Genomic DNA, 144,179 nt, shown 5'->3' with positions numbered 1-144,179 from the left:
AACGCCGGTATATTAACAGTAGTGAGAAACAGACAAATCTCTAAATGGGCATTTGAGATCTGGTGAGGGATTGTTGGAATTTGGGCTTGGCCCGAAGAATTTTCAGCAATTCCAAATAAAATCTCAAAGGTCCATGAGGGTATGGGGAAGTAGAAACCTTTAGTCCTACATTGCTAATGGAAGTTGAGGATAGGGTTTGACTTTTCTATATATATGACCCATTGGCCTCCACCAAATATACCAATTCGAGCTAGGGTTTTACCTTCTCTCGCCGCCGCTGTAGCCTTCTCCATCCCGAGCGTCGGCGTGCACTGGTGAACGGGAGAGCAGATCTCTGGAACCCTTCTCCCTTGTGATCCTACACCGAGAGAGGGCAAATAAGGTTTTTGAGAAGCGCTCCGTGCGACTGCTCAACAAAGATCTTCATCACAGCTCATCCTCCGTCCAAGTTAGGCATTGCAGCGAATCGTTGTCTGCGACACCATCTGCTGCACTCCGTTCGCAGGACAATCTTCGTCCAGTCAGCGCTGTTCGTCTTCCCGAAGGCAAAATCTCATTAAGTGCGCTGTTGTTTTATTCAGTTTTAATCATATTTTCTGATATTATGATTATGTTGTGCCTTATCACTAGTATGATAGAGTTGTTCATGCTAGATCTTATCACTAGTATGATAGAGTATGATAGTCTTGTGCCTTATTTATTTTAGGATTTAATCATGCAATTGCCTAATATTTCATCAGGTAGTAGTCTATTTGGTAGAGCTGCGGCTCCTCCTAAAATGGCTCTACACGTGGTTCCTTTGGTGAACCAGATGTTTTAGTGGAGTTGAAGCGGGTTTCAATAACCATATTAAACAGGCTCGAGGTATGAGCAGCGCCAATGTTGATCGGTGGACATCGCTACTGGAAAATGGAATTTTCCTGTCCGTATAAAACCGTGTCAGAGAAATAATGAATACTGACAAATAAAATTGGTTACAGACAGGCAAATTTTCGACAGATCTAGCTTGACGCAGAAATTAAATTTGCATGTCGGGTAACTGATAGAAATTATTTCCCTATCGGCTTTCACGCATAGAAAAATCATCCTTCCTCAAGTCTGAAAGTATTTCCCTGTAAATGTATCCCGACAGGAAAATAACCTTGAAATCGATAGAAAAATATGTTTCGATGCAGTTGTAACTAACAATACTTTTTTCTTCTTCTAATGTTCTTATTCATTGACTGGGAAATACAATTTCAGAGAAATATGGTTAAATTTAATTTGAATGGTTCACAATCACATTAATTCAATCCCACACATCGACAACTGATGCCCAGTAGTCAACCAAAGCTCATCATTATATATAAAATGTAGTACAAATTTGATGCCAAATTGCTCAGCAGCAATAATTCGATTAGAGTTACAATATAGATATGTCCATGGAAAATGAACACTTTAATACTAAGCTGCTTCACCAATTCCTCGATTATCTGGAAATTCATGAAAGCAACCTTTAATCAAAGATACATTAAAAAGTATACAACAAAATGACTATTAGTATTCCTGAATCTCAAACTGGACTGCACCCACATAAATTTGTAACTAGTTCTACAAGTGGTTGGAAGGCATTAAGTAGAGCTCTACTTGTTTGAGTTCATTTCAAGATGACTATCAAGTCAGAAACTATCGGTAGAAGATAACTGACCAAGACAACTAGAATAAGCATTACACGCATCGTTGAACTTCAAGCCGTCTGCGAAGAAGAATTATATAACGATAATGTTAGATTAATAATATCAAACAAATGTGATAGAAAGTAAGCATCATAATATCCACATAAACAAAGATGCAAAGAAAATAACAGAAGTTATCTAGTTGCAGGCTTGAAAAAAATACAGAGCAGCTACAATCAAGTTGCAGTTTTAAAATACCAGCATATTAGTCAAATTGAAAGTAAAATTATAGATGAGTTGAATATAACCTTGTTTGCTCCATACTAACGCATGCACGTTTGTTCAATAGTTCAGTTCGTTAGAACTTGGTGAAGCCCTCAAGAAGCAAAAGAACAAGAGAGAACCGAATTCTGCTAGCATTCAATACTTTGTGGTAATTGATTTGGATAAGTTCAAATTAAAGCATCCCAAATGAAATCGAAGTATAGAGTACGTTCGATGAATCATATCTGACCAATTATGCAACTCCTAACTCTAGAGTTTAATCAAGATCTGCCCGTGCTCCTAAATCTCAAAAGAAAAATAATAAAAAAAAGGGAGAATAGAGCTAGTAAGATTTAATTGCACCTGCCTCTGGAGTTTCATCAGGATCTGCTGGTACTTCTGTTCTAGCTACCACATTCATACCATCTGAAAAAAGTAAGTAAAATCATTATCAAGAAAAATGGAAACAAATGACCGGGGCTAACAATGCCAAGATCTGTGCAAATTTTTTAGCACACATATATACTATTTATAAGCCTACAATAATACAAGAGTAAGCTGACACATTACTGCATTGTTAGAAATAATACACATGGAAACACACTGACATTCATGATCTAAATACAGATAAGGTGGTTCACTGCAATTGCACCTTTGAAATTGCACAGATCGATGATTCCCCTAAGTCTACCTCTAGATAGATCACACCAGACCAAGAAAACATTAGCAAATAGCAAGTACAAACCAAACTTTCAACTGTAAACACACAGGCAGAGCACAACATATAGCAAAAATATGAGGAAAATACATGGATTTGTTACCTTACTAGCCGGATACGAAGCAAGGAGCACCTGTCGGCGTTGAGCAAGGTCCTCCAGGGGTTGGCGTAACGGGCTGTGATGGGCGGCAATGTCACGACTCTGGGATAACAGGCCGGCACCACCATCACGAACTCCAGCGTCTTGAGTTGGGGTGTGGCAGGGGTGGTGGCATGGGAGGGGCGAGGTGAGGCGGTGGGCGGAGGGCTAGGGGAGGGTGAGGGGCACGAGGTGGGGCGAGGGTGAGGGTTGCGAGGTGGGGGCGGGGAGGATGAGCCGGCGAGGGTAGTGAGGGTCACGAGGTGGGGAGCGAGGGTCACGATATAGGGGTGGAGGCGGGGGTGAGATGACGAAGAGGAGACTGACTACATGAGGGATTTTTGCTAGGGTTAGTATCATTTCGTGCCCACCATGCGAGGTGGGGATGGCCGGACGGGAGGCCACGACCGCAACTCGGGTGCGACATCCGCCGCAATGCCCACCTTGGTAGGCAGGGACCGGCGGATCGAAGGTCGTGGCCCCCATCTCGGGGTCCCTAGGGCCGACATCCACATGGAGGGCCTTTGCCCCCATCTGCCACTGCAGGCCCTTCAGGTCGCCGCGCCTGGAGCACACACCCCTCAGTCGCACACTCACGTCACTGGATCTATGGGACCCCTCGCCGTTGTGGTGGCCGCCGCGCCGAGTCGCCTGGTGTGGATCTGAGGAGGAGAGGAGGGGAGGGTGCGGTCAGGATAGAGGAGGGCTAGGGTTTCCAACGTAGGAGGTGACTTTATACAATGAGGCATCGATCCAAACCGTTGAATCAATGATGGATGGACATGATAATGTGGGTCATACGTGCGTGCTCAGAAACGGCTCGGTCTCAAGTTTCTTAGTCCATTTGATTTTTTTATTTGTAACTAAATAAAGAATCCTTGTGATGTAACACATAAAAATAATTTTCTTATTTATAAAAATACATTTTCCATATATATATTGCAATACATATAAGTTGTCTTGTAGAAGTTTCAATAATTTTTAAACTCATTTTCTATTTTCAATACTCTAGATGAATTTCTGCATGTTTATTGAAAGTAATTACAATTTGAAGTACATGTATCTCAAATAACAATAAAACAATTCAACAAAAATAATTACAATTCAAACTTCTATCTCCAAATTACCACATACTAATTACAATAATATCTAAATTTTGTTAGAGAAATCTCAAACTCACATGGCAACATATTTTGGGTGCATAAGCTTGTAATAAAAGTTTTAAATGGTTTTCTATTTTCTATTTGGTTGGAATAAAATAAGCTATATGAAAAGATTCGAGTTATTTTCTGTATGTTCTTTCAAAACCGACAAGGAAATACGAATTTTCCTGTAAGCTCGAGTGGTTTCCCTATGTGTTCTTTCAAAACCGGTAAGTAAATGCGAATTATCTTATGGGTTCGGATATTTCCCTATGTGTTCTTTCAAAACTGACAACCAGTAAGTTCGGATATTTCTTGTACGTTGTTTCAAAACCGACAAGGAAATTTCGGATTATCAAACAAGTTCGGTTATTTTCCTGTGCATTGTTTCAAAATCGACAAGAAATGCAAATTGCCCTATTCGTACTTAGAAGAACTATCACGAAAATTGGACACGCACAAGGGAAAAAAAATCGATTTCTAGTAGTGCGTACACGATCTAGAAGCATAGGCTAGCTAGCCGCGACTACTAGCGACGATAAATGTGACGTGAACATTTCGTAAAATTTTTGGGGGAGAGATGATATATTTTACACGCGACTTATTAGCTTGTAGCTAGTACGTCCTAGCTAGTTTAGTCATGCAAATAGCCAGTAGATTCCAAAATCCAAATGCGTCCCCGTCTGCATGTGTTGCTCAACAAAACTACAAGCACATATAAATTATGCGCCAAAATCAATCCATCTGGGTTCAATGGTTCAGGCGGCCAGATTCATCCTGTTCGGCAGGCTGGAGCTGGAGGCTGGAGCTGGAATTGTGTGAGAGAAAAACACTGTTGTCTGGCTGGTGGCTGGAGGCTGGAGCTGGAGTTGTGTGAGAAGGAAATACTGTAGGGCTGGAGCAGCCTCCACCAGCCGAACGGGGTGATTAATTGCATAAGTTTATTTGGTAGAGGAGAAGTGGAAAACTGCGCGTGGGCCATCACCTCGCATTGGACTAGCTCGAGAAACGTATGTATGCTACCTATAAGGTGATCGATAACGATAAGGCCGGTAGTGGCCGATATAATTTTATTCTATCCATGCTATGCTTCAAGTAATGACTGCTCCCTCCTCAAATATTAAAATGTTGAAGGGTTCAAAATTTATACTGTAGTACAAGACATTTTAGAACTTTTGGACAAGTATTAAAGGAAATCATTTAATATTTTTTAGCTCTCAGCTACATACTTACCTTTTCTATTCCTTACTCCGCTGCTTAATTTTAAAAACAACTTTAATTATAGTTGGTAAACTAAGAGTTCTCGATGGATACATGCATCTTTCATTTTTCTCCCTTAATCTGTGCTACAATTTGCTATGAAAGATGCATGTATCCCTCCTCAAATATTAAAAATGAAAGATGTTCTCGATGGATACAAAATGCATTTTTTCTCGATGGATACATGAGCGAGGGAATACACACTTGCCCGGTGTGTTAAACTTCCTAAAGAGAGACTTGTTGCAAAGTTTGCTTCTCCGACCGAGCAGCAGGTCCTTTATAGCCATCGCAAGTGTCATATCGGAGAAAGTGGCTGGCAAAAATGCATGCATGCAGTCATTATTCAACTGCTAATCTGGCTTGGTATATGGAATTAACTCGAGGATAATGATATTGCATGCATCAAATTCATCTACTCATCTACGTATATTTCTAACCAATACAAAGGCATAAAAATATTTGGTCTTTTCATATGTACAGGAGGGAGTGTGAGTATACCTCAATTAGTTGTGTTTCTCATGGTGGAATAATAATATAACAAGCAAGAACGAAAAATGAGAACCTGTGCTTTCGTGCATGGCCTATACGGGCCACACGTTTGTACTATGGCGAAATGCATATATAGGGCCCCAAGACTCATGATTGATCACTGGGCCGGGCTCAAAACGAACTAATTTGATCGATGCTCCGGTCTGGGCTCACTAATAAAAACGAATGCATTTTGTCTATGAGGCGATTGCAGTGTGGGCTTCAATTAATTGCGAACTTTCGCCAACCGGTCCTCGGCACACGGAGCCTCCTTTTCCTATTTAAAAAGAGAAAAAATACTTTTTTTGCGGTTAAAGAGAGCTTTATTGATTAGATCAAAGGAGTATAATCGTTCTTGAGAAGATCATGAACACACGCAGGCGCTTGATCTCTCCAGACTGCAGAATGAACGTTCCTTCGAGCTAACTGCGCTAATTCATGTGCTACTGAATTACACTCTCTTTTAACCTTGGCTATGCGCCAACTACCGAGCAACTGTGCGTGCTCCTTCGCCTCAGCAATGATGAAGCTGTGTGACGATACCATCTATATTTGACACCAGAAAAATTCTTTTTCCTTTCTTGGTTCTTAAAATTTCAAACTTCCTTTAACACTAGGTCCAAATCTGATTCCTAATTTGACGATACCATCTATATTGACCACTTACGGTGCCAAGTCGAGGTGAAAAGACTATGTTACCTCTTTGAAGTGTGCATAATGACGCATTAGCTCTGTTCGGTTGGTTATGGCTGGTTGGCTAGTAGCTGGTGCTAATTTGATGTAAACACTGTTGAATGGTTGGCTGACAAACTAGCTGAACAGTATGTATCCCAATATCTCGTGCGCTCTGTCTCCTGTTCATCCTGTCTCTCGTATCCCTTTGTCTCTCCCGCCCGTTTCCACTCTCCCAAACCTAGATCAAGTTGCCAAGGGCCGGTCCGCCGGTGGAACCCCGAGGGCAAGGTTGCAGTTGCAGGATGGCAGTGACCCCGCGCGGGATGGGAGGTGACACAGGCGTAGGGTCCCTGCGCGGGATGGGGCTCTGCTAGTCCGCGCGCGCTAGGAGAGGAACTGGCAAACCATTTCCGACAATCCAAAGGATTCCATTTCTGGTTTTTGCGTCATTCACTTTCCATTTTCGGCCTCCTGCAGGACATGCACTCCATCCCGCCCCTCCCACAACGAAACGCACACAGCGCACGACGGAGTACCGGCGCTCGATTTCAGACAGCAAGTAATTTTCCATTTAAAGAAAGTTTCTCTCTCCATAATTTTCTACATTTAGAAAGTTACTTGCAACACATATATGTATAACTTTTTTCAACACAGTTATTAGATAATAATTTTGCAGCACAACTTTTATGATACTTATAACTTTTACGCATAAATTTTTCCAACCAACTTATAGGAAAATTTTTTAACACGACACTACAAATTTTACGCATAATTTTTTAGCCTCCTTACTAAATGATAATTTTGAACATAACTTCCACGAAACTTCTCGGACTACAACTTTGATGCATAAGTTCATCATACATCTTGTAAAAATATAACTTGTCGATATAAGTTTTCAACACAACTTCTATGAAAAGGTAATCAAGAAGATTTTTTACGTACAAATTCATCATACAACTTGTAAGCACAATGTTCGATATAATTTTTTAGTACAATATTTCTAAAATCTTTGTCAAGAGAATTTACACATAGTAGAAAGTAAAGGAAGAAACCTGAAAAAAATTAGAAAGAATGGTAGCCGCTGCCATTTACGGACACGGTGGGAAAAAAATAGAAAAGAAAAAGAGAACAAAACAGGCATGCTCGGATTCACAGTACCACACGAGTTTCTGATTCAGCACGGCAGCATCGCTTGTGCCAGTTGCTGCAGCTTTTGTTTGGTGGCTTGGTTCACACAGAGAAAAAAGAAATGAAACTAAAGTATGCATCACAAGTGACGTGTGCATGTCCGTGCGGACGGCGCGGTCCGGTCGGGAATCGAGCGCCCGCATGCCAGCTAACGCTCGCGCGTCCGATTGGATTTCCGCGCGGGATGGGCGGCGGCATGACCGAGCTGCGGGTGCATGCCCCGCGCGGGAAGGGCAGCGGCACGTCTGGGCCGGGCTCCCGTGCGAACGCAGGGGCGAAGCTATGTAGAGACTACAGACTAGAGAGGAGTGGGTGCCAGTACACCTAGAAAAAAATTAAAAATAATTGTTACAATTAAATTGTCACCACTTACACATTCTTTAGAGCAATCTAGAATTAACGGTCCACCATTTATGCATTTTTTTATACCAACCTAGAACTAACGGTGCAACCATCCATGATGCGCGGCACGAACGCGACCCCCGTGCGTGATGAGCGGGGACGCACCGACGGGACGGACACGGATCGAGGATCAATAATTCAATTTATCGATCTTGGTGTATGGACCGGTCTATATATATGACACAATGTTGTTGATTTATTTGCATGTGGTCATTAAGTATGGTCAGGGGTAAAAAAAAAGATGCCGACATAACCATATGCTTGACAAATCAATATCCCAAATAATGTATTTATATCTACGAAAATATAAACCAATCTGTATGCTGACTTTTGTTTAAATTATAAGAAGCAAAAACTGTACTAGTTTTTAAAAGGGTCAAAATAATCTTTTCACCCACGACATAATACCGTAAATGATCAAAATAGATAGTAGTCTCAAATTGGAAATCAAATTTGAACCTAGTGTCAAATAAGGAAGATCAAAAGTTTAAGATCAAAAAATAATAATAAGTAACTTTGCCAATATTTAATAAGAATTTTTCTTATTTAAAAATGGGGCCTCTGCTTGGAAGCCCGAACAGTTTCGGCATCGCTCGACCTTGCGGCGCGCTGACGCGGCCGCTCATCTGTGCTGCACCTCCACGCCCCTAATCGATCAGTTCGTGTAAGGGGGTGTTTAGTTGGTGAAAAAGTTTACGTTTAGATACTGTAGCACATTTCGTTATTATTTGACAATTAATGTCCAATTATAAATTAATTAATAAGACGTGACTAACGTACGACCGGCCGTACGGCCTATCTTTTTTTGGCCATCGGGTACTAAGTTTTCCTTTTTTGGTAAAAAAAAGTTGTTATCCCGAATGCAACTCTATTATTGGAGGATAAAGACAAAAAAATAACAGCAGCACATACAAAAGCAATCTCAAATTTAAAAAAATTGTAATTTTACGCCTGAGCATCAAAATTAAAATTTGATTGCACCATTAAGTTGCCCTAAACAAAAACATCAAAACAAGATCTCACTTCAATATGTTTCGATGATATCTTCTCTCATGCATTCTCAAAAAGCATTTTTGTTAAAAGTTGAAAGCATATCGAAATAAACTCTGAAGCAATTTAGAATAATTGTATCTTGCTAACTTACAGCAGGTCATAAAAACATCTTTAGTACAGCCGCACTAGTTTTTTTTTTTGGGGGGGGGACAAAACTGCTTGCTTCCTGTTTTGTCGATTCTAAGCTTCCCCTGCGCGCATCCCCAAAGGAGAAAAACCTTGGCACCCATGCTCTAAATTGCCAAGAAGCATCAACACATCATAAACATCAATCAATTCACTATCTAGCATATTTGATATTTTTCACCCAGGCAATTCAGAATCAACACAACAAGCATTGATGAGGCATCATTCATCAGTAGGTATGTGTTTAGCCAAAAAATAAACAATAACACCAAGCATCTTAGAACACAAACTCCAGACAATAGACAAAAAAAAAGTCAGGTACTTTAGAACACCCACAACAACCTCTAGAAAAAAAAGAACAGATAAATGTCATGTATCATCATGCATCACATAGCGCACTTTTCATACTTGCAAAGTTGTCTATTTATGTGCGTACAGTGTTTCATTGTAGAACTATCTGAAGCAGAACTGCAATAAACTCAAATGTACTCCCCAACTGCTAAATATATTTTCTTCTAATTACCCAAAAGTACCTTCAAATATGTATTCAAGTTCAATACTTTGGTGACCTGTAATGCAATGACCAAAAAAAGATAAAAATTAGAGAAAATTTAACTATGTAAGTAATGGATGTCCAAAAAAATTCTAATTAGTAAGCTGAAGAGTTTGCTTGTCTTAGCATTGCTGGTAGTTTTATGTCAACTATTTAGTGAAGGAAACCAATAAGAAAATGAATTATGAGGTATTCAAAAAAATTGCTGAATGAAAATGTATTGTTATATCTTGATAGAATAATATTATTGCTTATTGGGAACTATTATTATTACCTACATTGATTAGAGTCTAATTGACAGGATTAGAGTCTAGCAAGGACTGCATAATTAGAGTCTAGCAATTTTTTGAAATTTCTTAAGCAAAAATTTTAAAAATTGTGAGCAAATTAGAACATGGACAGAAGTATTTTCAAATTAGAACATGATGAAAAGCTGATAGCACACAAGATGTAGCAGTCATGGAAGAGATTAGGTCAACAGCCCTAGTGCAGTACATTGGCAAATCATTTTGCACTAAGGAAGGGGCGAGGGAGTTCTACACTCGTATATAAAATGGATTCGGTTCTGAATTCATACAGGAACTTCACACCTCACCGGTTTAATAAAAGGAACACAAAAAAAGTTTTATTTGTTTGTAACAAAGAAGGGTATTGAAGGGAAGCAAAAAAGGAATGCAAGTCAGTTACTGAATCTGATGACAACAACTATAAGGTGGTGGATTCTGATCCTGAACATGACTTGGGGTAATGTAAATTAAATGTTCAGTGAAACTACCTAATGAGATGCATAAATTTGCCTCTACTAAAAAGAATTTTTGCTTAACTACGAACCACATAATAGTATGCATGAAAAAAAGGAGGAAAAAACATACTGTATTGGATAATGTCACACTGGCTTGTTATGCTTATGTGCTCTTGCCATAGTAATTGTTGTATGTTTGGAAAAAAACTGCACATTACCAAATGAAGAGGTTATGAGAGTGGGGGGAGTCAATGGCTAAGAAACGTGCATCGAGGAGGGCACCACACGGGAAGAGTTATAGCATTTGTAGAGAGTGAAAGATGAAACACACAAAGTCAGCCCTCGCTGCCAACTCCAGTTCTAGTAACATTATTTTAAAAGCAGAACAAGCATATGCACTTAAGCAATTATGTTTAGGAAATTAAGCAGGTTTTATTCAGGGTTGATGTGCATGCATATGTGGACATGTTCAGAAATAATTAGACATATTTAGAAAAATTATCTGAACATGTTCATGAAAGGAGGAACATGTCTAATGAAAGCAACAGATGGGATCTAGTAGGAATGCTCGAATTCTGTCATAGTTTAGATGATGTTACAAAAATTGAACAATAGTTCTAAAGAACTTGCTTTTAGATCTAGTAGAAATGCTACTATCTCTCTATGACATACTGAATATTAGATGTTCAATAATATTGCCTAAAAACTAAACTATTTTGCCTTTTCAGTGCCATATTATTGCTTAATTGAGAACAACATAACTGCCTAATTTAGCCCATATTGAATATGTACTCTCAAGATGACTGCACACATACCATTTACTCCCATATGGTCAAATCAAGCTAAAAGAACTAAGTTCAGTGTTAAATACAAATGCTAATAGTTGATATTACCTAGTACTTTAGGCAGCCAATGAAACTGAATTATAAATTCTGAACTAAACATTGGCTAATGAAGTAAACGGTTTCGCCTAGTTCAAAGCAATATTTTTCCTAATGAAGTATATTGTTTGGATAATCTAGAACCACATTTGTTTCCTATAAATTCTGATAGCATAACTTTTGCGATGGACACAAAATGGAAGCATTGCTGACAAAATTGATAAATGATGCATAAAATTGAAAATAGACTCTTGTCGTCTGCCCATGAAACAAATACCCCTAGATTTTAAAAGTTGACACAAGGTCTCACTACTTCTTTGTTCCTAGTTGATTATTCAAATTATCAAATGCAAAGCGTGATCTGTAACTTCGCAAGAAACAACTACATCTAAACTTTTCTAGTGATGCCTAATGAGATAATGAGATGCATGAATTTGCTCTGCTAAAAAAATATTTGCCTAACTATGACTTGGGGCTATTGCATGAAAAAATCGGAGAGAGAACATACTGCATTGGCTGATGCCGCACGGGCGTGTCGCTGCTTCTGTGCTCTTGGCATTGTAGTTGGTTTGTGTTTCGGAGAGACAAAACTGCACATTACACAAATGAAAAGAAGTAAATTAATGCTACAGTAATGGCGCTGGCGGTGGTGTTAACAAATGAATAAGTAATGATGCTGGTGGTGGTGCTGTGTGGGAGTCAATGTCCAAAGTAACATCTAGTGTCTAGTCTCTTAAAAAACCTTGATCCATAGTAGGACAAAGTGTTCGCTTAAGCAAAAAAAAATGTTCATAAAAAGTAAACATGCATATAGACATGTTGAGATTTTAATACAGAGAAGCTAATAACTAGATATGTTCAGAAAAGTAAATTCAGAAACATGTTCAGATTATAGAGACATTAGGAGTGGTGCTGTGGTGTTGCGTTGATATAATTAAATCTAAATATTTTCAAAAAATTAAGCATGTATATAGACACACCAATTACAATGTGCAGCAAAAAAACCTTATCTAAACTGAAAAAGCTGATAATTAGACATGTTCAGATTTAGTTATCTGAAAAAAGAATACATAAATTCAACCGTTTGGAAGCATCAGCTGATCAGAAAACATTAGCAGATTCAGATTTGATTATATAACACGTGAGCCAAAAAAAACTAAAAAAACCACAGAGCTACAGCTGTTTTCAAAAGCATCAGCAGGGGCACAGCCTGTATTCTCATTTACTTGTAATGTTTGAATTAGCCAATATTAAATCCATTCATTTGCCTGACCTTTCACGAGCTATTCAGTGCTCTAAGTTTTTCGATCTAACCTTTCTAGCTAGTTCCAGTATGGTTGTTTGTGCTGATTGGCTAGTTCACATTAGGAGCACATGCCACAGTCTGACATCGGTGATAGCAGCAGTGCAAATAGCCCAAAGCGGCATGCTCGACAATTTGATTGGGACGGGATGGGGCATCGAGTTGACTCACTGGGTGAAAATTTCTCCCTGCTCTAGTGTAATCCTTCCCCTTGTCAGCAAGACTTCGACTCCACAACACTGAAAAAAAATCAGGCCCCAAAAACACATCACGGATGAGAGACTCAGATGGAATCTAGTGTGGAGGAGTTTACTTGTCCATTTAGGCAAGTCCAAATATCAAATCAGTCTAAGCATTTCAATAATATTCAATATATAGGCAGTACCATGTACCATCTCAGATTTATTTTGTTGGTAAGTTTAACTAAATCATCATGCAATTTATTCATTTTACTTTATCATTTTTCCATTCTGATTATAGCATTTTCAGGTGTTCCTACTGATAGGTTTTTGAATTTCATGTATGTAACTTATGCTAAACCAACATGCAAATTAATCATACTAGCAATTCAGTAGCATATTTTTTCTGGTTGCACCATTACACATATTGCCTAGTGAACAACATGTCGCTAGGGAATCGCTCACCTAATTCATACCTGAGATTCCGCTGAACCTCCAGGATGATTCACTGACCCCCTGCAGATGTGCTTGCCGATGAGCTCCAACAAAACAAAAACAAACAAAAAAGAATTAGATGCAGGGGAGGGGGCGCATGGATTTGTTTGGGAGGGGTGTGTGAGGCATGAACTCACCTAAACTGAACTGCACATTCCTACCGTCCCCCCTCGATTCCAAATGACATCGACGATAACCTTCACCAAAAAAAAACCACAAAATTAAAATCGCTTCACGCGCAATGGAGGATCTGATGCAGCCAAAAATGGAGCATAAAAAATCAAAAATCCCTTTCGTCTTCCACCCCTCTCTCCCCCATCTCTTATGACCTCTCTCTCTCCACCCTCCTCACCATGCTTTGCCGTTCCTCACCTCCCCTGCCAGCCCTCCCGGCCATCCGCGGCCGCGCTGCCCCTCCCTCACCCCGTCGCGCCACCCCTCCCCGCCGCCCTTCCCATGCAGCGTGCGGGGTCGCGGCGGTGCTGCACGGAGCCGCAGCAGGCGTGCGCCGCGAGGGGCGAGAGGCCTCGTGCAGGTGTGCGACGCGAGGGGGCCACGGCGTCCTTGCTGCGCCGCCCCTCACCCTATCAAGCCTCCCCTCCCACCGCCCTTCCCTGTGGCGCGCACGGCCACGGCGCGCAGTGTGCGGTGCAGAGCCGCAGCCCCTCACCCCATCACGCCTCCGCTCCCAGCCGCCCTTCCCCTATGCGCGTGGTGCTGCAGCGGTACCCGCAGCCCCTCCCTCACCTCGTTGCGCCGTGCCTCCCACGGATGCAGGCCTCCATGAGCAAATGCCTCCAATGGAGGAGAGAGAGGAACCCTAGAAAGAGAGGATGGGGGATGAAATGAAGGAGGCAGAGGAACCGTAGAGAGAGGGATGAGAAAATGAACGGACGCGCAATTCAATGGTTTGAATAAAAATACTAACTACTAGCTGATACATGGGCCCGCAAAGTCAGAAGCGTGTGGGCGCTGTGCCGGCGCCGGCGGATGCAGCCGGCCGTGCGTGCGGACTAGAATACGGCCGGCTGTACTGAAGTCTTTACCTAATTAATATAATTAGATTTATCTAATAGGAATCAGTTAGACTGTGTAATTAGTTATTTTTTCCAACTACATTTAATGCTCTATGCATGTGTTCAAAAACTTGATGTGACGGGTACTGTAGAGAAAAGTTTGGGAACTAAACGCTGCCTAAACAACGGGGAAGAACTATGCGCAGTGTGCGTGGTGAGCAATTCTATGGATGGGACAACAGAGCACAGTGCAGTTGGAACCGGCAAGCCGTTGAGGCTATCCACACTCATCTTATTCTATATCCCTCCTCTAAAAGAAATATTCTATACTAGTCATTAAGATTATTCTCTCCTATATACCATATTTTCTTGCACCCATCCATACTCTAAATTTCTACTCTATACCAACTAACCGAGATGGGATCCACATGTCAGATTCACTTTTTTTTACCTCCCGGCCCATCCCTCATTTGCCCGTTCTCTCTCTCTCTCTCCTCAGTCCCTCCGTCGCACCACATCCGGCCCTCCTCCGGCCACCGCGCCGCCCCTCGTCCGCCTCCTCCTCTCGCCTCCTCCCTCCACCTCACTCTCCCTCCCTCTCCGAGCTCGGGCCTCTGCCGGAGACGCAGGGATGGCCGGGGCCGCCGGGCGGAGGGAGGGCAGGACGCGGCAAGGCCGGTGCAAGTCCGTGGTACGGTGGTCATGGCGCCGCCGCTGGTGGTGGTTACTCGAGGAAGGGGAGGAACGCGAGGAGGAACCGAAGAAATTCGTGTGCCGGAATTATTTGGGGGCAAAGGCGAGGTGAGTATCTGGCGCTGGAGATATGATGGCGGCATCTTCTTCTGTCCCCGACCGCGAGGGTCACCGTCCGGCTGGAGCGGGACGAGCGCGCGCCGCGTCTGGCTAGGCCTGCTCGCCCACGCGGCCGTCACCGAGGCCGCCGTGCCCCTGCTTGAGTACGCCAGCCAGATCCTGCGGCGGGGCGGCCATGGCGGCGGCCCCTCCTTCCCCCTCGCCTGATCCAGCACGACCTCCCCTTCCTCTCCGCCTTCCCTCTTCCCTGCGTGACCTCGAGCTCGGTCCGCCGCCGCCGACCTTGAGCTCGGTTCGCCGCCGCCAAGCAGATCTCTAGCGATGGAGCAGTGACGGAGAAGGCTGGCAGGGCGAACGCGCGACGACGAGGCGGGCACGGGCAAGCAATGGCAATAGCCGCGAGGTGGGCCCACACGTGCATTGCGGTTCCCCTCTATCCCGCTACAGACAGAGGAAACAGGATCCTTCTCTATTTTAGCGAAAGTCTTAGAGTGCCCCGCGGCATACGTTTTTACGCCACCAGCGTACTGGAGGAAGCGGTCCAGTACGCCGGTGCGAACAGCCTGAGGTGGCTGTCTAGCTCAATGCCCGTGACACTGTTTATGGAATGTTTGGTTTGAAAAGTGGCATGGTGATGGTCAGCTTACTCCTAATAATTTTCTTGCTTGGTTTGAAAATTGGCTGATCCATTAAGATCGATTTTTTTTAGGAAGACACCAAAAATGTGTATCATATCTGATTCATATTAAGGAAAACAACTGGTAGTACAATGGAAGAATAATTTGACACGAGACGACATAAATAAAATAAAATTACACCGAAGAGATTTCTGGTCGTCTTCTTCTTCCGATTGTTCGTCGTCCACCGGAGCTTGAAAAATACATTGAAGCGGTAGTAAGGGAAAGGGACACCTGCAAACGCCATCGCCACACAAGGCTTTGAAGACCCCAAAAACCACTCGTTGCTTGCAACGTGATCTAGCAATCGCAGAAAGAACATCGGCCGGGGAAACACCCCAAGCAACACATGCTTGCAATCCTTCATCATCAAAACAGAGGGTTGAAGAAACCGGATCTTGTCGCAGAAAATATCGAAAGAAGAGGTTGAAGTCGCCATAACAAAGGACATCCAACTGCATCTCCTGATTGATACACCAACTGCAAAGACCTGGAGAGAACCTTCAGATCTGGCAGAACTAGCTCTCGCTTGGCCATCGTCGGCGCCGGAACGGACGTCGTCGAGGTAGGGAAAAGCCGGAGAGACCTTATTCCAAAGTGTTATCGTCGCCACTACATTGTCGATGTCGCTGGAGAACCAAACCCTAAAAAAAACTAAACAAATCTACGAAAAGACGAGTCCCCGCTCCTCCACCTACCGGCGGCGGCGAGGCCACCGAAGGATGGAGGAGGGGCACCGAGGGGGCTGCGGTGGGAGGCCTGGCGGCGGCGGCTAGAGAGAGGAGGCTTAGCACGGGTCCTCTGGTTGTATGTAATCGACGTTGTTTCCCTCTCTCCATTAAGATCGATCTTAGGCCACGTAAATATCATAGTGTAAACGCAACATGAGGAAATGAGGTAACTCCGTTGAAATCATGAAGTGATCTCCATGATGTAGTACCACTCAAAGGATAAATTGCCTTATTTTAAAACTAATTAAAAGCATCCTCTTGTTTAGGTGTGCTAAAACATCCCTTTAGAAAACAAGAGTAAAAGGAACGGTGGGTGGCTCAGAATATAGGGCGCAATATTTTAGAACTCGTGGTGAAGATGTCAGCTGAGGTTTACAAGGAATCTTCTTGGCTTAATCTGGGGAACTGCTCGTGATAATCTCGTTTGTGCGGCATTGTTCAATAAGGAAGGATGCCAAGCTGAGCATGGCTAGTCACACTAATCTCCACCAGGGTACAAAATGTCGAGGAAATTTCTTAGAAATTCACAAATTTCGAGGTTTTCATTAGTGAACGGAAAAAAAATACAAATTATGGCAAGAATTTTGCTACCTTCGAATTTTTTTTCCTATCATATAGCTTACATAAACCTAGAATAGCACATATATATAGGACCTTACAATTCAGAAGTTTTTTTAAAGCAACAGGAGGGTTCGCCCCCTACTGATTATATATATAAAAGTTAAAAGAGCCTTTTTTACAACAAAGTCTTGAGAGGAAAAAAAATTAATGAAACAACAAGAATTAACGAAAAAAGCTGATCCATTCTTCTAGCTGAGTTTTATGTTTTGATTTCACTCCACTACTACAATAATCTTTTCTGAGATGGTTGAAAAAGATTTTCAGAGGTGGGCAAACCCAACCGTCTCTGAGCAAATGCCTCTGTAAATGAAGCATTTTCAGAGGCGGTTACCATACCACCTATGTTAATCGAATAGAAAAACAAAAAAATGAAAAACCACGCCAAGCCCATCACGAGCCCGACGAGCCCATCTGCGCCGCCGCCGCCGTTGAGCCGCGCGGGAGGGAGGGGAGAGAGAGAGAGAGAGAGAGAGAGAGAGAGAGAGAGAGAGAGAGAGAGAGAGATTGGGTGGTTAGAATTTGGCTCGGGTATATGGGTTTTTATTGGGCTCGGTCCATTAACCAAGGCAGGCTTTTGTAAGTGGATCGCCTTCGAAAATAGGAGTATTAACAGAGATAGTCATCTTAACTTTGACTGCATCTGTAATCAATTTTGCGAGGTGGATTTTTTAACCGTCTCGGTTAATAAGAAATGACCGCCTCGGTAAATGCTGGACATTAACAGAGACAATTATTTTTTATGCCCACCTTAGAGGTGCTAAAAAAAAGGTCATTGTTAATCAATTTTTGTAGTAGTGCTCGATGCTAAAGTAGAACGAGTTCCTTCTTGAAAGCCTTTCTGCAAAGAGATAAAGAGGGTATGATATCTTGAAAAATGAGGTCATTCCTTGCTGTCCAGATGATCTAACACATAAGGATAATAATGTTCATGAAGATTGGTGAATGTAGTTGCTCCTTGATGTTTTCAAGAACTTCAAAAGTTGTTTCTGGATTCCCTACATGCACTTGAATAAAACTCCAACAAGCCATCGTTAATGGGCATTGGAAGAAAAGATGTTCCAGCGTTTCTTCAACACTGGAACCACATATAGCACAATCATATGATGTCAAGGTCATATTTTTCCACCTAAGAATATTACGTGTGCTTAACCAGTCTTTGATCAAAAGCCAGAAAAATCTTTATGCTTATTTTGACACCTTGATTGCCAAAGCCAATTGTAAGAAGGGTGTAGTTCTGCATGTCCCAACAAATGTTTGTATGCTCTCTGTGAAGAGAAAAATGGATTGCCCCATATGTACCTCCAAATATCATCTTCCGTAGTTAATTGCTGATTGTTAACTCGCAAAAAAAAATTTGCTGATTGTTAACTCTATGTTCCAGATGTAGCATCTGTTCAAAAGGTTCTTATCGGAGGGGCAAGTTGAAAAGGTTGTGGAATGGCTGAATGCTGATTACTTTTTTGTAAGACAACAGCTTATTTTTGACAAAGGTGAAAAGCTCTGGATAACTATGTTAGTTGACTTGTCCTCCCCATAGATCAGTCCAAAAGTAATAGGTGGCGCCATCTTGTAAACTTACTGAAGCCATTCCTTTATAACTGTCCAGGAGCTTAAGATTACCCCGCCACCAAAAGGATCCTTTTTTATGTAACTTGGTAACTTGCCATTCTGATAATGTTTTTCCTAAACCAAATGGACCCAAGGTGTATCCACTTTGTTAAAAAAATTGTGCAGATTCTTGAGTAATAAAGCTTCATTCTGTGTTTTCCATATTAATTACTCCTAGCCCTCCTTCTGTTTTTGGGTAAACAGACCATTGACCAGGCAGCTTTGGGAGACGTTTTGCCATTGATATTGGATCCTTTCCATAGACAGTGTTTTCTATAGCACTTCAGTAGTTCATGCTATTCCTCGCAATATGTCGTGGTATCCAGTCCTTTGTGCTGCGTGGTGGGTTGTGACTTGAGGTCTTCAGAGGAGATCCATGACTAGTTAGGAGTCCTATTTTTCTCCAGTTATCACTTTGGCAATAGTACACTCTGGATCAGACCTATGTTTGCTCAAGAGAAGATTACGTCTGCCTAATTCCCTCTGGTAATAAACAACAAAGGTTTTCTTGAAGTTACAGAAAAACCAGATTAACACCAGGCACTCTACATTTCTAAAGCAAACAGCTCAAGATTAAGACAGTTACTCCCTCCGTCAAACTATCGCTGTTGGTGTGTGCCAAAAGTTTGATTCGATTTGTAGAAAATATGTGCAATATTTGTATATCCAAATATATTTATTAAAAACTAGATTCAAAATATTTTCTAATGATACTAATTATGTACTGTAATTATTAATATTTTTAATATATATTTAGTCAAAGTTATTTCTCAGGAACCGAAAACAACAGATATTTTGAACATAGGGAGTATATGCTAGATTTTCCTAGGTGTTAAGCCTATGCTATTATTAACTTAATTGGATGCATGCAAAAGAAATGGAACTTTGTGAATGTCTCAAGTCAGTCGCGTTTGTTTATTTGATATCTTTGTTATCTAAAGCGATCTCTTTAATTTGCATTGAAACAACTATCCTAAAGAAACGTGATGATTTTTTATGTTGTAATATCAATACGGTATTAAATTTATGACATGTATATCTAAACAGTTAGGTAAGCCTGAAATATTTCACAAAATAAATATAAGTACATAGTTTCTTGTTGCAAATAATGCAGACGTACTGCTGATGAAAGTTTAGAAAAATTCGCAGGCTTAATAAAATCGATGTTTTGAGTTTAACTGAAATAGTAATTAACCCATGGCTGATTGCTGCACCACACAGAGACAGAGCAGCTTTTTTATTTTCATGATCTCTCGCCCTTTTGGAATGCATTTCCGCTCTTTGGTGTCATGTTCTCTCAAAGATTCGCAGTGCTACTTGGCAATTATGTACAGTTCCTTTCTTGTCAGTACAAAGTTTTAGACCTTTACGACTTCTTTTACCGTACCTTTGACCAAGAACGTTGTCCTAATCTATCCAAAAAGTAAAAGAACATCCATACTCTACTACAAAATTTATTTATAGCAACCCCCTAATTTTTTAGGGGTGGGTTAAAAAATAACTTGATCCTACAAATGGAGAGAGGTTACCATAGTTTTTAACCCGCTCCTAAAAATGCATTTTTAGAGGTTGGTGACGCCATCACCCGCCTCTAGAAATAAATATTGTTTTCAGGAGCGGGTGACGCCATCACCCGGTCCTAAAAAGAGCATTTCTAAGTACGGGTGATAGCCTAACCCGCCCCTACAAATATATTTTTAGGGGCGGGTGATGGTATATGATCCGTCCTTACAAATGGTGCCAAGCAAAAAATAAAACTCCATAACTTTTTTATATGATCTAGGATGAAGTCAAACTTTATACCAAAATTGTAGAGCATATGAGATCTAAAATTTTGTAGTTGATAATTTTTCTATTGAAGGTTATTTAATGGTTCAAAAAAAGTATTATAAGTTCTCTAATAACTATAACTATATAGTATTTTATATAACTCAAGTCATATTTTGATATTTCCACAATCTTAACTTTATATAGACTGAAATATACTTAGCATATTTTCTTATTTCTATAGTTCACAAAAATCATAGTGTAGAAGTTTCACTTTTTTAATTTTTTTTGCTATTTGTAAAGGTTTAAATAAATTTTTGGATAAAATAGAAAAATATTTTTTTGGGGCGGGTGGTGGGGTCACCCACCCCTATAAACCGGATATGTAGGGACGGGCAATAGCATCACCCGCTCCTAAAAATTAATTTTAGAGTTAATATAAAAGAAATAACATACCCCATATAGTCACTAGTGACTGTGTAGCATGGTGGTAAGTAAGATACTTATGAGGTTTGAGGTAGGCAGTTTGAATCCCATGTAACGAAAGTGTGCATATTTCTTCAAAAATTTGTAGCTTAACAGTACAGGGCTGGTTGGTTGGAATATTTTTTTATTTTTATTTATTTTGCTCTTTTTGATTTTTGATTTTTTATTTTTTGTACATAGATTTGTAGGAGCAAGTCACGCCATCACCCGTCTCCTAAACATTATTTTCTGAGGTTGACGCATTACTCGTCTCTAAAAATAGCATTTATCCGTCTCTAAAAATAGCATTTTTAGCTTCAAAAACTCGGGAGGGTGCACCCACCCCTAAAAACCGTCTCTGTAGCAGTAATGGCCGTGTTTGGTTAAAATGCATGGTTTTACTGTAGCACCTTTGACCAAAATTTTAGAGTAGCAAACGAAGTCTAATTACAAAACCACCTCCACAATCCCCCGTGTAAATCGCGAGACGAATCTAATGAGGTATTTGACCGCGCGATTAGGGGATGGTTACTGTAGCATCGCTGTAACAAATCATCAATTAATTACCGTCATTAGATTCGTCTCGAAAAGTTACACCCATTCCTGAAAAGGTTTTGCAAATAGACTTCATTTAGTACTCCATGCATACGAGATTCTCTTCTCGAAAAACGTGCCGAAAACTTTTCTACCGTAACCAAACACGGCCAATAATGTTAAATGTTGTACCCGCAAAGAGAGTAGAATACACGCGGCAAATTATTCTGTGAAAACTCGTTTGCCATTCAAACCTCTGTACTACCAGCAGCCTGAAGCTTCTTGACTCTCTTTGTTCCGTATTTAATAGCTTAACTGAATGGACTATGTCCCGTTTGGATCATTAGGACTAAACTTTAGTCCGGACTAAACTTTAGTTGACTGAACATTAGATAATTAAACTTTTCTGTACATATAGAGAAGGAAAAAGTCTATTTTTAGCCATCCAACTATTACCTGAGTTTGATTTTGCCCATGCAACTCGACAACCGGGTATCCTTGACCATCGAACTATCAAAACCGATCATATTTAACCATTCGGCTGTTTTGAAAGGTGATTTCGCTGACGTGGTTGACACATGGCAGTGGGGTCCACCTGCCGGCCCATTTTCCTCTCTTCTCTCTCATCTCTCTTTCTTCTCTCCCTCCCCTCTCTCTTCAAGCCCCGCTCTCGGCTCCCGACGACGGCCCACTCTCCTCTTCCTACCTCTCCTCTCGCGGCCACGCGGCGAGCGGCGGGCCCCGTGCCCTCCCCAGCGGACCTCGACCACGGCTCCCAGCGCGCAGACTCCCCGCGGTGCGGCGGGCAGAGGACCCGAGTGGCGGTCGGGGCAGGCAGGGTGGCGGAGAGACGGGGCTAGCCTGTGGCCAAGGTAGCTCAGCAGGGTTGGCAAGCGCGGCGGCATGGCGCGGCCCTTGCATGGGCGGTCTGCGTCGGTGCTGCAGGGCGGATGCCGCCCGGCAGCGGTGTGGGGAGGGGCGGAGAAAGAGTTTGGGGAGGTCGAGGAGGATGCGGCGAAGCTCACCGTGTGCTCAGTTCGTGCGGAGGAAGGACGAAAGATGGAGGTTGACGCGCGGGGTGGAGGTTCGAGCGGCCAACAATGGTGGACGGTGGTGGGGGAGTCGATTCAGGCCGAGGAAGAGGTCGGCCGAGCTCGTGGATGCTTTGGCAGAGGTGGAGGACAAGGTGGGGTGGCTCTTGGCAGGAGGAATCAAAGCGGGAGTGGCGGGGGTGGCCGGCACGGCACCGGTGGGTCGCTCTGCTCCACCCGAGCTAGAGGAGGAAGAACAGAGGGGGCTTGGGATCGTTATGGGGCGTTGGGGAGAGGATAACGTCCCTGCTCACTGTGGGCGACGCGTGGAGGTCGCCGGAGCTGTGCCGGCGACGATGCTCTGATGGTGGCGCCGACGACGGCAGCGCGGTGCTTCTACGGTCGGGAGTGAGGAGTGAGAGGGGAAGAAAGAGAGAAATAGGATAGAAACAAAAAAAAAGCTGATATGTGGACCCCACCGTCACATGTCATCCACATCACCAAAACCACACAGGAAAACCACGGATGGGCAAATGTGAACAGTTTTGATACTTGGATGGTCAAGGATACCCGGTTTTAGAGTTGCCTGGCCAAAATCAAACTCGGGCAATAGTTAGATGACCATTTTTTTCTATAGAGAAATATAGAAATATTCTTTTTATCCTTGGATTATAATGTTGTTGTGTCTATATGCGCATAGTGAGCCCAGTTCTAGAAGGTGGTAATAACCGCGCTCGTGTAAATGCCAATTGCCAAGTAATAAGCTAGCCCAAGACGTAAGGAACCATCGGTAAGTTACTCGAGTATAGACTAATAATAATAATGTTTAACAATCGAGTTGTGCTCTGGAAGAAGGAACCAATGAGATTAATTTAACCAGGGCATCTAGTTCTCCTAATCTAAATGGACATACAGATATACTTTTGCGGCCCACATAATATAGCACAAGTCGATCGCTTTCTGTGTCTGGCCTTTATGGACGTTGCATGCACGCGTGCCAAACCGCGACTTGACACCACCTCTCAAGATTGGTCTTTGCCAAATGCGTGCTCATTTGAGTTAGTTTTCGATGCTAAGAACAACCTCGTCTTCAAGATAAAAATATATATAGTAGTGTTTACTACTAGCTGCTAGTAACTAGTATAGCAAGTAGCTAGGTGTAACTTTTGGAAATCTCTGCCGCGCTGCAGCCAACCGGAGGTCCTCTCGCCCAACAACTCCAGGAATCCACGGGCAAACTGATGCTTCTTGACTCTCTCTTTCCAGGCAGCCGAGATTCGCAGTCTGAACAAATGGTGAACTAACGAACTGTCCATGCATCTTCTTCTTGTCTTTTGATGCTCTTCTGTTGTTTATGCTGTCAAAATCGAGCACGTACATAACTAAAACAGAAGTCTATGCTACATGCTCGTCCAATTCAACTCCAGTGTACTACTACTCCTACAGTCCTACTATTGTCAAAGCGAAGAAATGCCGCCTTCTCTCTGTCCGTTCATCACCACCGCTCATGCATGGCAGGTAGCGCTGCCCAACTCGACCTTTGCATGCTAACGTGTGTGCTCGCGACACGGTTACGTGCGGCGCTAGACATACACGTGTGCGACTTTGTTGGTGTGATCCAATGGCCTCGCGCACACACCCACAGTCCATCCATGACCAGCACGCTGCACTAGAAACCTCCATCGATTCACTTTCTGATTGCTCCCTGCAAGCTTGCTTGTCATCAGTAACTTCTGGTGATTAAACAAAACGGCCCCTGATTACACGGCGCGCCCAATGAATGGCCAGTCAAAAAGAACCACAGGGATCGCCGCGATTAATCATACAAAGCTGCTGCCTAACCCCCACAAAGCATATCTCCTTCCCTACTACCAAACCCTAATGGCCAGTAATAATGAAGCTTTTAACGAAGTCTTGCCGCACGCGTGCGCGTCGGGGTCGGTCCGGTCTCCTAATAATCCCCTATAAATACACCAGAACACACCTGATCCCTTACAACCAACCAGCCAAAGCTCTTGTTGTAGCTTGCGGGGGAGTAGTGAGCGCTTGCGAACCTCTCAGCCAAATTGTGTTGCAGCAGCTTGGGAGAGATCGAGAGGTATAGTGTGGTAGGGTGTCAATGGGGAGAGGCAAGAAGTCCTTCTTTGCGTCCCTGTTCGGGACCAAGAAACAGGGCTCCGGCGGCAGGCAGGAGGCAGCGGCAGCGGCAGCGGCAGCGGCAGCGGCAGCGGCAGTGGCGGGTAGGCCGCCGCAGAGGCACTACCCGGGGACGAGGGTGCGGCCGAGCGACGACGACGACTACTACGGCCAGTACTGGTACGCCGAACGCGACATAAACCGGAAGGCCTCTGAGTACATCGAGAGGGTGCACCGTGGAATGATGGCCAGCGAACAAGACGGATAGGCAGGCGCCTGTGCGTGCGCGTGCATTTCCCGGCTGGCTGTTGTTAACCATGCATGAATAAGCCTGGTTCAGTGTGTCATTATTGTGCATGTGTCATGTGTGGACTTTGTCTATTATAGTATTATTCGATCGCAGGATTGATTTTTGTTGTTTTGTTGTTTCTCTATCTGTAATCTAGACAAGTGTAGTGTGATAAATTGATAATGCCTTGTCGTGGAACTCGAGCAGTTATCATGTGAGTGTTTGTTCTCCTCAAGGTGGTCAATTGGATTCCTCAGCCTTGAATATCTATTATCTTATTATTTGGCCAATAAACGGAGCCTCCACGTTCGCTCTAAGGACTAGAAATTCCCACGTTAATCGGAGGACAATAAAAAAATAAAAATTACCCATCACTGCCATTATGATAAAAATTAGCCTAAAATAACCCTGTGCCTAACTAAAAATTACCCACCACTGCCATTATGATACAAATTAGCCTAAAGTACCCATGTGCCTAATTAAAAATCACCCACCAATGCCATTATAAAAAATTAAATATATATATACTGTTAATAAAAACTAAAGCTAACAACAATCAATCAAAATAAAAATAATAAAAATAATTATATGTATAATATTATTAAAACTCAATAAATCAAATTGTTATTATAGGTAAATCATATTTGAATTATTTTAACCAACAATAAGATATAATTTAAGATTATGAACATGGTGATGATGTATGGTAAAAAAAATAGTATAGTCTTTGAGTAAGGATAACAATAATCCATCAAAATAAAACAAAAATCAGAATAATTATATGTATAATATTATTAAAGCTTAACAAATCGAATTGTTATTATAGGTAGATCATATTTGAATTGTTTTAATCAACAATAAGATATAATTTACGAAAATGAACAGGGTGATGTATGATAAAAAATAATATAATCTTTAAGTAAGGATACAATGACATGCGAATTTTTGAATTTTCAATACTAGCCGCGCAAATGCGCAGGCCATACGCCTAGTTCTTCAAGATAAAGACATTTTCATTAGTTTTGGTTTTCACAGGTTTCTCGCCCTAGAATTAACTTGCTAGGCTGGAAACATTTTTTTGGATGCCTGGTTTACATCAGCCAACTTTGGAAACATATTTTCAGAGACGGACGGAGAACAAGAGAGGAGGCTAGTTTACGGTGGACCGTAAGGAGGGGTTCCTTACAGTAGATCTTCCGACCGTTCTTTTTTTTTCTTTTTCAGTAAATTTTTTGTTGTTTTCTAATAAAAAAATTTAGAAAAAATTTCAAGAAAAATGTTGGAGAGAGAATAAAATTGACGAGAAAAATTTTGAAAGAGAGTTTTTGAGAAATCAATTGAAAAAATTAGAAGAGAAAAAAATTTGCATCCCAAAATAAAAAAAAATTGGGGTAAAACAATTTTTGTTAAGAATTTTTGTATAATAAAAATAAAAAAGAGAAAAAACCAACCTGCCCGCCCGTCGCCGTGCCGCGACTGGCCCACCGCCACTAGCCTTGCCGTGCCGCCCGCTTCGCCTTTGCTTCTCGCCGCCACTGGCCAGCAACCGGCCCGTCGCGGCTCCCCGCCGTGCCGGTCCACTGAGTGGCGGAGCCCGCCGCCGCGCAGCTCGCCTAGGGGGACGGAGCTCCCCCAGTGCGGCCGCTGTGACGCTCGCCCCATGGGACGAAGCTCCCCTGGCGCCGGCGCCGCGTCGCTCGCCCTGGGCGGAGCTCCCCCTGTCGGATCCAGAGAAGCAGAAAAGAGAAAAAGAGGGGGGGAGGGGAGAATGGACCAAAGAGAGAGCTGCCGCGGGAGGGAAAAAATCACGTGAGCATGCGCCCATCACGTTGGGTCGACCGTGATTTAAGTTGCGTACGAGCGATGGTAAATCCAGCATTGGGTGGAAAACAACCCTAAAAATGCATCGTCTGCGGACGGAGAACAACCTTAAAAATGCATCGTTTCTAGAATTGATTGTGTAGGATCGGTTGCAATTCATCAGTAAAATTTTACTATGTCTCGGCCATCGATTTCTTTCAAAAAAGCATCCCTATTTTTTAAATATATTATGATTATACATTACTACTATATATTAAAAATAAGTATGTCCATATACTCCATGTATGGTCACATACCCACTGTATATACCATTATATATTGTCTAGTATGATCACATACTTCACATACATACTTTTTTTAGGTCAGATACATCATACAAGCAAGTGTAGAACGGATGAGTTTTTTCTATACTCGCGTGTAGCTACTCTCATCATTAGTATACCATCGTATGTATGTTCACATACTCATTTATCACTTTGAGTATGTTTATATACCAATTCTAAAATACTTCAAATAGAATATACGAAAAATCATGTAGTTTATATATATATCATAAATTATGTAGTTTATATTTTTAGTAAATATTACCCATACTCTAACCCATCTTCTATATATGTGTATATATTAACAAACATTGAGAAGCCCGAATAAAATCTTTTTCATATTGATTAATTAAACTACAACTTTTATTAATTTGGAAATAATAGTAAGCCTACAATGAAGAACAATAGTAATTAATCATAAATATAACGGAAGGGCCGTTAGAGTACCAGCTTAAGCTTTGGCCGCCGCACTGCTTGTAGGTGGATGGGACAGGTGGCTACGATAAGCGTCAAAATGCAAGCAGAGGGAACTAGGGGCGAAGTCAGCCGAGCTTGCCACCAGGGTCGTCGGCTCCGTTGAGACAACGGGTCAAATAATACTAGTATGAACAGTGCTATAAACAGCAGTTTGCAGTTTTCATTATGGTCCAACGATCCCGACCAGCAAAGGCACCTTCGCCCGTGACCGTACGTGTGACCGGCGGCAGTTTGCCGTGAGGCTCCAGAGCATCACCGGCGGCGAACTTTCCGGCAGAGGGACGCTCAGGCGCAAAATACTGAAAAAAAGCCAGGATATATATCTGAACTAACTTTGTGTAAAGTGATCTGTGGTGCCCACCGATGAGAGAATATGTTCCCAGGAAACGAAACTTACAGACAGATCTCCTTTGCGCCCATCATAAGTACAAGTCGCTTTCTGGCTGCTTCTTAACGTGCACTGGCAGGCGACTTGGCACCTCCCAGGATTGTGCTTGCTAATTGCCTACATGATGAACTTGTGATGATAAGACTTCAGTCTCTTCGTGATCACAGCAGGATGGACCCTTATTCTAATTGCCAGCTATAGAGCAGTATAGACACACAGAAAAGGTGTTGGAAATTTCTGCCGCGCTGCAGCCAGCAGAACTACAGAAGATCGTACGTCCCACCCTACTACCAGAATCCACGTGCAAACACGGTAGCTTTCTTGACTTCCTCCTGCAATGCAGAGATAGAGAGCAAGCAACAGTTGTGTATGGATCTGCTTTCCACGCCGAGATACAAAGTCTGAACAATTTGTCAATGAATCTTCAGTTCAATGAAGCTGTTCAAACTGCCTAGCTACATTCGTGGCGTAGCCTGCTTCTATACGTACAGTAATATATACTGTTACATTTTTTTGATAAGATACTAAGTTACAATTCAAACTCTATTGTACGCTCAACGACGACCCGGCCGTATTGTCAAACATACAAGAGAATGTATCTGGTGCAAACCACAACCTTCGTGAAAACTTGTGCAAACCACAGCAAAAAAGTTATCTAAATTCACCAAAAAAATCACACATGTAGATGATATGATGATACACAACCTTGTAAAATATCTTGTCCAAACTCGACTTTATCTGTGAGAAATTTGTTATTTTTATATCTCACAAAGGAAGTCGAGTTTGGATAAGATATTATACAAAATTTTGGTTCTCTGTTCGTTCTTCGTCGCAGCTCACGATCGCCGACGACCGGCCAGTCGCGCTGCCCAACTCGATCTTTGCAAACCTGCGGACGTGTGTGCTCACCGCACGGTTACGTGGTCGACCCGCTCTAAACATACACACGTGTGGTTTCATCCAAGCAATCGAAGTCATCGCCGATCCATGCATGGGGATTTTCTCCATACGTCGATGCATGACCAGAACCCTGGACGAATCAGTTCGGTTCAGTCACCTTTATTTAGGTTAATTGCTTGCTTGTCAGTCCATGATTACACACTACTAAGATTGCTTGAGGGTACTTACTGGCGACTAAAAAATAGAGCTTAATTACACGACCAGGCCAACGAATGGCCAGTCAAAAAGTATCGAGGCATCGCAGGGATTAATCATATATACAAAGCTGCTGCCTAACCACACGACCGGCCGGTCGCAGCCATGGCGACTAAACTTGCGGCCCTTCGGAGCCATGGCGCCCCGAGCGTGCGGGTGGGTAGGGTTTCGTGTCCTATAATTTAAATGCACAAGGCCACCACCCGTATCCCCTTGCAGCAACCAACAACCCAAACAGTTCTTGTCGTAGCTTGCGAGAGAGATCCCCCATGGGAAGAGGGAACAAGTCGGTGCTCGCGTCTTTGTTTGGGTTCAAGAAGCGGAGCGCCGGCGGGAAGTTGGCGGAGGAAGAGGCGGCGGGGCGGCCGCCACAGCCGAGGTACTACCAGGGGACGAGGGTGCGGCCGAGCGACGACGACTACGGGCGCAATTGGTGGTACGCCGACCGCGACATCGACCAGAGGGCCTCCGAGTTCATCGAGCGGGTGCATCGCGGGATGCTCGCCGGCGACCGGGATGGATAGGCGGCGTTTCGATCATACGCGCGTGCTTGGATGACTGGTTCCAATTGCTTTGTTGTTTCTATATGTGGTAAACTTGAATGGAGTGTGTGTGTGTGTGTGTGTGTGTGTGTGTGTGTGTGTGTGTGTGTGTGTGTGTGTGTGGGTGTGTGTGTGTGTGTGTGTGTGTGTGATGTATGAGTATGACAATGGCATGCATGTTTGTCGACGTTTAACATTATACTGTACCTACTGTACGGGAACATGTAGCTAGTCTTCGTTCTCATGCACGCATGCACAGCAAAGTTTAATGTTTGAGTCTTGCAGATAATTAAATAAATATTTCCGAGTGCATTCATGTAAGTGTTTCAAAAAAATTGTCACCAATATATTTGCTATCTTACTAATTGGCCGACAAAATAAAACTCTATGTTAAACTTTAATGGCTAGATATATTGCTCTCTCCGTTCCCGTAAAAGTCCATATATAGCACATCAAGCACAAAGACAAATTTAAAGTACTAATTTCAAGAAAAAAAACATTATGAAGTCATAATTCAATAACCATTTGCTTTCTGCTATAGCACTTAATTATGGGTAGGGAGTAAAAATATAGAATAATAAATATATTTTTAACATTATCAAGGAACAAATATTGTGGAATGTTTTCTGCTGAGGCCATGGACAAACACAATGAAATAGAGGAGTACTAGGTTAATTACATAAATAAAGTAAATGTATTTATAAATATGTTTAAAAGTTACTCACAGTTGTATTATAAAAGTTAAACAAAAACACCCTATTATGAATTTTGTACTGCATGTGTCATTATTAGGAAATGAAAAAAAAAAGTTAAGGAAGGGAGAGGGGTGAACTACTTGGCTCCAACAAAAAAAAAATAACAAAAGATAAATGTAAAAGTCCAAATTACTCCCCTAAATTGTAGCCAAAGTTTGGATAACCCCTTAAACTATTGTTTGGTTCATCCCCCCCCCCCCCAACTACGCACTTTGGTTCAAATTACCCCCTAATACAATTTGTCCTTTTCATTTCTCCATGCATAGATGGAGTCTGAAGCTAAAAGTATAACACATCTTAGAAAAATACATCATAATTTTTTATCATTATTTTGATAGATTATAATATTTAACAATAGATTAATCAATGGAATTCAAAAATATATGAAAAATGATAATAAATTTTTTAATATGCATTGTGATGTCCACTAGTAATCTGCAAAATTTGAAATTAAAACTCAACTTATGTATGGAGAAGAAAAAGATAAATTATATTATGGGGTAAAATGGACTAAATCGCATAGTTTTGGAGGTAAATTGAACCAAATTATAGTTTAGGGAGTTATCCATACTTTGGCTATAGTTCAAGGGAGTAATTTAGACTTTTTCCAAAGATAAACATAATACTTTTATTTATTAGATGTGCTCAAAGGTTTACAAGGCATGGCATGAGCTGTCGAACTTCAACGAACCACCAACCATGGCCTCTAGATTGAATAATAATACATATATATTTTAGGGCCATTTTTTACCACTGAATACCAAGTCATGACAATAATGCAAATTAATAATACCACGCTCCATTCAATTATCACAAACATGTCCATATGAAACATCATGGATTATATCCAACACTAGAACTAACAAAAACTTGTTAGAGCCACTCTAATTATTATGCTATCTACAAGGATATTGGCCTGTCAAAATAATAATTTAGTTCCCTAATTTAGCTAGAGAATCTTGACACAACAAGTCAAAGATACAGACTTATAATAAACGAATTCCATCCACATAACTGCAGATCTCGCAACAAATTAAATAAAAAGATAAAAGACATGGGCTGAAGGAAAAACCAAAGCCCAGGAAGAAACCTACAGGAACAAAGATTTGGAGCACACAACGAAAAAAAAAGATAGAACACGAAGGAGAGGAACGTGAGTATTGCAGAGAAAACTCTGGCTGAACCACAGCTAACCAACATCAGCAGCTTATTGTTGGAAGAATAATTGTTTCTAGGCCATTTCAACCTTATTAGCAAGTCTTGATAAGATAGAAAATTAATAGGACAAACCTTCCATTTGATCATTATAATCAGATCAAGCACTAATAGAAAGAGACTAAATGGCTAGACAGTTTCTTACAATGTGATGTCCTAATTGATAATTCAGGCACTCAAAGAAGTGAAAGATATAGTTGTTATATAGACGAACCAGTTCTGTCCAAATAGTAACAACCCAGAAAGAGATAGAACAACCACCAAATAGATATGGCAAAAACGTGGTGCCACAAATAAAACAACAGAATAGGTCCCCAGCGGCCAAGAAAAACAGCTGCGAAGGACAACACAAGAAAGCAAAACCGTGACCGAATTACCGAAACGTAGAATTGATTGGGAGGTAAAAAAAACTTCATTGAAAACAGAACAAAATGGCTGTAAAACCTTTTTGCTTAGGTAGTTTTGCAACGTTTCACATTATCAGGATTTTAATTTGATATACTTTTCTTTTTCCTCACCATGCTACTGGTGGGCCAGATCCACACTACCCCAGCATTCAGAACATTCTGTTCCGGCATGACCCATGTGTCCAGGGCTCCAGGCTGTGCGGTGCTCGTGTTCAGCATACGTCACCACGTTTGAATTGTTCAAATTTATTTTCTCTCTTTCTGCCCTCTTCATTTTATTTAACAGTATCAGTAAATAATATAAGATCATTGAAGCTCAGTGGTAATACAGCTAACGGTTGAATATTTTCAAACTAGTTTTGAAAAGACTATTTCTATTCTAGTGAAATGTGTTGCAGGTTTCTAAACTATTTCCGACAAGTTGACCACTTCGAGAGTTTATGGACCAAGATGAGAATGCAGCTACAGGAATAGTTTATGGAGCTACGGTGCATTTCACTGATCTTTCCCTTAAAACTATCTCTGTATTCATCTCAACATCACACCATCATTTGAAAATGCCCCACCACTTTTGATCAACGTATTTCAGACCATATTCAAAGAAAAAAAATAAAGCTGATAAGGATGGACAAAGTGTAAATGTAAAAATGGACCAAGTTCAAATTTACTGGCAGAGTTTTTACGTGTAGGCAACAGTAAATTAAAGCATAACTTTTGCATATATTTACCTGCGGTAATTAAACTGAAAGTTTTGTATAACGAACATCCATCTGTTCTAGCATGTTAGAACTCGGAACTAAATCAAAGTTGTTCATTCTCGCAAAAGAAGAAATTTATCAAATCTTGTTCGCGCATTCGAGATACCTGATCGAAGATAGATCGACATGACTATACCTCACCGACGTCGTAAGCGCCCTCGTGGATACAGAAACCCTATCCTTAATTTGAAAACTTTCAATGATTTGTGAACCAGTTTAACTCTAGCTACCATGTGACAAGGACCGCACGGCAGACAGAACCAATGATAAGATCAAAAGCACCGCACATGTGAACATTTCCAACCGCACTTTAACATTTTAACGGTTCGAAGTACGATGAACAGACCAAAGGAATCTTCACGCAGCTAGCTGATGCAGGCTGCAGCCCAACTTGCCGGGTAGCTAGTTGCAGCCCTGCAAGTTGCAACCACTGCTACCCCGTCAGAGGATGGGAGGGAGCCCGGGGCAGGCTGCAGGCAGCAGGCTTAACCGGGGGTCCGGGAGCATGGAGCGGAGGCATAATTGGGTCGCCGAGCACAGTCACAATTGAATAGGATGCAGCCGCAACTAGCCTGAGAGGTGAGAGCCAGATTGCCAGAATGAACCCCGGCGGCCGGCCGGATTGGGGATCGGAGGTCCCCCCGGCCGGCCGGCCGGCATCGGCATATGCGCGCATGACGATTGAGCTACTGTGATCGATCTCGGCCTGGGGTAAGGGACTAAGGGGGGCCAGGCAAGGCAATATTATTGCGTCAGCTTGCCCTTTGTGCAGCATGTCCCCGAATCTTTTGATTCCGGTTGAACATGTCACGTGATGAAAGGGGTTCTTGTTGGGAGCGATAAAGAAACCGGATAAACCATGGAAACCGTTGAGAAGTAGTAGTTTATTTGCTGTGGTCGACAGGTTTAGAGTATATTATGTGGGCATCATTGGCAAGTTGGCTCTTGCTCTGAACCCCATATCATCTCTTGGCCAGATTAGTGCCATGCGACAGAATTAAAAAAAAAGTTGTGTTGTAATAGTGCTGTACTTACAAGCTATTTTGTTGTTATTGTCGAATATAACGTGTATTTTACTAATCTCACCGATCAGAAATATATATCATTTACGATATCGACACGGCCTATATTATTGTTGATATATGTATGAAAATATTAAAAATAAAAGGACAGCATATAATGAAAGTACTTTATGAAATAATGATACATCAATAGTCAAAGATGAAAAAGATTGATTAGAATTCTAAATTACTTATATTTACGATCTGATTATTGTACAATGATTATTGTTCTTTTTATATTCTGTAAGTGTGTTTAGATTCAAATCCCTGGTTCATCTGATTGTAATCCAGACCCTAGCTAGATTTGCTGGTTGGGTGCAAATCCAAGCAATGAAGCAACAAACCCTTCTTTTATCACTGGAGTAAGGCAGTAGTGGAGCCAGGTTGCTAATAAGAAAGCGAGACAACATTTGTGGAAAGAGCGGGGTTGGTGGCTTTGGGTCCAGTAGCTTGTAATATTGGTGTAATATCTTGAGTGTATGAAGAATAGCAAATTCGAGCAAGGACGTAATATTCATTCAAAATGTGCATTCATAATACTTCAATTTGATGACATACATGCATATAACAAGCACAAGACATTTGAGGCCTATAAAATTAGTAACGACGCACCAAACTGAATGTATATATAGCCGAGCAAGTGTGTGGATGAACCACACTTTAGCTTGAAAACCTCTGGTTAACATATGAGAATGCATGTAAGTATACACAATCCATCGGAAAAAACAATCCTTCGAGGAAATGACGAGTGGGGATTGGGGACCGGGCCCCACTAAGCTTGGAAGGACAGGAGCATAGAAAATAATAAATAAAAAGTAAAGGTGTCATGGATTCGGCTTGAGCATACCATCGAGAGTTATATCACCGGCATTCATAAGCTCCTTCACCGCTGGTTTAGATCCCTGTTGGATTTAAATCGGTGGTGATGGATCGGGCTATCATCGTCGGGTCTAAAATTATGATGATGCCCATTTTCCAAAAAAAAAACTATCGTGGCCGTGCACCGCGGCCACTCCATAGGGAGAAGGGGGTGGGGTGGGGATGGGGGAGGGGAGGCGGCAGGGGAAGGGAGGGGTGCACGTGGGAGGTGGCGGCGGAGGAGAGAGTAGAACTGAAGGGAATAATGAGAGGCAGGGGTAAATAATAGGATGGTGAGCATCGTCACCGCCGCTGAATCTATCATCGTCGGTTTGTATTATGAACTGGTTGAATTCTATGGTGATGTCCAACGAACCGGTGGTGATTAGGAGTGGTAAAGGGCCCAACATTTTGAACTAGAAAATCTAAGGACCGGACTCTAAAAAGGCCGGGCTCTAATCTTATATAATTTTGAACTAAAAATTTTAAGAGTCTTATTGGATTGTGAAGAGGCCACTAGGGCCATGACCCATTACCACCCTTAGTGGTGATAGGACGTTAGGCTGGGATGGATGGTTCTGTAGCATTACGTGGAGACATGGGCAGCTTGGCACACATGCACGGGACATCGACCAACCACATAGCCCGAAAGGGGTTGGTGTCGAGGCATGGCGGCACGTCCATGAATTATTCTGTTGGGACGAACAAGCTAGCAAGGGCTGCATATGCATGCACACATGGCATACCCCAATCACATGCGCTCCTTCATGATTGGGGGCCAGGCCGGTCTCGGACGGTCGATCCACGACGAATGGATGGAGCGCGCGCGCGGTGTCCGCCACAAAAGTAAGCCCGTCTTCGTACGTCCGTCCTGCACGGGCTCCGCCGCCGTCACCGGCCCGTCGGCCCCCCGGTCGCGCGGGGCGGCGGAGCCGACGAGACTCCATGGTCCACCACCCCGCCCAATCGCGCAGCCATCTCGCTCGCTCGCTTCCGGATCGATCGATGCCCGCCGGGCGAGGCGAGGCGAGGCGGCAGCGACGGCGAGGCAGCACGTGCAGCCACTGCGCGGCGCCCAACATGGCCGCGCACGCCGCTTGTCCCCCGGATCTTGCCTCCCCTACCCTTCCCCCTTCTCCAACCAATCACCTCCTCCCGCCGTCGTGCCGACGTGTGCCGTAGCGCCCCGTCCTCCCTCCGATCCTCTCCCCCTGATGAACTCTACAAATTCCTATGTATAATACTGTTATATACGTACTGGACCCCATCGTCTCGGTGGAGCCGACCCCGATGGCAAACTTGGCTGGCTTCTCCCTGCCACCTCCTCGCCATAATATATACTCGCGTGATGCCCACACAGCGCTATGATTAGGTCCCGCTGCTGCTGCGAACTAGGAGCTCCTTCCGTTAAAGTGTTATCCTCTTTCTGAAGTCTGAACACATTGCCCATCCTTCCTGAAGAGCTAGCAGCGCCTTCGTTCATATAAACCGTGCCCCCTGCATACATATCAGCCTGCTGTTGATTTGGCCTGGCCAGTCAGGGGCGCCGGCCAGACAGAGCCGCTCTTCTTCTCTATCCTACCCCTCTCCGCTCCGCCAGAGGCTGCTTGACCCGCTAGCTTCCGCGCGTGCTTGTATGGGTTCTTGGGTGCGCACCATCACGACGCCGTTCCGGAAAGCCTGCAACGTCTTCGTCCCGCAGAAGGACGGCAGCAAGAAGCTGCAGGAGCCAAACTCATCATCAGGTCAGTACAATATTCGCTCATCCACCCGATTGTTCGAGCACCGTGGCCGTTGATTCTCTCAGCAGGCCATGCAAGCTTGGGTGTGTTTTATTAGCTATGGTGCATCATTATTGGAGCTCGATCGCTGGCTGACCCTGAAGCTGATTTGTTTTTGTGCGCGCAGCAATGGTGGAGCACGTCGACGCCGAGAGGGCCAAGCTCCACGGGGAGGTGATGGCGTGCGCCTACGAGGACGTGCAGGTGATGTGGTCCATGCTCGACCAGGCCAGGATCCGGGACCTCAGTGGCAGCTCGTGACCTCGCGCCACCAATCGTCCTTTCAGGCATTATTCCTAGGGAGCCGCATGGATGGACACGGAGTACATAGCAAAATATCTTCCCCTCACCCAAAAAAAAAACATTCCGGGCCCACATGCTTTCTTGGAGCTTGAAGGTGATCGATCATCCGAGCTACTTATCTGGAGTAGCTATTTGCGGTTTCCGCAGATCTCATCAGTCAAGCCCTGAAACTAAGAGTCCATTTTGTACGTACCTAGATTTAGCCTTGCTTTAATTTGGGAGGTTGCAGATGAACAGGTTGAGTTTGAATCCCCACAGGCACTCTGCTCTTTAAAGGTGCTTGGTTGGAGAGATGTACGTCACCACCCATTGGGATCCTGAACGTTGCATTCCTCTTTCTCTAGTCCGATGTGATATATGTATATTAAGTTCACTATATATATATATATATATATATATGTGATGCGTCTAGTCACACTACAGTAGAGGTCATTACCGCCGAGTCTAGTCACACTACAGCAGAGGTCATTACCGCCGGTTCTAAAACCTCATCACTACCGGTTCTGATGTCTGTTGGATCAGGGTGTCGACGGTGATGGGATAATAAGCTATCACCACCGGTGAGGGCTAGGGGTGGTGGATCCGTCGGCCGAGACAGAGGTGGAGGGAGGGGGAGAGATGGGGCGGATCTGTGTGAAAGAGATGTGGAGGGGCGAGGTGGATATGGTTGAGAGAGGTGGTGGGATGGGGGAGAGAGAAGTGACGAGGCGGCAGCCGCTCCTTAACCAGATTGAAGTTTATTTTCGACTCTGGTGCATACAACATCACCAGATGGTGAATCCGATGGTGATATTTTCAGTGCCAGTTTTAGCCACTAACAGATGGAGCATCACCACTGGTTCATTTGGCACCGGCGGTGATAGCCCGTTGGTGAAAGTATTTTTTGTAGTAGTGAGGTGCTTTCATCATTTCTACAATTTGCCATCTTAATTACCTACCCATGAAATTAACTTACGATCCATAGGAATGAAATTAAAATTTCTTCTTCAGTGAACTCAATGATGCTATAATTCAATACATTAAACTATATTGGCTGTAATCTGGGAAAAAATTTTATGAGGCATTTGGGTATCGCAAAATATACAATGTGGGATAAACTGTCCAATTTTCTTTAGATAGGTATGCGCCCGTGTGCGTTGCTACAGGTAAAACAATTTTTTCACCAAAAAAATCAAAACCTTTGTGGATGTACTAAAAATTTAGCTAGTACATTCAGGTCCAAGTTTGATGACAGTCCAATCACATATTTATTTTCTAAGAATATAGGTAAATGTATGTGCGTTGCAATGGGTAAAAACTATGTTACTCCAGTTTTGTATTGGCCCCATCAAAACATAAGACATTTACATGATAGAATTAGCATGGATAATTTTTTGGTTCAAGAAAACTAATACAAGCTTCAATTATACAAGATTTACCCTCCCCTAGCAATGTCGGCATGATTTTTCTGTATTCACCTGGCCTCTAGCAGCCTAGCAATGGCGGACCCAGGGAATAAATGGAGCCCGGGCAAAAAATCATGGCAGTCATGGCAGCTCTTCGTTCCCTCTTCACTCGAACATGTTATTACAGCTATGAGTTGCTGATATGAATTAGCTTGAAACCAAGATTTTCTTGCACCATTCCATGGGAGCTCGGGCCGGTGCCCAGGGTCGCCGGGCCCTGGGTCCGCCCCTGCAGCCTAGCAATGTAGGCATGATTTTTCTGTATTATTGAAGGTATCAAGTTCACCCATGAAAATCAATCAGTAAAAAATATTATAGTCAAATTTAGATTGCAATTGTGCTTTATTTTATCTTGCATTGTGCTATCATTCGGCCTACAGAAGTGCCACCTTCATAATGTGCTGATAGGCTAAAACTAACGGACACAGATCCAGTGCCTTTGCTCCTTAAAGTCACATTGTAACTTTAGTTCTATATCCAACCATCTATTCCTAATCTAACATACCCTATTCTTTTCAAGGCAAAGCTGTATGGCTTAGTATTTTGTCTTATCATTTAAACACATGGCATTAAATATTATGTATACAAAATAGCGAACAATACAGACTTCACTAGAGAATAATGTGCACATAACATAAAATAAATTTTCCAATTTGAACCATTTGAAGTAAATTCATAGTACAGCACCAAACCACCAATACATGGCACTTTCAATCACTAAAATCTGCACCAAATAACTTTGCCATCATAGCTGCTTACATTTGCATATCTTTCCCTATCCCCAGAGTCACTGTCGCTACCCGTTCCCCTAACCGCCGCGATTTGGTTTTCCTACCGGGCCATGTGATTTGATTTTCTGAGTTCTGATACGTGTTGTATGCGATAACGACAAGCAGGCTGACCGCATCCGATGGAGTTCCGAAACCGAAGCTGAAACGTGGCAACCGACCTCATTATCTACCTGAAGAGCATCTAGGCCCGTAGATGCAATCGGTAAGTTTCGATGATTAATGACGACCGTATGCGACTAACGTGTGTTTTGAAGGAAATATTATTTACAAGTTAAGCCTCATATGAATTGTGAAAGGAGACCCCTCAAAATTCATGATCAAATGATTCACGGACTCAATTTTCAAGGATAAGGACCATTCTAGATTCAAGTGTCACAAGGAGATGAATGATACTTGTTTTAGTTTGAGTTTTATAGGTTTTAGTTTGTGATCATACTATTAAGAGGGGTTCTTGGGTTAGTAGCTTGACTCGAATCGATTTGGCCTTAGAAACAATGCACACCTGCTCAATTCAGTCCAAGGCAGATCAAATGAACTCAAGAAAACACTTGGAAGAACAAAAGCTCGAAGAAAGAAACGATTTCAAATCAACTCAGCTGAAAACAGAGAAACTTAGTTGCACCGGTGCATCCGAAGGCGACCGGTTACACCGGTGCCTTACCTCCGATCTAACCGGACAGTGTTAGTTAATTGGGATCATGTGAAAATTATCAGTATCAACGGTTGCACCGGTGACCCATGATCGAGTACCGGCCTAACCACCATAGAATCCTTCAGAGAGCATGTTTTTGGGGGTGAAAACAATTTCTTCAGCACCGGTTACACCGGTGGCTTGAAATAGAAGCACCGGTGCATTCACCATAGTATTGATCAGAGACACTGTTTTGGGAATTGAAGAAAACTCTTCAGCACTAGTTACACCGGTGCCTCATAGGAGCAAGCACCGGTGAATTTCTATCAGACTGGCACAGTGTCAGATTATCAATGGGTACTATTTGGTTTTAGAGTGACCGGTTACACTAGTGCTACCTCTACGGTCTAACCGGTGCCTATGACTTTTTGAGCAGTTTACTCCCAACGGCTAGGGGGTGCTTCTCCACTCTATATAAGTCGACCCCCTAGCTCATTTATGATGCCTTTGACATATTGAATACCTGAGGCCACCCTAGAGAAGAGAATAGAAGTGTTTGGAGCCATTGAATGAAGATCTAGTGATTGCAAGTGATTCAAACTTGAAGAAATCAACCATTCCTTGAGTAGCAAGTGTGCTAGTGCTTAGGGCCATCTCAGTGGGGGTCAAGTGAAGCCTTGAGAGCTTGTTACTCTTTGTGTTTGACGATACCTAGACGATCTTGGTGATCAGGTGATTCTTGGTGAGCTCTTGGAGATTGTGGGAGCCCCAAGAGAAGGAGATTGTACATGGTGTGAAGCTCACCATTCCGGAGATGGAGAAAGAGCATTCTTAGTGAAGACTTGCTTCTTGGTGATGCAAGGGAGCGATACCCTTAGTGGGTGCTCCAACGTGGATTAGGGGGAGCGTCAACTCCTCGATATCACGGGAAAAAATCCGGTTGTCCCGTGTCCCTCTCACTTATATTTCTAGCATTTCATATATCTTGTGCTTCCTTAGACTCTCGCTTGGTTGCTTTTGTCTAGGAGTTTACCATGCTAGTTTGTTTCTTTTGACTAGATTGCATATTTGTTAGTGTGATATCCTACCTAGAATGATGATGCTAGTGTGCTCTAGTTGATAGGATCAACCTTTATAGATTGGACAACACTAGTCTAGGTTAAGGACTCGATAGAAATTTGAAAAAGTCCCAATGCAACCCCCCTTCTTGGGTCTCGATCCTTTCAATTGGTATCAGAGCATAGGCTCTCTTTTAATAGGTTTAAAAACCTAGAGAATGGCCCCGGGGAGTAGTGGACCACCCAAGCTCGATGGGAGAAACTATAGCTATTGGAAAGCTCGCATGTCGGGTTACCTTGAGGCTCTCAATCTCCTTGCTTGGGAGGTCACCGACAAAGCCGTTGCCAGTGTTGTGGATGAGGACCATACAAAATAAAATGCTAGAGCTAAGAATGCTTTGTTTGATGCTATTAGTGAAAAAATCTTTGCTCGTGTACATAGCAAGAAAACTGCCCATGAAGTTTGGGAAGAGCGACCATCCATGTTGGGTCTAAGAAGCTCCATGAAGAAAAATACCAAGTGCTAAAAGAGAAACTCAATGAGTTTAAAATGCTTCCTAGTGAATTAGTTGAACAAATGTATGCTAGGTTGAATGTACCTGTTGAGGACATTAACGCTCTTAAAATTTCTCCTTTGTCTAATAGTGACATCATCCGGAAGATCCTCCACTCATTGCACAAGCCCAAGTATAACATTATCACATAGTTGCTCTATGAGAAGGATATTTTCACATTGCAAGTGAGTGAAGTTGTTGGGAAAATTTGTTCTCATGAGATGTTCCCCTTGGGCAAAATTGATCCTCCACAAGGCAAGAAAGACCTTGCACTCAAAGCTAAAAGTGAGCACAAGTCAAAGAAGAAGAACAAGAGCAAGGCTCCTTCACCAAGTTCAAGTGATGATGAAGCTAGTGAAGAATCAAGTGATGTGGATGGAGACATTGAGCTAGCACTTATCATGAGGAAGACCACCAAGATGATGTCAAGGCTAAACAAGAAAGAGTAAAACTATGATCCCAAGAAGAACAAATTTCGTACTCAGAGAAATCAAGACAACTCCAACAAGATGTGCTACAATTGTGGAAAGTACGAGCACCTCTCTTATGATTGCCCCGAACCAATCAAACTCAACAAAAAGCAAGAAGATGAGGGCAATCAACACAAACACTCAAGGAAGGGCCATGAGAAGAAAGACTCAAGCAAGAAGAGGTCTTTCAAGAGAAAAGAGAATATCAAGGCCTTCCTTGGAGAATGGGTCACCGATGGCGAAACCTCAAGTGATGACTCAAATGATGATGAATCAAAGAAGACAATTGTGGGAATTGCCATGCATGATGATGATGAACCACCTCTACCTCCACCACCTATGTGCTTCATGGCAAGAGGTAACAACAAGGTGAGCGATGATGAGAACTCCTCTAGTGATGAAAGTGAAAATGGTCTATCTCCTAATGACTTGCAATCTATCCTAGATGAGCACAAACAAGTGATCAAGAAGTATAAATCTAAATGCAAAGTTCTTGAAATCCAATATGCTAAGCTTAAGGCCTCACATGAAGAGTTGCTTATTATAAACAAAGAGGTAGTTGAAACTCATGACACATGCATTATTTCTAGCAACCAACTTAGAGAGGAGCATGACAAATTACTTACTACACACAATGAATTAGTTGTTAAACATGATGAATTAGTTGTTCTTAATAAATCACTTGTCTCAAGCAACAAGAAACTTAAACTTGTTTATGCTAATTTGAACATGAAATATCAAGAACTTGACTTTGCCTTTGATGCCATGGATGAAGAACTAAAATCAATTAAAAATGATGGCATTAAGGAAAACATGTCTACTTCTTGTGATGATCTTGTAGAAGTCTCTCACCCTACTACTTGTGATCATACTTCTCCTATTTATTCAAAGACTAACCATGATAGGGAGAAAGAACTTGAGAAGGAACTTCAAAGTATGACCAAGTGCATGTACAATATGACAAAGGGAGCACACTTGCATAAGGTAATTCTCTTCCACAATGCAAGGCACTTTGGGACAAATAGACTTGGATCCTTCCTCAAGTCTCCGGAGAATTGTGAAAAGTTGTCGGAGCTCAAAGCATGCTTCAACAAGGAAGTGGGCTCGTATTGTCAATATTGTCAAGTTACCGGGCATCATACAAGGGAGTGTCCAATTCCTAATCGCCCTCTTCCAACCTTGCCTCCTAACTACAAGTCACAATTCAATGCACATTATTTCTTGTTAAGCAAACTTAAAAGTGGCAAGGTTAAGGCAAAATTCATTGGTACCCAAGAAAAGAAAAAACTTCCACGCCAAATATGGGTTTCTAAAACTTTAGTAACTCATGTCAAAGGACCCAAAGTTACTTGGGTTCCCAAACCTCAAAAGTGATTCATTTGTGTGTAGGTGAACTACAAAGCCGGTGGAAAGCATTGGGTGCTTGATAGCGGATGTACACAACATATGACCGGCTATGTAAAGATGTTCACCTCACTAGATGAAGATGTGGGCGATCATGAATATGTCACCTTTGGTGATAACTCTAAAGAAAAGGTGGTAGGTTTGGGTAAGGTGGCCATAACAAAGGATTTATCCATTTCTAATGTTTTGCTTGTTGAGTCGGTTAGTTTTAACTTACTTTCTATAGCTCAACTTTGTGACTTAGGACTAATATGCACCTTTAGTAATCTCTATTGTCCTGTAATTGTTGATGATTATTCTAGATATACTTGGACTTTCTTTTTAGAGAACTAAAGCAAGACGGTGTGGATTTTCAAGATTTTTGTCAAGCAAGCTCAAAATGAATTTGAATCAAGTGTTGTGAAGGTCCGGAGTGACAATGGCACGGATTTTAGGAATACTCTAGTTGAACATCTTTGCAATGACTTGGGCATCAAGCTTGAGTTTTCATCAATATACACACCCAACAAAATGGAGTGGTGGAGAGGAAGAACAAGACATTGATCATTGTTGCAAGAGCAATGTTGGATGACTATGGCATCTCACAAAGATTTTGGGTGGAAGCCATCAACACCGCATGCCATGCATCCAACCGGGTTTATCTCCACCGCTTCCTAAAGAAGACGCCATATGAACTTCTCATTGGGAGGAAGCCCAACATCTCCTACTTCCGGGTCTTCGGTTGCAAATGTTATATCTTCAAGAAAAGGAAGCACCTAGGCAAGTTTGAAAGTAGATGTGATGTTGGTTTTCTTGTTGGTTTTTCATCAAACTCCAAAGCATATCGAGTATTCAATAATGCCACACGCATGATTGAAGAAACTTGTGTTGTTGAGTTTGATGAGACTAATGGCTCCCAAGGGGAAGGTTTCTCTTATGATGATGTAGGTGATGAACCACTATGAGAAGTTATGAAGAACATTGCCATTGGATAAATCAAGCCAAAGGAGGAGGATGACGAAAATACAAATCCATCCACTCAAGTTGAAGCCTCTTCCAAGGATGACTCCAAGGTTGAAGAAGTAACTACACCAACAAATCATCATGATAAGTCATCCGATGAAGATGATGATGCTTCTCATCCTCTTCAAGACATTCAAGATGGGCAAGTAGTTCAAGAACAACTTTCATTTGATGACAATAACCAATAAAAGGCACATTGTCATCATTGGTCATGTGATTAGAGCACCCTGAGGGGGGCTCTATTTATAGGCAAGGGGGATCATGAGGTTGTGACAAGTGCCCCCCATTCTAGAGAATTCCTAAGTATTCTAATATTTTCTAAATTTATTTATTCCTAAGTCTAGACCACTCCATGGTAAATATCTTGTTCTTGCATAGTGTGGATCACTCTAGAAGATTGCCTTGCCTTCTCAGAGTGCTCTAATCACATGACCAATGATGACAAGAAGCTGGAGGATATGACCGACTACAAGGGGAAGAGAGTAGTGTTGATGGCAGACACCTCAAGATTATCTATCTCTCATGTTGGGAAGGCGGTCATTCCAAGGTATGGTTCTCAGCAACTCCAACTTGAGAAGGTTTATCATGTTCCTGGTTTGAAGAAGAATCTGCTATCAGTCCCTCAATTAACAACAGAAGGAAAATATGTGCTCTTTGGGCCAGAAGGTGTGGCGATTTTCAAGAAATTAAAGGTGATTGGCACACCCATCATGGAAGGAAGGAGAAGACAATCGGTCTATGTCCTCTCAGCCGAATCCGCTTATGTGAACAAGACTCGAAAAAATGAGACTGGTGATCTATGGCATGCTCGTCTGGGACATGTTAACTATAGTAAATTGAAGGAGATGATGCAGAAACAAGTGGTGAAAGGGCTTCCTCAAATAGACATCCGGACAGGCATAGTTTGTGCCGGTTGTCAGTATGGCAAGGCTCATCAATTGCCATACAAATAGTCAGAGCATCGATCAAAGGCACCTTTGGAGCTCATACACTCAGCTGTCTTCGGCCCAGTCAAGCAAATATCTATTGGACAAATGAGGTACATGGTGACTTTTATTGATGACTTCTCAAGGTACGTCTGGGTTTGCTTTATGAAAGAGAAGTCTGAAGCTTTCACAAAGTTTAAGGAGTTCAAGGAGAAGATAGAAGGTGAACTCAACATGAAAATTCTATGCCTCCGCGCTGATAATGGAAGGGAGTATCTATCAAATGAGTTCACTATCTATCTCAAGGAGCACAAGATAAGAAGGCAATTGACATGCCCCAATACTCCACAGCAGAATGGAGTAGCAGATTGCAAGAATCATCACCTTGCTGAAACTTGCCAAAGTATGCTCCATGCCAAGAATGTGCCTGGAAGATTTTGGGCTGAGTGTATGAGGACGGTAGCCTATATCATTAATAGGCTATGTCAACCAAAGCTGGGATTCAAGTCTCCTCATGAGTTGCTATGGAAGGTGAAGCTAGTTGTAAGCCATCTCAAAGTATTTGGTTGTGTCTGCTATGTGTTTGTGCCTGATGACCTAAGGAGCAAGTTTGAGAAGAAGGCAATTCGGTGCATCTTTGTCGGGTACGATGATGCACGAAAAGGTTGGAGATGCTGCGATCCAACCACAGGAAAGTGCCTGTGGCAACCCCGCCCAAATTAACCCAGCTTAAGTGCGCTGACCATCGCCGAAACAGTAACTAGGGTTAACACGCACTTAAAATGGAGTAATCAGGCAGTGCTGTCGGGTAAAATCCCGATTAAACCACTTGAAACAGGACCGACAAAGCAGTCCAGAGAATGCGACATTCCACCAATTTTACAGTACAGAGTATGAAATTGAATTATTATTACAAACCGAGTTTGAATTTATAAAAGTATAACAGAGTTCAAGAGTAACGGAAAACGAACGATGGTCTAGCGACGAAACAAGACGTCATGATGAAGCCCGTGCCTGACGTCGTCCATCCTCAAATGTACTACCTGAAAAGCAAAGCCACAAGCAAGGCTGAGTATACTAATACTCAGCAAGGCTTACCCGACTAAGGGTATACTTAGCTCATTATCTAGACATGCAAGGCTTTTGGCTCGAGGGGTTTGTTTTGCCGAAACGCAGTAAAGAGTAGATCCTTAATTTCAGGTTTTAGCTTCTAGGTTCTAGTTCAATTAACCATTCTAGGTGAGCATCTATCCAATAGCATACATGGTGGAAAACAATTATCTTTCATCATCCAACCAACCATATTCATCATCATCATCTTTCACTTCTTACTCTATGTAGCAGAAGGGTTAAGCAGTCCCAAACCGTGAGAAGCGGACGATTCGAAACGAATTTGTTAACCTGGCCAGGCAGACCTAACACACACGTATGGGAACCAAGTCACCCACACGACTTTTCCCCTTTCTTTCCGGGTTGTGGATCAGGGTCACCATCCTCGACTACAGAGTACGATGACTCTGCACCCGCATGTGCGCGCATGAGAAACGACGTTCAAAGAAGGTGAGGGAGAAGTCCACTCGCCGGGCCGATCAGGTACTTAAGCTTACCGATTACCATATTTCTCGGCATGTGGTTAGTACTTTCAAAAGCTTAACCACCACTACCACACACTGCGGCCTTATCCATTTTCACTAAACAGACGGGGTATCACAAGTACCACAACCCCGCCCGTGAGCCTTATAGTTGCAGTATGTAGTAGACATTCAACTCCTATAGTTCTCGCGAGTGACAGGAAATCACTCGACTTCTACCGAACCATTAGCCTAGCCAACAAGCGAACTACACATACTAGTGTTCAAGCATAGGTACCTAGGATCATGCATCTAAGGTTCCAATCAACTCCTGTAACTTAAATGCACAAGTATATAGTAACAATAATAAGTTGCATAAATTTAAAATAGTAGGACATGCTCCGGGGCTTGCCTGAGAATAACACTAGGTCAGTGTTAGTTAGAGGCTGCTGGAGTCGGGATCGGATTCTCAACGGCGTCAGCGAAGTTCACTTGAGCTTCTCCGGGACCTTCTTCTGCTTCAGGCACCAGCTCATACGTACCGTCGGCGAGAGTAGTCGTGTCTATATGAAATGCACATGCATGAGTGGATGATGACAACAAGTTAAGATTAAGACATTATAGAGTTGTAATCCAACAACTCAGGTTAAGTGGTACAGCATCATACTCTCTGTTTTATTGGGCAACCATTTATAGAGTAGAATCTAACATTTCTAACTACACAAGGCATCTTGATCAACGGCACAAAAGAAGCTTACTAACTTCATAAACAAATGGTAGTTGTTTCCGAAAGAAATCATGGTTTGTTAATAAATTAACAACTCAGAGAAAAAACAGCAATAAATTTAGCAAAAATTACACTTAACATAATATGAACAGAGTAAGTTATCTTGTAAATTTCATGCCAAAACATGAAGCCATTTATTCAAAACAATTCATTCATTCAGACAACACCTAGAAAAAGATTGAATTATACAGATTAAACCAGAGCAAAACAGAAGCTAAAAATTTAACAGTAGGCTTACATAAGGATGAATTAGCTAATGTGAATTTTTCAAGATTTTATCTATAAAGAATTAATTCTGAGAAAACAAACAAAACAGACATCAGATTAACAAGATTCATTTTTATCTCCTGTTCTAGTTATGAACTGGGGTTCAAACTTTATGTACAAGATAAACTATTCAAAAATATCACTCAGAAATATTTTAATAATTTAAAAACAAAATAACTTATTTCTCATAATTAAAGTCTACTAAACAAGGATTAAATAAAATAAATAGCTACACAAATCAATAATTAATGAAATTTAGACAGTGGTGTTCATTTAGTATTGGAAATACACAGAAAAAGTTTCATACACATATCTACAACAGAACAACCATAAATAAAAAGTAAGCTACTCTACTAGATCTAGACAAAACTAGGGTTTCATCTAGTTACTTGTGTTAACTGATGCTCAAATTTTTACACAAAACTAAGAATGCCATGTATTACCTACCAGCCAAAAATCGCACACAGATACTGAGTAGAACTCCTAGAATAATTATAGTCTATATAATTTAATCTTTTTCCTAGATTAAAATCTAGACAAAAAATAAACATGTTCATGTAATGAAAGTTGTAGATCTCATAACATGGAACTCATATCAATTGAGTTTGCATTTTTCCAATTTTTCTACGAATTTATCTCGATTTTACAAGTTCACTGCTTTGGAAAAGAAAAGGAAAAAGAATCTCTTTTTGCGCAAAGACCCCTGGACTTCTATTTTCTTTTCAACTTGGGTCCCTGGCCGGTTTGGGAAACAGAGGAGGCGGCGGGCGGCGCAATCCGGAGCCTGCGGTCGCCGGCGGCGAGGGGGAGCAGGGGAGGAGCAAGAAGACGTCGAGAGGGACCTGTAGACGGTCTTGGACGGGGTTGGGGAGGCCGGCTTGGCGGTTCCTCGCGGAGCAGGGGCTCCGGCGGCGGCGGTGCGGTGGCGCTGGACGGTGGCAAGCGGGTCGGAGAGCACCGGTGGAGGCCAAGGAAGCTAGCTACGGGGTCGTTTGGGCGTGAGGATGGGTGGAGGAGGGGGCTCCGCGGGAGACCGGCGAGCAGCAGCGCTAATGGCGGGCGGCGCTGGCCGTTCTCGGCAAAGGGGCGCGCGGGGCACGGCTCTCGAGCTCAGGTGCGACGAAGGGAGGTCAAGGACGGCTCCGAGCTTGCGGAAATGGTCTAGGCGAGTCAAGGGCGAGGGTAGGGCGAGGTGCGGTCGGCCGGGTCGTCACGGCGTCGCCGTGGCGGTTCGGCGGCCATCCTTGGCGAGCGCGCGGATTGCGACGCGTGGCGAGGCCGAGAAGCTACAGGAGAAGCCGGGGCGGAGCGGACTGGTGGCGCGGCGAGGGCTCGGCTTGTGGCCGGCAGCCTCAGCTCGGCACGGCGCCAAACAGGGGAGGGAAAGAGAGAACAGAGAGAGTAGAGAGAAAGAGAGAGAAATGTGACTAATTCAAATCTGAATTTCTCTCAAAAATTTAAAATGACAATCAAAAAGTTTCGAATACAAAAGCTGTTCCAAAATTCAAACCCTACCACTTTTGTTTCAGGCTTACTTTTATTTGGAGCTTAATTTAAAAGTTAAATTTGAAAACCCGACGAATGTACGTTATTACCCGATTCGAGTTAAATTCAAATTTTCTTCGACTTTTGTATAAAATTTTAAAAATATTTAAGCATTAAAATTGTTCAACCTTTAAAACTCTACAAATTTTATTTCAGGAAAAAGTTCAATTAAACCACGGTTTGAAAGTTATTTTAAATCTAACACAATAATAGTTTGAAATCCTAATTATTTCAGGTAGACTTGCATTGGGTTAAGGTACAGGATTTGGTGCTAATGACCCTAGTTTAACTAATTAAACACCTAGGGTGTTACAGTGCCACACCTCAAGAAATGTGGTGTTTGATGAAGCTTCTGCTTGGTGGTCACCTGAAAAGGTCGAGTTACCTAATTCTGAAGAATTGGAGGAGGTTCCTGAAGAAATCATAGAAGACGAGGAGGAAGCACAAACTCCAAGTGAAGGTAAAGAGGGTTCATCAGTAAAAGCCTAGAGCCCATGGAAGACCGGTGTACATCATATGACACCGGAGGACCCTCAATTGCCACAAATAGAGCTTGAGGAGCCTATTCAAGAACTACGGAGGACGACAAGGAAGATCAAACCTAATCCAAAGTATGCAAATGCTGCTTTTGTTGATGAGCCTATATTTGTTGAGCCATCTTCATATGAAGAAGCTTCAAAAGGTCCTCAGTGGCATAAGGCGATGGAGGAAGAAATTAAGGCACTAAATGATAATCAAACATGGGATTTAGTGCCAAGGCCAAATGAAATAAAGCCTATATCTTGCAAATGGGTCTACAAAGTAAAGACTCGTCCAGATGGCTCAATTGAAAGGTATAACACTCGACTTGTGGCTCGGGGTTTCTCTCAACAGTATGGGCTGGATTATAAGGAAACATTTAGTCTGGTGGCAAAAATCACAACTGTTTGAGTCTTGCTCGCATTGGATGCTTGCAAGTCTTGGAAGTTGTGGCAGATGGATGTCAAGAATGTTTTTCTACATGGCGAGCTTGATAAGGATATCTATATGGAGCAACCAAGGGGCTTTGAGAGCAAGATTCACCCCGAGTATGTTTGCAAATTGAAGAAGGCACTATATGGATTAAAACAAGCTCCACGAACATGGTACGGGAAGATCGGTGAGTTTTTTGTACAAAGTGGTTTCAAAGTTGCTCCATCAGACTCTAGCTTGTTTGTGAAGGTAGACTAGCAATAGTACTAGTCTACGTTGATGACTTAATCATCACAGGGGACTATTCTGAGGAGATACAAATGACAAGAGAAAATCTCTCAGTCCGGTTTCAAATGAAGGAGCTTGGAGAGTTGAAGCACTTTCTTGGACTTGAGGTGGACGCGCAAAGGAAGGGCTATTTCTAGGCCAACAGAAATATGCCAAGGACCTTCTCCAAAGGTATGAAATGCTTGACTGCAAACTTATTTCAACTCATATAGATCCCAATGTGAGGCTACAAGCAGGATTAAATAAACCGACCGATCCGGTCAAACCGGCGCGGTCCGGTAGCGGTTTACCGAACCGGTTTACCGGAAACCGGTCAAATTCACAATCAAATTCAAAATCGCATGTTCAATCGGTTCCGACCGGCTTACCGGCCAGTTTGACCAGTTTACCGGCCGGTTTGACTGGTAACCGGCCAAATTCAATTTTTTTTCTTTTTTAGTTTAAATTCAAATGCCCGCAAAGTATACTAAATAAATATTTGTATAATATATTTTAGCCTAAATGAACCCTTCAACCCTCTTTTGTACTACTTTTACATTGTATTTGTATAATTTTGTATGCACACTTTTTTTTATTTAACTTCAAATCCCCGCAAACTATACTAAATGAATGAATTTTTGAGAAAATTTGACACCATTAGATTCGTCGCACCTTGAAGTATTTTTAGGAATTTTTCATTTTTTAAATTCAAATTTGAATTTTGAATTTGGGCCAGTTTGGTACCGGCCCAAACCGGAACCGGGCCGGATCGGTTTGACCGGTAACCAGTCAAACCGGACCGGATCCCACCGGTTTGGTGAACCATGGCTACAAGAAGATAAAGGAAAGGATCTGGAGAATGTGACTATGTATCGACAACTGGTCAGAAGTCTCATCTATCTTACATTAACTCAGCCTAATATTTCATATGTGGTTGGAGTGGTTAGTCGATACATGAGCAATCCTAAGAAGCCTCACCTTGATGTAGTCAGACGTATACTCAGGTATGTTAAAGGCACCATCAATTTTGGTATTCTATACAAGAAGACAAATGATTGTCAGGTGATGGGATACTGTGATGCCGACTATGCTGGAGATTGTGACACACGACGATCAACTACGGATACTTCTTCAGTCTTGGATCTAGAGCTATATCATGGTGCAGTATGAGACAACCAACTGTGGCATTATCCAGTACCGAAGCAGAGTATCGATCAGCAGCAATGACAGCACAAGAAAGCACCTGGCTCAAACAGTTGATGGAGGATCTTCACCAGCCAATAGAATACCAAGTAAGGATTTTCTATGACAATCTATCTTCCATTCGTTTGGCAGAAAATCCTGTCTTTCATGCAAGGACCAAACACATAGAAGTTCACTATCACTACATAAGAGAAAAGGTCCTTGAGGGTGAGCAGACTACTAACATATTCACAAAAAGTCTCAACAAAGCAAAGTTTGAGAAGTTTCGAGAGGCACTCGGCATGGTCTGCAGGACAACATTGATAAGAAGTTTGCCTTGAGGGGGAGTGTTGAGAGAAGGCAAAGCAATCTTCTAGAGTGATCCACACTATGCAAGAACAAGATATTTACCATGGAGTGGTCTAGACTTAGAAATAAATAAATTTAGAAAATGTTAGAATACTTAGGAATTCTCTAGAATGGGGGACACTTGTCACAACCTCATGATTCCCCTTGCCTATAAATAGAGCCCCCCTCCCTTGCCATGTCATTAATCCAAGAGCATGGTAGATGAGAGGTGCTAGGTACTAGTGAGAAGGGTGAGTGCTAGGTTAGCCACAAAGAGAGAAAGTGTTGTGTACTCTTGTGTAATACTATTGTGTTATAATAAAGCAAGTGTTCTGTAAGTGTTAGTCTCCTGGTTTCTGAGGACTTAGTGTATAAGTTGTGATCTATCTTAGGTTGGCTCTGCCACCCGGGATCACATAAGGTCTGGGCATCATCGTAGGAAGGCTCTACCACCCGGAAGTCAGCTTCATCTGTTGGTACTTGGTAGGCTCGGCCACCCGGAAGCGAGAAGGCGGCTCTGCCATCGAACAGGCCTTATACACTAAGTATCTAGAAATTGAAAAGGCTAACCGACTCTAGAGTGAGTTGGTGTGTGTATTAGGTGTAGGTCCTCAACTTAGTGGGTACTAGGGCCACCTCGGTTCCCGACAAAGACCTATTTACCAAATCCAATACGAGAAACCCCAAAAATTCTTACAACACACATCACAAAAAAATATGAATCAGGACCTGACGCACTCATGCGACACATTCCCCCGACACTCAAACGCTTCTATTCGATTTCGAACCAAAACACGTCATGTTAGAAATTCCCGATGAACCCAACCCAGTTGATAGAGGGGTGTGGGAGGGCTTGAGGGTTACCTGGATAGTCTTCGTCTACCCGGGCCCCTCCGCTCGAGCAGGGGCTGGACCACTCGGCGGCGCGCGGTCCTCGCTGCCACACGTGCCGCCCCCTAGCGACACCGCCGCGTCGCCACCAGGATGATGATCCCGGTCGCCAGCAGGGCCCCATAAATGAAGAGGCGTGCCGCTGGAATGGGGAAGAATCCCCACTCCAGCGTCCCGTCGGGCTGCAGTTGGAGCCCGCAAGCGGAACATGTCAGGACGAAGGCGAGGCCTAACGTGAAAGTCATGCGGGACCTAGGCTCGCGGCGGCGCAGTGGAGTGCCACGCGGACGCATAGGAATCATCAGATGGAAGGGTATGGCGAGTGATTGTGCCACCTGCGAGGTTACCCTGCATATTATATAGCACGGGACCCGCCCGATCCAGACTGGCAGCCAACGGGAGCGGTGTCGTCGATGTTACCGTTACCGTTACCGTTCGGCCAGCTGAGCCCCTATTTGTTAGCCGTCGGTTGAAGGCCGTGAGCCCGTGACTATCACGTTTCCATGCGCCAATAACGCGGTCACCCACTTGGTTTCTGATATTATTACTGGTGACCCGTGGGGCCGTGGTATATTTTTACATATGAGCTAATGCACATATTCTTTGCACCCTCGCTGCGCCATTCAACCTCCAGGTCTGCTGCTTGCACCACAAGTTGACCAATTTCTATGCAAAAATTGCCGAACATTTTGTGATCTGAGCTGACTTCATAAGCTAGCACTAGACCTAACATAGAATCGTATTCTAGGGCGGCTACGGCGCCAGCAAGGGACCAGGAGAGGTTGTAATTTTTTTTCCTGTAAAGTGAAGCGCTCCGATAGTCTAGCAGTTGGGGAGCACGCAGCGACTGGGACATGATCATCATCTGCGTGCCCTTTTTCCCTTTTTGCGATGCAATAGAGAGCTTTTTATTTTTTTAAAAAAATATATAGATCCGTCACATTCACTACTCCAATCACTTACACACAACATATTCTATCTGAGATTTGTCCCGGCCATTAGCTCTCTGCCCATTACATGCATGTGGGAGCATAATCCTTACCCTAATCACCTGCTTTATTTTGGGGCAGAACGTGCTGGGATTGGATCAAACAAAACCTTTTCTGGAACGCAAGTACTGCATGCTATTGGTGTTTGGTGGCACACACGTCCTAGCTCTCTGTGGAATAGCTGAAACGGCTGTCGTAATGCTTGTTCTCTTCCTCTTTTAAGAACTCTAGCTTTGGCAGCACGATGTAGTACCGCCATTACGTTGCTACAATCTTGTCTTTTTTGCATCGTAAACACAAAGGATTTGTGCTTAAATTTGTTCTTTTTTCAAGGGAGTTTGTCTTTCACCCCACAGCGTTTTGGGCAGTGTCGCTTTGCTGGATTTTATTCCTTCTCCAAATCTGTTGCTTTTCCTCTGAAACATGCTGGATCAGAAATCAGAATACTGTTTTTCGGTCGAGCACTAGCTATTTTATAGTTTCGCAATACAACAGAACCTTGTTGTTAGTACCTGAATGCTGCTATAATACCATGTGATGTGAGAGCATTAGCTGAGTGATCATCATTTCATCATCTATGACGACTGAATCAATCATCAATAGCTGAGTGCCCCATTGAGCTGCGACGGTCATGCACATCAAAAGTTCAGGAATACTCTCCCAAGAATGCGCCGAAGGGAGTGGATCTGTGTAAAAGAGAGGTGGATGGGCGAGGCGGATCTGCATGAGAGAGGTGGTGGGATGGGGGAGAGAGAAGTGCCAGAGGCGGCAGCCACCTTAAACAGATCGAAGTTTATTTTCGGGTCCAGTGCATATAACACCACCGGGTGGTGTTAAAACCCGACGGTGATATTTCACTGCCAGTTTTAACCAACAACGGAAGTAGCATCACCGCTGGTTCATTTGGGACCAGCGGTGATAGCCCGTTGGTGAAAGTATTTTCTATAGTAGTGAGGTGCTCTCATCATTTCTACAACTTGCCATCTTAATTACCTACCCATGAAGTTAACTTCCGATCCATAGGAATATTGAAATTAAAATTTCTTCTTCAGTGAACTCAATGATGCTATAATTCAATATGTTAAACTATATTGGCTGTAATCTAGGAAATTTTTTTATGAGGCATTTGGGTATCTCAAAATATACAGTGTAGGATAAACTGTCCAATTTTCTTTAGATAGGTATGTTCCAGTAAAATAAGTTTTCACCAAAAAACCAAAACCTTTGAGGATGTACTAAAAATTTAGCTAGTACATTCAGGTCCAAGTTTGATGACAATCCAATCACATATTTATTTGCAACGGGTAAAAACTATGTTACTCCAATTTGTATTGCCCCTATTAAAACATAAGATATTTACATGATAGAATTAGCATGGATAATTTTTTGGTTCAAGAAAACTAATACAAGCTTCAATTATACGAACAACTACAATAAAATACAACCTGCCTAAGTCTGTCGTATAATACCATACCAAGATTTACGCTCTCCCAGCAATGTTGGCATGATTTTTCTCTATTTCACCTGGCCTCTAGCAGCCTAGCAATGTAGGCATGATTTTCCTGTATTACTGAAGGTCTGAAGTTCACCCATGAAATTCAATCAACAAAAAATATTATAGTCACATTTAGATTGCGATCGTGCTTTATTTTATCTTGCATTGTGCTATTATTCGGCCTACAGAAGTGCCAACTTCTGAACCAGCACATAATGTGCTGATAGGCTAAAACTACAGACTATGACCATGTTTGGTTTGAGGGACTTTTCTATAAGTTTTTGGGACTTACGGGGCTTTTAAACCAAACAGGGGGACTTTTTAGGGATTTTTTGGGGCTACAGACTTTTGCTAGAGAAGACCCTCTTGATGAGCTTTTTGGGACTTTTAGCCTACACGAGGCCTACAATTCCACTCCTACCCCTGGTCCCCACCTCTTGGATGCATGCATATTAGGGGTAACATGATACTTTGTGCACTCATTTAATGACATCTAGTCTCTTTTAGTCCTTGGAACCAAACAGGTAGGGATTAAAGTTTTTAGTCCAAGGACTAAAATTACTCTAGGGACTTTTAGAAACGAAACACCACCTATACCTCTTCTGGTTTAGACTATAAGAAAATCCGACTCTCAGTTTCTGAGTCTCAGTTTAAAGGCAATTTACATTCTTAAACCAAAAATCTTAACATCTTAAGCTTTTGTACTTTGAAAGGCTTCATAATTCAACCATGCAAATTTCTAGTATGCGAAAAGTATTCTGAAAATCTAAATATCATAGAGATGTTTGCACGATAACACATGGTCAACTAAGCGACTAATATTGGCACCGAATAAGATAAGCATTATATTAAACTATTTGAAAATACCAACTTATAAATATTGTGCAGGTTCTCATATAGTGACATCGGTGCTGCATCAAGTTTGCCGGTCCAATGTCCCGGCCAAAAATATTAAAGCTATACGTATATGTGAATATCAAATTGAATAACATCTAGTTCGTACTGCATACCAAGACATAAAAGGCTAAAGTTGACATACTATAGTAATTGGAGATCTTTGCTGAACGAAAGCTTCCTGCAATAGTTAGATGCATAAGCTGCCAACAGAAAGAGAAAATATGAGCAATCAAAATTGCATTTTAATATTTCAGGCATTCACTTGTCCGTGTGTTTGTACCTTTCTCCTTTGGCCAAACCTCACACATCACGTAGGCAAGCTTAAGGCATTTAATCAAATGTTTTGCGTGCAAACAACAGGATTAATGTGTACGGTACAGCAGCCGAGAAAACAACATAAACCAAACACCACCAGTGATACAATCAATCAAAGTGAAGGCGGGCACTGCACCAGAGAGTCAATTAGCTGATTTGAATTTAAGGTGTCGAGTTAGAGGTGCGAGCAATCCCTGGCAATGTTACTCTACAATGGTAGCTTTAGGCCATCTCCAGCAATAGCCCCCAAATCACAGCCCTCATGTAGTTTTTGGGGCTAGTCCTCATCTCATACTCTCCAAATAATACATCCAACTCCAGCAGAAGCCCTTATATTGGAGCCCTCATCCAAGTCTAGAGGGGCTGATGAGTAAGACTCACGGATGGAGGGCTCCCTAGAGACCCTCCAGACCTAGGGGTGGAGGGGGAGATTTGGAGGGCTTCCTAGTTTAGAGACTCAAGTATATAGTCTACTAGAGTTGTTTTTCTTGATTTCACTCTTCAAATTTGGGATAGGGGGTTTGATAGAGAGTCTGCTGGAGTTAGCTGTTAGAGGTGCAGGAGCTTACCATGCATGGCGTGCGACAGGTTTGAAGCACAACTACCTCCTTTCGCTGCCGCTGCTGACGAAGGTGCAACCAGGACTCAGGCTTCTTCCGGCTGGGGGAGAAGGCAACGCTGCCAACGTACTACGCGCCGGAGGGCAGCCCACGCAGCGGCGGGAGGCCGCCGGGCCCGTCGTCCCGGCGCACCTAGGGAGGCGGGCAGCCGCCGTGCAACCGGGTTGTAGGGCTGCCGGCGCGCTCGCCTCGACCGGAGGCTAGGCGCGTCAGCGCGTGGAGGCTGCGAGCGGAGAGGCAGCAGGCCCCGGGGCTCGTCGCCGCCGCGAGTGGAGCTTACGGGTGGCCGCCGCGATTGGACCTGATGGGGCCGCCGCGCCGCCGGGACTGCCTTCGCGTCGGTGGAGGCTTGCCGTCGGGGCTGCTGCAGCATCAGTTGTCTAACTGAACCATTTGATAGCTTTTGCTTTAATACGTTGTACCAATTGCAGTGAGCGGGGCCAGTGGAGTATTCTGTATGCTCCAAAGATTTGGAATGCATTGTCTTTCAATTAGTCGAAATCAGTGAATGTATGAGTACTATATGAAGGTGCCCTCTTTCATGTTTCAGCTTTTGCAATATCCAGCAGGTTCAATCAAGCTGAACAACTATTTTTGTCAATCTATCTTTTTTTTTCTTTATATTTTTTAGCACTGTCCATGATAATGGCTGAATCCATTCGGTCAGATAGAATTGATAGTTTTGCACATATTATCAAAGAGGCAGATAACTTCAGAGCTAGTGGTTTAAGCATCTTTTCTTGACATTTACAGCATCAGGAATGTTTTGTCAACTTGTGCATCTCGAAATCTCTGAAAATACAATCAATATATCTGATGCGGTGAGCAGATAGCAAAATGACTAAATTCCAACTAGCTAACAAGTGAAAACAACAGGTCACACAAACATAGATTGGATAACAAGACATTGCCATTCTCTAAATCCAAAGCACAGACATTGCCATCATCAAGTTCAAGTTCACGTTACATGGTCCTATCAGCAAATGCTATCCGGCCCTGCTCACTGCAATTGGTACACCAGAGTAAAACAGACGCCATCAGATGGTTCAAGCAGCCAAATGATGCAGCAGCAGCCCTGACGGCAAGCCTCCACCGGCGCGAAGAGGTCCCGGCGGCGAAGCGGCCACCCGTCAAGTCCAATCGCGGCGGCAGGGGCGGAGTCCTTAGTCGCGACGGCCACCTATTAGCTCCACTCACGGCGGCAGCCCTACAGCCTGGTGCCTCTCCGCTCGCAGTGGCTCGGTGTGAGGGGCGGCTGCCTGCCTCCCTCGTCCACTCGCTCAGTGGCAGTCCTCCTCCCCGGTCGCGCGGTAGCCGCTCGCCTCCGCAGGTGCGGCGGGACGACAGGTCCGACGTCCTCCCGAGGTGGTGACCCGCCACCCAGCGGCGTGGCGGCGTGGCTGGTCTGGCCCTCGCGCGAGCTGAGGGGCAGGGGCGAGAGCGGGGCAGCGGAACGGGTCGATGTGGACGCGAGCAGGGTGAAAACGGAGGTGGGGCTAACAGGATTTGGGCCATCAAAATGGGATACTACGGCTGGACGACCACGAGCCGTTGGATCCTTCTTCAACACTCCAAAGGGCCCGAATGTGAAGCCAAACCGTGACACGCATCTTTAATAGACGAAACTTGACCCTGCACTTGGGTGAAAATCGATCCCATGTAGCGCCACGTCTACAACAATTTTGGTCCATTGGATTCTCAAGCAACGGCTGGAGAAAAGCAAGCGTATATAGGTTAGCTTCCTGAACGCACGTATTGGAGACAAGAATCTTCCTGAACGTGCCTAGTACTCCAGCAAGGAAATTCGCGACGCTTCCTCTTCTGAATCGCTAGAAACTTCCCGAGCGGAGGAGGAGCCGTGCCGACGGCAAGCCGGAACTCAAGCTAAATATCTTCCGTTGCTCCGGTATCCTTTTCCACCACAGTTCTTCCACAAATCTCAGATACACTTCGCCTTCCACAAGACCGCACATCTAACGCACAACTTCTTGAATTCACCGAATCTGCGTCGCCTGGTAGTCTCGACCAGAGTTCTGGAAGGAGGGACGGGTCAGCCACCCGCGAGTGGCGGGTTTTTTTATTTTTATATTTTTTATTCCGTTTTTTACAAAAATATATTTTCGATTTGGAAATTTTCAGAAATTTACCCCGGCCGCACCGCAGCCGGGCGGCAGGGGCTTATCCGAAAAAAAAGACAAAAAAAAATTACAGACGGATCCCTGGGGACCGGTCGCACGGCAGCTGGGCGGCCGGCCTTATTTTTTGCAATTTAGCCCTTTTCGCGAAATAATTTCACATATGTGCTATTTTTATAACTTTTTACAGAAATAGACCCTGGGGTCGGCGCTGTAATATGTGGCGCCGAGATAACACGTCTTCGCCGAAGTGCCACGCACGCACAAGCAATCGCCGAGGTTCATCCTGTGAAGCGGCAGCATTGCTGGTATCATCATCTTCGTCGTTTTTGTTACCCTCGCTCATTTCCTCGTAATGGTTTACCTTGCATTCCAGATCAAAGATCTTTATCTGGAGGTACTCGATGAACTCCTGAACTGAATCAATTGGTGCAGAATCGACCCACCTAGTAAAACCACAGTTTTCTGGAGCATCTGAAGACTGTAAAATAAATTTCATGTAAGGTATCTCAATGAAGATAAAAAAATAAAACAACCGAGTATTACCCATGTGTGTGGCCATTTGAAGAAACGCCGACCGACATCCATCCCGTCGGTGCACATCTGCACTAAGCAATCCTCACCATGTCTGCATTTTGGTCACGGTTCTCTACGGTTATCGTATTGTCGTAGAGGAGTTTCATTGGTAAATTCACTCTTGTGCTGTGGCGGAAACTCAAACACTGGTTCCGGAAAAGAATCAGGTCCAAGAGGCCCCTCCCATATTATGGTGTCTCCTTTTCTTCCCCCTTTTCCTTTCCCAAAACCGTAGTAATTCTTCCCGCTAGACCCACCTCCAGACATTGGGTATACAATGAGCTTTGGTGTTTGAGTGCTGCTGGGAGTTCACAAATTTTGAAGTATTTATAGGCGCACAAAGGTCTGATACCCGGAGTGTGGAGTGTAAATGGATCTGAAAAGCCTACATGACAACACAGTGAAGAGGCTAGCTGACCGAACACTGAAAAGGCTAGATTCAATTCTCGAACTGACTACTCGATGCATCTCTGTGCATGCAGAGCATCTAAGTGCATGCAGACTCACATCACTGCATCCCTGCCGCTTGGTCGATCGTGCCTAGATGCCGCCTTCCCCACTACACGCCACAGACTTTCGCTGTAGAATGACAGTTCCGTCGTCCTCGCCCGAGAGACTGCTTTGAAGGTGAGCTAGTGTGGTTGCCGTGTTGTCACATCTTTTTGAAATGGTGAAAGGGCACTGCTATTGGGTTGTCGTCTTTTGTCACGTTTGTCTGGGCAAACAATGCGACATATGCGAAACCCGTGATCGCCGTGCTGAGCAGTGGCAACCTGTGATCTCGTACTCGTAGCTAGATACACTATGGTCCCTATTTTGAGCTATACGAGCGTGTCACGAAGTTTACTCTGTATGTGGTAGTCGTCGTCATCGTCGGCGGGATCTCGGCCGCTAACTCCTCCCGCAACTAACTTGTCCTTCATTAATTCACGGAAAAAATTCGCAACAACTTCCCTTATTTCACGGTCATTATGGAACCCACAAACATAACAAGTTCACATCAATAATATCTATAGAAACAAATGACAAGTAAACTACCATAATCATAAACAACCATAATCCGAACAGTTGAAACAGTCCATAATGCCGCCGGAGAAACAAGTGCAAACAACTAACCACCCCTACCCTTCCGACCACTCTTACGTTGTGCGTGTACGTGATCTGTAGGGTAGCTATGACATTCCGGTGGCCTCACGTCTCTGGCAGGACGGCGTAACTGAGCCAGAGGTGTATGCAAGCTTTGATCATCGTACTGGGCAGGCGTAGTAAACAACCGTGTAAAGTCCCCCAAGGAGGCCGCGGCGTTGTCTTCAGACCACCCTACAGATCACAAAAAAAAATTTAAGCATCATTCAAAAGGTGAATGCAATTCCGTACAAATTATTGTACGTACCCTGTGTTAGAGGTGGTGGTGGTGGTGGATAGGAAGAAACTCCTTCATATCCTCCTGGTGAAGGCATAGGGTGATACGAAGACGGCCCCGCTCCGGTGAACTGTTGTGATCCTGAGTATAAATAATAACGTATGAGCCTTCGACCATAAATCATAAGCAAATAAAATTATGCACCACATATTTACCTAAAGTCCCTACAGCATGTGGCATAGAGGTAAACTGGGTTTCTTGAAATGGAGCCCCTTGCGAGGCACCTGGCCCTCCATAGGGCTGAGAACCGTGGTACCCGTGCCCTGTGTGGAGTCGTATTTAAATACTGCATATAAACATACGGATCGGTAAATATCACACCATACCTTCGTATTGTCGGTGGTATAAGGGAGGCTGCTGCCATGCAGGACCACAAGGAACCGACGTCGACGCTTGCGACGATCCGTAGGAATCCTCGTACTCCGTCCGCGTACCAAAGGCCTGAAGAATACCTCGGGCTCTATCACGTTGAGTGGTCCAGGCCTCGAGTTGTGCCGGCACGCTCATCGTAGACCCACCATGAATCCTCATTACATTCAGTGAGCAATCTAATTCAACCAGCCTACATGACTCGAACTACAATAAAAAAACTTAGTATACAAATATTAAAAGATCAAAAATGTCGTCAACATTTACTCACTGCCCCAGCTAATGCCTCATCCCTGTGTCGTGCATAGCGATCCTGCGAAGTCGCAACATGCGGTTGTGGATGCATGTCAACATACGTCAAACGGCAACGAGTATTCGGTTCGTCCCAGGTCAGGTACGCCCGAAACGAAGGCTCAGTGTGTGGACCGGTATCCTCAGCCAACTGCTCGTCTGCATCATCCCACGCAGCCACCCATGGTTGTAATCTAGTGACCCACATTGTCGAGAAAGGAAGTCCAGCCCTTGATAAACTGCACGTTAAATAGAAATTAGTTTCACATTATTAGTACATGGGTGCTCATAATTTTTTGTTACCTATGATCGTGGTGCTAAACACGATCCAACACTGAAGGCACAGGGAAAGACTGGCGTCGACCGAACTGCCTCATAACTCTATCCGGGCAGTGGGCCTCAACTGCAACGTCGTACACCAAAGCTGCAGTAGTCATCCATAGGCCCTGGTCCTTTGTGCACACCGAAGATATCCCAAGCGGTGCACGTGCGGCTATAGCCGAAGGACTGTATGGCTCCCACACAATGTCTTCTGGGGTCAATCGATCAAATTCGGCAACAAACTCAGGATAAGACCGCCAGGTCTGTACATGTGCCCATGTTTTCTGCAAAAATAAAAATTATGTGTCCATAAGAAAGGTATTGAGGGAACAATGTATGACCATAGTACGCATAGAATATAAATTTTTATCGGGTCCATACCTGTCGAGAGTACCAGAGAGTCCCCATGGTGGGTCTGTCGTCCTCCGCGTCACTGTACATATCCGGCGTGTACGGTGACTGGTCAATCATGGGACGACCGATAGCAATCCTCTCATAAGACCAAAGCTGTAGCAGAATTGGGCACCCCGTTAGGACAGCATTCCTATCATTCTGCTGTGATGCCGTGCAGAGTCCACGATATGTGCATGCAAGAACCGCTGAACCCCAACTATATAAGGGTATGGCATCCTCATCTGCATCGGCGATCTCCTGTGCGTAGGGCAGAAGCACCCTATCCGCACAGTGCCCGTGTGAGTTGTTGAACATGATGTACCCAAATAACCACAGCAGGTATGCCTCGAGTGATCTAGTCACGCTGTAGTCATCAGCATCGGCTGCCAACAGATCCGACTGCAATGAAGTACGAACATTGAGAATAAGAAACACATGAGTTATTTCAAAGCCATAAAATATATCAACACATCGTTTTGTATGAAATTGTACCTGAAACTGTAGGAGCCATGACTTGGAAGGGCCTTTCGACTGTGGGTGCTCATTGAAATCTTCAGAATCAATCGTGGTGGCAACACCTGTAAAACGTTCCTCAAGATCCTCCAGCCACGTAGAAGGTATCACGCGGGGCCCGACAGCATCTCCGGTGATAGAAAGACCAAGCAGCATCGCAACGTCCTGCAGGGTCGGTGCCATCTCCCCACAAGGGAGGTGGAACGTGTGGGTCTCAGGTCTCCATCTGTCAATGAGAGCTGAAAGTAGAGACCTGTCTAGCTTCACCAAAGCACTCTCAGCAAGACGAGCCACAGTGAGAAGACTTGCCTCGCTCAGCCTGCATCATACAGTGCTCAAATGTTAATACATTATATAACGAAATGTATAACGTATAAAAATAGAAAATAGACGACATATCACCTGGGCACCCATCGTGGATCTACAGCAACCAACTCTGCAGGTGTACGTGGACGCAGTACGTTTAGTTCTCGGTGCTGAACTTTCGCAAGGAAGGACCGGTGACCCGAGTCTATTGTTGGGTCCAGTAACGCAGGAGTAACCCCGGCCATACCTACCACGTAAGATCATAACAATACAATACAATCACACACATCTAAATATTTCTAATACTTCCTTATATTTCCTAAATAATTTCTAAGATTTTCTAACCATTAATAATAATTTCTAATATTTTCTAACATTTTATAATTTTTCTAATATTATCTTGCAATTTTTTAGATTAATTAATTAGATTGCTAATGTATTATATCAATGCTAATCACTACAAGTAACTACACTTAAATGTACCACTAATCAGTCCTATAATTTTCTACAATTTTCTAATATTTTCTACAATTTTCTAACATTCTCTACAATTTTCTAACATTTTCTACAATTTTCTAATATTATCTTGTATTTTTTTATTTTCTAATATTATCTTGCAATTTTTAAGATTAATTAATTAGATTGCTAATGTACTATATCAACGCTAATCACTACAAGTAACTACACCTAAATGTACCACTAATCAGTCCTATAATTTTCTACAATTTTGTAACATTTTCTACAATTTTCTAACATTCTCTACAATTTTCTATAATTTTCTACAATTTTCTAACATTTTTTACAATTTTCTAATATTATCTTGCATTTTTTTATTTTCTAATACTTCTCTAATAATTTTCTAGTATTTTCTAATACTAAATCTAACACTAAATGTACTATATCAACGTTAATCACTACAAGTAACTGCATCTAAATGTACCACTAATCACTCCTAACAATAATTGAACTGATTGCTAATCTATTGTTTCAAAAAAAAATAATTACAACATAATCTATTTATAAAATGTAGAAAATTTTAGTTACCTAAAGTCGCCGGCTTGAAAATCTGACAGGGCTTCGCCGCTTTACCTCTCCCTCACCCCTCGTCTCCCTCCCTCTCTTTTCTTTTTTTCTGGATTTTTAGTAAGGCAAATGAGGGGGTGAGGGGCAGCCAACAACTTATATAGGAGTGGGGGGCCGGCCGCCCAGCAGCCGGGCGACCGGTCCCTAGGGACCTGTCTGCTATTTTTTTTGTTTTTTTTGCGGATAAGCCCCTGCCGCCCGGCTGCCGGGCGGCCCGGTCCCGGCCGCCCGGCAGCGGGGCGGCCGGGGTATATTTCTGTAAATTTCCAAGTCAAAAATATATTTTTGTAAAAAACAAAAATATAAAATATAAAAATACAAAAACCGCCCCGCGAGAGCATACTAATCTGGGCTGGGGAGTTTTTGGCCCGTGGTTGCGAAGGCCCGGTTCGTGTCATCTTGGGTTGAATTCAAAGATGTTTTGTGGTGGTTCAAGCCCTGTTTGGTCATGGTGTGCATATACATATATCTCTAAAACACGATTCCGGTGTCATTCCCTGTCCTGTCGTCGCGCCACGTCATCCAAAAAACAAACGGCCGTCTGATCGGCGATCGAACGGCCACGGGAATCCCTCGCCTCCTCCCGCGCCCCCCTCCACCGGCGCAGCGCACCGGCCTCCGGGATCGGGGCCTCTGCCTCAGAGGCGCGCCGCCGCCCTGGAACCGCCGCCGCCGAGCGAGGCCGCCGCGGGAAGACGCCGAAGAGGGGGGATCCGAGGGAGCAGGGGAGGGCCGCGCCGCCCATGGCCACCAGGACGAGGAGGCGCGTGCGGGACCCCACTCCACCGCGAGACCCGCTCTGCCGCCGCCGCGGGACCCGATCCGAGAGAGTGGAGATCCGAGGGAGCAGGGGAGAGCTAGGAGGAGAAGGCGCGTGCGGGCCCCCGTTCCGCCACTAGACCCGCTCCTCCTCCGGAAGCGGTCCGCGGATGAGAACGGCGAGCGCGCTGGCCTCGAGAAGGCCGGATTCGGCCCCGGTCTACCTGCGCCCCTCTGCCGACCTCCAGACGCCGGATCCCGTGCAGGGCACCGGGCCGGACGCCGCCTCCCTCCTGCTGTGTATACCACCGGCTCGTCGTCGTCGCCGGGCCGCCATGCTCCGCCACGCCGAGCTGCCAGTTGAGCGCGCTGCGCCGAGCTCCCGAGCCCCCGCGACGCTGCCAGCGCCACGCCACCCACTCCCGCGCGGCGCCGAGCCCCTACGCCGGGCGGAGCAGTCTGGAGACAGGGATCAGAGATTGAGAGACAGAGTGGAGCAGGGTTTCAAAAACCGGTGCTACTGTTCAAAACCGGAACAGTAGCACAAAAAATGACTTTTGTATTTTTGGATTTAGAAACATAAAATATAAAAAACCGAACCCGGTTTACCGTCCCGGACCGGACCGGAAACGGGAAAAAAATCCGGAAACCGGCGGTTCCCGTCTGGTTTTTGAAACCCTGGAGTGGAGAAAGCGAGGGAGACGAGGGGCGGAGAGAGTTCGAGAGATATCAGGGAGTAGATATTTAAGGCTATTTTGCAATATAGTCCTTGGATAATTTATAAAATAGTCTCTATCATAATTATGAGGGATGTTTTATAGAATAACCTTTGTTATTTTTTACTATGGTTTTAAACACTGCAGCAGCGCCCGTTCTAAATATTGTGGATACAATTTTGACCATTAGTTTAAAAAATTAGTGTAAATAAATAAACCAATAAGTCATGCTTAAAGTGTATTTTATGATAAAACAAGTAAATAACAAAATAAATGATACTTACATATTTTTTTAAAAAATGAATGGTCAAAGTTGTATCTAAAATGTCAACAGTAAACTATATTTTGTAACGGAGGGAGTTTGACACATATTTTACCTAGGTAGTAACTTTTAATGGATTTAAGGGTGCATATTTGGTAAGGAACAGACTACGCATATTTCTCCCAATTTTTCTATTGTTTAGAAAACCTATTTTCCTATTTTTGGAAAGTCATAAAATTATTTCCGGTGCACTTCAAGTGGTTGGCCTATTCTTCGAGCACTATTCAATTCTGTTCGACCACCACGTCAACATAAATTTTCATCGCAAAAATATTCAATATTTTATTATATAATTTCAAATTCAATATTAATTGTTCTTCTAATTAAATGCAATTTTTACAACACGTGACAACAAGAATATGAAGACGCTCTTTTACAAAAGAAGCCCTCCCTTTCTCTTTTTCTGTAAACTAATCCTCCCACCATACAGAAGTAATTTCAAAATATACCCCTGCCCTTTCTAGAGTGACCCAACTATTTCCAAAAATTACAACTAAGTCCCTTCCTATATAATAGAATTTACAGAAAGGCCCTCAAGGATTTTGTGTCGGCATCGCTCTGATGGTCCTAGAGAGATAGGACGTGCTGGGCCCGCGGTAATGGATTTAAGGGTGCATATTTGGTAAGGAACAGACTACACATATTTCTCCCAGTTTTTCTATTGTTTAGAAAACCTATTTTGCTATTTTTCCGGTGCACTTCAAGTGCTTGGCCTATTCTTCGAGCACTATTCAATTCTGTTCGACCACCACATCAACTTAAATTTTCACCGCAAAAATATTCAATATTTTATTATACAATTTCAAATTCAAAATTAATTGTCCTTCTAATTAAATGCAATTTTTACAAAACGTGACAACAAGAATATTAAGACGCTCTTTTACAAAAGAAGCCCTCCCTTTCTCTTTTTCTGTAAATTAATCCTCCCACCATACAGAAGTAATTTCAAAATATACCCCTGCCCTTTCTAGAGTGACCCAACTATTTCCAAAAATTACAACTAAGTCCCTTCCTATATAATAGAATTTACAAAAAGGCCCTCAAGGATTTTGCGTCGGCATCGCTCTATGGTCCTAGAGAGATAGGACGTGCTGGGCCCGCGGTAATGGATTTAAGGGTGCATATTTGGTAAGGAACAGACTACACATATTTCTCCCAGTTTTTCTATTGTTTAGAAAACCTATTTTGCTATTTTTCCGGTGCACTTCAAGTGCTTGGCCTATTCTTCGAGCACTATTCAATTCTGTTCGACCACCACATCAACTTAAATTTTCACCGCAAAAATATTCAATATTTTATTATACAATTTCAAATTCAAAATTAATTGTTCTTCTAATTAAATGCAATTTTTACAAAACGTGACAACAAGAATATTAAGACGCTCTTTTACAAAAGAAGCCCTCCATTTCTCTTTTTCTAGAAACTAATCCTCCCACCATACAGAAGTAATTTCAAAATATACCCCTGCCCTTTCTAGAGTGACCCAACTATTTCCAAAATTACAACCAAGTCCCTTCCTATATAACAGAATTTATAGAAAGGCCCTCAAGGATTTTGTGGAGCGGAGGCTCGTCGGCATCGCTCTGATGGTCCTAGAGAGATAGGACATGCTGGGCCCGCGGCGGGTACGCGTACGAGGACGGCGGCGGCGGGCAGTTGGTGGTCACGGCGGGCGCCGCGGGCAGCGGGAGGCACAAATAGGAGGAGCAGGAGCAGCGTGGATGAGACGAGGGCGGCGAGGAGCCTGCTGCTGCTTCCGGCCGTCGCCATGAAGGAATCGATCTGCAAGGGCTGGACGGCGCTTGCTGCATGGCCTATATGAATTGTTGTGATTGAAATGATGAAATCTGATGAATGGAAGTATGGAACTACATGCTTTTTCTCTTTCCATGCCCAAGTGATCAGCTCTCTCACTCATGTGTCTAACTACGCTTTGACAGTGTTGTTCGTCATTTGGCTCCACACCAAATACATCCCTCCCTGTCTAATATTGATTTAAATGTTGTCATAATGGTGAGAAATTGAGCAAAATTTTGCAGCTGCTGATTTTCCACAAACTTAGAAATATTGCATGAAGCCCCCAGTGAAGATGAGAGATATATGAATTCTTGAGGTAGCATTGCTTATGATGTGAAATATTCATATCCAACCATACAACCCAGAATATATAGGAGTTTTACACATATTTGGTGATTTTAGGGTCGACAAATTTCCCTTCCCATTAATTGCATATTTGCATGTTGATACACAGCACATCGAGAAAAGAAATAAACGAAAGAGATCATTCTGCAATACAAGACGGTCCATCTATTCTATCATCCAAGTTGTTAGCTGCATGCGAGCTCAAAGATGGCGCAGCAACGCTGCGCCCAGGTTTTCTAGTATAGTCTGAATTTAGTACGTCATACAATTGTGGTAGTTTAAGTTTAGCTTACATAGGTTTATCCAGTTCACTGGTATTCCGAGACTAGCTACTGCAGCAGCAAACAACTAAAATGAAAAGGTTGGCTTTTATTTTATCTGTTTAAGACTTTAAGGCCTATAGTGATCATCTAATATTTTGTGATGCCTACAGATTTTAGGATGAATTTTATTCTATTTTTTATTACCATAACGGAGCAAATTATCATGGATTTATAGTGTCTTGTAGCAAAGACATGTTTTTTATGTCTTATGGCAAAAACCAACTTTAAAAAGTGTCTATGAGCTGATTTTGACAAATCGGAAGCGGCAGAATAAATATGCTGCTACATACTGCACAATATGCATGCACATCCCCTCCTGAAAACTTAAAGCACTCCTACAGCCAGAGCAAAACATTAGTTGTTTGATTTTTAAACAGTGCGCAGCACTCATGTATCCCTGCAGGTGGACTCCAAGTTGGAGTAATTCTTCGTTTTATTTGCAAATGGAAAATAAGTAATTTTTGTAGCTCTTAGATGGATGCACGTGATAATTTTTGCAGGCCATGCACTAAAATAAGCGAAATAATCGACATCCACCCAACACCAGTCAACGTCCCGAAAAGGCGCACATCAGGTTGATCATGCACCAACTGGAGTGGCACACTCATCACCTTTTAGTAATTTCTTTGAAAAAGAAAAACTCACCTTTTAGCTGACCTGGTCAAATCTCCTACACACATGTAAGCCAAGCACCATCTCCATTTCTTAATGGAACGCCCATTTTTGCTGGATACAGTGCTGGCCTGCACTACCAACTCCACTTTGCTTGCCATCTCGACTCTAATCCCTACTCAGGGGCTGGCCCACTTGGTATGCATGGGTATTATTTGAATACCCATCATTTTTGCTGATCTATAATATTTGAAGGTATAATCAAATGTATATATATATGCTAATAATAGGTATAAAACAACTATTTTGCTTTGCGTTTTGAATTTTTGAATACCCAACATTTAAATCCTAGGCCCGCCATTGTACATACTAGTGTGCAAGATCTTCTATACTGGCCCGGCATGAGATTCATCAGTCAAGAATGGGAGACGAACCAGAAAGAAAAAACAATTCATCATGCATCCTTCAAGATAGTACATTTCACCTTCTTTTTTTTTTGAACCAGAACAATTCCTGTGTTTATAGAAAGCCATAAAACGTTTGAAAAGAACATTTCAACTAGCTCAGACTTAAGTACTCTTTCGCTGCTATATCTTTTGTTTGCTTTGCTCTGTTTGGTCTCTTTCTCTGCTTAATTCCTTCTGTTGATCGATTTTCCGGTGAAAAGAGACCGGCTCGATCAGCTCCCACGACGGATAATGATAGCTGATTCAGACAAGATCAAGTCAACCAGTGATGGCGCGGCCCATCGGTGATCGGTCCAAGCTCTGACCTCAAGCTACCTACTACTAGTACTAGGCTACTAGCCCGGCCGGCGGGCCCACCACCCATCGGCCGGCCGGCCGGCCGGCCTCGTCTCTTCCATGCGTCCCGACGCCCCGTGCCACTTGCCGGCGACACACCTCTATATATAGCGCGCATCCGTGCGGGCCATGTCGCTCCAACACACACTCACTCCGTGATCCAATACAATACAACACCACTTGATTGCAATCATCATCGGCAATGGCGTGTTCTTGCGCCACGCACTACGGCGCCCTAGTGGTCGCCGTGGCCGCTTTCGTCGTTGTTGCTTCCGGCGGCAGCGCCGGCGTGGCGGCGGCGAGGTACGGGTACGGCCCCGGGCGGTGCAGCCCGGTGGCGGCGCTGGTGAGCGAGCAGCTGTACAACTCCCTGTTCCTGCACAAGGACGACCCGGCCTGCCCCGCCAAGGGCTTCTACACCTACGCCTCCTTCGTCAGCGCCGCCCGGACGTTCCCCGAGTTCGCCGCCACCGGCGACCTCCTCACCCGCAAGCGCGAGCTCGCCGCCTTCTTCGCGCAGATCTCCCACGAGACCACCGGCGGCTGGGCCACGGCGCCGGACGGCGAGTTCTCGTGGGGCCTGTGCTTCAAGGAGGAGATCAGCCCGGGGAGCAACTACTGCGACGCCACGGACGAGCAGTGGCCGTGCTACCCGAGCAGGTCCTACCACGGCCGGGGCCCCATCCAGCTGTCGTGGAACTTCAACTACGGGCCGGCGGGGCGCGCGCTGGGCTTCGACGGCCTGCGCAACCCGGAGGTGGTGGCCAACTGCTCCGAGACGGCGTTCCGGACGGCGCTGTGGTTCTGGATGACGCCGCGCCGCCCCAAGCCGTCGTGCCACGAGGTCATGGTCGGGGAGTACCGCGCCTCGGCCGCCGACACCGCCGCCAACCGGACGCCGGGCTTCGGGCTCGTCACCAACATCGTCAACGGCGGGCTCGAGTGCAACCGCACCGACGACGGCAGGGTGAACAACCGGATCGGGTTCTACCGGAGATACTGCCAGATCTTCAACGTCGATGCCGGGCCAAACCTCGACTGCGCGCACCAGCTGCCGTACTAGCCTGGCGCGGTGAATTAGCAATAGCATGGATCGATCGTGATGCCGATACAACGCCCTTGATCTCGTTTTATTTAGTTGTTTCATTCTGTCAGTAGAATTGATCAAGTAGCTAGATAGCGTTTTAGATGAAGAAGCAACGTGATCATGTTCTCTCGTTCTGCTTTTAAGAAGATGAAAACTTACACCACCTGGAAATTAAACATGTTAAAAGTCACGGGCAAAGATTGCAAAACTGACAGATGTCAAGCCAGTCATATCACAAGATATAACTCACATTCATATCACACAAATCTACTACTATTTGTATATAACAAAAAAAAAGGAAAGAAAAAGAGAATTGTTTCCGTCGTTCATCACGAAGGCTGAAAGCCCATGAGAAATCGCTATCAAGCGGTCTGTGAATCGGGCTGATTTTTGGATGGTCGCGCTGGTGGTGAAGGTAGAAAGCCCATGAACATTGAGACCATTCGCTCGCTGCTCCATCGAGGCAACTCGCTTCTCCGTTTCCTTGCCGCTTCCTCAGCGCGACGGCCTAAATTATATTTTTTGAATATTTTTATTTTTCTTGTATCATTTGCTCCAAGAATATTTTTTGTTAGAATATTTTCTACTCTTATTAAATATACTTTTATTTTTCTTATTTGTAACATTTTATTTTATTCGGTAACGATTTCTATTTCTAAGAGTCGAACAACCTTCATAATGAAATTGTTCTAGCGTCACTATTAAATTGTTTCAACTAAAAAATTATCCAAATATATTAAAATGTAGTCTAATTTTGGAAATCTTATAGCATACAATAGATGCAACTAGAATTCAATCTAAATCAGCAATTTATGGCATAAATTTTTTTCTCTACAGATGCTAGACCTGATCACGGGCCACCCGACCCAACCCGCCCGGAGAAAACCCGATCCGACCAAGTGCGGGTCGAGTACGGGCCGAAATATTTACCGAAACTCAAAAAAATCCGATCCAACTCGTAAATTAAACACAAAATTGTGGGCCAACCCGACCCAAGCCGAACCCGACCCAATCTGACCATGTCATGGGCTGGCCATGGGCCAATATTTTTTCACCCAAAATCCGAAGTGACTCGACCCGACCTGACAGATGATCAGATCTAACATATGCTAATCCTTTCTTTTCTTAGTACCTGGGCCGTCTGAGATTTTCCCGGGATAACCTTCTGCGACACCATAGCAGCCCATTGCGCATGTTACAATAGAAGCGCATGTTGCAATGTTTGGGCTTGCGTGGGCCACACACCCTCGTCACTGATATGGACCTCGTTTTGTCGTCCAGCCCAATTCAAAACTAGGACCTATCTGTAGGGAAAAAAAATTGAGGTGGACATTCGGATCCATCCCAGCGCTGCCACGGTGACTCTTGCGTAGTCCCGCAGATCGACTTTTCGGCTCGTTTTCCGGCGTGCGCATGCGGGAGCCGAGCTGGCCGCGCGGACGCAGAGGCCGTCGGATCGGATGTGGATAGGTGACAAGGATCGGCGTGGGGGCGCATGGAGGTGCCCTGCCTGCAGCTTGTTCGGTTGGACCGAAGTAGCTTGAGGGGCTGTTCGGTTGGTCCAATTTTGGTTTGTCTCGGTTTGTCTCGGTTTATCTTCTCTCACATAATACTATTCATTCTAGTAGCTGAATACTATTTACTGGATCAGCCGAACAGCCCCTGAGTTGGTGGCTGATTTCTCACAGTAGCTACAGTAGTTTTGTGTGACAACGGTAGCTGGCTCTGTAACGGTCATCCGCCGAGCCAAAACCGCTCATCCGAACAGGGCGAGGGTCCATCTTATGTTTTTCCATCTGTAGACCGCTTGCGCCTTCCGGGGGCAAGAGTTGGCGTAGTGCCCCGGATGGCCACAGTGATAGCACACGCGAGGAGTCGCTGGAGCCTGCTGTCCGGCAGGAGGAGCTGCCTGCCGTGGAGCCTGAGGTGCTGGCAGAGCTGGTGGAGCAGCACGAGCCAGAGGTGCCAGTAACCTCAGGCCCTGACCTGCCTGCTGCTGCTGTCGAGGCAGGTATTGCGGCGGCCTCTGCTGGTACTGCTGGGGAGGCCGGTACTACTGCTGCTGGTACTGCTGAGGCGGCTGGAGGCGAGGACGAGTGTTGCTGCCGGAAGCAACGGGGACAATCTTCCTCTTCTTGTCCTCCATCTCCAAGTGCTTGCGCTCCGTGTTGAGCGCGCTGTCAACCAGATGGTTGAAGTCGTCGAAGCGGAGGTTGAGCAGCGCGTACTGGAGGTAGTCCTCAAGACCCTCCATGAAGTGCTCCTGCTTCTTGCGGTCATCCGCAACATCGGCAGGGGCGTAGCGAGCAAGCTGCAGAAAACGATCATGATACTCTGTGACCGTCATAGTCCTCTGAAAGTGAAAAAGACAGATATATATATATATCGAAGGATTAATTCATGATTCAGAAAGATAGAACAAGGGGGTATTAGCTCAAAAGGAAACACTGAATGATTATTTCTGAGATTATCTGCTTCAGTGCAAGGAACTCCTTCTGCTTCGTCTTCATAACGGCCGCGGGGACGTTGTGACTGCGGAACCGCTCCCGGAACTGGAGCCAAGTGAGAGCCTCGCAGTCCTGAACTGGGTGGGACTCCCACCAGTCCAAAGCTGCACCTCGCATCTGTCCTGCTGCGTACAAGACTCGCTCCCGATCATCGCACTGGGCGATGTCCAGCTGGCGCTCCACTGCACGGAGCCAGTCGTCAGCCTGAAGAGGGTCGGACGTGTGAGAAAACATCGGCGGGTGACCCCTCAGGAACTCAACACGCCTTTCGTGAGGCTGCGGCGGTGGAGGAGGCGGAGGCTGAGTGTGAGCCTGCTGAAGTGCCTGAACAGTGTTGTTCAGGGTAGCCATCATCTGCATCTGGAGCTGGAAGTACTGCTCCGGGGTCAGAGGCGGAGGCATCGGGATCTGGTTGTTCTGCCCCTGGTTGTTCTGCCCCTGCTGGTCAGAACCACGCCTGGTGTTCGCCATCTGATTTTGGACAAAAGATTTCATGAGTAAGGATATTGTAGAAATAAATTTCAGATGGATATGATAACTCTTTGCGGAAAAAGACTCAGCCATGATAAAGTAGACAGGATAGAGTAGACGGATTTTACCCCCAACGATCTAACCCATTTTATTAATTAGTTAACTTTAACATAAGAGTGATTTTCTCTAAACAAATTTAAACTACTAAGCTATACAATCATTCAAAAATCCAAATCAAGCATGTAACATAATAACAGGCAGACAATTTTCACAACTTAGCCGAGTTTAACATCCGACCCGACTAACACAACGCGTCACAGAACGTGCTATCGTATTATTATAAAAGGGTCACCTAGCTGATACTCATGGTGGTCAGATGACTGATTTAGGCCAAAATCTACGAAAAATATTGTTTTAGAGAGAGAAATCAAGGCAAGATGGGTAAAAGTCATAGAATTCAAGAGGTATAATAGCAAAATAGTTTCAGCAGACAAGGATTGGAGAGAACAAGTCCTAAAACTCGACTAGTTCTATCTAGGCTTTCGTCCTACAGTCGATACGGCTCTGATACCACTCTGTAACACCCGGTTTATAAAAGGACATAAACCGAGCAATCATATACGTGACAGGATCAAGTCACACGTATATACAACAGAATGAACAGTATATCACAGCACATATCATGTAAAAGATATAATAAAGCGAATACGAATGCTATTTATTACATTAATGACAAAAATGTCTGATACAGAGTATGCGGAAGCGTAATACATAAACGATAAAAAATCTCAGAAGCTGAGCAGGGCGCCACAGGGATGTCGACTAGGAGACGAACACCTAGAAGTCCTCGTAGTGCTGGTAGCGCTGAGCGAACTCCCTCGCGTCGGCAGCAACTGAGCAGCAGTAGAGTATCCAAGAGGGAAAAGTAGAGAAGAGGCAAGAGTGAGTACACAACTTGTACTCAACAAGTATAACACAAACTATGAGGCTCTAGGTTGGCTGACTGACTGCATTAGCTTTTACGTCTTGGCAAAATTTTATTAAAGCTATTTACTACGAGTTGATGAATTACCATAAACCCAGTTATATAGTAATTAATCAAAATTAAACCTGTTACTACTGAGAACCAAACCAAAACCACCAAGGTAACCCCGAGAGGCACCCCCCTCGTCGGAAGGAGATAACCCCACTAATCAAAAGGAGGATCTGGGCCGCTCATGACCGTGAGCACGGCTAGTATACCAGTTTTACACTCTGCAGAGGTTGCACATCTTTACCCACAAGTCGTGAGCTACGCTAGTTGTTCATCACACTTCCTTAGGTGAGATGACTAGCAAACTCAATACGAGGCCTTTACAAAGAATCTCGTTGGTAAGGAATAACCGCGAGGGTTGGATCGACGACCATGTAGCAGGTCTAGTGGGCGTCAAGAATACCACAGATGAGGCCACTCAGTACGAGGGACATAGAAGCTTACCACCCTTGCCCCGCAGGTAAGTTACTCCAAACCAAAAAGACCTAATTATTACGCCAAGACCGTCCCATTCCAGTCTTGTGGTAGCGCTGTTGTCCCAGGTTGTCGCTCTATGAACCGGTCCTTATGGCGAGTGGCCAACCAGGCAGTAAGCACCGTGCTGGCCCCCTAAACCATGTTTCTAACAAAACCAATTTTAATGAGAAGTGAGCCACTCAAGCCACACAGAGGGCCACTCTCAGAGTTAAGTTGCATATACCATTAATCAAATTAATTAAAAAGAACCATTATGTGTTATAGCGCGGCACCTAGCACAACTAACCAAAATGCAACCCAAAGGATATATATAAAGGATATAAAGTGGCTAGGAATGTCCTTATAGGCATACAGTATTAAAATGCAGTATGAAAGTGTATTTAAAAGTGATAGGTTGTTCATGTTATACTTGCCTTCCTCGTACTGCTCCTGCTGCTGCTCAAACTGGTCGGAAGATGGCTGCTCCGGGTACTGGTACCGGGGCTCCTCCGGTAGCTCAACGTCTACTCACGAACACATGGCCAAAACAAGGCACAACAATAAGCATACAAGCAAACATTAACAAAAGCTAAGAAACAGTACATCAATACATAAAAACAGCACACTAAACTAGTCTGAAACTATTCTACGCATTACAACGATCGCGTGGATATAAAGAACGCCTAAAACGGAGCTAGAACGCGAAAACTAGAGCAAAAACAAGGTCCAGGGGCTTATTTGTAAGAAAACTGAAGTTCCAGGGGGTTTTGGGCAAAAAACCGAGGGCCTAGACATAATTAAACAGAAACTCTGGTGTCTAACTCGCAAAAAGTCAAGGGCTGGACGGCGGGTTCGAATTCTAGAAAACTCAAGGGCTAAAACGCTAAAAACAGGACTAAATTGCAATTTCTTTTGACTAGAGGTGGACTGCGGGTTGAATAGGAAGAAACCGGGGGTCTCTTTAGAAAAAGATCCAGGCCGAACCGTTACGCACGATCCTCGGCCGCTGGATCTCGATCCGGTGGTCCAGATCCATTCGAATCGGATTCTAATCGTGGGCGTTCAAGCGGGATCTGACGGCTCAGGAGGATTTGGGCGCGGGGCGGCGGCGGGACGTCGCCGGAGTGCAGTGTCCATGGCGGAGGATCGCCGGCGAAGGGGTTTCTGGGGCTACAGAGCTCCGTTTGGGCCGGGGTTTGGCCGTGGAGGGTCCGCGTTGAACGCTTAATCCACCTGTGGCCTAATCTGGGCTTGGGGAGGCCTAGAGCTGTGGTTGCGACGGCGGCGGCGGCTCTGCGCGGCGGTGTTCACCGGCGGGTGCGCGTTTACGTGATTCCGGGAGTAACTCAGGGCGTAAACTGGACATGGAGCGTGTGCAAGGCAAGGTACCGCTACTGGGAACTCTGCACGGGGCTGAGGCGCAGAGGAACGGGCGCGCCGCGGTGGCGGAGACCCTGCGCACGGCGGCGCTACGCCGAACGGGCGTACTAGCCCCCCTGGAACATGCTATGTCTACGATGGCTAGCCTAAAAGGAAGGACATGCTGAGGTGGTGCTCACCGAGGGTTGTATTGGATGGATGTGTGGCGCAAGATCGTCGGCGGTGAGGTCGAGCGGCGGGTCTCGGCGGCTCGGTGTAGATCCAGCGAGGAATTCCCGTGCGTGGCGCGGGGTAGAGGGAAGGAGACGCGGCCGGTGATGGTTATGACCCTACGGTGGTGCTTCTTCAGCAGCTCTCGGTAGCAGAGGCGCTGCGGAGCGGCCGGACCACGGCGGCGCAGAGGCAGCTCCGAGCTTGGAGCTCCAAGGCGGCGGCGTTAGGGTTAGAGGTGGCGTCTGCTGGGTGGGTTAGGGTTAGGAGGGTGCGGCGCGGCGTGATTTAAAGGGCCGGGGTGATCCTAGGCATGCGTGCCCAGTAGGGAAGGCTGGCGAGCATCTCGGCGGGGATCGCGGCGTGCGGTTGCGAGGCCGGGAGAGGCGGGGACGACGGGCTGACGCGTGGGGCCGTGCTGGCAGCGGGAAGGGAGGGACGCGGGCGCTGGCGTGCGGGACAGGCTGGCAGGTGGGCCTGAGGCGCGGTGAGAGAGAGGGCAACGCGGGCTACGGGCGCGAAGCAGGCCTGGGTGGAGCGGGCCACGGCTGAGCGACGCGCTGGGTTGGGCCACTGGGTCGTGGGATGCTACTGGGCCAAGAAAAGGGAAAAGCCGGGCTGGGTTTTGGAGAGGGTTTTGGGCTGGGCTCTCTTCTATTTCTTTCTCTTTTTTCTATTCTATTCCTATTTCAAACCAAACTTAAACCATTTGAATTCAAATTTGACTTTGAATTCAAACCACACTCAATCAATTAAAAGTATGCACCAGCATGAATTGCACAAACATGTTGACCCTAAAATAATTTTTAATTACTTATGCAATGAAATTAGATTAAATGCAATACTAACACAAAAAATCCTTAGAAAATTTAAATAAATCCAATTAAATTTATTAATAAATGCTGGAAAATAATTTAGGGTGTTACAGTATCTTACAAGCAATCGATAACATACAGAATAGTAGTACTAGGCGTCATAGGGCTGCACTATGGCCGGACCTAAAGAGTAGGTGGTGCATGAGACATATGGGGGCAAACCTTCATAGCCAATTCAAGAACAAAACCCTTATGAAGCTGTTCAAGCGGTTATGCAGCCAAAATTAGGAAAGGAAATTCAACTTCCTGTGGAAAAAGTTGGATGAGCTGACAAAGAAGCAAACAACTAAGCTATCGAAGAGACATGTGAATACCGAGGAGGACGACCAGGTCTCACTTGAAGACGTGGGCTTGGACGGTCTGAATGTCAGGAGTAAAAGGGAAGGGCAATTATGACATTCTCGGAGTGGATTGAGCATGAGCCCAAGGAGAAATGGGCTTTACTATTTGATGAAGGAGGTGCTAGGTAGGGTATAATGACTACGAACCTAGCCGAGGTGTACAATTGGGTGCTGCGTGGTGTAAGATCACTGCCACTTGTTGGGATCGTCGAGTGCTTCTTGTATCTCACTTGCGAGTACTTTAGAGACTGGTACGCTATGGTAGAGAAGGATATGGCTGATAATCGTAAAGTTTACGGATACAAGATTACAGAGTACATGGAGGCTGCTTTTAAAAAGGCCCATTTACACTGGGTCACTCCAGTTGGCTCTATGAAACGTCGGTACGAGGTGATGTGTTGGGACAAAGCCCGCATGGGGGGCCGACGTGAGAAGCATGTGCACGAGTGTGTTCTCCATATCGATGCTTGTATTTGCTCATGTCATAAGCCAAAGCTGCTACACCTGCCGTGCACACATGTCATTGCTACATGTTTTGAAGCTAGGGGACTACAACCTCGTATGTAAGTCTCAAATTACTTTTTGAAGGAAACCATTTGGATGACTTGGAGGCACGAGATATATGGGTTCTGTATCCTGAGAGACTTCATAAATGATCCTGGACACAATGCAAGTTACATTCCGGACCCAGATCCAGAAATGTTTCAAGGGGTGGGGCAACGCAAGAACAAATGCATTCGGAATAACATGGATCGATCAGAGGCTGGTCGAGACGTGTGCCTCTGCTCGAAGTGCCATGAGACGGGTCATACGTACAAGGATTGCACGGCATTGACTTATGGTGGCCGCACAGATGGAGCAGGCCCATCAAGAGCTGGTCCAAATCTGCCAATGCAGCCAACGGGTCGTCGTGGCCGTCGTCTGAACAACGATGGCCTTGTGTGATGGACGACGATTGTCATGTGTTCTATTCACTATCGAATCATGTCCTATGTTAAATTATGTAATGTTATCGACGATGGGTTCGTTGTGGTGCCTCAGGAGGGTACGTTATATCATTTTGGTTACTTATTGTTAACTGCCTTCGAAATTCTACGATTTAGTGCTTATAATTTTTTACATTATGCAGCCTTCTTAGGTCGGCGTGCAGATGAGGAAGTCGTACCCTGACTTCGTGGGACAGTTCGACGCTCTTGTGGACGCAAACGTGAGGTGGATTTCGTTCACTGCAGTCGACATTTACGCCCGGGCACCGAGCGGTCTTTCTTCTTTGTGCCTGTGAGACCAGGAGTACTGGATGACGAGAAAGCCGATCCTTTACGACATCCATGTCGAGGAGTACCACGTGAACTGGGTCATGAGGCAGTTCGGTCTCTACCAGCAGACCCCGGTGCCGATTGTGCACTCAGTTGAGGCCCACGTGCATAGGTATGAAATACATAGTTATATTAGCAATTAATTTTATTTTTACATGGTGCCATTAAACATTGATCCACTCTATTTTTGTATTGTCGGTGGACACGTCAGGGCCAGCCACCAGGGTCACTGTGGGCCGACAAGGTCCGTCCTTACGTCGAGTCCTGGGCCGCGGCCCTCGACAATGTCGTTTTTGAGGATCAGCCGCACAACGACTAGGCATTCGCAGACTACCTACGGTGGTACCTACTGAGGACGCGCACACGTGTCGTGCACGTTCCACTAGAGGCTCCGATCGAGCCGGCAGCAGTGTCTGAGACATACCTCCTACTGCGAGACATGAACTTCGGTATAGCGGTACGTTTGTCTAATTGATTTTGCATTGTATAAAACTGATCGCATATGATGTTAATACTTTCTCGGTTAAGTACGACGTCATACGAGCGATTGAGTCGGAGGCCTCATCGAGCATGGGCCACTACCACGACATGACGCCCACGCAACACCAGAGCACGCTGAAGAGGATCGTCGACCTGTGCGGGCAGTTTCGGCGAGCCGTGACTTGTTGTACTGATGACACCTTACTTCCACCTCGCGCTCTAGAGGGCCGGTCCCTCGTCACGACGGTCAGCACCCGCGGCACAGTCGGGTGCACTGCCACGGCCACTGGTCATGATGGTGACACTGTCGGCGTCTGCTGCTCCGCCTATGTACGTGCCTCGACCAGCACATTTTTTCTCGGTAAGTAAATCATACTCTAACCTCCTCTCACTCCGATAGTACGGCAACATCTACAAGTTCATTAATAAAATTATAGCTCTTATTTGTATAGGGCTCGGCTCATCGTCGTTTACTCTGATAGATCCGTCTGGCACCGGATCTTCCTCCCGTTGACGTCCCATACATGATTTAGGTACGCATAAGATCACTTGTTAATATGCGATAACAACTACATACTTAATTGAACAATGATGGATGGTGCCTTGTGAATCAGAGTACCGGTAGCTCGGAGAGACAGACGACGATAAGGAGGTTGAGGATGTGGACCACCTCGCACAAACGGAGTGGGTGAGCACGTTCTTCTCTATTGCACCATTGCCAGAGGAGGTCGGCCCTTCACAGCTGGGGGGCGCCCCACCCGCGACGCAGGACTCCACTCTGGGGAGCAGACACCTATTCCTGAGCAGGCTCGTCGGTCCACTTGCGAGGCCATTCCACCAGTGCCACTGACGTACTCGCAGCACCACACTAGGGTGGCCTAGGCTGCAGAGCGACGTGGCAGGAGGAGAGGGGGCAAGTGCGGACGCATCTAGTGTACATGTTCTACCTTGTGAATTACTTTATTCCGTCAGACTATGTTATGTAGGTCTGTGCAGACTATGATATACATGCTACTCTCATGTCCCGTGACTTGTTTGTATTGTGATGATGGGATGTGTCAGTGACGTGCCATTATGATGAGTAGACCGGTGCAGTACTTTCGGCGATGGGATGTGTCAGTGACGTGCCAGTAGCACGACTAGAGCAGTGCAGTGGTCTGGGCGATGGGATGTGTCGGTGTAGTGCCATTATCACGAGTAGGATGATGCAGTGGAAGTACTACTATTTGTCCCGTGCGGAAGTACTACTAGCACTATGACCGGTACCCGTTGATCCGAGGCCGCAGTGTCATGACCGCCTATATATATCCACAATGGCAGATGCATTGGTACTCGCTTCGGTAGCAGCGTCTCGCTTAAGTAGTTATTTCTGGGGGGTCGTCTAGTGACATGACAGCTCACTGCACTCTTTTCGGTACGTCCGTGCACATAGCCCATGGACCTTCCAAGTTGGTCCATAAATATGGCCACCAAGCAGACCATGGAACCATACAACTGCACACTGCAAGCACCAAACAGCTCAAAAACATGTGTTGACACTCCTTAGAGCCCCAATTTACGTACCGCAAGCGCACGGATCGTGTAGCTTTTCCCTTAGAGTATTCCCACAAGGTTTATCAATCCACGGAACAAACGTTCTACTATGCTTAACTAAGCACTAATGACGTTGGTAAAAGATCTATATTGAGTGATTGAGTGTGAAATAGATCTAATCTAACCAATCTAATCTAATCTAGACTAGTGAGCAATGATAGGTGTGTGCACAAGATATGAAGAGCATTTGTCCATAGGGTCTAGGATCACTAGAGATGTAATCGCCGAGCAACAAAGAACGGATCTAATCTACCAAAGGTGTGTTCCAAGATCAAAATCTTTCCCTACATGAGGATAATCGGTAACGAACAATAAGAACATGATAGTTGATGTAATCTAAGTAAACCATGCAAGAGCAAAGCAAACCCAAAGTCAAGTCGCGATCTATTAAGCATCAAAGCATCATCAACAAGAATCATGATAGATCAATCTCATAAAGGATTCGGCAATTACAACTCAAGATCTCCTTACAACCCCATGAACAAATGAGGACTTTACCCCATGAAGCTAGGTGAAGCGTAGTCGATCATGGTGACGAAATCTCCGGCAAGGGATGGATCCCTTGCTATCCTCCAACTTGCAGTGGCGCCGAGGGATGATGAGGCCTCCGGTGTCGCCTTTCTCTTGTGTCTAACTCGAATGGATCTCTGGAAATCATCTCTGGATGCTCTCTCCCTCTTGACGGCGGCTTCGAGGCATATATAGGCGGCTCTGGTCGATGGTTTTGGTAAAACACCGGCTAGGGTTGACGAGTACTTCGCGCTGAAGAAAGTTGAGGCCGATTGGGCCCTGGAATGGGCTAGGCCGACTGGCTTAAGGGATCCAGGCCGGCCGGCCTGGGCTCCTTCTGGCCCCTTTCGGCTCCATCTTTCGTGTGCGGGTACTTCTCCTTATTCTTCATCTTAGCCCAGTTGTGACCCTGCGTCAAAACATCTCCGAAAATGTCCAATTTCCTGTCAAAATGCAACATACTCCAAAATCCAAGACATAATCGAAAACGGTCAAGTTCGGGTGCCAAGTGGCGGGTTAGTACATGAATCTTCCCGAAGAAATTACCAAAATCACTCCTAATTATATAATAAAATGGGTACTTAAGGAGCGCCAACATTCCCCCCATGCTTAGCTTTTGCTCGTCCTCGAGCAAATCAAATCATCAAGTCCTTCCATGGGTTGCTCGAGAGTTCTCAAACTGCAAAACTTACTTATGCAAACAAGTCTAACAATATTTCTTCAAACAAAGGTCAGAGGAGCAGCGAGGGTAATCATATCATGGGCGTTTAAAAACTCATCCAATATTACTCCACGACTCTTACCTTTAGCCGGCAACTTGAATATTGACAACACTTGCTTTTCTTGCCATCCTCGGAGGTTTTTTTCTTTTAGTTTTTAGAAGCAAAATACCCTGCAACAAAGGTTAGACCAAAAATTCTTGCACAAGTCCTTTCATGTCTCTCGATATAAGTGGCTATCCTATTATTATTTGCAAACTCTCATATCCCAAAAGTCTCTCAAGTATAAAGTGGGGCTATAGGTGAGGCTAGCAAAGTATATACATATATTGTCAAATTAAAAAAAACTTCTAATGATTGCTTACCTTCCGAGCCAATGATCATGAGAGTTTTTCCATAATGTAAGGGGTTCAAGGGTAAGAAGATTTAGAATGGTGGACATGTGCAAAGGCATACAAAAAGATTGACTTCAAGAAAATTTAGAATGGTGGACTTGTGCAAAGGCATACAAAAAGATTGACTTCAAGGCACAAGCGTCGTCCTCGTTATCGGATTGCACATGGTTGGAATTGAGGATATTGTTCTCAAACAACAAGGTGATTTGCACTTCTCTAACCATAGAATCCCTTCATTTATTCTTTTCTTCTCTTCTCATACATTTTTTTCCTTTCTTTCTCCCGAATTTTCTTTCTCTTTTCTGAACCTTTTCATAGGACACTTTCTATATAACATAGATAGGCAAATCTCCGAAGTGGCTCCCTGAATTTTTGGAGCCCAAGCCGAGGCCAGAGGGGCCTAGGCCGGCCGGCTCAAGGGATGTAGGCCGGCCGGCCTAGGGCTTTCCCAGCTCGGCTTCGGTCCGTCTTTCTATTACTCCTTCCTTTCTTCATCCCAAAATTATTTTTTATACAACTCTTGCGCAGGAACAGAACATATCCTCATAATTGGGTTGTGGTCAAGGAAAAGGATAATAAACAAGATAATCTCAGATTCGGGTTTTGGAATCCGGTAGATCTCATGAGTTGTTCCAATGAGGAATTCTCATTACCGGATATTGACGGGGCTAGCAATTCAGAGATGAAAAATACGGACATGATCATCGCTCGAAATTAAAACTCCCAAGAGAAAGAAATCCTAACCCAACTCAATGCACATCCAATGCTTATGGTGGAACAAATATAGCTTGTGGATGATAGGATTTTTACTCTCGACTTGTCAAGAACTTGATCAACCTTATGTTTGTAGGTGTTTTATTATTTTTATGAAATTAAAGTCCTCCAAATCATGCCTTACTCTCAAGCGTAATCAAAACCAAGCGCTAGATCAAAGCTCAAGTGTGGGTATTAACATGGATGAATAATTTACTAAGCTCCACAAATAAGAATTAATTTTCATGACAACGCTAATGACCAATTTCTTTAAAGAAAATAAAGTAAAACTGAATGCATAAATAAAATTGCACGATCCAACAATTTAACAAAAAAACAAAGACTCTTTTTATTTTGTTTTCATGACTCAACACTAATTTAAGATTCACTCTCACACATGCGAAAAAAATAAAGCACACAACGCTAGACTATGACTCTCACACAAATGAAATTAAAGACGACAAACTTTGGACTAAACAAAGACTAACAAAATTCAATCTACGAGCCGTCACACCTCTCCCCCATGCTTAGATTATGCGGCGCCCTCGTCGCAATGATATAAAAGACGGGTGTGATGCTCGTCGGTGTTCTCAACGGCACCTAGGGCAACTGCACCTAGGGCGCCCTCCTCCTCCTTGCTTTCGTAGATCTCCGACCATCCCGAATAACTTCCTTATGTTGCGGAGAAGGAAGTTGTAATCTTTTTTGGCCAAGCGCTCGATGTCGTTCATCCTTCTATCCATTGCCACGAGTTGATCGTGACACCTATCGATGGTGGCGCAGAGATCCGCGATTTCATTGCGGCACTTGAAACAGCACCCGAAGTGATGGCCACCGCGGTTGGGGCCATCGTCCTCGGGCTCGTCGTCGTCCTTCTTCTTCCCCTTATCGCGGTCACCTCTGGAGGGGTCGTCATCCTCTCTTTTCTCCTCTTCGGCCCACCCCGGCCAATCATCGTCGTAGTCACGACCAGCGGCGCCCCATGAACCGGGGGTCATGTAGCTCTCCCAATAGATGTCCCCCGCATAGTCCTTTGGCTCCAGGGTGTGTTCGATGTAGTTTTTCCTTTTAACTCCGAGAAGGCGCAAGGAGCGCCTAGGTGCGGGTGGCTCATTGTCTTGTCGCTTCTCGCCCTCGTCCTCATCGCTAATGACGACGACCACCCTTTGGGCTTGAGCTAGCTTCTCCTTGCGCCACAGAGGGCCCTTCCCTCCGACTCTCATCCGTGCTTGGGTATTAAATTTCTTCGGAGGGAGCTTTGCTTCACATCGCTTTGCTTCGACAAGGAGGGGCGGCACACCGGTTGCCGAGGTGGAGCTAGGCATCTGCTGGTTTGGCGTGGTGGTGTCAGGCGCCATGCCCCCCTCCTTGATCTCCATTACTGCAATCATGGCTCTTGGGCTCGCTGGAACGGCTATTATCGATGTCTCTCACGAGGTGGTGATGTAGAATGAAAAGTATGAGAGAATTGATCTATACCGCGCCTCTATTTAAGTCCTAAAAAGACTTGGACGAGAAGTCCAATATCTCTGCGTTTTTGGCATGCGAAATCTATAAAGCACAGGTTTAAAATTTCCTTATCTCGTACCTACCAAAAATCGAGACCGAGACGTGCACGAGAGGGCTCAGGCCGGCCGGCCCAGGGGGTTTTTCGGCCCCCTGGTCTCCAACTTTTTCCGAGGTGCCCACCAACAAATTCTAAGCCTATGTTTTACTCGAAGATCATCCAGAATAAAAATAAAACTACAAAAATAAAATCTAAAAGAGAATATTTATAAACTTACCTTGCTTAACGTCCTTAGGCTTGACGTTCTGGTTCCACATCCATAGTGTATATGTCGATGTAATGAAGGGGCACGACGTCGGGCTCCAAGAATACCTTTAGTCGCTGCCCGTTCACCACATATTGGTCGCCTTTTGCATCCATGATTGTCACCGCTCCCGTAGGTGAAACCAAGTGTACGACGTATGGTCCGTCCCATTTGCTTTGCAATTTTCCTTTGCCAAAGAGTTTGAACCTTGAATTGTAGAGTAGGACCTTGTCTCCTTCTTTGAATTCCTTGTTTTGTAATCGCTTGTCGTACCATTTCTTCATCCTTTCTTTGTAAATTGTTGCACTATTGTACGCTTTCAATCTTAACTCCTCCAATTCGCTTATTTAGATTCTCCTTTTAATTCTAGCGGCTTCCGCATTAAAGTTCATCTCCTTCATCGCCCAATACGCCTTATGTTCTAGCTCAACCGGCAAGTGCCATGTTTTTCCATAAACAAATTGATAAGGAGTCATACCAATCGGGGTTTTGTGTGCCGTACGATATGCCCATAGCGCATCATCTAGTCTCTTTGACCAATATTTTCCTCCTTTTATCACGGTCTTCTTTAAAATGTCCTTCAATTGCTTGTTCGAAGTTTCCGCTTGTCCTTTTGTTTGGGGGTGATAAGCCGTGGACACTCTATGTTCAATTACCAATTTCTTCAAGCATTTACCAAAGTCTTTGTCCGTGAAGTGTGTTCCTCCATCACTTATCAAGATTCTCGGGACGCCATATCGAGGGAAGATTACTGATTTAATCATGTGTGAGGACTCCTACGTTGATGCCTTCCGACATGGCATAGCTTCAACCCACTTTGAAACATAGTCCACCATCACAAATATATGCTCAAACCCATGTGAGTTCACGAATGGTCCCATGAAATCAATTCCCCAAACATCAAATAGATCTATCTGCAAGTTGTAGTTCAACGGCATGGCATTTCTTTGCGAGATATTCCCCATCCTTTGGCATTCCGGACAAGTCAAAACAAATCTTTTTGCATCTTCATGCATCTCGGGTCAATAGAATCCACTAGCCCATACCTTAGCTTGAGTTCTAAAGTGCCCATAATGTTCGCCATATCCCGACGAGTGACACTTTCTTAGAACTTCTTCACGTTCCTCCCTCGGTATGCATCTTCTTAGAACTCCATCTTCTCCATATCTATATAAGTATGGTGGATCACAATAGTATTTTCTTCTTTCTGCGATCACTCTTTTCTTTGCATTCTTTTCCAAGTGATCTAAGGGCATCCCTTTTATTGCCCTTATTATATCATTCATCCAACCATCTTTGTCGAGAATTCTATATAGGTGATCATCTCTCATTTGGTCCTTGATAGGTTCTTTCCCATCATCTCCATGGTACATCCTTGATAGGTGGTCGGCCACAACATTTTCCGCCCCTTTCTTGTCCCTTATCTCCACATCGAATTCTTGTAGCAATAGGATCCATCGAATCAAGCGTGGCTTAGCATCTTTCTTGGACAAGAGACACTTGATTGCAGCGTGGTTGGTATAAACTATCACCTTTGAATTTACTATGTATGATCTAAATTTTTCGAAGGCGAATACCGCGGCAAGCAATTCTTTCTCCGTTGTTGCATAATTAACTTGGGCTTCATTGAGAGTCTTGCTTGCGTAGTAGATAGCATTTACCTTCCCCCCTTTTCTTTGTCCAAGAACGGTTCCTACGGCGTAGTCGCTTGCATCACACATGATTTCAAAAGGTAGATTCCAATCCGGAGGTTGCATGATAGGAGCACTTATGAGAGATTGCTTGAGTGTTCGAAAGGCGTGAAGACAATTACTATCGAAGGTGTATTCCACATCTTTTTGGAGAAGTTATGTCAATGGCTTGGTGATTTTTGAAAAATCCTTTATGAACCTCTTATAGAATCCGGCATGACCGAGGAAGCTCCTCAAAGATTTGATATCCGTAGGTGGTGGCAATTTCTCCACGGTTTCTATCTTTGCTTTGTCCACCTCTATCCCTCTCTCGAAGATAACATGACCGAGGACAATTCCTTCTTTCACCATGAAATGACACTTCTCCCAATTAAGCACAAGATCAACCTCTCCACATCTTTTAAGAACTTTCTCCAAATTTGCCGAGCAATTTTCAAAGCTAGTACCATGCACCGAGAAATCATCCATGAATACCTCCATAATCTCTTCTATGAAATCTGAAAATATAGCCATCATACACCTTTGAAAAGAAGCGGGCGCATTGCACAATCCAAATGGCATCCTCCGATATGCAAAAGTTCCATATGGGCAAGTAAATGTGGTCTTATGTTGATCATCCGGATGAATAGGTATTTGGAAGAATCCCGAGTATCCATCAAGGTAACAAAAGTGTGAATGCTTTGCCAACCTTTCTAGCATCTCGTCAATGAATGGTAGTGGAAAATGATCCTTCCTCGTTGCATTATTCAATTTTCTATAATCGATGCACATCCTCCATCCCGTGATGGTTCTTTGCGGTATCAATTGCTCCTTCTCATTTTCCGCAACCGTGAGTCCTCCTTTCTTTGGAACGCAATGCATGGGGCTTACCCATTCACTATGTGGCACGGGGTATATTATTCCGGCATTCAACAATTTGATAACCTCCTTCTTCACCACATCACGCATAGCATGGCTCAACCTTCTTCGATGCTCTACGACCGGCTTGTATTGCTCCTCGAGTTGTATATGATGTGTGCAAAAAGCGGGGCTAATACCTTTCAAGTCATTAATCGAGTAGCCGATCACCTTTTTGTGTTTCTTCAATAAATTCAGCAACTTCTCCATCTCTTCCGGGCTTAATTCGTCGCTAACAATCACCGGGAAAGTTTTGCCATCTCCCAAGAATTCATATTTCAATCCCTTGGGGAGCGGCTTCATCTCAACATCGGGCGCACCATCCTCTTCTTGATCTAACTCCCCAATGTCTTCAAATTTTTCTTCCTCCAAATTCCCGTGTTGCGGCTTCAACTCTTCCATTGTTTCTACTAGTTCTCCATCTTGATCATCTTGAGCATCCCCATCCTCCAGAGCGTGTTGGAGAGGATCCCTGAAAGAATCAATGAAACAAATGCTCTCTACCCATTCGTTATCAAGAGGTAGAGGTAAAGCACGAGACGGTTTTGAATGAAATTTGAAAGTGTGCTTCTCTCCATCTAGATCAAAAGTGACAATCCCTTTCCCAACATCTAGAATAGCATTTACTAATTTGAGAAAGGATTTTCCAAGAATTATGCTTTCATGTTCATCATCACTAGCATTAATCAAAAAAAAGTCGGTAGGAATATCTTTACCCGCTATGGCAACATTTAGATTTCTAAGCACTCCTAGTGGTTTGATTAATCTACCATCTCCCATGATCAATTTAATGATTGTAGCATCTAGGTTCGGTGTTTCGTTAAAAAGCCCAACATAAACCTTGGAACTCATCACACTAACATTTGCGCCAACGTCACATAGAACATTGCAACATTTTACTCCGTCTATCATGCAATCAACACGAGGTGTGGGTGATGGATTACCTTCGCCTTGATTGCTTCCAATCGCATATACTTGGGCTATGTGCGCGTAGGGTGATGATTCCGATTTCACTCCCATGATCCTTTTGACCTCCAGCACTTCGTCCAAGTCAATCTCTTCCTCTTTTTCTTCAAAAAGTTTTCGAATAATATCACCGGCCGACTCCTTGCCAAATGTATATCCCGTGTGATTATCCGGCGGAAAGTCCTCCGCTATCACCTTCGCCATTCCTCGTTGATTTGGATGTGGTCTTGCTTTGTCGAACAATCTTCCGAAGTCAATTTGTATCCAATCCATTTGCTCGAATTCCCTTAGCGATTTGGTGGTGCCCAATGTTCTTCCTTTCTTTTCCGGGTCATCTTTCGTTGCACTTCGGATCGATGCTTCTTCATCGTGGTTTGTCTCTATGACTTTCCCATGCTTCAGTTGTTCTTCCCTCACTTCCGATGTCTCTTTTCTGAAAATTCCAACAAGCACCCGCACTAGAGATTCTTCCTCGGAGCTTGCCGAACATCGTTTTTCCCAATCTCTTGGCATGGCCGCACCCTTGCTTATTTTTTGTAGGAGTTGGGCGGCTTCCGTAAGTGTTTTCTCCATGAGATCTCCTCCTGCACACATTTGAACAAATTGTATGCACTCGGGGGTTAGGGAAAAATAAAAGGTATGCAAGAGTAGATCACCGGAAAATCCGAGCTTCGGTCCTTGTTCAATCAATCCATTGAATCTATCCCATGCTTGATCTATCCCTTCTTTTTCTCCTTGCGTGAAGTTGATCACTTGCTTCCGAATATGTTGAACCTTGCTTAATGGAAAGAACCGCTCGCAAAATTTCTTCATCAAGTCATCCCAATTTCCTTTTACCTCGAAGGATGCAAGTGCAAACCATCTTCTCGCTTCTTCCGCAAGCAAGTATGGGAAAAGATTCCATCTAAACCAAACTAGCGGAACTCCATCTTGTTGTACCGTGTTGCATAGCATTGTGAACCACTTGATATGTCTATATGGGTTGTCCATCTCATCTCCTCTAAAGGGGTTTGCCGCCGCCATATTGATGATTTGAGGCTTGATCTCGTACTCGGTGGCTTGCAACACCGAATCTGATTTTTGCATGTCGAAGTCCTCCAATCGCGGGCTTGCATAATCCCTTAGTCATTTTTCTCCTTCCTCCACGTGTTGAATGAGAAGGGCCATCTAGACAATCAAAACAAAAACAAAAATAAAAATTTTCTAGGGAAAAGGTTAGGTGTTAGTAACCAACAAAATTAATACAAAGTTAAACGTAGCAAAATCGCTTGTTCTCGGCAACGGCGCCAGAAAAGCTTGTTGATGCTCCTTAGAGCCCCAATTTATGTACCGCAAGTGCACGGATCGTGTAGCTTTTCCCTTAGAGTATTCCCCCAAGGTTTATCAATCCACGGAACAAACGTTCTACTATGCTTAACTAAGCACTAATGACGTTGGTAAAAGATCTGTATCGAGTGATTGAGTGTGAAATAGATCTAATCTAACCAATCTAATCTAATCTAGACTAGTGAGCAATCATAGGTTTGTGCACAAGATATGAAGAGCATTTGTCCATAGGGTCTAGGATCACTAGAGATGTAATCGCCGAGCAACAAAGAGCGGATCTAATCTACCAAAGGTGAGTTCCAAGATCAAAACCTTTCCCTCCCGCATACTGTCACTACACGAGGATAATTGGTAACGAACAACAAGAACACGATAGTTGATGTAATCTAAGTAAACCATGCAATAGCAAAGCAAATCCAAAGCCAAGTCGCGATCTATTAAGCATCAAAGCATCATCAACAAGAATCATGATAGATCAATCTCATAAAGGATTCGGCAATTACAACTCAAGATCTCCTTACAACCCCATGAACAAACGAGGACTTTACACCATGAAGCTAGGCGAAGCGTAGTCGATCATGGTGACGAAATCTCCGGCAAGGGATGGATCCCTTGCTGTCCTCCAACTTGTAGCGGTGCTGAGGGACGATGAGGCCTCCGGTGTCGCCTTTCTCTTATGTCTAACTCGAATGGATCTCTGGAAATTGTCTTTGGATGCTCTCTCCCTCTTGACGGCGGCTTCAGGGCATATATAGGCGGCTCTGGTCGATGGCTAGGGTTGACGAGTACTTCGCGCTGAAGAAAGTTGAGGCCGATTGGGCCCTGGATTGGGCGAGGCCGGCCGGCTTAAGGGTTCCATGCCGGCCGGCCTGGGCTCCTTCTGGCCCCTTTCGGCTCCATCTTTCGCGTGTGGGATCTTCTCCTTATTCTTCATCTTAGCCCAGTTGTGACCCTACGTCAAAACATCTCCGAAAATGTCCAATTTCCTGCCAAAATGCAACATGCTCCAAAATCCAAGACAAAATCGAAAACAGTCAATTTCGGGTGCCAAGTGGCGGGTTAGTACATGAATCTTCCCGAAGAAATTACCAAAACCACTCCTAATTATATAATAAAATGGGTACTTAAGGAGCGCGAACAATATGTCGTCCTCAAGATCCACCTATATTCCGTGGAGTAAGCGTGGAGCAAATGTACCCCAAAGAATCCAGGTGCCTATGTGCTTTTGCGGTTCGTTGTGCTAGCTCATGAAGTCGTTAGTCTTGGGAGATGACTTCGGGATGAGGTTCTTCATGTGTGACAACTATGAGTATGATCCACCCAAGCGTTACGGCAATGACCGAGCTAAGGTACTAAAATATACTACCAGAGCTTCGCAATTGTCGACCAGTTACTTATTACTAACATGATTTGGGGAAAGTCTCCACCGCCTCTATGTGATTTCGTGCAGTGGTTAGACACCGAGCAATCTTAGGAGACTAAGGATCACGTTGAACGTGAAGCAAGGTGGGCTGCGGAAAGGTGGCAACGAATGCTGCACGAGGAATAGATGGAGGAGAAGCGCAAGAAAAACCAGGAAGATATCCGGAAGAGGATTGCAGAAGTGGACCGTCAGGAGGCGGAGGAACGTGAAGCTAATATGGAGAACAAGCGAGAGAGGGCCCGCCATGCTAAGGAAGCAGGGCCCGAAGCTATTAGGAAGGGGAAATATCCACAGTGCACTCAGTAAAGCACCACCATGTAATCCCCGCAATTTAAATTCCCTAAGGCATGTTACCGTGTTGCACGTGCCACTGTAGTTCGTTCTTTCAGTTCCAAGTTTAGAGCAAAGGTCTCACGCGTCATTTACCATAGTAGTACAGACGCAATGACCCGTTGCATTGTAATTGTTATCTTAATAAAATCCAGGACTTCATGGCTCCTGCCTAATTTGCCATACTAATCGCAGTGGAGGTGCACTTGGTTCGATCGGCCTCATTTAATCGTGCATTGGATTCAAGTATAATGTAAAGTGACATGAGTTGACGTTGAAAGGATGCTAATTGAATGGCTTGTCTGTCTTGCGTAGTGAACGGTGATCGCTTTTGCTGGCGTGCGAGCGCAGCAGGGTGGAGCAGTGACTGGTCATTTCCGTGTTTAAAGTGAGACGATAGCAGTGTGGAGCAGTGAGTGGTCATGTCCGTCGTTAAAGTGCGAAGGGTAGCAGTGTGCAGCAGTGAGGGCATCTCGTGACTGCGTCGCTATTTCAAAGGACGATGCTGGCAGCCCTTCGTGTATAAATTGCGAGGTCAGCAGGGTGGACCAGTGACTGGTCATTTCTGTGTTTAAAGTGAGAGGGCAGCAATGTTGAGCAGTGAGTGGTCATGTCCGTCCTTAAAGTGCGAAGGGCGGCAGTGTGGAGCAGTGAGGGCATCTCGTGACTCCGTCGCTGTTTCAAAGGATGATGCTGGCAGCCCTTCGTGCATAAATTTTGAGGATGTGCTTGCCGAGAGTACGTGCAATTTACCTTTAACATATTTTCAGAGTAGCCCGAACCAACCGTTATGAGCTTATCATCTAGGGCAGCTTTGCGTCGGGAAATAGAGGCGCATTTAAGAGGCCGTCCTAACGATCCAAATAGATGTATTACAGATTGCAAGGTATAGCCGAAAGGTGAAGAGCCACCCTATTGCTATTGCCAGATGCGTTGCGTTCCCAACGTATCTCGTGATTACGAGACTTTTGGCCAGAGGTATTGGTCTTGTAAGAATATCGAGGAAGTGTAAAAAGCAGGTGCAATATCACAGGTATATATATATTTTTTAAATATATTTGTCTAGTGTTTTTTGTTTTTTCTTATAAATTTGTTTCGTTTCTTGTTTATGAAAGCACACTGGTGATAAGACACACACTTATTGGTGTCATTTCCATGAGTGGATTGACACGTGGATCACTCGTCGTGATCAGCAATATATGGCGTGGTTGAAGAAGGTGGATAATGTTGTACGCAAGTGCGAGCGCGAGAAAGCAGAATGGGCGGGACGTGATAAGGGTACTGGCCGTGAATGATAGATGTTGTACTGGTCTGTTTCATTCGGATCAATCCTGCTGTCAGAATAAGTTATGTTCTCGTTCCCGACCAATATGTTGCGTGTTTGTTTCATAAGCCTCTTTTCGCTTCCTATGTATTATTTTTTCTTCCGTGCTTTTCATGTGTACTCGTGGTGTTATGGAGGTTGTTCTCCTTTCTAATAAAATTGTGCATCATCCGGCATTGGAAAAATATCATACTAGTACTTTGAAAAAATACAAAAAAATTGGTCAACTACTTGCACAATCGGTCACCACAATCAATAAAGTTTCCGAACAATTATTCGTTACATCGGCGGACCGTCGGACATAGGATCCGACACTACGCTAGATAGTACGGACCGAACATTACCTGGCGGATTGTCCGCTGTTACGGTGTTCGGACATCGAAACCTTCTTTCAATATTTTCGTACGTCCGAACCGCTATTATTTTCAGACGTTGGAACCGCTACAAAAAATGTTAGACCTGGCAGAGGCTGGGTATCGCCAATTCAATTGGTGACACCTCTTATCGCTGTATCAATTGGCGAAATCATACTGGGCCCTCTATAGGGCCTCTACAGGACGGCTATATCCGTGCCACAACGGCGGTACCTCCTGCCGCCGGTTCATCCGGCGGTAAGGCCTTACCGCCGTTTAAACCGACAGTAGATTCAATGGGCCGTGGCCCAGCCCACATACCGCCAATTCATTTGGCGGTAGCCCGTTTCCGCCGAATGAACCGGCGGCGGGATGACAAATTTGCAAAAAAAATATATTTAAGTTTATATTTTTGATAAATCGAAAAAATAATAATATAAAAATAAAAAATTGGTCATTATTCTCAGCCCTCCGGGCTCGCATCTCCTCACTCAAGTCGCGCCACCAGCAAGGCAGCAACCTCGATGATGGATGTGGTTATATATCACTTCAGATGATAGTTTTCTAGTCCATCACCTGAAGAGTATAATTCCGCATGGACCGGCCCATTATCGTTTGATATTGCACGTGTGAGCTGCATGCAAGCATGCACAAGTAGTCAAAAAGTTGACATAATCCACTGCATGCAAATTTCATAACTAAAAAAGCTATAATTATTAAACTGAGCATGTAAATTAAATTTGAATTGCACCATTAGTATTCTTATAACAATATTTCAAAACAAGACCACACTTGCCCATATTTGCATAATATTTTTAATATAGTACTAAATAATTAATTTCAGCTACTGGAAACAAATATTTTAATAACACGAACGATAATTATTTTCTGCGAATAAAAGGTTGAACATAATGAATAAATAATAATATGCAATGAACAAAATATTACAAATAGTAACATTTTAAATGCATAGGATAAATAATAAAAAATAAATGTCGCTAACAAATAGGTTGAAAGGCCCTTGTTTGGTTTTGGAAATTGATTGACAACTTAGGTGGACTAATAAGTATTTATGTTGAGATACACAGGTGATTAGTCCACACAAAGACACTAGTATGAGCAACATGTGCCATGGAGGAGAAATGGCTAAGTGTTGAAGCTAAGCTATGCTCATATAGTGTGATGGAGGAACTCATTACATATGAGACATGACATGGATTCATGTGACCAAAGTGGAGAAGATCAAGACAAGGCTTGACTTGATGGACCATTTGCAATGGTGAAGGGCAAGTCAAGACTTTGAAGCGATGGACAGCGAGGCGGAGAAGCTTGGGTAAGACTTGGCACTGATGGACCGAGGCGACGGTGAAGAGCGAGCAAGGTCAAGATCGATGGACCAAAGAGGTCATGTGATGATATGGAGTGGATCATATCATTCAAGGAAGATCAAGCCAAGTTTTGACTCATGATGATGATCAAAAGACTTGATGGAGTTTGATGCTTGTGTGGCATCAACATTTGGAAAGTTGAAATGGAATGCATAAGACAAAGGTATGTCTTGTAAGGCATTTCATTTCACCGGTCAAAGGTTGTGTAGAGAAGTGCATGACCGGATTTAGGATAGATGGCCGTACTATCAAGAGGGGCAAACTTGTTTGCATATCGGTCATCTAGTGCCACTTGAGCGATCTAACATTGCGATGTTGCTAGGATCGAGTGACGTGGTGAGATCAAGTGAAAATTCTTTAAAAATGATTGTGAAAATGCTAACACACATACACATGGTGTTGTTCACTTGGTATAGTTGGCACATTTGCAAAGGAGAAGGTGTTGGAGTTGATGTTGATCAACTTGGGGAAGCAAGAAATGTTTTTCGGTATTCTCCGGAAACTAGGTTGGAACTTGGAGTGGAATACTGCTTTGATCCATTGTGTTTTGGATCAAATATTTAGTTGGGTTGTGTAGTCCTCTAAATAAGCTTTTCATCGAGTCCAAGATCACCTAATTTGGACATCGAAGCTAAGAGTTATGGCCGTTTTACCGAGATTTGTTTCTACTGAAAATGTACCTGCGGACAGTCCACTCCTGGAGGGCGGACAGTCCGTCGTTGTCTCGTCTGAGCTCGAACAGAACTGATTTTGGCTTTGGATGATGGTTCAAAATGAACTGCGGACCGTCTGGTCTTTGGGGGCAGACGGTCCGCCTTTAAAACCTGAAACGGGCGGAGAAACTTGGTCTCTCTGTATGGGGTGTCAAAATGTATTGCGGACGGTCCGGCCCTTGGGGCGGACGGTCCGCCTCCTACTGGAAATTTTAGGACAGAAACACTGCAGTTTCTATTTGTGCTCACTTTTTGAACAGCGGACGGTCCGCCCCTAGGGTGCAGACAGTCCGGCGGTCACTTCCAGATTTAGTCAGAGACATTTGCAAATCGGTTGGTTCGAAGTTTTGAACCGTGGACGGTCTGCCCTAGGGGTGCGGACAATCCGCCTGGGGCTCTAACGGTCGACTCTGACACGCAATCTTTGCAGTTCTAGCTGTTGATTTTGAATGGCGGAGGGTCCGGTCTCTGTGAGGCGGACAATCCGCGAAACCTCTGTTTTCACGGAATTTGAGTGTAACGGCTAGTTTGGGACTTCCCTCTATAAATAGAGGTGGTGGCCGACCATTTGAGAGGTTGAGCACCTTGGGGACTTGGTGTCCTTGTGTGAGAGTGCTTGAATGCCCTCTAACTCACTTGTGCTTGCAAAGAGTGTGATCCGATTGTGAAAGAGCGATTCTAGTGCGTTGCATTGAGAGACTTCAAGAGTTTGGCACTAGGTGATCGAGTTGCAAGCCGGTGGTGCTTGTTACTCTTGGAGGTTGCCACCTCCTAGATGGCTTGGTGGTGTGTCTCCGTCGTGAAGCCCGCAAAAAGATTGTGCGGTGCTCCGGAGAAGTGATTGTGAGGGATATTGTGCTCACCCCGCGGGAGCCGCGAAGAGCAACTCTAGTTGAGCGAGACGCGAAGAGCAACAAGTGGTCCGGCCGGATCATGTGCTAGAGCTCGGTGTGAGCACTCCACGTGGGAGAGTGTGACTTGAGAGTCACCACTAGTAAGAGGGTCAGCGGCAACCTTGGAGCTTGTCTCAACGGGGATTAGCTTGGTGGCAACTAAGTTAGCCTCGGGATAAAAATCACTGTGTCAACTTTGTCTACTCTTCTTGGTGGTTTACATTCTCCAAATCACAAGCCTTGCATTTATATTCATATATATCTTCTTGCTTGTGTAGCATAGAAGTAAAGAACCTAGTGTAGTTAATTAGCTTGTGTAGCATAATTAGTTGTCATGCTTAGTTTGTGTAGCTAAGTTTGTTTTGAGCTCTCTAGTTTGGCTTGTGTAGCCTTGCTTTTGAGAACTACTAGTTGTGTTAGTTTTTGTGAACCTTGCATACTAGTATGTGTAGGAGCTCCCCGGTTGTTTGAGTACTAGTTGCATAGGCTTGTGTGACCTTGCAAACTAGAATTGTGTAGGTGATCTCTACCTAGCCCGGCACCTTAGTTGCTCAATTAGGATCCTTTTATAAGGTGCAAATTATAGATAGAGGGGTGTAGTCTTGGCTAGATCGATTAATTTAATTCCGCATAAGTTTCGATTAGCCGGCAATGTTTTAAGTTTTAGAAATGACAATTCACCCCCCTCTAGTCCGCCATCTCGACCCTACATAGGTTAACATCATGGAACAATTTAATCTATAAAGTAAACAAATAATTTAACATTACAAACAAATTAATAAAATAAATATCTACCGAAGCATTGCAAACAAATAGTAAAAAATGATAGGAGGTCTGGCTAATACATGCGTCTTGGCAGTGTGCCTTGTACAGGAAATCAGTGTAAAAGAAAAAATCAAACAAAAAACAAACAAAAAGAAAGAAAGAAAGGTGCGTCCAGATGTGTCAGAGTAATGGGAACGGGGTCCGCATAACCCCAGACTCATGCGCGATTAAGAGAACGGGGCCCGCCAGCCGGCAACGTCAGCCGAGCGCAGCCGTGAGCCCCCACCAGGCACATCCGCGCACAGGAGGTGGGCACCCACCAAGAGCGGGCCGGGCCTGACCCGACCCACACAGCACGGAGGGACGTTTCCTTCCCCTCGAAGACACTCGCCTGGTAAAAATATCTTTTACCAGACGGTCACGGCGCCCCACCACCAGACTCCATACAGAGCTCGAGGGGGCGTGCGTCTTCCCTGTAAGAACATCATAATTATGGGGATGCCGCACGCTCAGAAGATAAGACGATAGGCAGCGGATAGTTTATCCCTGAGCTACCTGTCCCATCGGCCTGAAGATGGACGGTGGCCGGGACTCACCGTCATTTACCGTACTCCCATCGTGGTAAAAGCCAGAGCCACCCCGGGCGGCGCCCCGGGGTTGACTAGGGTCACCCCCAACTAGGAGGGTCCTGTAACGAACATGGCACCATTTATGCCATTTCGAGTGATTTTGGTGATCGTATGACAACGCAATCAATGGGACTAATGGTTTTGTTAAGTGAACTTTTCTAGATCCCAGGGATGAAGCAAAAAGGCCATACAAAGCAAAACACGAAGAAAGAACTCAAAGAGACGCTGAATTGGACGAGTTCTGCAGAAAATAGAGGCACCGGAAGAACTGATGACAAAGCATCGGTGCATCCGATGGTTGTCGGAAGATCCGACGCCCTGGTATTTGGTGCAAGACTGAGCGCCTCTGGAGATCAAGTGCAGAGCAAGTAAAGCACCGGTTGAACCGATGGTGTCAAGACAAGTTTCGGTGCATTCAACGTACTATATTCTAGAGACAATGTCAAGTACCCAGGAGCCAAGCCTTCAGCACCGGTTTAATCGACGGTGCATCGGAGCATACCATCGGAGCAATGACGACAGCAGAAGAGGGAGTCCCAACGGCTACTTCAGTTGCTGTGTGTGACCGGTTGAACCGACGCCCTCAGCATCGGTTTAACTGATGGTCCCTGGAGTTGCTGCAACTGTGTCAGAGAAGCCAATGGCTACTTCAGTTGCTGTGAGTGACCGGAAGATCCGACGCCCTGCACCGGAAGTTCCGATGCCTATGCAGAAATGTGCCCAACGGCTAGTTCCAGTTGGTGGCCTATATATATGAGCTCCCCCGGCCATTTCAAGATTGCTGGAGTTGCTGGACATCCTACACACACCCAAGAACACCTCCAAGCCATCCAAGAGCATAAAGATCAAATCCTTAGTCCTTAGCACAAGCTTTGTGAGTGTTAGTGCAAGGTTAGCTCTTGAGTGAGTGATCAAGCAAGGTTTAGATCCTTGTGCTGTGGTTCTAAGTTGAACCAACATTGTATCTTGGTGCGCCGGCCTCCTTGGAGCCTTGGTGGCTCGCCGGCAAGTCAACGACCCTCCGGCTTGGTGTGGAGCGGCGTCGACGATATTGTGCGGGGGATGGAGACCCCTCCTTCGTGGGCAATCTCTCTTAGTGAAGATCGGGATAAAGGTGACCGTGATTGTGTTCACGGAAGAGACTTGATTGCCGGGAAGCGATACTCTTCGTGAGTGCTTCAAAAACGTGGACGTAGGGGTGCCTTTGTGGCATACTGAACCACGAGATATATCCTCGTGTCGAGAGTTCGCTTCCTCTCATCCCTCTCCTTTAGCTTCCGCATTTCATATTGCAACTTGTGTGCCTTTACTTTCTTAGTGTAGTATCTTGCTAGGATTGGCTATAGGTTGCAAAACTCTTTTGGGATGAGGGTTTCACACTAAGGTGAACCATAGTTGCACATCTAGATAGCTTGATTTAGTTTAAGTTTTGTGCAAACTAGTTGGAGCCATACGTTAAGGTTTTTAGAGTGCCTAATTCACTCCCTCCTCCTCTTAGGCTAGAGCACCCGATCGCTTTTAATTGGTATCAGAGCAGGGACTCACTTCTCTCACAAAGAAAGCCAATTCCATTGGCAAATTTGTGTTTACCGGCTCATTAGATCGGTAGGCTTCACCGCCTAGTGAGTTAGCTCTTAGGGGGAAAGGATGGATCCTTTTAGACCCACTCCACGGTTCGACGGCACAGGCTTCCAATGTTGGAAGGTTTTGATGCAAGCCCATCTCCAAGCAACGGGGCTAAACGTTTGGAGAGTAGTGAGTGAAGGGGTGAAAAATAATGGTCAACAAGAGAAGCAATATGATGTCACCGCTAAATGCATAATCTTGTCTTCTCTTAGAGACAATGTGTTCAATCGTGTTTATTCTTGTGCAAATACTGAAGAGCTATGTAAGACTATCATTGAGAACCATGAGGGCATGGAGTATGTCGCCAATGAAAGATATCATGTTCTCATTGATAAGCTTAATATCTTTAAGCAACTTGATGATGAGAATTCCGAATCAATGTACTCATGCTTGAACACTCTTGTGAATGAGATTAATTCCTTAGGTGTGAAGCAAATTGAAGACTTGAAACTCATTCGCAAGATCCTTCACTCACTCCGAAGGCCGGACTATGATTTAGTGACCACAATTCTATATGAGAAAGAGCTTGACACGATGACACCAAATCAAGTCCACAACAAGGTGATTGCCCATGAGCTACGTAATGACATCAAGACAAAGGCGCCATCTTCTTCACCAACACATAGTGCACTTGCATGCAAGCAACTCAAGAAGTTGAAGAAGATGGCCATCAAAGGTAGCTCAAGTGATGAGGAAGAAGAGGAAGCAAGAAGCTCATCAAGTGATGATCAAGAGCCAATGCACCCCTACCTCTACAAGCAAGTAAAGAAGATGAACAAATGCTTGAAGGAAATCAACTCATTAGGGTATATGGTCTTCCTCAAAGATGGGCCTCACCATCAACTTATGAAGGTTGAGAAGAAGTTAAAGAAGAACAAGCAAAAGAAGGAGAAGAAGCCCAAGCATGAATCATTTGCCATATTTGGTGAATGGGTTAGCGGTGGTGAAGAATCAAGTGCAAGTTCAAGTGATGAATCAAACAAGAAATTCACCACTCGCATGGGATCATCATCCAACACTTGCTTTATGGCCAAAGGTATGGATAGCGATGTAAGTGATGATGACTCTAACTCTCCTTCAATTGATGAACTTCTTGACCTTGTTCATGAGCACCAAAAAGTCATTAAGAAGCAATCAAAAGAAATTAAAAACCTTAATGCTCTCAATGATCTAAATGCTTCTCTTGCTACAAATTTTGAAGATTTAATGTGCAAATTCAAAATGCTAAGTAAGGAGCATGAAGAGCTCAAATTAAAATTTGAGAGCATTAATGATATTAATGACTCTTTGGAAATGAAACAAACTATCCCTTGTGCAATTCCTATCTCTAGGGTAGATGCTTCAACTTCTTACATTGACTTAATTGATGAATCTTGCTCTAACCCTTGCAATGAGAAATACAATGAAAATGTTGTTGTAGAATCATGTGATGATCCCATTGCCAAGGAAAATGATGAGCTCAAGCAAAAAGTAGAAAGGCTTATGAACGACTTGTATAGATTAAAAGACAAAGGCATAGAGAGCAATGTCCAACATTCTCAAGATAACCGTGAAGACATGGTGAAGAAGCTTGAGAAAGGATCCACCCTGACTTGCTCAAAGTGCCACAAAGAAGGCCACAAGTCCAACAAGTGTCCTCAACCAAGGAAGAAGCTTCCAGATGAGAAGAACAAGAAGAAGCTCACAATCAAGAGTTCTCTCATCTACACCAAGCCCAACAGGAGGAATAAAAGCAATAGCACCTCCTATGTAATCAAAAAGAAGACCAATGGCAAGGTGATTGCTCATAAGGTTGGAAAGAAGGAAAGGAGTTGGAACCACTCCATTTGGGTGCCCAAGGACATCATCACCAATATGAAGGGGCCTCAAATGGTGTGGGTTCCAAAGGAGACTTGAAGCCCAAGAATGGCTACGGGGGATTTGGAGGCTTAGCTCACAAATTAAAGTGAAGGTTCAAGCCAAAGTAGCTAAGCTCACAACTTGGACATTTGTTGCCCAAGTCCCCCATAAGGTAATGGTAGCTAGTTTTTCAATTCAAGCATCATGTAGCTCTATTGCTTTTTGCTAGGTTGTTTGCATACATTACATCTCCTAATGTTATTTATGGTAGGTTGCTTGTGTCATGATTCTAACCCATGAGCAACCTACATGGTTTGATAAGTGTGTAGAAAGCTACACAAAGTTACCTTTCATGGTACATGGACTTCATGAGGTATGTATTTCATATGTGTACCATGAGCACAAGCTATAGGGTAAACTTCCCAATTGTGTCACAATCAATGTGCATACATTTGCTTAGTGATTCAAACACTAAATGCACACATTTAGGGGGAGTTCACTCTATGGTTTGTGATTTTAAGACTAACATGTTTGCAAGTTTATCTTTTGTAGTCTCATGTGGAGCTAACACTCTAAGAGAATGTTTCTCACGATCAATGTGAACAAACAACTCTATAAGAGTGATTAGATAAATTGTGCTTTCATGCATATTGAGCCATGCTCTATTGAACTTAAATGCTCATATCTAAGATCATAGCCAATGTGCTCATATATTTGCTCAACCTTGGTGTACCAAGTGCTCTTTGTTTAAAGACTTTCAATTGGTTGCAAGTCACTATCAATTGGTACATGCAAGTTAAACAAAGTGTCCCCCGGAGGTATGCAAGATTCTAAACTCATTCAATTGGTATAATTGTCAATTTCTTATCTTTTTAAAGCTACCTCCGTGCATGATATGATCTAAGCTTTCTAGTTATAACTTCTAGTTGTGCATTTGATTTTCACATTATCATTTTGTGCACATACCTATGGAAAGCTTAGCTCATGTCATGCAAGTTTCGTGATTTTGTGATCCACCATAGAAAAATTTTCAATTGGTATCTTCATTGATATCATACAATCGGATCATGGGTCATGAAAAAACTCCCTAGGCTATTAATCTTCTCTTGAGCTATATTATTTTGCAAGACCTTTTAGGTGCAAGACCTTTTAGGTGATTTAATTCCAAAGGGGGAGAAATGTGGATCAAAGCAAGGCATGTTCCCAACAAAGAAGGAGAGATGTTCCCAAGAAGGAAAAGTATATTCCAAAGGGGGAAAATGCCGACTGGATCAAGTCAACATATAAAAGAAAAGTAGCAAATAGGGGGAGAAACAAAGGGGATCATGGTTTTAGGGGGAGGCCAAACCATCATTGGAAGTAACCATCCAAGCAAGTGTAAATAGTTTAAATTGTCAATTCTTGCAAATTTTATGCTTGCTTTGATTGTGTTGTCATCAATCACCAAAAAGGGGGAGATTGTAACGAACATGGCACCATTTATGCCATTTCGAGTGATTTTGGTGATCGTATGACAACGCAATCAATGGGACTAATGGTTTTGTTAAGTGAACATTTCTAGATCCCAGGGATGAAGCAAAAAGGCCATACAAAGCAAAACACGAAGAAAGAACTCAAAGAGACGCTGAATTGGACGAGTTCTGCAGAAAACAGAGGCACCGGAAGAACCGATGACCAAGCATCGGTGCATCCGATGGTTGTCGGAAGATCCAATGCCCTGGTATTTGGTGCAAGACTGAGCGCCTCTGGAGATCAAGTGAAGTATAAGTAAAGCACCGGTTGAACCGACGGTGTCAAGACAAGCATCGGTGCATTCAACGTACTATGTTCCAGAGACAATGTCAAGTGCCCAGGAGCCAAGCCTTTAGCACCGGTTTAACCAACGGTGCATCGGAGCATACCATCAGAGCAATGACGACAGCAGAAGAGGGAGGCCCAACGGCTACTTCAGTTGCTGTGTGACCGGTTGAACCGACGCCCTCAGCATCAGTTTAACCGATTGTCCCTAGAGTTGCTGCAACTGTGTCAGAGAAGCCAATGGCTACTTCAGTTGCTGTGAGGGACCGGAAGATCCGATGCCCTGCACCGGAAGTTCCGATGCCTACGCAGAAATGATGCCCAACGGCTCCAAATGGCTAGTTCGAGTTGGTGGCCTATATATATGAGCTCCCCCGGCCATTTGAAGATTGCTGGAGTTACTGGACATCCTCTACACACACCCAAGAACACCTCCAAGCCATCCAAGAGCATAAAGATCAAATCCTTAGTCCTTAGCACAAGCTTTGTGAGTGCTAGTGCAAGGTTAGCTCTTGAGTGAGTGATCAAGCAAGGTTTAGATCCTTGTGCTATGGTTCTAAGTTGAACCAACATTGTATCTTGGTGCGCCGGCCTCCTTGGAGCCTTGGTGGCTCGCCGGCAAGTCAACGACCCTCCGGCTTGGTGTGGAGCGGCGTCGACGATATTGTGCGGGGGACGGAGACCCCTTCTTCATGGGCAATCTCTCTTAGTGAAGATCGGGATCAAGGTGACCGTGATTGTGTTCACGGAAGAGACTTGATTGCCGGGAAGCGATACTCTTCGTGAGTGCTTCAACAACGTGGACGTAGGGATGCCTTTGTGGCAAACCGAACCACGAGATATATCCTCGTGACGAGAGTTCGCTTCCTCTCATCCCTCTCCTTTAGCTTCCGCATTTCATATTGCAATTTGTGTGCCTTTACTTTCTTAGTGTAGTATCTTGCTAGGATTGGCTATAGGTTGCAAAACTCTTTTGGATGAGGGTTTCACACTAAGGTGAACTATAGTTGCACATCTAGATAGCTTGATTTAGTTTAAGTTTTGTGCAAACTAGTTGGAGCCATAGGTTAAAGTTTTTAGAGTGCCTAATTCACCCCCTCCCCCTCTTAGGCTAGAGCACCCGATCGCTTTCAGGTCTGCGAGACGACCCCGGAGGTCACCGCATGGCCACACTCATGCAACCCCAGACACCCTCTGGGGCACCATGGGAGCGCGAGGACCAGCCATACTGCCCCGGAACACCTCGAGATGATAAGACCCACCTGTCGGTGTCCACGGCTGCTCCGGGACTCCCGGGGTCACCCTGGGGCGCCTCTGACACCAGGGGGACCCAGAAGCCTGCTATGGCGGGCCTGACAAGACGCCTGCCCGCCTAACAGAGGCAGGGCAGCCTGGAGGATGGCGCCTGCCATGCAAAGAGTGCGTTCACACCAGTTAGAGAAGCAACATAGAAGGCAGATATAGTCTATAAACAGAGAAGTCCCAGGACATGTAAAGGGACCGATCCTTTCGGGACCTAACGGATACACAGGTTCCGGACTTGGACTTCCCAACTCGGGATCAGCAAAGAACTAATCACCACACACACAGGACGTAGGGTATTACGCCTTCGGGCGGCCTGAACCTGTCTAAAATCCACTGTCTCAACCCGCTTTCTTAGGGGAGATACTTGCGCGGTTTATACTGCCGAATCTCTAAATGGAAGTTCCCACGAATCCTTGCTTGCGGTAATCACACACCATCAAGATGTCTACTTATAGCTTTGCATATGAATGGAACGAGGAAGTGTGTGGTTCAAAGAAAGAAACATGATTAAAAAAGACACATGTCGGTTGAGCTAAATAAGGAAACAGACAGCCTAGGAGAGGACACAAAATCGTTCAGGCGATGGATGTATCAGGCATTTGCAGCCCGCGCGATGCATAGCACCCGGCCCCATCGATGGCATCAGGACTCCAATTTTAAGGGTTCCAAACAGTAGTTACCGGAGTAGTTAATTGGCTTCTAATTGAATTAGCTACTGCACCGAACCACATCCTTCGTAGTTTTGACCAAATTAGGCCACACGTGAGACACCACAGCCCATTCACAGCTGCTGGAATCAGCGACGGAGGGATGGCTGGCCACCATCCGCGGCCTTGTGTTATCCTACTTTTCTTTGAAAGGGCCGTATGTGATACTAGATGTTAAAAAGAATAATAATAAGATGATTATCTCTTTACTTCTTTAGCATCTACTTCCTCCATCTCAATATAATTTATTAATTTTTTTTATCAAAGATTAGCAACTAGATAAAATAACTATATTTTATCTACATTTATTATATATTTGGTACTAATTATTTTTCATGTAAATATACTTTCTAAATAGGGTATGATAATTTTTAAAATAAATTTTAAATCCTACAATGTTTTTTTGGACCGAGGGATATATCTATTGTACTACTTATAGTATTGTAAAAAGAACATGCTTATAGTAGCTCTGAGTATTGTAAAAAAACTATCCCATAAATTTTGTCATGCACCTAAATTTAATATATATCTAGATATATAATAATAAAAATTATCACATAGAAGATCAAAACAACTAATAATTTGAAATAGAAAGAGTATTACTCTAAATTTTGGTAATGTATATAACTAGCATATTACCCCGTGCGTCGCTACGGGTAATATAATAAATCTATATAATATCACCAATTTTGTATTCGTTTACTTCATGTACAAGTCGTGTTGTGATCCTGTGAGACATTGATTGTCCGGAATCCGATGGATTCCGATTAATTTGTCTGGATTCTAATTATGATTTTAACTGATTTGTCCAGGTTCCAATTAGGATTTCGATTGATGAAAGACTGATCAGACTTGCATATAGTTAGACTAATTAAGATCCGCCTGTCAATAAAATAAGACGGACCAAACCAAAATTCGAAAGGGAAATCTTACTCGTTTTAGTAATAAGTATAGGTATAGATTCCATAGTATATGGGGTCATTTGGTATTTCGCACCAGGCCTCGAAATCCTTTTTTTTTTTGAAAGATTTTTTTTTGAACAATTTTTTTTGAAAGATTAGGCCTCGAAATCATAGGCACCGGGCGCCGTGGCCAGGGAGGTCGCCGGCTCGCCGCCCGCCGGCCCCTTGTGCTACTGCAGCGCCGCCTCCCCTCTTTCCCCATGCGGCGCGGCTGCCATGCCCTCCACATCGGGGACGAGCGCCACCGCAGTAGATACCTACATGCGCGGGGACGGCCACCTCAATGAAGACGCCGCCCACGAGCAGCGCGAGCAACTTCCACCTGCGCTCGTGGAGTCCAGGACGATCGTCAGGTACAGCAGCCGAGAGACCCTCCGCATGGATTTTATTGCTTTGCGTTGGTCCTGTGTTTCCTTCGCATTTTTCAATCGAAATGTTCCATTGTTCCTTCCCATTCTTACTGATTCATTCGCAAGATCCAGGCCCTGCCCTTGAAATTGAAACTCCCAAATTCACCTTTTCGTTTCATATCCCTTTCTCGCCCGCGAGCCAAAACGAGCCGGCTCGAGCTACCAGTGAGCCGAGCTGCGTTTTATGCTCGTTATCCAAACGAGCTGGAGCGAGCCGAACCGGCTCCACATCCACCCTCCACTAGTAGCACAGTAGTAGAGTAGCACTGGTAGGTGCAAGGGCGCCCAATGGTCTTCGTGTGTCTGACAAGGTGTGGGCTGGGCCCGCATCTCAGTGACACGGCATGACGCCAAAATGAAACGGCGCGTAGGCGCAGCCTATATATAGGACAGAGAAACAGAGGGTTTTCTAGCCTGAAGACGAAGAGGGTTTTCAGCGGCCTCCTTCGTGGTGAGGAGGAGAGGAAGAGGGTTTTCTCGCGAATTCCATCGGCCTCTTTCAAGGCCGTTGTTCTTCTCCCTCGCTGGTAAGTAGTAAGGCTGCCTCTTGCATGGGTTCCTAGTTGCTCTAGTTTCCACACGAGTTTGTTGGGTTCTTTCTTTTTTTTCATTTCCTTTTCTTCGGAATGAGCATTGTTCGTGAACCGGTGGTAATTTTGGGCTAGCTGCTTTCGTATCTCTTTTGGTGCCTTAGATTGAATCCAGTGCCGGATCCAGGAATGATTAAAGGGGGGTTGATTTTTTCTTCCTCTCCCTCCCTTTCTTCTTCCTCAAAAATGGAGGGGGTTCCATTGTTTTTTAGTACAGGGGCTCTGGTCGGGGGGGGGGGGGGGGGAGCCCCCTAGACCCAGTGCTGCATCCGCCACTGATTGAATCGGCGGTGATCATATTTACAGTGCCTGTAAAACCCTCTTTATTATTGTTTTAAATGAAGTCTAGTTAGAACTCGAAAACCCTCTTTGTTTATAGATAAAAATGATGCAATACATAAGCTGTCTCTTGAGATTAGTGCAATCCCTCTGGCTAGTTAATTTCATACCCAATTATAGTCGTTTTAAGTTGCTACTTTTCTGTTCTCCCTTGCAGATACATCTGGCTTTAGATGGAGTCTAGCAGTGAGAAGGGTGTTCTGATCAAGTCGCCAATTCCTTGGAGACTCCCAATCCACAGGCCTGGATATGGCACAAAAGGAGGTCCATTAAAGCTTCGTACAAACCACTTCAAAGTATCAACTGACAGCAGAGATCTTACCTTCTACCACTACCATGTACCCACCTGATAGCAATCTTATCTTGTAAACTTTATGGTCCCAAAATTTCCTCAGATAATTTGCAATAGACTGTTACAATTTGTCACACACAGGTGAATCTGAAGTACGAAGATGATCAACCCATTGCTCAGAAAGGTGTAGGCAGAAAAGTGATAGATAAGCTGCAGGAGACCTATGCCTCGGATCTGGAGAATCTGAACTTTTTTTGCTTATGATGGTGAAAAGAGCCTGTTCACCATTGGTGCCCTTCAGAATATCAAGGATGTGTTTACAGTTGTAGTTGAGGATGCTTCATCTACAAAGTGATTATTCCACCTCAACAAATTGTTTCTAATGTTCCTATATGATCTTGAGCTAACATGTTCTTGGTTGCACAACTTATCTCGGTTCCATGTAGGACCCCTGGAGGAGATGGAAGTCCACAGGGAAGTGACATGAAAAGAATGAAGCGGCTGATGCGAGTGAAGACATTTAAAGTGGAGTTGTCCTTAGCCGGAAAGGTCCCATTGATTATGATTACCAATGTTATAAGAGGCCAAGAATCTGATGACTATCAGGAAGGTCTTCGGGTTCTTGATATCATACTGAGGCAACACTCCGCAAGACAGTAAGCCATACATTTTGTCAAAACTAGTGTGTCATTTTGTTTCCACAAATACGGTATTAGAAATTAATATTTTTTAATGAATATAAGCTCCTTGCTTCACTCCCTTGTACTTGTTGTCTGCAGGGGTTGCCTTCTAGTCCGACAATCCTTCTTCCACAGCCCCTCCAAGATCATCAATTTGAGTGGTGGTGTTGTACCTTGTCCAAGATTTCATTCCAGCTTTCGACTCACTCAAGGTGGGCTTTTACTCAACATGGGTATGTTTATAATCTAGGGGCTTAATTCTGCATGATACTGTGACGGAACCGCCAAATTAAATCTCTAATTAAGCGTAATGGCCGTCATTTGAACACATCGGGCGCATTAGCTTAACGGCTTAATTTGGCGATCCTTTCTCAACCCAAGGCCCGATCGAAACAACACCAGTAGTCCCACGCGAAGGTGGGCACAGATGGTACAAGCACGACTCATTACTTAAAAATACAAGAGTGTTCACGACACGAAACATTTAGTTTTACAAACCGAGTTCAAATACACAAATAATCTACAAGATTAACACTTACATAGACATGACTGAAGTCGAATACAAAGATCCTACAACTACTCTAGCTTACATCAGTTCTGATCCACCCCGACCGGTCGGACCGGTTCACCCAACCGGTCGAACAGGTCGGCACCCCGCTGCCAACTCCACCGGTCAGACCGGTCCCACGAACCGGTCAGACCGGTCTACGCAAAACAGAAAGGCTGCACACTCAGCCCACAAGTGTACAACTCGACAGCGCCCTAACCTAAGGGTCCTGCTCCTTGACCTGCCACCTCTCTGCATCCCGGCGGATGAACTTGACACAACAGGGGCAGAAGTCGACGTCCGAGTGTCCTGTAATAATAAATGTGGCAACAAACCCTGAGTATTCTAATACTCAGCAAGGCTTACCCGACCAGTGGGTATAACTTAGCCCACATAACTAGACATGCAAGGCTTTTGGCTGGTGGTTATTTTGCAGAAAGAGCGACTAAAGTAATTCCTTACTTTCATTATTTTAGCTCTAGTTTTCTATATAACTTAACTCACATCTATTATTTGCATAGACCCACTATAGCAATCATGGTGAGGCAAGCAAAAATAATTCCAAATGCTCAATATTTTATATATATGTATATAACTCACGTTCTAACAATTTGCTACGATGCAGCAAAGAGATCAAGGCCCTCATAACCGCGAGACACGGCGAATCGATCCGATTTAACCTTGCAAGGTGGACCTAACCAACACGGCACGCATTTGCCCCGTCGGACTATACATGCCAACCATTCCCCTCTCTGCCTCGAACTACATAACCGCCCCACCTGCATATAGTCAACCGAGCCCTACGAGAGACCACCAAAAGTAAACATATGCATTCCGATTCTCCGCGGCCACTCGACTCGCCCTAAGGGGTGGGTAGAAGTTCTGTACTTTCGAAGCAAAGCAGTACTCGGCTTACCGGTTTCGACTACCTCCTACTCCCGGCATGCGGTTAGTACAATTCAATCCCCGATCAGCACTGCCGACAACGACCGGTCCTTAATCGACTCAGACGGGGCTAAGGCACCCAGGAGCCATGTCCTGCGGCCATACCTATACATCCTCCCCACCCGGTCTCACATCTCCATCTCCATTTCAATACTCATGTACTATAATATCAGTGGAGATAACCTATATCTCGCGAGTGACAAGAAGTCACTCGACTTCTACCGAGAACTCTTAAGCATAGCATTACTATCGTCCTATCATACTAGTATAAACTCAAGGAATCCTAGAGATCATGCAACTAGGGTTTCAACCAATTTCTATACGTGATGCACAAGTGTGTGTGTGTGTATATATATATATTTATATATATATATATAGTCATAATTTAAATTAATAGGTTGTGCTCCGGGGCTTGCCTTGTGTCTGCTGCTCAACACTGGGGTGAGTTGGGCATTGGGCCGACTCCCCGCCAACCTCCTCCTGCGGGGCTTGCCCCTGCGGCTCCTGTGTCTCCGCAACCACCTCGTATACGACCTCCTCCGCCGCGGCTGCTACACGTATGCATATGCATATGACATGAGAATGCGTGCATGACTTATAGAAATTACTAGCAACTAATAGCCAAAACAATTTCTAACCGATTGTACCCACTACCCCGACTTTACACACTCTCAGCCAACCCCCACCAGTCAGACCGGTCCTTCTGACCGGTCAGACCGGTCACACTAACCCAGCCGCATCACCAGTCAGACCGGTCCCTCCGACCGGTCAGACCGGTCCCAACCAGAACAGAAGCTAGAATCCATGACGCGGTGAAAATCGTCCACCAATTCTAAAACCCTTCTAGGATCTAGTTCAGGGATACACTAGGACGTATTTGATCGGAGGGAATCGATTACAACCATTTAGAACGAGAGATCGAGCCAAACCCTTGTTTACCTTGAGGTGAGCTCTCCCTTACACCAAGAACTTGAATCCAAGCGACTCAAGGAAGGAACACAGGGAGTTGATGATCCTCCATGCCGATTGAAGCTTCCTTCAACCTCGGATCAAGTGGGAAGGGAGGGATTCAGATTCAAGGGTTTGGAGGAGAAATGAGAGGGGGAGAGCCTGAGCTCGGGCTGAGCACAGGGAGGGTGAGGGAGATGGTGGGGAGAAGAGAGAGTGTGTGATTTAAATGCTGTGGGGCCCAAAACCACCAACTCGGTTCAGACCGGTCAGACTGGTCGCCCATACCGGTCAGACCGTTCCGGGCTGAACTGGGCAGAATTTGTTAAAAAGTTTCCCTCCAGTGGTTTGTGGCGCTAATGACCGTAATTAGCCTTAATGATAGGTAATTAACACCGGAGGTGTTACAACACTTCCCCCTAAAAGAAATCTCGTCTCGAGATTTAATGTTGTTATTAAATTGCAAGAAATATAGAAGGGTAGGTACCTTGGTAAGTTTGTAACAGCTCCGGATATTTGGATTTAAGAAACTCTTCGGTTTCCCATGTGGCTTCTCGTTCGGAGTGATTGCTCCATTGAACCTTATAAAAATTGCAGGTTTGATTTCAAGTAACCCGAGTCTTGAAATCAACAATTTTTATTGGTTGCTCCGGATAGACAAGATCGGGCACCAGTTGCAATTCCTTGATGTCAATCACCTTTTCTGGAACACGGAGGCACTTCCGGAGCTGGGAGACATGGAAAATGTTATGAACCGCAGATAATTGGGCAGGAAGTTATAGGCGATACGCTACCAGCCCACATTGCTCAACGATAAGAAAAGGCCCAACGTAGCGAGGTGCAAGTTTTCCTTTTAAGCCGAATCGCTGAACCCCTTTCATTGGAGAGACCCGTAAGTAAACATGATCTCCCACTTGGAACAGGACAGATCGACGTTTCTTATCCACGTAACTCTTTTGTCGGGATTTTGCAATCTTTAAATTTTCCCGAATGACCTGAACCTGTTCTTCTACTTCATTCACCATATCCGGCCCAAAGAAAGTTCTTTCCCCAGCTTTTGACCAATTTAATGGCGTTCTACATTTCCGACCATATAAGGCCTCAAAAGGAGCCATTCTGATGCTCTCTTGGTAACTATTGTTATACGCAAACTCGGCCAACGGTAGACATTCATCCCATTTCTGGCTATATGTGAGCACACAGGCTCTAAGCATGTCCTCTAAGATTTGATTTACCCTTTCTGTCTGACCATCAGTCTGGGGATGATAAGCTGAACTGCGGAGGAGCTGAGTGCCGAGGGCGGCGTGAAAGTGCTCCTAGAACCGTGCAATGAACTGAGTTCCCCGGTCTAAAATGATTGTCTTTGGAATTCCATGAAGACTCACAATACGATCCAAATATAACTGGGCATATTGCTTCACCGTATGTGTGGTCTTTACCGGTAGAAAGTGGGCCGACTTGGTGAGACAATCTACAATAACCCATATCGAGTCATACCCCATGGAAGTTTTGGGTAAGCCGACAATTAAATCCATACTGATGTCCTCCCATTTCCAGGATGGACTACTCAGGGGTTGCAAAGGGCCGGCTGGTCTCAAGTGGCTCGCCTTAACCCTTCGGCATGTGTCACACTCGGATACATATTTAGCAATTTCCCGCTTCATCCGTGTCCACCAAAATCATTGCTTCAAATCTTGGTACATTTTGTTACTGCCCGGGTGGATGGAATACCTAGAGAGATGGGCTTCATCAAGAATCTGCTTCCGTAACTCCAAGTCCTTATGTACCACCAGGCGACTATTAAACCATAACACACCGTCACCATCCTGGTGAAAACATGCAGCCTTAGGATCATTTTCCATAAGCCTCTGCCTAATCTTCTCCATGCCAGCATTATTTTTCTGAGCCTCCACAATTCGATCCCGGAGTGTAGGTGTGAGAGTAATATTAGCAAGTGTGCCTTCAGATACAATGGCCAGATTTAATTTCTCCATTTTTTGACATAAGGTTACATGCACCGCTGTGGCTGAGATACAACTGCAACTGGCTTTGCGACTCAACGCATCAGCCACAACATTAGCCTTGCCCGGATGATAATGAATTTTCAGGTCATAATCCTTGATGAGTTCTAACCACCATCTCTGGCACAAATTCAGCTCGCTCTGGGTGAAAATATACTTAAGACTCTTGTGGTCAGAGTATATGTGAACAGGATTACCCAGAAGATAATGGCGCCAGATCTTTAATGCATGCACGACCGCTGCCAGCTCCAAATCATGAGTAGCATAATTCTCTTCATGCCGTCTGAGAGCTCTGGAGGCATAGGCAATCACTCGTTGATCCTGCATAAGGACGCAGCCTAGGCCCGTACCTGATGCATTACAACAAGTATTAATGGCCGAATAATATCCACCGAAAACAAACAGGGATGAGAACATAGTCGGGACCCGTACCTGATGCATCACAGTACACATCAAAAGCCCGGGTAATATCTGGCTGAGCGAGGACAGGGGCAGACGTCAGAAGCTTTCTCAAAGTCTGGAAGGCCTGCTCGCATTTGTCATCCCAAATAAACCTCACCCCTTTCTTGAGTAACTCAGTCATGGGCCTAGCAATTTTAGAGAACTCCGGTACAAACCGGCGATAATAGCCTGCTAGCCCAAGGAAACTCCGGATCTCTGAAACAGACTCTGGATCTTCCAATTCAGGACATCCTGAATCTTGCTAAATTTGGCATACAGCTTGTGCTCCCGCAGGCGCTGAAGCACAATGCGGAGATGCTCTGCATGCTCTTCCTCATTCTTGGAAAATATCAGAATGTCATCAATGAAAATCACGACGAACTTATCCAGCTCAGGCATGAATACCGAGTTCATGAGATACATAAAATGAGCAGGGGCATTGGTTAGCTCGAAAGACGTGACCAGATATTCATAAAGCCCGTATCTGGTGGAGAAAGCCGTCTTGGGAATATCTTCAGCTCTGATCTTTATCTGATAATAACCCGAGCAGAGATCAATTTTTGAAAATACCCGGGCCCCGAATAGCTGATCAAACAGGATGTCAATCCGGGGAAGTGGGTATTTATTCTTGATTGTGACGGCATTCAAAAGTCTATAATCCACACACAACCTGAGGCTTTCATCTATCTTTTTCACAAAGAGTGCAGGACATCCCCAAGGTGATGTGTTAGGACAGATATAGCCTTTATCAAGTAGTTCTTGTAATTGTTTCTTTAACTCCGCCAACTCATTGGGTGGCATCTAGTAAGGTCTTTGAGAAATTGGTGTCGTTCCCGGTTGCAACTCAATGGCAAACTCCACATCACGATCAGGTGGCATTCCATTCAAATCCTCCGGGAAGATGTCCGGATATTCGCATACCACGGGTATATCTGATAGCTTCTTGTCCTCGGCATGGTTCACCGTATGGACCAACGGGGTGGAGCTCGCGAGAGACAAAGTCATCAAACCATGGACAGGAGAATTAATGTGCACAGATGAAGAAACAGTGTCAAGAATAACTCCATGAACTTCCATCCAATTCATGCCGAGAATAATATACATCTTCTGGGTTGGCAACACTATAAGCTGGGTGGCAAAAATTTTCCCCTGTAACTGCAAGGGAACTTGTCTAACGAGTTGATTAGTAATCAAGTGCCCCCCGGGTGAGTGAATATTATATGGCCTGGATATGCTCTCCACTTCTAACCCCAGTCTGCTTATACATTCTTTGCTAATAAATGTGTGAGATGCCCCAGAATCAAATAGCACAGTAACGGGGTGTCCGTTAATAGAGAACGTACCCGACATCACTGGTGCTCCCTCAGCGATGGCCTCAAAAGTGGTATAGTGCACTTGTCCTGGTTTGAAATGAGCCACTTGCTGCTTCTGACTCTGCTGGCCGGACTGCTGGCCCTGCTTCGGTGGCATCGGACAGTTGCGTGCGAAATGTCCAGGCTGCCCATAGTTGTAGCACGGGAATAAATTGGGGCGCACCCCCAGCTGCTGCACCCATACTTTCTGCTCACCCTGCTGAGGAACAGGAGGTCTGGCTGTCCCCTGTGACGACGTGTACTGAGGGGGTCTGTATCCCCACTGCTGCTGTGGCTGGTGCTGAAAAGGGGCTCTCTGTGGGCCCGACTGTACTAGGCGGAACCTCTGAGGAGCACTGCCAGAAGATCCCACAGCCGGTGCCTTTCTCTTTTTCTCTGCCTTGTGAGCTAGATGGGCGTCCTCTTGAATGATAGCCCCGTTGACTAGCTCACTAAAACTGTCGAACCTGACCATTGCCAAGCGATCCTGGAGCTTGCTACTGAGCCCCTGCCTGAAACAGGCCTGCTTCTTCTCATCGGTGTCCACATGGTACCCGGCATACTGTGATAGAGTGTTGAAGGCTTGGGAATACTGTAGCACACTGTTATTGTCCTGCTTCAGGGCCAACAACTCTGTGAGCTTCCTTCTAATCACCCCCACTGGAATGTGATGTGCCCTGAAGGCTTCCTTGAATTGTGCCCAAGTGAACCGGGTATCCGCGGGGAACATTGCCACATGATTGTCCCACCATGTGCGTGCTGGGCCCCTAAGCTACTGAGCGGCAAATCCTGCCTTGTCCCTATCATTGTACGGGTACAGGGTGAATTTGGACTCGATAGTCCGAAGCTAGCTGTCTGCCTCTAGTGGTTCATCCGCCTTATGGAAGAGCGATGGTTGAGTAGCCAGGAACTCTGGACATCTAGGAGCAGGCGGCTGGTGGTGATGTTCAGGCTACAGTGCTCTACCTTGCACCACAAGCTCACGAAGGAGTGCCGTCTGCTCATCGCGCCCAGTGAGCATGGCCGCAATGGCCTGGGCCAGCTCAGGAGGGTTTGGTGGCTCTCCCATTCTGCATTCAACCATGATTGGTTAATTACATTTTTTGATTACTTAAGAAAAACCTTGACCGCAACTAATATCCGAATCATGGAAGAAATCGCCGAAAATCAATTATTTGAACACAACTTAGGGGTCTCTGTCTGTGCTCAACCGGTCAGACCGGTGCCTCCGACCGGTCAAACCGGTCTGCATGGCTCCGCATGGGCTCGACGTCGATCAACCAGTCAGACCGGTGGTCAAGACCGGTCAGACCGGTCCTTAACAGAAATAATTTTCCTAAGCCCCAACTGGGTACCAACCCTTAAACCAAAATATCAACTGATATTTGAAAACCATAATGCCACGATGCATGATATAATGCATGAACTCATATACCAACTTTCAAATGCAACCAAAAATCTAAATGTCATGATGCATGAGTGTCTTACGTAAATCTCTCAACCAAAACTAAACATCTATTACTACTCGAACTCAGACTACATATTAGTACGATCAACCCCCTCCCATATTAGTATACCACCCGATCCTAAGTCAGGACTCCATTTTTTTAATTTGTAATCTCTGAAAATTAGTCATGCTCGTACAACCCCCAGTGCGTTTCGGCTCTGATACCAGCTGTGACGGAACCGCCAAATTAAATCTCTAATTAAGCGTAATGGCTGTCATTTGAACACATCGGGCGCATTAGCTTAACGGCTTAATTTGGCGATCCTTTCTCAACCCACAGCCCGATCGAAACAACACCGATAGTCCCATGCGAAGGTGGGCGCAGATGGTACAAGCACGACTCGTTACATAAAAATACAAGAGTGTTCACGACACGAAACATTTAGTTTTACAAACCAAGTTCAAATACACAAATAATTTACAAGACTAACACTTACATAGACATGACTGAAGTCGAATACAAAGATCCTACAACTACTCTAGCTTACATCAGTTCTGATCCACCCTGACCGGTCAGACCGGTTCACCCAACCGGTCGAACCGGTCGGCACCCCGCTACCAACTCCACCGGTCAGACTGGTCCCACGGACCGGTCAGACCGGTCTACGCAAAACAGAAAGGCTGCACACTCAGCCCATAAGTGTACAACTCGACAGCGCCCTAACCTAAGGGTCCTGCTCCTCGACCTGCCACCCCTCTGCATCCCGGCGGATGAACTTGACACAACAGGGGCAGAAGTCGACGTCCGGGTGTCCTGTAATAATAAATGTGGCAACAAACCCTAAGTATTCTAATACTCAGCAAGGCTTACCCGAGCAGTGGGTATAACTTAGCCCACATAACTAGACATGCAAGTTTTCTATATAACTTAACTCACATCTATTATTTGCATAGACCCACTATAGCAATCATGGTGAGGCAAGCAAAAATAATTCCAAATGCTCAATATTTTATATATATGTATATAACTCACATTCTAACAATTTGCTACGATGCAGCAAAGAGATCAAGGCCCTCATAACCGCGAGACATGGTGAATCGATCCGATTTAACCTTGCAAGGTGGACCTAACTAACACGGCACGCATTTGCCCCGTCGGACTATACATGCCAACCATTCCCCTCCCTGCCTCGAACTACAGAACCGCCCCACCTGCATATAGTCAGCCGAGCCCTACGAGAGACCACCAAAAGTAAACATATGCATCCCGATTCTCCACGGCCACTCGACTCGCCCTAAGGGGTGGGTAGAAGTTCTGTACTTTCGAAGCAAAGCAGTACTCGGCTTACCGGTTTCGACTACCTCCTACTCCTGGCATGCGGTTAGTACAATTCAATCCCCGATTAGCACTGCCGACAACGACCGGTCCTTAATCGACTCAGACGGGGCTAAGGCACCCAGGAACCTTGTCTTGCGGCCATACCTATACATCCTCCCCGCCCAGTCTCACATCTCCATCTCCATTTCAATACTCAGGTACTATAATATCAGTGGACATAACCTATATCTCGCGAGTAACTGGATATCACTCGACTTCTATATATCCTATATCTCGCGAGTGACAAGAAGTCACTCGACTTCTACCGAGAACTCTTAAGCATAGCATTACTATCGTCCTATCATACTAGTATAAACTCAAGGAATCCTAGAGATCATGCAACTAGGGTTTCAACCAATTTCTATACGTGATGCACAAGTAATATATATATAGATTGTTATAATTTAAATTAATAGGTTGTGCTCCGGGGCTTGCCTTGCGTCTGTTGCTCAACACTGGGGTGAGTTGGGCCTTGGGCTGACTCCCCGCGAACCTCCTCCTGCGGGGCTTGCCCCTGCGGCTCCTGTGGCTCCGCAACCACCTCGTATACGACCTCCTCCGCCGCGGCTGCTACACATATGCATATGCATATGACATGAGAATATGTGCATGACTTATAAAAATTACTAGCAACTAATAGCCAAAACAATTTCTAACCGATTGTACCCACTACCCCGACTTTACACCCTCTCAGCCAACCCCCACCGGTCAGACCGGTCCTTCCGACCGGTCAGACCGGTCACACTAACCCAGCCGCATCACCGGTCAGACCGGTCCCTCCGACCGGTCAGACCGGTCCCAACCAGAACAGAAGCTAGAATCCATGACGCGGTGAAAATCATCCACCAATTCTAAAACCCTTCTAGGATCTAGTTCAGGGGTACACTAGGACGTATTTGACCGGAGGGAATCGATTACAACCATTTAGAACGAGAGATCGAGCCAAACCCTTGTTTACCTTGAGGTGAGCTCTACCTTACACCAAGAACTTGAATCCAAGCGACTCAAGGAAGGAACACAGGGAGTTGATGATCCTCCACGCCGATTGAAGCTTCCTTCAACCTCGGATCAAGTGGGAAGGGAGGGATTCGGATTCTAGGGTTTGGAGGAGAAATGAGAGGGGGAGAGCCTGAGCTCGGGCTGAGCACAGGGAGGGTGAGGGAGATGGTGGGGAGAAGAGAGAGAGTGATTTAAATGTTGTGGGGCCCAAAACCACCAACTCGGTTCAGACCGGTCAGACCGGTCGCCCATACCGGTCAGACCGGTCTGGGCTAAACTGGGCAGAATTTGTTAAAAAGTTTCCCTCCAGTGGTTTGTGGCGCTAATGACTGTAATTAGCCTTAATGAAAGGTAATTAACACCTGAGGTGTTACAGATACTACTTTGTGATCAATATCATTGCAAAAAGCAGTATAGTGATGGTGCATTACACATGACTTTTTTTTTAATTGGTGCTAGATGTTTCTACAATAATGATTCTGGAACCCGGGCCTGTCACTAATTTTATAATGTCTAGCCAGTATATTAACGACAAGGATACTCGCAGAATTGACTGGGGCAAAGTAAGTTATGGCCTTAGCGATACTGATGTTTTGCCCCGATAATTGCTAGTACTAAACAGTGACTAGTTGACAGCATTACTTTTATTTGAATATGTCATTCATCATTGACTACTTTCTTAGGCAAAGCGTACATTGAAGAATTTGAGGATCAAAACCACTCACATGAACTCTGAATTCAAGATTGTTGGTTTGAGTGAGAAGTCTTGTTTTGAACAGAAGTGAGACTAAAATATTCTTGGTTTCAATGTTTCAGCAGCTATGCCACCTCATGAGGTCTTACAACATTTTCTATTCTCTATCCAGGTTTCCTCTGAAGCAAAGAGATGATGGTAGCTCTGATACCGTGGAAGTTACGGTCTACGATTACTACCTTAAGCGTTGGGGTATAAAACTGAAAGATTCTGTTAGCTTCCCCTGCTTGAATGTGGGGAAGCCAAAGCGTCCGACATATATACCAATAGAGGTCAGTCAATATTGTTCAGCTTAACGTTTAAAGGAAAAGTCAGCATTGTTCTTGTTGTGCCATCATTGTTCAGCTAAAATATTTTTTTTCTTTCCTTTGCTAATTACATTTATGTTTCTGTGATTATCAGCTATGCAATCTGGTGTCGCTGCAAAGGTACACAAAGGCTCTGACAGTGCCACAACGGTCCTCGCTCGTCCAGAATTCCCGGCGTAACCCTAGTGAGATGAAGTCAGACTTGTCTGCCGTAAGTCCTGATGTCAAAAACTACCAGTTCACTTCCCTATCCTGTTTGATTAACTTTTTTAATGTTTAATATCAAGTCCAGGCTCTAAAACGCAGCAACTATAATTCCGACAGCACACTGCAGAAGTGTGGCATCTCAATAGCTCCAGAGCTTACTCAAGTTGATGGTAGAGTCCTTCATGCACCAAAGGTTTGTCAGAACTCAGCTACTGCCGGCTTTTCCCTGAATTTTTTTTTATGAGTTGGAGGTTTAGCTTTGCATATCTGATAAAATACTATCATATGTAGTTAAAAGCTGGGAATGGTCGAGATATTTTTGTGTCACATGGGAAGTGGAACTTCAACAACAACGTTAGTGAGCTCATGTTTTCATGTCAACACTCTTAATAATTTTCATGGTTGCGTTCAGCTGCCAGTAACCTTGCCAATTGTGTCCCCAGAGGCTCATTGGGGCTACAAAGGTAAACCAATGGGCAGTTGTTGATTTTTCTTCACATTGTAAGATTCCGGATCTTGTTCAACGCCTCATCCAATGCGGAAAAGCTAAGGGAATGGTATGTTCATTGTTCTACATCCCATCTTGCACCTTTCTGAAAAGTATGTCTTATTAGCCAGATTGATTTGCAGCAAATAGACCCTGTAGACGCGGTGATCTGGGAGAACCCCTAGAATGAGACAGGCGCCTGCACCAAACAGGGTGGACAACATATTTGACCAGTTAAAAAGAAGGTTTCCCAACCAGCCGCCAGCATTTCTACTGTGTGTTCTTCCTGAGAGGAAGAACTGCGACATTTATGGTTTGCTTCTCTAAAGATTGGGCTGACAAATTCCAAGTTTCATTACTGCTTCTAAGAGTATCAAAATGTTTATTCTTACTGTTCTTGTCAGGGCCATGGAAGCTGGCATGTCTTGTGAAATATGGCATTGTCACACAATGCTTGAGTCCTAAAAAAATTGACGATCAGTATCTAACCAATGTGCTTCTGAAAATAAACGCTAAGGTATTCCACACTGCTATCATTGATACTGTGACTATATATGGCTTTCTTTGGTTGTGCTTATCATATCTTACAATAACAATGGATCCTTTGAATCCTTGCCTATCTTTGTGTTGCTAATTAATCAGCTTGGCGGGTTGAACTCGTTGCTGGAAATGGAAGAGAAGCGTGCCATACCTCTCGTGTCACGAGTTGAAACCATGATCCTTGGCATGGATGTTTCCCATGGTTCACCACAACGTGATTTACCGTCCGTTGCTGCGGTAAATAGTACATTTTAGCCTCTTTTCTGCACTGTTTTTAGATGGAAGTGGCGTATGAAACTCAGTTGCACCTTCTAACTGATAATTTATAGGTTGTAAGTTCTTTGGAGTGGCCTTGCATATCAAAATACAGAGCTTCTGTCTGCACCCAGTCACCTAGGCTAGAGATGATTGACTCCTTGTTCAAGCGAGAGGGAAATAATGATCACGGCCTCATTAGGTAAGGTGTTAATATAGTTTTCACAAGTGCCTGCTAATGGGATGTTTTACAAATGTTGATATATGGGATCAAAATTATTTCAGGGAGTTAATAGAAGACTTCGCCAACAGCTGCGGAAAACTGCCGCAACAAATTATCATTTTCAGGTTAGCAGTCATAAGAAGTGGTTACAAATGTCAATTATGATGTTGTCTATTCATACATCATTCATATTTCAAATGAAAAAAAAATATGAAATATATTTTCCAATTTGCGTTGCTGTTTTGTTGCCTTGCTTCCTAGGGATGGAGTCAGTGAGGGCCAGTTTACTCAGGTGCTGAACATTGAGCTAGCGAAAATTATTGAGGTAAACATGCCTCCAATTATCCTGTCTGAACCCGGCCATCACATTCTGCTCGTTTTTTTATGATCTTGTGCTTCTGAATGACGATGGATGATGCAGGCATGCAAGTTTCTCCGAGACAATTGGTATCCCAAGTTCATGGTAACTGTGAGGGACCGAAACTGGCGACAAGAGGGGGGTGAATGGGAGCCGATCAAAATCACTTGAAATTTATCCGTCGGCCTATATCCCGAAAATCACCACAAGTCCTCGAACCTAGGATGAGATAGTAGCTATGGACTAGCTATCTCTAAGCAAAAAGCCCTAGGAAGAGAAACGGAAGCACTAAGAGAAAACTCCCCAAACAGCAGCTCTGCTGAGTCAGACCGGTCTGACCGCTAGCTCAGACCGGTCAGACCGGTTGGGCTGGAAATTGAAATTCCAGACCGGTCAGACCGGTTACCCAGACCGGTCAGACCGGTCGCTCCCAGACAGCCCGCAACCAAAACTCCAAATGGCAAATCTCGAGCAAACGAAGTCTAAATCCAACGAAACTTGGAGGATACATTCACACTTATCCCGTGAACATATCCCCAAGAGATCTCTCCCAAAAGATTAAAGGATCTTGATAATTTGGGGGAAGATCAAAGTGGATTGGGGTTTTCTCAAGAACACAAAAACTCCAATTCGTGTGAACTCGCGATTCCAGGGGGTTTGGCACTAGGCTAGATGCATCGGAATCGTCACAAAGAGTTCAACAAAGCACGAATTCAATGGGTTGTCTCCTCTAAACACAAAACACACCAAAAGAGGAGAATTCGAACCCAAAACGCAAAAGAGGAGGGAGAGGACGAGAACTCAGCACACAAAGGTGAATCTCAAACGAATTTCATTCATTAATCTCAGAGGAATTCACCTATACAAAGGCTAGAGCCTACAACACCATCATCCACCCTCTAGATTGGAGAGATTAGCTATAATCAAACCTTCCTTTGCGTTGGAGACCTTGGCCCTAACCTAGAGCAGGGGGAAGGGGAAGGAAAAACCGAAAAGGACTCAAGAGACTCGAAGCCCATGACCTGGAGAAGGGGCGACTTAAATACTCAGCTGCCGCGGCCAGAACGGTCAGACTGGTCCATGGGACCGGTCAAACCGGTCGGGTCTGCAGCAGCCCGCTGTACAGACTCAATCGACGGCAGAGTTTCTTTCTTCGACTCGAAGTCTTTGCTGCGATGCCACCACGTCGACGAAGTTTCGGTCCGCGGTTTTGGAGGGTCCGCGAACCCGGGTAGGTGGCCGGTTTTGAGAAAACCGCCAAAACTTCACGCGCGAGAAGATTCCTGCCTCGGCCTTCTGATGGCCCTAGACGCCGTTCCTGCCTCGGCCTTCTGATGGTCCTATACGCCGCTCGACGCCCGTCACCTCCTCGCCCGCAGCGAGGCCCTAGACGCCGTCGACGCCCGTCGCCTCTGTCAGTCCCGAGACCGACGCCCGTGCCTCCACGACTTGGCGTCTTCAACCGCCGTCCGTCTGCTTGGTTTTGTGGCGCAAACCAAGAAACCCGCCTTCCATCGCCGCTTGCGTCCTTGATCTAGGAGTGGACGCCACAGCTGCCACCCGGCCCGAGCTCCTCCACGGCAACTCTCCGTCGACACTCGATGCCCGTGTACCTGCAATCCAAAGACCAAGCGCACGATCACACCACACGGTTGACAATTCACTTATCACAAGCAGGTTAGAGTACTCTCATTCCTCAATCTCCCCCTTAATGAGTGCATTGTCAACACACCACCTGAAAACGGAGAAGTGATAAAATAGAAGCAAGAAAGTGAAGAACTCAAGCAAGTGACAAAAAGCCTAGAAAGTCAAGAATAGTCACTTGATCAAGCACAGATCGATTCCCTAAGGCAAGGGCAACGGCTCGACGCAATCGATCAAAAGCCAAAACATGACTCCTCAAAGACAGAGGTAACGCTCGACGCAGTCATGCTGGAAGTGGAGGGAAAACGAGGAAAACCAGGACCCAGAAACAAAGCAGACACTCCCCAAGCAAAGCTTTTCCCTCTCACAAGTGCAACTCTCCCCAAAATGATGCAAGATTCTCAAAAATCAAAATAAGTCTCCCAAAAATTCTCCCCCTTGTTGGCACATGCACACATCAAGCCTAAATAGACCTATAGCTCCCCCGGAAGCTGAGACTCCCCCTGAACAGATGCTATGCAATGAATGCAATGCAGGAGGTGTAAGTGAAAGCATTCAGGGATACAAGGATATGAGCAACATCTAGTCACAAGCACGTGTGCATCCATAAACAAGACCTGCATCTAGCTCAAAAGGGTATATCAAAATAGTCTAGAGCTAGGCAAGTTCAGTTTAGGAGAAATAAAAGCATCACCCATGATCTAGCACTAACAAGTAGGGAAAGAAAGACAGTGCTAATCAAACTCATACAGGTGAGCCAAAAACCACCAAAGCATGTTGCAAACATTCATTTTTCAATCAAATTATATCAAGCAATTCTTAAGGCCAGGGATTGAAAGCTTGTCATGCTTTACTTAGCAACGAGGACAAGCCTGTGCCAAAGACAATCAGAAGCTTAAGACACTCGTTTCAGTCATGCACAGCCTTGCCCGGGTTCTCACAAGTGCAAAGTGAGCCATCCCGAAAACTCGATCAGTGCGACAAGCAATCCCACCTAGATCTTTTCAATCCATTTCAAGAACAGTTCAAGCAATTTTAACAAATTTAGATCATTTCAAGTATGAATTGCTGAATGAAAGGCTACACTAGCATGAATAAGATAGCAAAGCATATCAACACTCCCTAACATGCTAGTAGCCAAGACAGGGTGATCATATTTTCATATTTTCAAATCAAAATAGCTTAACTCAGATGATGTCATATACACAGTGGAGCAAGCTATACATGATCAAATTTATCAACTTACACTAGCAGGCACTAGAAGATAATAGCAATGTATACAAAAATGCTAGTGCAAGTGAGGCAATGCAAAATGCAGAAATGTACAATGCATATGCACAATGCAACTACCAAACCTAGAAAACAAAGAGAAAAGCAAACAAGACCTACAAAGCTAACCAAGGAAAAGTCAGCGATCAAAAGGGGTAACAAACCCCAAGCTCCCCTCGCAAGCGAGCAAAGGTGTCCTGCTCAAGAGGTTTGGTTAGGATATCTGCGGTTTGCCTCTCTGAAGGGACATGGTTCAAGTCTATGTGGCCTCTCTCATGGTTATCTCGCAGGAAATGGAACCGGATATCTATGTGTTTGGTTCTGGAGTATAGGACAGGGTTCTTTGCAATGCTAATAGCGGACATGTTGTCTACAAAGATGGGAACCCTACCAAAACTCAATCCATAAACCTGCAAGGTTTGTTTCATCCAAAGGATCTGGGAGCAACAGCTAGCAGCAGCAACATACTCAGCTTCTGTGGAAGAACGCGCTACGCTAGCCTGCTTGCGAGAGTACCAAGACACCAAAGATGTACCGAGAAATTGACAAGTGCCGGATGTCGACTTGCGATCCAACCGACACCCACCGAAATCGGCATCAGAAAAGCCCACCAAAACCAGAGAAGAATCCGCAGAGTACCAAAGACCAAATTCAGGGGTGAATTTCAGATACCTGAAGATGCGTTTCACCACCTGCCTGTGGGAGGTGCGCGGAGAAGCCTGGTACCACGCACAGAGGCCGACGCCGAATTGAATGTCCGGTCGCGTCGCCGTCAGGTACAGGAGGGATCCGATCATGCTCCTGTACTCCTTCTGGTCCACTGCCTCGCCGTCCAAGTCCTCATCAAGCGCCGTCGATGTGCTGATCGGAGTTGGCTGAGGAGACAAGTCACTCATGTCGAACTTCCGCAGCAAGTCCCTCGTGTACTTGGCTTGATGGACGAACGTGCCTTGAGGAGTTTGCTTGATTTGCAGCCCGAGGAAGAACTGCAGCTCACCCATCATGCTCATCTCGAACTCCCTGGACATCTGCTCAGAAAACTTGGAAACAAGAGCGTGAGAAGAGCCACCAAATATAATATCATCCACGTATACTTGAACTAATAGAAAATCAGTGCCAGACCACATGAGGAACAAAGTTTTGTCAACACATCCCATTTTAAAACCTTGAGTAAGCAAGAAGGTTTTAAGCCTATCGTACCAAGCTCTAGGTGCATGTTTCAAACCATAAAGAGATTTCTGAAGTTTGTCAACACGGTTTAGAAACTTGGGATTTTCGAAACCAGGGGGTTGCTTTACATAAATCTCTTCTTCAATAAAACCATTCAAGAAGGCAGATTTCACATCCATTTGAAAAATTTTAAAACCCTTAGAAGCAGCAAATGCAAGAAAAATCTGAATCGCTTCCAAATGAGCAACAGGGGCAAAAGTTTCCTCAAAATCAATCCTTTCTTTTTGGCAAAACCCCTGGGCTACAAGACGAGCCTTGTTCCGAACAACCAACCCATCCTCACCCTGCTTGTTTTTGAAAACCCACTTCGTTCCGATGGGATTACAAGCAGGTGGAGGCTCGACTAAGACCCAAACTTGGTTTCATTCAAAATTTTCGAGTTCCTCATGCATGGCATTGACCCAATTAGAATCAGAAAGAGCGTGTCCAATATCTTTGGGCTCAAAAGAGGCAACAAACGCTGAATGAGCAAAGCCAGCGATACTAGTGTGACACCCCGGCCTACAGATAGTACTGGAGAAGTTGAGAATCTCTCAGACGAAACAGAAGAGTTATGCTCTAGTTCCTTGTTCCCGGATTTATGTAACACCCATCTGGAGTTAGCAGTAGAGATGCCTGCGCAGTGTTGTCTAAATAGGATAGAACCTTAAATAATGGAGTTTTTCTCTCTTCCTTGACCTTACCAATCTGTATTTCCTTTTATCCCAGCTCAGATGTCGGCAGAACAAAAAGACCTTGGAGACAGTGCAATGGGTGATGGTGAGAAAACTTGCCCGTGTTGCCAATTCTATGGCGTTCCTTGTCGTCAAGTTCGTGCGACTGAAGATGAAGCCACAACTAGAAGGAACCAGAGGTTGTTCTCCGGTACAAAGAGAAAGATGTCCCATCAAGAGCAGCTAGCAGAGGATTCCCTTTTCCTTGACTCTCCATCGGTCGATGAGCTACAGACCATCCAGAAGAGAAAGGTTCCTAAGTGCTCTAGAGATACACAGGCCGAGAATCAAGCTCTCCATGATTATGTTGATGGGTTGACTATCTCTATGAATGTGATTCAGCCACGCAGTCGCAAGGAGTCCAAAGAGCAAGCAGCAGAAATGATGCAAGATGTGATGCTAAGTTCACATGGAGGTCAACCAAGTAACGCCATTCACCACCACCGCATGTGCTACCAATGCGGGCAAAAAGGTCATTATGTCAAAAGTTGTCCACAGAAGCGCCTTCCACCGGCTCCACGGCAGGCAGGACAGCAGGGGCGCCCAGCCCAACCCAGAGCTCCACGACAGGGGAAGGTGAACCATGTGACGGCCGAGTCAGCGGCCGAGTCTCCGAACGTGGTTATTGGTACGTCCATGGTCAACTCATATCCAGCTACGGTGATGTTCGATACTGGTGCTACGCATTCCTTTATTGCACAGTCTTTTGTTGAGCATCATGGTATTCGTACTAACACTTTAAAGAAGTGCATGTTAGTATCTTCACCTGGAGGACAATTGAGGTCTCATATCTCCTGCCCCCGAGTCAGTGTTTCCATAGGGAGAGTAAAGTTCAGTACAAATCTGATGGTGATAGACACCAAGGGTATTGATGTGATTCTGGGAATGGATACTCTTGCCAAGTGGGGAGTCAGAATTGATTGTGCTCAGCGGTCAGTTCACTTGTTAGCATCTAATGGCCAAGAGGTGACAGTCAGTGCTACAGAGCCTTCTGGTTTTCTTCATCAGATGGAGGCTAGACCCACGGATGGTATTCGCGTAGTGGTTGGATTCCCGGATGTCCTTCCGGAGGACTTGCCAGAAGAAGGAAGAGGAGTTGATGAAGACCTATCCTAATCTCTTTGCTAGCCAACCCAGAATCTCGGGACGAGATTCCTGTAATGGGGTAGGATTTGTAACACCCTAATTTAATTTTCAGCTTTAATAATAAATTTAATTGGCTTTAATTAAATTTCTAAGGTTTGTTGTGTTTAGACTTGCATTTAATCTAATTTTGATCCTCAAGTAATTAAAATTTATAATAGGGTTAAAATGTTTGAGCATTCATGCTGGAGCATTGTTTTATTTGTTTGAGTGCTAGAGTTGAATTCAAATTCGAATTTGAATTCAAATAGGTTGTGTGAAGTTTGGAAAAGAAAAAGAAGAGAGAAAACTAGAAATAGAAAAGGAAAACACCAAAATCGGCCCGATTCCGCAGCCCAGCAGCGCCCTTTTTCTCTCCCGGCCCAGGACGCCCGCTCGGCCAGTCCTCACCCCGCACGCGAACCGCACACCGGCCCAGCCCGCTCTCCGACCGGTCCGCTTCGCCGCTGCGCAGCGCCCCACTCCCGCACGGCCCACACCGCGGCCTGCCTCCGCCCGCTCGCGCGCGTCCCGCCTCTGACACGCTGGTCCCACGCGCCAGCTCCCTCTTCTCCCTTCCTTTCTTCCTCCCCGCGCTAACTGAAACCGGTGATCTCACCGAGGATCACGCCCGCGCTCCCCAAGGCACGCCCTCCCCCCCCCCCCGATATTCTCGGCCCTTCTCTTTAAACCACCCCGCAGCCGCACCCTGGACCTTCCCATCTTCCAGCGCCGCCACCCAAACCCTAGCTAGCCACGCCCGTGTCGCCCCGCCGCGCAGAGTCGCCTGCGCCGCCGCGACCACAACGCTCCGCCGCGCCCCAGCTTCACAGGAGCCGCGCAAAAGCTCCGCCCCGTGCCCTGGGATCTTCCCGAACCCGCAGCCTTCGACTCCAGTCCGCAACTCGTCGGGAATTTCACCCGAACCCCCACTGCAGGTAACCCGCCCGCCGCCCTGATTCCTCGCCGCCGGCGACTCCGGAGCCCCCCTGACCCCCGTAGCCTTTCCACAGCACCGCCAGGAGTCGAACCAAGAGGATCAGAAGGCTGGAGCTCCACTCCAGCAACCCCGTCATCGCGCTCCACCGAGCTTCGCCGCCGGACGCCGCCGTCACGCCCTCTGCACGGCTTCCCCGACCGACCTGCACCCTGGTGAGCACCTCTTGGCACCCCTTCCCCGTTTGCGCACGCTAAAGAGACGAATAGGCCACTCTAGTGGTCAGAACGCCGTTGCCGACGAGACCCGCCATGGCCTAGCACCTCCCCGCCGCCGCGCACGACATCCCGAGCCCTAAACCCCTCCCCTGAGTGGCCAGGTGGTTTACACGTTCCACGCTGGCCCTCCCCGGCCAAATCCCAGCCCAAACGGAGGTCTGTAAACCCAGATGTCCCAACTCCGGTCGCCGCCGCGGAGCAGAGCTCCGGCGACGTCCCGCCGCTACCCCGCGCGCCCGAACCGCCCTGGCCGCCCCGATCTCAGATGGACGCCCACGATTGGATCCATAACCCATCGATTCCTAACCCTCAGATCCAAATCCTACGGCCGAGATCTAAACGTACCCCTTCACCTGGTCTTTTTGTTAAAGAGTCCCTGGAATTTTCGCTATTCAACCCGCGGTCCTGTTAGTTCAAAAGAAATTACGGATGGGCCCTGTTTTTATTGTTTTAGCCCCCAACCTTTCCAAAAATAGTACCCGCCATCCTTGGCTGCCGATTTCGCGAGTTAGACCCCAGAACTACCCTTTATTTATGTTTAGGCCCTCAATTTTTGCAGAAAACCCCCCGGAACTTAGTTTTTCTCGCAGATAAGCCCCTAGACCTTGTTTTAGCTCTAGTTTTTGCGTTCTAGCTCCGTTTTAGGCGTTCTTTATGTCCACGCGATCGTTGTAACACGTAGAATAGTTTTAGACTAGTTTAGTGTGCTGTTTATATGTATTGATGTACTGTTTCTTAGCTTTTGTTAGTGTTTGCTTGTATGCTTATTGTTGTGCCTTGTTTTGGCCATGTGTTCGAGAGTAGACGTTGATCCATCTGAGGAGCCCCAATACCAGTACCCGGAGTAGCCGTCTTCAGAGCCGTTTGAGCAGCAGGAACAGTTTGAGGAAGGCAAGTATAACATGAACAACCTATCACTTTTAAATACATTTTCATACTGCATCTTAATACTGTATGCCTATAAGGACTTTCCTAGCCACTTTATATCCTTCATATGTATCCTTTGGGTTGCATTTTGGTTAGTTGTGCTAGGTGCCGCGCTATAACACACTTGGTCCTTTTTAATTAATTTGATTAATGGTTTATGCAACTTAATTCTGAGAGTGGCCCTCTGTGTGGCTTGAGTGGCTCACGTCTCGTTAAAATTGGTTTTGATAGAAACATGGTTTAGGGGGCCAGCACGGTTCTTACTGCCTGGTTGGCCACTCTCCATAGGACCGGTTCATAGAGCGACAACCTGGGACAACAGCGCTACCACAAGACTGGAATGGGACGGTCTTGGCTTACTAATTAGGTCATTTTGGTTTGGGAGTAACTTACCGACGGGGCATGGGGGTGGTGAGCTTCAATGGTGGCCAGGCTACGAGGCTTGGTCTGTGTACCCCTCGAGGTGGTTACCATCATTGCGGAGCCTGATTCCTTAGCGGTTACACCTTACCAACGTGTCCTTTGTAACGGCCTCGTAGTGAGTTTGCTAGTCATCTCACCTAAGGAAGTGTGATGAACAACTAGCGTAGCTCACGACTTGTGGGTAAAGATGTGCAACCACTGCAGAGTGTAAAACTGGTATACTAGCCGTGCTCACGGTCATGAGCGGCCCAGATCCTCCTTTTGATTAGTGGGGTTAACTCCTTCCGACGAGGGGGTGCCTCTCGGGGTTACCTTGGTGGTTTCGGTTTGGTTCTCAGTAATAACATGATTAATTCTGATTAATTACTATGTAACTGGGTTTATGGTAATTCATCAACTTGTAGTAAATAGCTTTAATAAAATTTTGCCAAGATTAAAAGCTAATGCAGTAGAGTCAGCCAATCTTAGAGCCTCATAGTTTGTGTTATACTTGTTGAGTACAAGTTGTGTACTCACTCTTGCCTACTCTACTCTTTTTCCTCTTGGGGATACTCTATTGCTGCTCAGTTCCTGCCGACGCGAGGGAGTTCGCTCAGCGCTACCAGGACTACGAGGACTTCTAGGCGTTCGTCTCCCAATCGACGTCCCTGTGGCGCCCTGCTCAGCTTCGGAGAGTTTTTATCGTATTTGTACTTCGCTTCCGCTGTATCAGACATTTATGTCATTAATGTAATAAATAACATTCGTATTCGTTTTATTATATCTTTTTACGTGATATGTGCTGTGATATACTGTTCATTCTGTTGTATATACATGTGACTTGATCTTGGCACGTATATGATTGCTCGGTTTATGTACTTTTATAAACCGGGTGTTACAACTAGTTACCTTGGACCGTGTGACTCTCTCATTGAGGTCACCTAGCATCTATTGAGGTGGGTGACGACACTGAATGTGTCGTGGTGCTTCCCTTGCGAAGTCGCCTCCTCCTCAACTAAAGCTGGTGCCTCCTCAGGTGCAGCTGGTGAAGGCTGAGTCACCTGCTCGACTGGCCCCCGGGAAGTAGACGTAGTAGGATCGGGGCCATCATCATCATCCAAGCTTGTGGCGGAGGCGACTGGGTCCACAGCATGCGTGGTAGCCACAGCATCACCCTCCGCAGCTTCTTCCTCCTCATCTTCAAAGATGGAGGTGCCGAGCTCATCTTCTCCTGCAACTTCAAAGACTGAAGCATTGCACGGTGCAGTCTCGTCAAAAGTGACTTCACAAGTCTCTCTGACGATGTTAGAATCAATAAGCAACACACGGTATGCTCTGGAATGAGATGCATAACCGAGAAAGATACCGTTAGATGAGCGAGACTCAAACTTATCAAGATTTCCTTCTTTCAGCACAAAACACCAGCAACCGAAAACTCTGAGATGGTCAACACGGGGCTGGCATCCAAATCGCAACTCATAAGAAGTCTTGTGCATGAAAGCACGCAAGAAAATGCGGTTGGACACATAACAAGCGGTATTGACCGCCTCAGCCCAGTACTTTCGAGGAGTCCTATGCTCGTCGAGCATCATCCTCGCCATCTCAACCAGCATCCGATTCTTCCGTTCTACAACTCCATTCTGCTGTGGAGTATAGGGAGAAGAATACTGGTGTTCAAGCCCTTGATCACTGCAAAAGGTGTCAAAATGAGCGTTTTTGAATTCTGTGCCATTATCACTGCGAATCGCTCGCATGGCCTGGGGTAGCTCGTTTTTCAACCTCAAGATCAAGTTTCGAACAAACTCGAAAGCCCCATCCTTGGTTCTCATGAAAAAGACCCAAGAATAGCGAGAAAAGTCGTCCATGATCACAAGAACGTACCACTTCCCACCAACTGACATCACCCGAGAAGGACCTATTGTGTCCATGTGTAGCAACTCTCCAAGGTGAGCAGTCATCACCTGATTAACAGGCGGATAAGAAGTAGCAATCATCTTCCCGTGGTGACACGGATGGCAAACAAGGTCCTTTTCAAACTTCAATTTGGACAATCCTCGGATTAGGTCAAGTGAGCTAAGTCTAGACAACAAGTCGAAGCTCAAATGTCCAAGTCTCCTATGCCACTTCCACATATTAGAAGAAGGACCAGCCAACAAGCAACGAGAAGGACCCAAAGGAGTTCCAGAAAATTCAACCAAGAAAACCCGATCGTGAGGTGTAATCCGGCAAACCAAATCTCCTCTGGAATCCAAAATACGCGAATAGCCCTCCTTGAAGCGAACCTCAAACCCCTCATGAAGAAGTTGCGAAACAGAGAGCAAATTGAACCCAAGGATTGAAACCAAAGCAACCTCTCTTAGGGTAAAGTGATCAGAAACTCGAACAGCACCAAGTCCACGTACCTTTCCTCTTCTATTATCCCCGAACACAATGTACTCCTTTGAGCGCATCGGGGTGAGGCTGGAGAACCATTTGTCATTTCTGGTCATGTGGTGCGAACAACCGGAGCCATGATCCACCTGTTCTCCAAGCCTCCAACCTGCACATCAGTAGTGAGACAAAGGGTGAGCAAATGACTCAACACTGGGGTTAGCAAAGTGAGAAGCAAACCAGTGTCGAGCCATTTGCTCTACAGAAGGGTTAGCAAAAATAGGCAAAGCGTATCCCCCATCCCGTCTACCGCGTGACTGACGAACACCACAGCGAGGAAAGCGTGGTGCTCCGAAACCTCCTCCAAAGCCTCGGTCCCGTGGTCCATAGCCGTACTGAAAACGACCAGGAGCACGCCGGCAAAGCGACCACCCGCTGGAGCACGATAAGCACCACCGTCTCCCTGACCTCCACCTACACGGCGCGCCCTAGCATCTTGCCTATCACCACGCCGAGGAGGACCATGTACCCGAGCAGAGTACATGTCCGGGTTGCATCTCTCCTGCTTACGCCTCACAGCCCGCTTCCTCCTGAAGCAAAACTCCTCCAGGTGACCCTCTCTGTCACAGTACTCGCAGTGGTACCTCACCTATCTCTTGGGAGGTGGAGGCCTCGCGTGCGGACGGGGAGGAGCAGCCCCCTTCCTCTGGGCAACCTGGGCTGTGGCAGCAGGGAGCGTATCGAGGGGATTCCTCAGATCATTGGGCTTTGGAACCCAAACCTGCTACTATGGAGGTGCTTTTGATGGTTCCTTAAACACACCATCCATGGGGTCAACAAGTGAAGGTTGTGTGCTCGTGCTAGCAGTGTTCAAAGCACTTGGAGCTCCAGCAGCCTCGCCGATCTTACCGTACAACTTATCAAAGTCTGACTTCGTGTATGTGTAACCGACCCCAAAACCATCACCACGCTTAAACTGCTTAATCATCATGCCCAACTGCGGCTCACTGCTAGAAACCCAACTCAGAATCGCCCTAAGATAGGTATTCTCATTCTCCAAGTTGGCTTTCTCTACCGCAAGATTATCCAAATCAGAAATCAAACCAGGGAAAACATGACAATCAATAGGTGGGCTAGACTCCACGACCTTAGTCTTCCCTAAAGACTTAACCAAGGCATTCTTCTCATCTAGCTCCGACCTTAGCGTGGGACAAAGCTTACAAGCACCAAGCAGAACAGGCCTAGACCTAAGCTCCTCTAGTTCACACACAACAGTAGCAAACTTTAACTGTAAAGAAGCTAGATCAGCCTTAAAGATAGGACAGTCATCACATTCAAGAACATCACTGATAATGGGAGCGTCCTTAACCAGTTCAAGTTCATGCTTAGCCTTAGCGAGCTCATGAGACACGTCAGCAAGTGAAGTCTTAACAACACCTATGTTCGCAACATTCTCATCATGCTTGGCACGGAGAACAACAAGATTGTTCATGTGAGATACGCAGCCAGCGCACTCATCCTCACTAGATTTCTCCCTAACACAAGCCAGCTCAGCCCTAAGCTTTCTACGCTCTCTAGCTGCTTCCTTAAGCAGCCTCGTCTGGTTGTCGAGAGCGGCGTACAACTCCCTAACCTCCGTATCAAGCAGGTCGATTGTGGAGTTTACCTCTGAATCGCTCTCGGATCCAAGAGAAGAGTCGACGTGCGTCGGTGTAGCATGTCCACCCGAAGACGCACGAGCACCATCGGCTTCGCCGGCCATGGTGCAGAAACCCTTGTGCCGACCGGCTGCCAAGCACAGGCCGATGAAGCTGGTGGCTTCCTTGTCCCGCTTCTTCTTCTTGTCGTCGTCGTCGGAGGTCGGTGAAGAAGAGCGGTCGGTGTCGGAGCTCTTGTCGAGGTCGCTGAGCTGCGCCAGAAAGGCCTTCTCCCGCTTCTTGGCCTTGTACTTGAAGCGCTTCTTGAGCGACTCCTTATCGAACCATCCTCCCCGGTCACGACTGCGGTGCTTGTGGCGCCGACGCTCCTTGTTGGAGCCTCCCTCGTCGCGGTCGCGGTGGCAGTAGTAGTCGAAGTGGTTGTTCTGGCCACCACTGGACTTCTTTGGGCAATCGGCGATGAAGTGGTTCAAATCGCCGCAGTTGTAGCACCCGGGGTTCTTCTTCCTCTGCCTGTTGTGGTAGACGCGCTAGAACTTGCTGATGAGGAGGCACAAGTCGTCGTCGCCTAGTGTCTCCAGCTACTCATCTGTAACAGAAGGCAAAGAGGCAAGAGAAAAGTCAAGAGCAGAGTTAGCGTTAGGGCTCGATCCACCTGGACCAGTCACAAGAGCGATGCTCTTGGAAGGAGGGGCACCATTGAGCTTGGCTCATGTCTGGTTATCCACCTCTGTGGCCTTGAGCTTGCTGAAAAGCTCGTTCACGGTCAGAGTCTAATAGCCAGCAGACTCAATGATCGTGTTCACCTTGAGATCCCACACAAAGCGATCAAGTGCGTAGAGCAGCTTGAGAGCCTTCTCATGCTCTGTGTACTCAAGGGCATCAGCAGATCTGTTCGCATTGACTTTGTTCACAATCGATTGAAACCGCCTGAACATATCGCCAATGCTCTCACCCGGCCCCTGTGTGAAGTTCTCGTATTCACGCCGGTGAGTCTCGAACAGTCTGGCCTTCACCTGAGGTGTACCCTCGTGGTAGTTCTCAAGGCACGTCCAAACTTTATGGGCTTCCAGAAAACCCTGGACGCGTGAGAACTCCGCACGAGAAATGCCAGCGAACAAGGCATTGACAGCCTTGGCGTTAGCCTCGTGCTCGGACACCTGAAGAGGTGTGGTCCGAACGGCAAGCACCTTGTAAGCCTGGTTCCTGGTAATATCCCAGACCTCGGCTCCCATGCTCTGCAAGAAGGCTCTCATGCGAACCTTCCAGTAGGCATAGTCCTCGCCGGAAAACACCGGGATCTTCCCAAGACTCGTCATGGTCGCCAAGTGGTTTTCGAACCGGTTAAGGTACTGAAAACCTCAACCAAGCTCTGATACCAATTGAGGGACCGAAACTGGCGACCAGAGGGGGGGTGAATGGGAGCCGATCAAAATTTCTCTCGAAATTGATCTATCGGCCTATATCCCGAAAATCACCACAAGCCCTCGAACCTAGGATGAGAGAGTAGCTATGGACTAGCTATCTCTAAGCAAAAAGCCCTAGGAAGAGAAACGGAAGCAATACGAGAAAACTCCCCAAACAGCAGCTCTGCTGAGTCAGACCGGTCTGACCGCTAGCTCAGAATGGTCAGACCGGTTGGGCTGGAAATTGAAATTCCAGACCGGTCAGACTGGTCACTCCCAGACAGCCCGCAACCAAAACTCCAAATGGCAAATCTTGAGCAAACGAAGTCTAAATCCAACGAAATTTCGAGGATACCTTCACACCTGTCCTGTGAACATATCCCCAAGAGATCTCTCCCAAAAGATTAAAGGATCTTGAGAATTTGGGGGAAGATCAAAGTGGATTGGGGTTTTCTCAAGAACACAAAAACTCCAATTCGTGTTCACCTTGAGATCCCACACAGAGCGATCAAGTGCGTAGAGCAGCTTGAGAGCCTTCTCATGCTCTATGTACTCAAGGGCATCAGCAGATCTGTTCGCATTGACTTTGTTCACAATCGATTGAAACCGACTGAACATATCGCCAATGCTCTCACCCGACCCCTGTGTGAAGTTCTCGTATTCACGCCGGTGAGTCTCGAACAGTCTGGCCTTCACCTGAGGTATACCCTCGTGGTAGTTCTCAAGGCACGTCCAAACTTTATGGGCTTCCTGAAAACCCTGGACGCGTGAGAACTCCGCACGAGAAACGCCAGCGAACAAGGCATTGACAGCCTTGGCGTTAGCCTCGTGCTCGGACACCTGAAGAGGTGTGGTCCGAACGGCAATCACCTTGTAAGCCTGGTTCCTGGTAATATCCCAGACCTCGGCTCCCATGCTCTGCAAGAAGGCTCTCATGCGAACCTTCAAGTAGGCATAGTCCTCGCCGGAAAACACCGGGATCTTCCCAAGACTCGTCATGGTCGCCAAGTGGTTTTCGAACCGGTTAAGGTACTGAAAACATCAACCAAGCTCTGATACCAATTGAGGGACCGAAACTGGCGACCAGAGTGGGGTGAATGGGAGCCGATCAAAATTTCTCTCGAAATTGATCTGTCGGCCTATATCTCGAAAATCACCACAAGCCCTCGAACCTAGGATGAGAGAGTAGCTATGGACTAGCTATCTCTAAGCAAAAAGCTCTAGGAAGAGAAACGGAAGCAATATGAGAAAACTCCCCAAATAGCAGCTCTGCTGAGTCAGACCGGTCTGACCGCTAGCTCAGACTGGTCAGACTGGTTGGGCTAGAAATTGAAATTCCAGACCGGTCAGACCGGTTACCCAGACCGGTCAGACCGGTCGCTCCCAGACAGCCCGCAACCAAAACTCCAAATGGCAAATCTCGAGCAAACGAAGTCTAAATCCAACGAAATTTGGAGGATACCTTCACACCTGTCCCATGAACATATCCCCAAGAGATCTCTCCCAAAGATTAAAGGATCTTGAGAATTTGGGGGAAGATCAAAGTGGATTGGTGTTTTCTCAAGAACACAAAAACTCTAATTCGTGAGAACTCGCGATTCCAGGGGGTTTGGCACAAGGCTAGATGCATCGGAATCGTCACAAAGAGTTCAACAAAGCACGAATTCAAAGGGTTATCTCCTCCAAACACAAAACACACCAAAAGAGGAGAATTTGAACCCAAAACGCAAGAGAGGAGTGAGAGGACGAGAACTCAGCACACAAAGGTGAATCTCAAACGAATTTCATTCATTAATCACAGAGAAATTCACCTATACAAAGGCTAGAACCTACCACACCATCATCCACCCTCTAGATTGGAGAGATTAGCTATAATCTAACCTTCCTTTGCGTTGGAGACCTTGGCCCTAACCTGGAGCAGGGGGAAGGGGAAGGGAAAACCGAAAAGGACTCAAGAGACTCGAAGCCCACGACCTGGAGAAGGGGCGACTTAAATACTCAGCTGCCGCGGCCAGACCGGTCAGACCGGTCGGGTCTGCAGCAGCCCGCTTTACAGACTCAATCGACGGCGGAGTTTCTTTCTTCGACTCGAAGTCTTTGCTGCGATGCCGCCACGTCGACAAAGTTCCGGTACGCGGTTTTGGAGGGTCCGCGAAACCCGGCTAGGTGGCCGGTTTTGAGAAAAACCGCCAAAACTTCGCTCGCGGGAAGATTCCTGCCTCCACGTCGTGGCCCTAGACGTCGTTCCCGCCTTGGCCTTCTGACGGCCCTAGACGCCGCTCGACGCCCGTCACCTCCTCACCCGCAGCGAGGCCCTAGACGCCGTCGACGCCCGTCGCCTCCGTCAGTCCCGAGACCGACGCCCGTGCCTCCACGACTTGGCGTCTTCAACCGTCGTCCGCCTGCTTGGTTTTGTGGCGCAAACCAAGAAACCCGCCTTCCGTCGCCGCTTGCGTCCTCGATCTAGGAGTGGACGCCACAGCTGCCGCCCGGACCGAGCTCCTCCACGGCAACTCTCCGTCGACACTCTACGCCCATGTACCTGCAATCCAAAGACCAAGCGCACGATCACACCGCACGGTTGACAATTCACTCATCACAAGCAGGATAGAGTACTCTCATCCCTCAAATTGTTGCACAGAAGAACCACCACACAAGGTTTTTCAGAGATGGCAATGATGGGTCTAATGTCCCAGCTGGTAACCCAGAAACTTTACTTTTGGCCTAGCTATTGATCCTAATTGTGTCCTTGCATCTTGTTAATTCAATGTCTGTGTCTGTGTCTGTGTGCAGGCACTGTTGTGGACAAGGGAATCTGCCACCACAGGGATTATGATTTCTACATGTGTGCTCATGCCGGCAGGATTGTGAGTGGATGGGAATTGCGGTTATCGATCTTCACAGAATAATCGTTATGAAATGTGTGTTTGTTTTTCATCTAATTGAGCTGTGGACGTTCTTGTGGTTGCATTGGCAGGGGACAAGAAGGCCAACACATTACCACGTGCTGTATGACGAGATCGGCTTCACTCCTGATGAGCTGCAGGAGCTCGTGGCTCGTGCACTCCCTCTCTTGTGTGTATGCACTCTGAAAACTGCATCAAACAAACACCAAAAAGAGAGAGAAACTTCAGCTACTTGCACCTTGCATTCCTCTGAAGTCTAACCTTGCAATTGATGTGAACTTTCAGGTACCAGAGGAGCACCTCAGCCATATCTGTCGGTAAGCTTAACCTACTTCTCTGTCCTCCTTAATTCCAGGTCAATTGCTCAACTGATCATTATGACTGATCCGAATATTGTTTTGCTTATGCAGTTGATCCTGTGTACTACGCGCACCTGGCGGCGGCGCAGGTGCGGCAGTTCGTCAGGTTCGATGACTCATCAGAGACAGGATCGTCGGCCAGCGACAGTGGCGGAACCAGGATTGAGTCGAATCCCGGGTCGAGTTTTAAATATAGTTGTGACAAAAACTAGACGTCCACAAACTCACAGTTCAAAAGATACATGAAAATATAAACGGAAAGATAGAAAACATACAAAAAAACATCATTGCGAAGTAATATATTTATTCTTCTTCGGCAATTGATCCAAATCCAGAGGTAGAAGCTACTGCAAAATGAAAAAGATATTACAGCAATAACCGGTGTTACAGCCGGAGAAAAAAAAAGATCTAATCGACATATGCCTCTTCATCCTCAAATCTGAAAAATTGACAGTTTGACTCTATTACTCTAACATCAATACATCATAGTACTCTAATTTGGAGGAGGAGAAACCACCAGGGATGGATCTAGGGAGCATACCTCACTGTCACAGCCTCGGATGGAGAGGGAGCAGTGCAGCCGTGCAAGACTAGCAGGAGCAGGAGGGAGCTCACTAGCTCAGCCACTCAGGGACAGGGAGAGGGAGGGGCCGCCAGCGGGCAGGGGCCTACGGCCTACCGGCTGCCGCCTGGCGCCTGCCGCTGCCAGGGAGAGGGAGGGCCGGAGGCGGAGCCGCGGAGGGGCCTGGCCGCCTGCGCCCTGCTCCTGGCGCCTGAGGCCGGACCGGAGGGCCGAGGGCGGCCTTTGCCGTCGGCCGTCGTGCAGCGTCGCCGGTCTGCGCTGGCGGGTGGCGGCTAGCCGATGCCTGGGCTGGGCCGCTGGGGCTGGGGCGGATGCGCGTGGTGGCGTGCGGCTGGCGAGGGCGTCGCGTACGGGAGAGGCGGCGTCGGGGTTGGGGCGAAGGGCAGGGGCGCACGACAGGTTGAGTCCTCCTCCTCGATGTTGGGCTGGGCCAGTTCGGAAAAGTTGAAAAAAAATATTTTTTTGCCGAACCCCGGGCCATGGCCCAGGTGGCCCGGGTCTAAATCCGCCCCTGGCCAGCGGCGTTCCAGCACCTGTGCCAGAGCTGCCTCGGCTGCATAAGGACGTCAGGTCCTCCATGTTCTTCTGCTGAGTTGGGCGTGGATGACCCGATGAAATTGCACAAGGGCATATGACAGATCGAACTTGGCTTTTGGTTTCCTTGAATAAACTTCGCTTTCGTGTTCATGTCTGAACTCTGAAGGCTGGACTACGCTTTCGAGTTTGGACCTGGTTGCTTCTGCTTGCTACCATCAACTCGTTTAATAGGACTTGGTCAATGATATTGTGAATTCTAATGATGTTGCATTTTGGTCATTAGGCGTACGAACTACTCCCTCTGTCCCATTTTGTTTGTCGCTCGGGAAGCGGGATCCCTCACAGGCACAGTTTTCTAGCGACCTTTAAAAGGGGACGGAGGGAGTATGCATTTTGGCAGTCTCAATATGGACGGCTGGTTTTTAAATTTTGGCAGCCAGATGGAGCTGGAGGTGACTGATGGGCCTGGGCTGACTAATGGGACCCAAGTGAGTGAGTAGTGACCGCTGCCAATCCAAGCTAACTAACATTTTTTCTAAAAACATTCTTCCCATCATCTAAGTTCTAAAAAAATATTTTTTTGTCTGCTAACAATTCGACTGAAATTGAGTTAAATTGTACTCAGATTAATTGATTGTTGGGGTAAAAATGACTAAATGCACAAATAAATTTACGACTAAACCTATTCTCCGTTTGGTTTTCTAAAATGCATCCTAGAATGTATCTTCTAGGCTCCGTATGAAGTACTAAATTAAATCTATTTTCAAAATCTATTTAGGGATGGGTGTAATTTTTCGCGATGAATCTAATGACGATAATTAATCGATGATTGGCTAAAATGATGTTAAGACCTCCTTAGATTCTTCAGGGGTTATAGCGCAGGGGTTCTGTAGTTAATTTTTTAAATTGCTTTTATTTGACACCTAAATTAGCAGTCAAAGTGTGTTATAGCTCATTCTAGGGAAGAACCAAACAAAGCCCATTTAGCATTATTTTATAAAAGTTGTTTGTTGATTGTTAAGTGCGATCTAGTTTACAATGGCCGCGGACCAAGCATTCTAAAGTTTTGCTATCATGCTGCCCTGGAATAATCGCACATGGTTTGTAAGAGAGATGTACAAAACGGTTTAAGCTGAAGCATTTTTTTAGTTTATTAAAGATATTTATTTCGTATGCACATTATGATTGAAATTATTACAGTTATGGTGTGGAGCTTTGTGTTTTAAAGACCATGACAACTAAGAACTGTGAAATTTATCTCGTAGATGCCAATTTTTTGGCGCACCTTGAAAATATTTTTTTTGCATATTTCTTTGGCATTTTTTTTAAAAATCTTTGTCCAAAATACAATATTGGGCTAAGGTCAGGAATAAGTCTATTTTATAACAAAAAATTACTGGCTAAGTCTAAATTTCAACCATGCACATGAAATGATTTACCACATTATTAGTTGACTTGGTTTACCGTGCCACAACAGTAATTTCTATCCCTTGAGGATCAGTATGGATGTTACTTACTTTGTTCCAAATTATTTGTTGCTTTGGCTCAGTTTTTATTATATGTGCTGATATAGAATATATTTTTATACATAGCAAAAATTATAAAACTAGAAAAATAAAACAACCTAAAATTTGGAGGAGTACATAATAGATTGAAACATTAGATAAAAACTACGGGCATGTCTAAATTCGTCACCCTTTCACTCAGCAGAACACCGCTAAACGGATAGCAGTACTGCAAGGAATCCTCGGTTCTACTAAACAACCAAAGAAAATCTGCTCCAATTTTTTCACCTGTGCAAGAACAGGAACAGAACACGGCGCACTGAAATGTCCACATCCAGTAGCAAGATCAAGCAAGGAAGCATATGACCCGAACAAGCTTTCTAGACATACATGTGCAGTGACCGCTTGGCGGCCCGGAGTCCGGATTCAGTTCAGTGAACCTGCCCTGTCCAGTTTCATGCCATCCGCTACCCTACCCAACAGGCCGGCCGGCTCCAAATTGAAGAGCAGCAGAGAGCTCGGGATGCCAACCCTGCAGGCAGCCCATACCTGCAAATGGAACGGAGCACTACTGGATGCAGTGAACCTGCCCTAGCTACCAGGCTGGTGGCACGGCGATGCAACGGGTAAATGCTGATGAGTGATGAGCGACAGACACAGACGCCTTCGCTTTCCTTTTGGTGCTCTCTCCGGTGGGCCGGTGGCTACTTGCTTCTTCTTCTTCAGTTATCTTGTTGGGCACTGCGTCACTCTGGTCGTGTAATCTGGGCTCGCATAAAGGCAGATCGATCAAGTTGGCGTTGTTTATGGTTTAATTACCAAGGAGATGAGCTATGCCATCTGATCTAGTATGGCGGCAATTAAGAAAGTCTAATGGATCAGCCAATTCTTATCTTAACTATACTTTATTTAAGCTGTTCAGGATAGGTGTGCAGTGTATAGGGTTAAAAATGATAGCTGAGGCTCTTCGAAACAAAAAAAGGGTAAAATTCATCGGATCTACTTTTAGGCTTTATTTGCATTTTTTTAGGGGTGCTTTATTTGAATTTTGTAATTTGGTGAGAACTTTTGTGCAAGAAAACGATCACTCATAATTTGCGGGTAGGAGACCTTACAGTTTACACAGTAGTCCAGCAACCCACGTTCATAATATTCGTTATATATGTGTGATCATTCATGGTATGATATGTACTTTGCTTTTTCAGTTTGGTACCCAGACTTAATACATGAACTGAAATTGTGAATGATGTGAGACAACAAAACTTGAATATTTATATTTTGATTGTTTGGATTTTTTTTTCACAAAGACGGAGTGAGTAACTTAAATGAAAGTATTGTAGACGTACTTTGGGTTACTTTTTCATAATGTCAAAGCTACGTACATTACAAGACAATATGGGAGTAATTTGGCTTAATATTTTCAATTTTCATAATGGCAGAAGCAGCTAAATCTGATGATGCAACAACTATTGTGTGACAATGAGGATCAGAGTCCACCAATTGGTGGATGTATTTTGATGCGAACTTGAAATATTTCTCTCTTATTAGAAAATGTTTAGGTTCGACAGAAACCACTAACTTTTAGAAATACAATATACATATGCAGACACTCA

General features: G+C 45.1%; 3 protein-coding genes and 1 pseudogene across 3 annotated transcripts; 3 read left to right on the top strand and 1 right to left on the bottom strand.

The window, feature by feature from the left end:
* Positions 1-36,105: 36,105 nt before the first annotated feature.
* Positions 36,106-37,178, top strand: LOC120676821. The gene is made up of 2 exons (XM_039958142.1): positions 36,106-36,496; positions 36,660-37,178. Exons 1-2 carry the CDS (start codon positions 36,388-36,390, stop codon positions 36,791-36,793), a joined length of 243 nt encoding a protein of 80 aa, XP_039814076.1. The 5' UTR covers positions 36,106-36,387; the 3' UTR covers positions 36,794-37,178.
* Positions 37,179-62,352: 25,174 nt separating this feature from the next.
* On the bottom strand, positions 62,353-63,149 carry LOC120674610 (serine/threonine-protein phosphatase 7 long form homolog). Its single transcript, XM_039955764.1, has 2 exons — positions 62,738-63,149; positions 62,353-62,640 (listed from the first exon to the last, which is right to left on the bottom strand). Exons 1-2 carry the CDS (start codon positions 63,062-63,064, stop codon positions 62,353-62,355), a joined length of 615 nt encoding a protein of 204 aa, XP_039811698.1. The 5' UTR covers positions 63,065-63,149.
* Positions 63,150-70,481: 7,332 nt separating this feature from the next.
* Positions 70,482-71,642, top strand: LOC120674308 (chitinase 10-like). Its single transcript, XM_039955480.1, has one exon. It carries the CDS (start codon positions 70,531-70,533, stop codon positions 71,389-71,391), a length of 861 nt encoding a protein of 286 aa, XP_039811414.1. The 5' UTR covers positions 70,482-70,530; the 3' UTR covers positions 71,392-71,642.
* An 8,064-nt stretch (positions 71,643-79,706) lies between these two features.
* Positions 79,707-141,144, top strand: LOC120674609 (annotated as a pseudogene).
* The last annotated feature ends 3,035 nt before the right edge of the window (positions 141,145-144,179 follow it).

This window comes from Panicum virgatum, chromosome 5N, assembly GCF_016808335.1.
Source record: "Panicum virgatum strain AP13 chromosome 5N, P.virgatum_v5, whole genome shotgun sequence".
Lineage (NCBI taxonomy): Eukaryota > Viridiplantae > Streptophyta > Magnoliopsida > Poales > Poaceae > Panicum > Panicum virgatum.
Note: the sequence above shows the minus strand (reverse complement) of the source record. Positions and strands in the feature narration are given on the sequence as shown.

Coding starts and splice junctions, on each gene's coding strand:
- LOC120676821 (XM_039958142.1), top strand. CDS start 36,388: ATGGGTTCTTGGGTGCGCACCATCACGACGCCGTTCCGGAAAGCCTGC. Junction 36,497..36,659: donor GGAGCCAAACTCATCATCAG/GTCAGTACAATA, acceptor TTGTGCGCGCAG/CAATGGTGGAGCACGTCGAC.
- LOC120674610 (XM_039955764.1), bottom strand. CDS start 63,064: ATGTTCAACAACTCACACGGGCACTGTGCGGATAGGGTGCTTCTGCCC. Junction 62,641..62,737: donor CTCTCTGGTACTCTCGACAG/GTATGGACCCGA, acceptor TTATTTTTGCAG/AAAACATGGGCACATGTACA.
- LOC120674308 (XM_039955480.1), top strand. CDS start 70,531: ATGGCGTGTTCTTGCGCCACGCACTACGGCGCCCTAGTGGTCGCCGTG.